The sequence below is a fragment of the Carassius gibelio genome, chromosome A9 (genome assembly GCF_023724105.1).
Source record: "Carassius gibelio isolate Cgi1373 ecotype wild population from Czech Republic chromosome A9, carGib1.2-hapl.c, whole genome shotgun sequence".
In the NCBI taxonomy this organism is placed as follows: Eukaryota; Metazoa; Chordata; class Actinopteri; order Cypriniformes; family Cyprinidae; genus Carassius; species Carassius gibelio.
Genome location: NC_068379.1, coordinates 19,923,347 through 20,039,494, shown reverse-complemented (window position 1 = coordinate 20,039,494; position 116,148 = coordinate 19,923,347). Strand labels below are relative to the sequence as shown.

At 37.1% G+C, this 116,148-nt stretch overlaps 1 protein-coding gene across 7 annotated transcripts; it reads right to left on the bottom strand.

Moving 5' to 3' along the window:
• Positions 1-9,521: 9,521 nt before the first annotated feature.
• Positions 9,522-112,941, bottom strand: LOC128019902 (dachshund homolog 1). Of its 7 annotated transcripts, none has more exons than XM_052606241.1 (12): positions 112,144-112,941; positions 61,039-61,154; positions 53,825-54,061; positions 39,593-39,765; positions 39,149-39,284; positions 37,945-38,079; positions 20,000-20,145; positions 18,872-19,019; positions 16,613-16,756; positions 16,484-16,529; positions 15,489-15,557; positions 9,522-11,561 (listed from the first exon to the last, which is right to left on the bottom strand). In XM_052606241.1, exons 1-11 carry the CDS (start codon positions 112,704-112,706, stop codon positions 15,530-15,532), a joined length of 1,872 nt encoding a protein of 623 aa, XP_052462201.1. In that variant the 5' UTR covers positions 112,707-112,941; the 3' UTR covers positions 9,522-11,561; positions 15,489-15,529. The 7 variants fall into 7 exon arrangements, with proteins under 7 accessions (XP_052462201.1, XP_052462202.1, XP_052462200.1 ...); XM_052606242.1 differs by having other exon boundaries at positions 9,522-11,558; XM_052606240.1 differs by lacking the exon at positions 16,484-16,529 and having other exon boundaries at positions 20,000-20,142.
• Between the last annotated feature and the right edge of the window lie 3,207 nt (positions 112,942-116,148).

The following is a 116,148-nucleotide window of genomic DNA, read 5'->3' as shown; positions in this document are numbered from 1 at the left end:
ATAAGCCTATTGAAATATTTTTAATATAACATGGCATTTGTTATCTAACCTGCCTGTGCATTTAAAGGCTCTTCAATGACATTTATAACTGTATAGCAATTTTCTCAACACACTTTTGTGTCCACTTCGGCTCATAGTATATCTTTAAAATATTGATACATGAAATTTACATTCATTTACATTTATTTACTTTTAAATGTAATTAATAAAACATGAGGCTACACTATTAGCAATTATGTTGCAAGTTTGGAAATGGTAAAACTGTAATGAAAAATAAATAATCTCAAACATTTCTGTAAGTAACCTTACATTGTTCTGTTATTTTCTGTATATGCTGAATAAACAAATACATATTGTTTATATATTGCTTACAAAGCAAAAAAAAAAAAATAAAATAAAAAAAAAAAAAACCTATAAAATTACTCTTACAATGGCTCTCAGAATATCCCAAGATAAATGAGTAGATAAAGAGTGATACGGCTTTGACTGGACTGGAGTAATATGAAAGGAGTGGTTTGCCCAAAAGAATTGCTGTCATGTACTCAAGCTTTTTATCGATCTAAACTTGTAGATAAAACTATCGCACAAGGTTTTTATTTATTTATTTTTTTACCTGCTGCGCAGTTAGTGCACTATAGCACACCATATAAGGAAAATAGGGCGAAGAACAATAAAGCACACAAAAATCTCATTGGTGCTCACATCTGTCATTAACGCAGTATATTTGAATTCAGATCCTTCTCGAAACGCTTGCACTGAGAATCTGTATTAGGTTACATGAGTTTACTACTATGTATGGTATGGTTGTTTCGTGATTAAAATGTCTTTAGAAGTTATACAGATAACTTTTGGTTTCAAAAAATAGTTTTCTAAAAAACAGAATAAAAGTTAAACCTTTTTGTTCAACTGACATTTGCTAAACCACACCTTAACAACATTACTGACTAATCCTACTTTAGCAACTGGTGGTCATTTTCCCAATTACACTTATGTTCTCTTATAATATATATATATATATATATATATATATATATATATATATATATATATATATATATATATATATATATATATATATATATATATATATATATATTATATAATATGTATTAAATCAAAAAAGCCTGTTCATGAAAATCTTTGATTTGTTCTGTAAAATCTTTGATTTGATTTGTTACAATGTTCTGTAACGCTTGCCAAAGTAATCAAGGGTGTGGAGCTTAAATCACGCGGCGGCGGGCTGTGTGCTTACATCAATGATGCGTGGTGCCGCGATGCTGTTGTGGTCTGCAAACACTGCTCACCCCTGGTGGAGTTTATGATTATTAAGTGCCGGATGTTCTATCTGCTGAAGGAATATTTAGCCATACTGCTAATTTCTTTTTACATTCCTCCCAGCTCCAACAACAACAACAGGAACAATGCACTAAATGAACTGTACAAGCACATCAGTGAGCAGCAGACAGCCCACCCTGATGCTTTTCTCATCATAGTTTGGGATTTCAACCATGCAGACTTAAAGAGTGTGATCCCAAAAATACACTAGTTTGCATATCGGTCCAACCACTCGACTGATGGTGCCATCTCCACTGCCGTCCACTCAGCATTCACACATCTAAAGAAAAAAGACTCTTACATTAGAATGCTGGTCATAGATTTCAGTTTAGCATTCAACATAATCATCCCTCAACAGCTCATTCACAAACTGGTCCAGTTGAGGCTTAATACTTCGCTGTGTAACTGGCTGTTAGACTTTCTGACTGGAAGACCTCAGGCAGTACGGGTCACCAGCAACACATCCAGCACCATCACACTGAACACTGGGGACACCCAAGGATGTGTGCTGAGCCCCCTCCTCTTCACTCTGCTGACCCACGACTGCACATTGTCACACAACTCCAACCTCTTTATTAAGTTTGCGATGAGATAGCTCAGCTTTGGTTTAAAAATTTAGATTCTGATGGCTTTAGCACACTCCAAAGAAGTTGGGACAGATGCAAAATAAAAGTGAAAAGGTTATAGAATATACAAATGAAATTGTTTAAGTAGGCTAAACAGGATTTTACGCTGGGATTAAGTCGAGATGAGGCAGATCCAATTTATTATTTATATATTCATTGACAAAACAAGAAAACAAACATGGGTATATGACAAAGGAACACTGAGCAGGAGCAGGAATGAAACCAGATAAACAAAACCAAGCATCAATGGGGGAACAACGACTGACAAAGACTAATTGAAACCCTATTTATACACTGAGACACAAACAGGATAACAAGTTAACAAGGCACAGCTCGGAAAACAATCAAGACAAAACAATAGGACTACAAGTTGACTACAAATGACAGGCATTAACACTAAAGTCCAAACACAAGACAGGGGACTGGGCAAGATCATGACACAGGTATATTGGTGGGTGAGGGTATCATGTCTGAGTATAAAAGGAGCATCTCAGTCTTTGCAAGCAGAGGTGGATCATGGCTCACCACTTCATGCAAAATTTCATGAGAGAAGTGTCAAAAAAATCAGAAATCTAATTTCTCAATGCAAAATGGCAAAGAATTTGGATATTTCATCATATCCCATAAATAATATTGTGAAAAGATTCATGGAATCCAGAGAAATCTAGGGCAAGGCAGGAAATTGTATGTGCATGAGTCATGACCTTTGAACCCTCAGATGGCTCTGCCTAAGAAACCGTCATGCTGCGGTGTTAAATATAGCCACATGGCCTCAGGAGTACTTCAGAAAATCACTGTCACTAAACCCAGTCTGCCACTGCATCAATAAATGGAACTTGAATCACTGTTACTCTATGAGAAAGCCATAGATCAATTCTATGCAGTGATGCTGTGGGTTCTCTGGGCCCAAGCTCATCTCATAAAGATAGTGGAAATGTGTGCTGTGGTCAGATGAGTCCACATTTCAACTGGTTTCTGGAAAAAAGTGGATGTAGAGATCTCATTCCTAAAGACCAAATGGACCATTCAGACTTTCATCAGCGACAGATGCAAAAGCAGACATCTGTCATGGTGGGTGCAGCAGAACAAACAACATGGGTGACTGGCATGTGCGAATGTACCATTGACATGGAGGCATATATTTAAATTGTACAGAGACATATACTTCATCAATACTACATCAAGATCACGACTTCGTGGAAGTCCATGTTTCTTAGATCAAGTTAATGCCAGGTTTCGTTCTGCGTGTGCTACAACAGTGTGGTTTCTATGATACAGAGAGGATGTGCTAGACTGGCCTTCCTGCAGTCCAGATCTGTCTCTTATTGAAAATGTTATGAAAAAGAGAATAAGACAATGACAATCACAGACTGCTGATCAAGCGAGATTGGACAAATATTTTGCTTGCAAAACTTTAACAATTATAATCCTTGATTCCCAATCAATTAAACACTGTCATTAAAAAGAAAGTTGATATGACACAGTGGTAAACAATCCTCTGTCTAAACCTTTTTTGGAGTGTGTTACAGCCATCAAAATCAAAATTTGTTAATATTTGCAAAGTAAAATTAAGTTGGCCAATGAAAACATTGGATTTTTTTATTTGTACTTTTGTCAATTAAATTAAGGTTAAAGAGAAGAAAAAAAAAAACATACTTGATTGTATGGCATTTCACACTTTCTGGAAAAGTGTTATAATTACTGTCAGCAATTAAAAAAAATTTACTTTTAAAGCACAGCCTCCACAAAATCAGAATTGCTTTGAGATCAGGTTAAATACAGGTTTAAAATAATATCAAGAAATTGTTTAATAACTATGATACTTTTTTTAAAATCATATCTTTGCATAGCTATTACAGGAAATAAATCATCCAAAACCCCAAAAGTAAATAAAACAGTTATTGAATAAGCATTTGTCCTATTGTCTTTACTAAACTCCTGAAATATTGGTGTCGCATATTTTAGAGCAGTCACTACAATTTATGAAAGAAATCAGTTAAATCTGTGTGTGTGTGAAAAAAAAACTAAAAAAACAACACTTTTTGTAAAAAAATAAACTTATTTAATTAGACTTTTTTTCTCAGTAAATATAACTGATTACAATTACATTTATTTTGTAATAAATTACATAATTCTGTTACATGTAACTAGTTACCTCCCAACACTAGTGTCATCAGTTGGTAAAGCACAAAGTGCTAACAGGCAGTTGTTATTAAAGAATAAATAATAGTCATTGAAGCAGGGCTCTCTAAAGTAGATTACAGCGGTAGACAGGATATTTACAGATACTGCAGAGGTCAAGAGTTTGTCTGTCTGTGCTGGAGAGATGTGTGTTGGTTGGCTGTGCAGGGGGAGGTGGTTCACAGAGGAAAAACACACAAGAACTCTGGTTGGTTTCATTTCCTGGGAAGAAAGGAAAAGTTAAAAGGTGGCCCCTGAACAAATGAAACTCAATTTCACGGCACATTATCCTTCCCTGGCTTTCATTTTCATTAAGACCACAGACAAGCATAAATTAATAATTACTGCCCGAATGTCTAAATGCAGGCCGCTCTCCTGTAGCCTTTCATTTTCCACCGTGGCCTTGCATGTTCATGCTTGCGAAATGTTAATTTAGATAATGTGGCCTGCCCCTTGTCAGATAATTCTGTTTGGTGGTTCCACTAATACATAATGGTCTTTCTGATTAGATGACATTAAGTCTATCTTGTGTTCAATCAAGCCTGTGCGATTTCCTTCCTCGCCGACTCAAAGATGAGCAGATGAAGAACAGAGTCACATGGCCGGCGAGTCTTTGATACCTTTTTACTTTATGAACTGTGCTGAATGTCAAATGAGGGTGAGTAATTATGTCTGACCAACAAAATGAATATTGCATTTTAGTATGCCTCTGGAAAAAATCAACAAACTCAGAACTTATAACTGATTTTACAGACTGTCTGATGTTATCATCTTGGTTATGGTGATATTAGCAATGAAAAGATTGCTTGAAATAATTACCTGAATGATGTCTTAAATATGCACACTTGATACAAGAAAAGCACATACTCCAAAGTGATGACATTGACACGCTTCATGTTTGGAATGAGCAACGCTTGTAATAAATGTGCTCGACACGGGACACGATTACAGCACCGTGGATATTTTGGTCTTTGTGCCTCAAAGTCATGTTCTAACTGAAATGAATTTATTACAATATGTGCAGTGATATGAAACATCTAGCTGGAGGGGTGAATCTTGCTTAAATAGCTGGGGCAGAACAAGACATCAAACAGCTCATAACTACTGTATATTTCTGTCTGAGGGAGAGGAAATACATCATATTCTCAGCCAAAGATCCACCGCTGGGGCTACAATACTGATTTAGGTCTACTGAAATACACTAAAGAAAGCAGGCAGAAAAGAAGAAAAAAAAAATCAACAATTTGATAGACTGCACATTTGTGGCTTCTTAGCTGCCTCAAACTCTTAACAGTTCAACTTTCACCAGTGAGTGACGGAAACCTTTTATTTTCACGAAAGGGCCAAACTAGAATTACAGTCACCATTGATTACCACTTTATATGTAGTTTTTCCAAGGTTGATACAAACTTTAACCTCATTTTCAATAAAGAAGAAAAACATGAAACGTTCCAGACCTTGAATTTTTACAATGCGGTGTTGAATTATGTAGCGATCAGTCAATTATTCATCTCGAAACCTCTTTGTTACAGCCATGCTTTCAAAAGCATGCAAAATGGACCTGCGCACGGCCGTGCAGTGTCAACACATTTCCATCAGAATTGCTTACGACAGGAAATTTTCATTCAGTGTCAATTCTCCCTAAGCTTTGATAAATTTGAACTAGCAGTAATATCAATTAGTTGCATTGCTTCGAAGACAGCTTCCTGAACCAAACAGTTAGGTGCTCCCATGGGTCATTTCTGTTATGCATTACCTTTTCAGCTCTGCAACTTGTAGACTTATTGTGTGTGCCATAAAGAAGTCTTTCCATAAAAATGTGTATTCAACTTTTTTTAGGCACTTGATTAGTTTAAATAATGACAAAAATAAACAGGACAATTAACAATGCAAATAAGGAGCCATTGCTCTTTAGGGGATTGAGCGAGCTTATGTAAGGTTGTCAGCTTGAAGGTCAAATAAAATCACCTTTATTTATTTAGCGATTTATGGTTTCAAAGCAACTTCACAGAAATAGACAGGACAAGAGCAGAAATAATCATGGAAATTAAATTATGGAGACAATTTAGATTTTGCTCTAAAGCAACTAGAAAAACAATAGTTTCATTCATGGGTGAGGCTAGTCCCTTTTTAGGGGTGCTTCAGCACCCCTAAAAAGGAGCTCAGCACCCCTAAAACTTGGAGTGAGAAATTTTGTTTTTCTAAATTTTTTGTTCGTCTTTTACACGGTTAAATAATGTCCAAAACACACGTAGTTTAAAATGTATGTGTTAAGGAGGAAAATGAAAACATCCCCGCATAGCAATGGTGTCATCCTCTTCTCTTCTTCTACTTCTCCTCTGTACCTGCACCGCTCAGCACGACCGTCATCCAGCGCGAAACACACGCAGAGTGAACCCGTGATGCAACTAAGTTACTCCAAAGCTGTGTCTGACACTTCTTTCCTTTTAGAGTTGTTCCGATTCCGAAACCATATCGGTGAGTACTGGAGTCAGTATCCTGAATCACCATGGTGGTACACCTATAATAAGTGTTTATTTTCGGACTATTTTAGTCCGGCGGGTCGCCGCCCCGCCGCTGTGGATTAGCACAGGACCTGGGTGACTCGTCCATAGTCATAAACCGAGAGAAGTAACGCCGGTTACAATGTTCTTCCGCAAGACGCATGCAGTTCTGTTTATTAACTGCTAGAGCGTGAAACAAAAACAGAAGCGCGACAAATAAACTGCGTACCTGTGTAGTGCATACATGTGTCTGCTGTTAAAGTTTATCGTTAATTTGATACTCATTTTAACAATCGGGAGTCATGTAAACGTGACGTCACGTGCGTCTTTTCTGGTCAGTCGTCATGGAAACATGAAGCCCTGGCGTTTGGAGTGAAAACAAACGACGTATCACTGAAAACACTCACTGTGGCTTTTTAAATGAATTGTTATTAGTTCCTAGTTTTATACCTGTTATTTTTCAGTTGTGGTTGACTTTCAAACTAGACAATAAAAGAAAGTTTCATGTTTTTCTTTTGCTGTATTTATTCATTCATCACACATTTAACCTGAACCAGGCATAACTCCTGAACTCCTAGTATTACTCTCTCTCTCTCTCTCTCTCTCTCTCTCTCTCTCTCTCTCTGTGTGTGTGTGTGTGTGTGTGTCTGTGGCCTGGCAGTGAGCAATGGACATACGAAAATTCTTTAAAAGAAAAAAGACAGATCCAAGTGAGAGACTAGGGACAGTCCATAATGACCTCTGTCTTGTTTTTTTTTTTTTTTTTTTTTTTTTCTGAAAAGTGTTAAGCTAAAGTAACAGAATGCAAACCAGCTGTTATTGTATCAAATTACTTATCTAGGCAATGGTCCCCTGCTTCTATTATTATAATTTTTTTTTCAAACTCACAAGCTTCTCTCGTGAAAGGAATTTGTCATTTAAAAAAGTTTCTAAGCCCAATAATAATAATAATAATAATAATAATAATAATAATAATAATAAAGACATTGAAAATGTCACGCCTTTTGATCATGTCATTAAAATCTGCAAATGGTCTCATGGTCTCATTTTTGTGACATGACAAACTGACCTCAACTCTCCTGCCTACAATATTTGTGTATGATTGTCAGTGCCAAGGGAAAGAGAGGGAGATGGCGAAGGAGAAAGGGAAAGGGAGAGCATGGAGGAAGAACCAGGTGAGGAAACAAACACAATAAATTGACATATAGTGAATAGTGGCAAGCAAAACAGTAACTCATACTCCTATACAAACCTATTGGCATTAAGTAGCCTATATTACTTTTTTTTTTTTGTTTACATTATTTTACACCACATTTTTTTCATAATAAAGGAGGAGGAAAACAACAGGTAGAGTCCATAAGGGATGAGAGGGAATTGACTAGTGAAAGAAATGAAGAGACAGCGGGAGTGCAACATAGAGAGCACCAAGACTGAGATAAAGGGAGCAAATATGTATGCCATTATGGCTGATGAGGCCAGGGATGGAAAGACAGAACAGTTGACATATTGTTTGATTTTGTGTGAAAAGAGGGTGGGTGGTAGCAGTGGGGCTCATTGGGTGCTCAGCACCCCTAAAGCTCTGATCTTAGAATCGCCCCTGGTTTCATTACTTAGCTCAAGTCAGTTCAATGTTAGTTCACTTTAGCTCAAAAACAGTGTTAAGTGCATCAATTTTACAACAAGCAATAAGCAGCTCTACAGAAGGTATTCTTTTTTGTTTTGTTTTTTTTTACTTATATATTGATAATATATTGGCATTCAGGTCATGATTGAATGATTTAAAGCGAGACAAACATACAATTAAGACAGGATTTATCAAATCCATCAATTCTTCCTAAAGGTTGAAGAAAGCTTTTTCTTTTTTTAAACCACAAAGAGGGCAAACCATTTATACAATGATTACTAATTAAAACAATATAACCAAGAACATATTTTCATTAGATAAAGTAAAAATTAACGAACCCTTTTAATTATTTTTTAATTAAGAGGATTTTATCTAAGTCACAACCAGGAGCAGTCGTTCAAAATAAATAAATGCATAATTAAATGAATAAAAGAAAAACCCACACCCATGAACTGTGATTTTATTTATACTATATATGATAGCATGAAAATGAACTGCATAACAGAAAGGACTCTAATTTGGTTGGCTCAATCCTAACATATTATCAATAAGTAATTAACTTAAATGGAGAGAAGTTTCTTCTGGTTTCCGTCTTCAGACACATTTTGAATATGTGGCTTTTCCGTGGAATATTGTGCTCATTCAGCTGGAATGAATGAAACATATTATTTCTCAGTCATGTGTTGTGTAGAGCCGTGTGCTCACTGTACAAAGCCTGAGTGGTTTTATTCTGCTAGATATTGTCATTGCTCAGTAACACATGTTTTACAACTCAACCATGAACAATTTTGATTGCCCTTCCGATTAAAATATAAGCAAGCTGCTTATGTAATATCATACGTGATGTTTGTTTTGCGGCTTAAAATTTGCAGTCTCTTTATTACGATACACTCGCTGGATTCGTTTTGGATGAACCATGGTAAAATTACACAGATTCAAGAGTTCAGCTGCATTAAACACTGATGTGTGATGATAGAGTCAACACCCATAAACTCTCTCAAGTTGTTTATAATGACAGTTATTCATCCGCAAAAGAGCTTAGTCTAATAATCTGTGATTCACAAATATTTTATTACCTTATATGACACCATAGAATAGAAAACAGACACACTCAGCAACTCCAGATACACTTCTGTGTATGTGTGCATAAACACACTCACACACGCACACACACACACTCTCTTACATACTGTGTCATTAAAGGAGACAGGATCAGAAAAGAAGGAAAAACACTTTAAAACAAGACATTCCTTCAATATTTAGACGTTTTCTTTACTGCCATAGAAAGAAATAAGGAACAAAATGTCCATAAATCTCGCTACAGTGTTTACATCACATAAAAATAAACTTAAAAGCAAGTCCTCGTTGACGAGGTAAAAGATACTTTAACATGTAGTTTAACACAATAGACATTTGAATTGTTACAGACTGAGGACAAATGTGTGACAAAATAATGTCTATGATTATAGTATAAATAGCTGCCCCGTAACATTAGAAACATCCATCTAATAAAGGATCCTTTCAACACATTTTTCTTGATTATCCAATAAGTGCCTCATCACCATCATCATCATCTACTTGGTAGAATAAAAGCCTGTAATCTATTATTTAATATATTCAATATAACCATTAATTAGCACTGTGTAATTTAACTCATCCGGCTGAATTGTTTCAATCTTTATTTAAATGTGAGTTTGGTATTGCCATGATTACTTGATTTTAGCTTTTATAAAGAAAAAAAATGCTGTGTATGTGAAGGACTGGAGTAGATGCTTGCAATCTTTGCTGGCAATTATTAAAAGTTCCGTCAAATAACTGAAGAATCTTCTTAATATTTTTTTTATTTTTATAATCAAAAGAAGAAGAAGAATTGGAAAAAGAAGAATTCATGTATTTGTTGCCAACAATGTGTTGCCAACAATCCATTATAAAATGTATACTTTTTTTTTTTTTTTTAATTATTATTATTACAGTTCTGCAGTTTGATGAAAAATTACAAATGAAAAAGATAAATTAAATACACTTTTTTTAATCAAATATCATCCACATGGGGAAATTATGAAGAATTATTTTAAAGTTATCTTTTCTTTTTATTTCAGATTAAAAAGATGGTCTAACACTATTTTGTCTGCAACTTTCCAACAGGAACCTGTTGCATGTATTGACCAGAATAATGAAGAATTATAATATGATACATTAAATACTTATTATTTAAAAGGGCCTATCACTGAAAGTAATACACTGAATTGAGTGTAATGATGGTAGATAAGCTTTGGGGATCTGTACAACTTTTCCATAAATTTGAGATTCAATCCAAACAAGAATTAGATTCATGTCACTGCAAATTGAAAATATACCTGTCAAAAACATAGTGTTCATCAACTTTAAATGGGCGTGAGTGAAGAAACCCTAAGTACGTTTGCTCAGCACAGTTAAGTATTTATTGAATAACATGAATTCAGGACAACACATTTACATGCCTGCATGCTTCCTCACCAAAGTGGCAGCGGACTGAAAGAACGATGGCTCAGAAACAAACCAAATCTATAAATTCAATATAAACATTGGTATTGTTCTCCTAATAGATCTACTGCATACACAATACCAACTTTTAACATTATATACAAATACCAAAGTGAGTGAGTTAACCTATCTTCTGTTCTTTTATATACAATAATGATAGAAATGAAACTTGATTGTTTTTTTCTTCTAGTTTAGAAAACATTAAAAGCAAATATTAGTCTTTTCTGTTGATCAACATATATTCAAATTCACATTTTCAGAGGTCCTTCTCCAAGTTTGAATCTTTAACATCTTGGCAAATAGTAATGACATTAAGGATTTATGTTTTTTCCCCTTTTTTAATACAAAACAAAACCTCTGAATCAGATTTCATTTTCGAAGCTTTCTCGCTGGTTTAAATACAGTATAAAAAATCTTCAGTGCTGTGAATTTGTTGTAAATATTAACACCAGGTGCACCGAACGGTACATTTTACTGTGCTCAAATTGTTGCCTTCGCCAGCTTATCATATCCAATTCCACATCTGGCATAACGTAACGTTTATATCAGTGAGAAAAAGAGTCCTAATAATACATTCGGACACAATCCATCTTCCACATCAGTCCAAGCATAAACCCTTGATGCACCTCTATGAGTGATTGGCCTGTTTCTGTAACTAAATTACCCTGCAAAGGGACTCTGGAGAATCTTCATAAGATACATGCCGCCAGTCTTCAACGCCGTGGTGTTAGTACATCACTGTGGTTTTCAGAAAAAGTCTTCCATCTGCTAACGATAAAATAAAAAGGGAGAGAAAAATAATAAGAATACTGAACAAAATGGAGCTATAAAGTAAGGGTAAGTAACAGTGATGCAATGCAAATGCACAAACTACATATTGTAAACCCTGTATCAATGCATCTCACATCCTAAGAACATAACATTGCACTTATGATGCGTAGCACATCACAAATGACACTTTCTACGCCTAAATGGCATTAAGTGCAAAAAAGTAGCCGTTACTGTGCAATGCCTTCTCCGACATGTGCCATCTAATGAGCTTTGTCTATTTCCAGAGAATCTTCGTTGGCAAGTGCATGCTTGAATGAGCGGCAGCTCTCTGTGCTTCTTCTGGTAAAAGCATCTGTTAGGCATGGCTCAGGAGCTTGTTTGACGTTTATTACCAAAACATTTCCTTTGTGTCCGGGAATGCTGCATCACTGCATTTAAGCAGTGTTTCCTCTCTGTGGCAAGGCAACTAAATAAATGTAATTCTGATGAGCTCTGTGTTAAAATTGGCTTAAACAAGATCTTGAGTCTGACTTTTTTTATTGCTTAGCAAAACCACATATATGAAATCATTTTGACTGTGTGATCCATTGATTTTGAGTAAAAAGTTTTTTGTCTTCTATTGTTAGTTATACATAGCTAAATATGCGCATTGTAATTTTATTTCACTCTGAAATATATACATACTGATTCATATTAAACTAGTAATCTAATAGACATTGATTAATTGTGGCATGTGCATAGAGCTGCAATACGCCTTCTTGTTTTCTCTAATGTTATTTATCACTCACTGGCCTCTTATTTAAACATAAATATTTGAAATATGACCAAATATATGGCTCTAGGCTCACAGGGCATGTAAAAAAAAAAAATCTATCCACAGCATCAAGCCCATTATATAAATGGTATGTGCATATTTATTCAGGTCACGATAAATGCATTTGATATTGAGTGCCTTCATCTGTCAGAATGCAGCCTATTAAGTGCTGGAGATATTTAGTATGATTGATACAGTATTTTGATATCAAACAACAATTCTCTAGATTTCTTATACTAAACAATGTTGAAAATATACAATTAAACTATAAAAATACACAGTTAAATATAAACAACCTGAGAACAACGATAACAAAAACAAGCAGAGAGCTAATCTTAAATGTAAGAATTAGCATATTAATTCTGGGTCAAATGGAGTGTAGCTAAACTAGCTCGTGCAAACAGTGCCAGGAATGTTTCTGCAGTGGGAAAAATCGAATGACTGCCATGTTGTTTTATGAAAGAACCCCCCTCATTAAAATATGTTAAAACTTTGGCATTTTTATATTCAAATCAAGATGAAAAGTTCATTAAAGAGGATCAATATTTCATTAGATGCTAAATAAAACAAAGGAATTTTTGGCTTCTCTCAGCATAAAATTCCTTTGAAAGATTAATTAATACATGTAAATTATGCAAATTATGCCCATGCAAATACTTTATGAAGACAATTAAGGGAACCATTAATTACAGCCTTTTTTGCTTCAGTGACATTCGTTCATTTAATTTTAATTTCACTTTAACTGTTTTGATGTTTAATCTTGCAACAAATAACTTTATCTCCCCTCACAGGGTCATGTAAACTTGCAGAAAACACAGAGAGTTGAGCACTGAGCATCGGGAAGAGATACCGGGGAGATATTACATTCGGTATCGCAAGGAATTAGTGGTGAGATGTACTCCCAGAAGCACGGAGCCAGGAAAAACAGTCAAGCTTATTCTTGGAATGGATTCAAAACACTGGAAAAGCAATTAATAAACACAGACTGTGTTAATATAGCAGAATTACAGAGTGTGACAAAAGACAAATAGAAATAATTAGTTCTCAGAAATTATGCTCTCATAATTTTTCCCCCCCAACAGCCAAGTGCTGAAATTATAGCACGTCTCTTTGTTTTTTTTAATTTATTTATTTTTTGTATACGGGTTGGAATATAATTTTTCCTCCTCGTGCAAGTGTAATTTATCAGCATCTTTTTTTATGTTTTTGCCATTTGAGAGTAATTATGCCACACTAGTTGTAGGCCACAACAACCATGACATGAACACACACACACACACACACAAAATGTTGTTAAAACTTAACACGCACAACATATTATTATACACACACTTCCTGTGGCCTTTTTTTCTTTTTTTTTTTAGTAAGTCTTTCAAGGCCACTGACAGAAAAACCTATGAAAAGATTCGTTGTGAAGCAATGACTACAGTTTTGCCAGTGACAACATACTTAAAAGAAAACATTTTTTACACATTTCTTTACAGTTCAAATTACCTCAGTGCCTCGTATTCTACTATATCTGCTCAAAAAAGTACAGACAAAAGCAATTTGAATAATGAACTATCTTCTCTTTATGCTTACGCTAACTTTCTGGATCTAGCAATTAACACTGAAAAATTATTAATCTTTAGACATAAGAACCATCATACCATCATAATGCTAATGACATTATATGCTGCGAAAAAAAAAAAAAAATCCTACTCATCAAGTCAATGTCATTTGATTTATTCGGGTAAAACCTTGTACTCCTTGTACTAGATCTCCATTTATTTTTACTAAAAACTTCCTTCACACACACACACACAAAAATTAACTAGGCTAATCAAACTGGGTTACAGGGCTTTTACTTGCGATGGGGTATTAATGCCATTAAAATGCCATTTACCACATTTCATAGCAATTTCCACACACTATTTTCAAAGGGAAATTGAGACCACTCAAGACAAGTTTTTTTTTTTTTTTTTTTTTTTTTTGCATCATGTGCTGCTGGGTACTATTAAAATAGACATCAGAGCAGCGAGCGACTTAACACTTAAGGTCTATTTAAAAGAGTGTGACTGAAACATCTGCAAATGGGCGAGTGGTTTTCTGTGAAACAATACCGGACTAAACCAGTTCCATAAATACCCATACACCCATAAAGTTCATGTGTATTTATTTGAGTGGGCGTGTTGTGCTCTTGTGAGGTAACTCCACTGTGGGTCATCTTCAGATAATGAAACTTCTTATTATGCTCATTAAATTACATTGGACTCTGAGGTACACAACATAGGCAGGGTCTTACTGTCAAGGGGATTTATCTTTAAAATGGTTCTCTGTCTTATATCCAAAGAATCTTATCTTTGAACTTCACCTAATAAGCTGAACACCATCTTTACTGTGGTACATACAGAATATATACTTCAGGTTTACACTTAATAAATGGAGTAAAGGTTATGCATATTTAGCATGTATATTTATACACACACACACGCACACACATATATAGGTTAATTATCTGAATGTGATCCTCCTGAACTTTGTAAATAAAACACCATATAAAATAAGAATATTTCAAATGTTCTTGTACATAGAGTCAAAGTTAATGGGCTCAAAAAAAAAAAAAAAAAACATTTAGCAAACCAATTTTTGTGAGAGAAATTAAGTCAATAGGTTGGAATGACATGGGGGTGAACAAATTATGACAGAATATTTATTTTCGGGAGAACTTTCCCATTTACCAGTAATAATATTTGTATATACCCCTGCTGGTAAAAACTACAAAACAAAAGAACAGTTTTCATTGACTCTGTGGGCTTTTTTAAGGGCTTTTTTAATGTTTAATCTTCTTCTTGTTCCTCATTTAATATCCCATCAAATCCCCTCACACACTCAGAAGGAATCAACTCTCCAACTCAGCAGACCGTGCCATTTTCATAACGCAAATTTGTGTGATTTTCCCTGTCTGGAAATGTTCTCCTGACAGATCCCACCGATCTTGACCTTCCTCTTGAACTGTAGGACCTGCAGCCCAGATGGCAGGCTGCATGCATGAACAGCAGGCTGAGTTTAAAGTGCGGCTCATATACTGGAGCTGAGCTGAGATTTATAGTCTCCTCAAAAACACGTACCTTGTATTGTCCTCTCAGCATCTGTTCTGCCACTGCTGCGGTCAGTCTCTATCTCCTGGGTCAACGAGTCTGGCAAAATGAAAAGATAATGACAATTAAACATCCATGACATCTGTGCTTAATTAGGAAAGTTTTTCTAGCCTCATCTCTGGTGATGGGCGGAGGGTGGATGTGCTCGGGTCGGGGTGAAACTTCAACCAATCAATGAGCGGTAATGAGCGATAACTGAACAGAGCATTTCTTCACATGTTAGACTGATATAATCTTGCTAAGCTCAGTTAACTTTATTTTTGTTATTTCTATTTCTGTTATATTTTTTCATAGTTTTAGGAATTACAGTACTTCAATTTAATCAGTTGCCAGGGCAACATCTCTAATTTTCTAAACTTATTCATCATATTTTTCAGCATTATGTAAATATATTTCTAATAGATTTCATTGACAATAACATCAATGAGCCTTTGTGTCCAGTACACACATGAAAACCAGATTTTGGGCCTTTTCTGAATGAAAGAAAATGTTTGTTTTTATGCAGCACATGGATTTTAAACTACAATATATTGTGATTGCCCTTCATCATTATGCACGGATTCTCTAATATTATTTGAGCTTATTAGAAATCTCTACAAAATACTTGATTCTGATTGGTCAATAGTGGCATTATTCCTGGCATCTTTTTTTCTCTAACACATTTGAATTTGTATCATTTCATGTTTCATTTTCTTTACAATCTCATGGCCATTTATATCAATATTTAGTCATTCACTGTATATTAAATGGTGCAGTTACCTTGTAATTGTAACAAGTAAAAAACCCTTTTTGTGATGAAGACATGAAGATTCTTTCTTTTTATGTTAAGGACCTGCTAACTGTGTTCTATAAACATACTGAAGCATATGTCATCAGATTATTGTCAGAAAGTAACCACACACACACACACACACACACACACACACACACACACACACACAAAAGATATTTAACATGGATCGTACTTCATCAATACTGCAAATTCCTTATCCTCGACACATCTCATAAGACCTTAAAAGGGAATAGAAAAACATATAATTTCTATACCCTTTTAATAAATTGAAGTATGTCAGTGTTCTGGTAAGGTGTCGTACCATTGAGTGATCTGAGACTTTCTGTGGGTGATGTCTGTTTCAGGGATTGCTCCGCCTGCTCTCGCCGTTTTGACTCATACTCCAGCGCCTCCTGCAATTTCCTCTTCGCTTTCTTCTCCTTCTTCAATCGCTTCTGAATGATCGCTGCATTAAAAGAAAACAGAAAGGCAGCAGTCAATAACCCCGGTCATATGCAGTGGTATCTAGGATATTAAGGACTACAAGAAGGGGATGTGAGTTTTCAAACTCTTGTCATTGAGGAAATATTCATAGAAAAGTTGCAAGTGAAAAGAAATTGTCATTAGCGAAATAATTGAGCTAGCGATAACCTGGATTAACCTACAGTAGGTTAAAATGCCAATGAGACGAGGTTAAAGGAAACTTTCTATAAAGAAAGAGAGAGGCATGCTGAATACTAAACAGAAGAAAGCTGGAGGGCTGTAGGCACATTTATTAGGATCCTTCTGTAAAACTTGCTAAATAAGCTCAATTTGATTCATTATGTAAGATAAATACAAAGTGAGACTATTAAGTCACATTTAGCAATACTTTTGTGCAGAAAAATCTAAATCATTTAAATTGTAGATTCATAATTATATTTTCATGCAATAATAGAGTACAATAGAGTATGTAACTAGAGGCCATCTGTTAATGCACATATCACTTTTCTCAAAGAGAGTTGAAAATGATTAACTAAACTATCATCAATCTGTAGTCCAATCATGGCCTTCCCTCGAGAAATGTTGTGGCTAATTTAGAAACATTTACCATCTAAATTACTTATTAATATTTTTTATGAGGTTAACCACATTCACTTGAATGAGGAGTTTGTATTTCTTTCTAATGCACCCTGTGCATTTAGACGTTGTCTATGTACGTAGTTACGGTAATATGCTGTATTCCCACAAGCACTTCTGCACACATAATCAATATGTGCTCATGTATTGATTGTAATGTGAATATGCCTCATTTTGCTCAATTTATGACCTTGTCTCTGTCACTTTGGCAGTATGTTTTACGTGCGCTTGTAATTAACAACTGAGCTTGTAACATGGTGTTTCAGGTCATTTTATTGCAATTTTACACTTAATGCTGTAAAGTATGTTTTGATAATGATGCATTAAAGGTCATTTGTTGATGAGATTTTTGCATTTTCTGAAGAAAATGTGAGTGGTACTTGCCTATGCAAAACTGACCAAAAAGAGGCTATGATTATTGTGGCTTTTTAATTATAGGTCCAATATCTTTTTGATATTTTTATGAAAATTTGAATTTTCAGCAGCCATTACTTTAGTATCACACGATCCTTCAGAAATAATTTGAATGTGCTGATTTGTTGCTCAAGTAGCATTTCTTAATATGATCACAGCTGAAAACAGTTAACCATGATACATTTCGTTTTTCAGGATTCTTTAATGAATAGGAAGTTCAAAAGAACAGCATTTACTTAAAATTGATTTTTTCAACAATGTAAAAGTATCACTTTTCATCAATTTAATGCATCCATTATAAATAATTAAAAGTAAAAAAAAAAAAAAAAAAAAAATTGATTTGAGTAACCATGTTCATGTTCGTAGCACAAACAAGCTATGCACAAATTTAAAAACAAGGGGACCACAAACATACATATTAACTGATTCTGAATTGATTGGCATTTACCTTATTATTATCTGATATATTTCTATTTAAATGTTATATTCTAGGCCTAATTATGGTGCTTGCTTTCACATCGTTTCTCATAAATATTATTCTACAAAAACTTACCCAGGATACCTTTAATAAATGCCTAGCAATGCCGTTATGATCACCGACAACAACACAGAATCTGTCTACCAACACTACGCAACCACACAAAATGACTTTTACACATGTAAGCAACACTCTCATTTTACTCAAAAAATGTGAAGTCTAGTTAATACATTTTATAAGACAAAACAATAATGGTTCAGTTTTATAGGTAATAAATACTCAACCTAATTAGTCAGACTGAGGATACATGTTAATGAGCTGATTAAAAATAAGTAATTGACATGACACGTAGTATATTTTTTATATGGTGAGAAAACAAATATGTCCTCATAAATACGATTCACAGGGGCAAATATAGCCCCTAAATGGAAAGGTTAATTTATGAGATTGGTGTGTACAGTGAAATGCATTGCCTTTATTCATGAAATGCCTCTAGAACTAGGAATCAGACAATAGAAGATATAATAAATCATGTGTACTGTAGAGTATGAGTGTTTGAGTAATACACACCTCTGTTCTTCTGCTCAACAGCCAGTTGTTTCTCCAGGGTTTCTCTGAGCTCACGCTCTCTAAACAGCTCCATCTTCAGCTCCGTCTTCTCCAGCTGCACTTGTTTCTCCTGAGCGCGGGCATTATCAATTGCCACCTTCAGCAAACCCTGCAGCAGAAGACAAACTCACCTCATACGAAGTCCACACACACGTCCTCAAGAATCAATGAACTGTATGAAGAATTTACTTTATGCTAGAGCAGTAGCACTTAAACTTAGGAAAGTATTTTAAAGAAAACAATCACTCAATAGTATAATACAATATCTTCCGTTTGTCAGTTTGTGAAGCAGCAGGTTGTATAAGAATTATCAAATCTAAACAGCTGCTTTTCTCAAAACAACACTTCAAGCGATATTTGCCGTGCAAACGCTTGGTGACCATATTAAAACAACTGTTCCCTGTACGCATGCAATTAAGCCAAATGCAATGGGCTATATCATACTAATTGTTTCTTCTTATGACCCCAATTTAGACTAAGTTGCTTTATCTCAATTTTCTGCTTGGGTTCGTTTTGTTGATTTGTGTGTGAATGTTCAATCAAAACATTACCCTGAAATCATGATTAAATATGACTGACTGAACTGAGTCCTGCTAATTAACAATGGGGCCGAAAGCAGCGCGATAGATCCGATGGCCAAATCACAAGAGCAACGAGCAAACCTCTCACTCCCCATACTGTACCCACATCATTAGTCTCAGAGGCGGTGTTAATCAACTACATTCATCTTTCTGACTGGGTCTTACTTGCATGACAACTGCAGTGATGATCAAGGAAGTCGTGGTGAATATACAGTACACCACTATGCATTTGTTTTGATGGGAAAAACTTCAAAGCTTGAGGAGGACCTAGAAAGGTACTGTATTAACTTTTGCCACACCTGACACAGGCAACTGGACCCTGAGTATAAAGACACTTCGTAACATATATTCACCATAAATTTACTCTAAAACAAACTTCTCACTTGCCAATTCACTAATTAGTAGTTAGTAGACCATCTGAACCAACCATGGAGAACTGTATCAAGTAAAACTATTCATAGTGTGTTTCACTTTCTGCTAAAGATCTTCTGACAAAGAGGTCTCTTACCTGGATGTTAGTCAGAAGGGTCTCTATAGATGACAGGCCTTCAGGGAATAGGAAGGGTGAGGGGAATCCTGGAGGTAAAGTCTGACCCGCCAACGAGAGCCTCTCATAACAGTCTCTTGCTGTTGGCGTGCACATGGGGGTTTCTTCTGGTGGCAAACAGACAGACATACACACTCAGCACAACAGATGACATGTAGTACTGTGCTGTAAAATAAATCATTATTTTCCCGAATTGGTGTTTATACACCCAGATTGTTTCTGAGATGTAAAATTAACATCTATACAAGCATGCCCAATCAAGCACATATGATTGATAGCCCATTCTGTCAGTGTCACACAGCACTCTATCATTGATGCTTCTGTATTTATAGTTGCTATAAACGCTTGAGAGATTTTACATACAGATATAATGAGAGATTTAAAAAAAAAAGGGAATTAGCATTTTTGGAAAGTATGGATATGTTGGGGGACAAAGCCCAACCTTTCCATATGGCATGAAAACTCTCTGATAAGAAATGACTACACTCAAGCAGATGCATATGGCAAGTAGAGAATATCAAGGGTCCTGGCTTTAACAAAGGCCATATGGCACAAGGTGGTGAACCCTCACTGACCATGTTTCAACACTATTGCTGCCCCCTCAGCAGAGGGGCAATGCCATTTTGGGCAAACAAATTAAATTCCTCAAAGGAATCAGTGCATTAAAAAAAATCAATATGATTGGATGAGATTCAAGAGGCACCTGGTAGAACAAAGCAGAGGAGTAAAATAAATATCATTTATTCTCTCTCAGTCGATGGATGACACATAAATGTGCAGGTGTAAAAAGTCACAGGTGGGGCTGCAGTTAAAACCCTCTGGAAATAAAAGAAAAAGGATTTTATGTGTTCCAGACAAATAAAAACAGGGGCTGACACATTAAAGTGTATATATTTTATCACCTAGTCCACTGGGACATCCTGCTGAATGTCATAAGGAGAGAAAACGTTGGGATGAGCACACTAAAGTAAGAAGCATATCTTTACAAAGAGCTTTCCGAGATTAATTATTATGTCAACTTGTTAAACATTATGCATTATATAAACATTATAATTTTCTTTATAGTGTAGAAAATGGTTGTGTTACAATCAACATGCACTGCATTTACACTTTAATCCAAAACAATTTTCAATATATGCTAAATATTTTATACTGGTATGCATTATGCATTTTGAAACTTGGTTTTGCTGATCCTGTGCTCAACAATAAGCTACAGGAACATGTGTACTGCAATACAAATAATTCAAAATTCGTTATTTAATAATTCCATGAAGTAGAATTCCATTTCATAACCTATAGTCTGCTCAAAATCATTCAGTCTGAATTCATTGTCTAATGCCATTATGACAATGTTTTAATTTTAAATATTTGTCTATATGCACATTTTTATTGGATCTTTTACATTAACATGATTTCAGTTTATTTGCCCTTATAATACATTGGATGATGTATCATCAGCTGTGACCTAATGGTTAAAGTCTTGGACTAGTTACCCGAAGGTCGCCGGTTTGAGTCTCGGTGCTGACAGGAGTTGTAGGAGTGAATAAACAGCACTCTCTTCCACCCTCAATACCCATGGCTGAAGTGCCCTTGAACAAGGCACTGAACCCCCAGGTGCTGGATCTATAGCTGCCCACTGCTCTGGGTGTGTGTTCACTTCTCACTGCTGTGTGTGTGTGTGTGTGTGTGTGTGTACTTGGATGGATTAAATGCAGAGCACCAATTCTGAGTTTGGGTTACCATACTTGGCAAATGTCACGACTTTCTAAATGTTTGACAATATCTTGTAAATAATTGTGATACTAGTTGAGGTTTGACCCTACATTTTTTTTCAGTTACAGGCCAGATCCTTAACAACAACTACCTACCTAAATAATTTTTTTTTTTTAAATTCTAGTCCTCTGAGCATCATCTGAAAGAGAATAACGTGAGCGTGGACACTGAGCAGATGTCTGGTGAGGCTGAACTGTAAAGCAGATTCCTGCTCACTTCCTGTAAGCAGCCACCAGTGCCTGTCAGTGCCCTGATGACATCATCTGCCATTCATCAGTTCCGTTAGGGCAGACCTCTGCCATCTGCTGCACTGGCCATCATAACTCTTCATCTAACTCCACACACGCACCCACTTACACACAGGCCATCAAAACTCCACATTTATCTTAACAGCCACAGCCTTATAGAGGCTATCATAGGTGTGCATCCATCACTACACACACATATGTACAGGTCTCATAACCCCCTGAATCCATCTCCACACACACATGCACAAACATGTACACACAGACTATCATAACTCACTTTAAACAGTGAGCCTTGCGCTGACACTATCTTCACGCTGTCATAGCATGCTGCCAATCACAGCAGAAGTCTCATACAACATTCTGCCTGCTACAAAACAAGACATCACACAGGCCATGTCACCAACTACCAGAACACAACCAAATGATTCAAACTGTCTAAAAGCCAAGCGACTCATCTCTGTTGTGTATGAGGCTGATGATGGTAGTGTCATCTGCAAATTTCAGGAGTTTGACAGAGGAGTCTTTTGCAGTGCATTTGTTCGTATACAGGGAGAAGAGCAGTGAAGAGACTACACATCCCTGAGGGGCACCAGTGCTGATGGGGAGAGTCTTGGATGTAAGTTTATCTAGCCTCACTAGCTCTTGCCAGTCTGTCAGGAAGCTGGCGATCCTCTGATCAATTGGGGAGGGCACAGAGAGCTGGGTCAGTTCCACTGTGAGAAGAACAGGCATGATGGTATTGATGGTCAAACTGAAGTCCACAGACAAAGTCCTATGTCCCAGGTCTATTGAAATGTTGTAGAATACTCTGCAGTCCCATGTTGACTGCATCGTCCACAGACCTGTTTGCTTTGTAGGCAAACTGAAGAGGATCCAGCAATGGTCCAGTGATGATCTCTACCACGTTGTTCATGCTCATTTCCCCCATTTTACATTTAGATCTTTTTTTTTCTGTCATCTAACACTCACTTAAAGTTAATCTTTAAAATACTCACTAATAATCTAACAATGTAAAATTTCATTTCATTTTTTTTCATACTGTATATTACAATGTTGTGGTGCCTAAATTTACTTGTATTTGAAATTATTGATTTTCGATTTTTATTTGCAATTAAGACAAACTATTCCAAAAAGTATAAATTTTAGTATTAGTAATTTATCTAATTTATTATAGAATTATAAATAATGTTTTTATGCAAATAATATAGATATTTAATTATATGTTTAATTAAACTTTTTAAATTATATAAAACATATAATTTTTATTTATTTATTTATTTATTCCTCTATAGCAATAATGGTGTGGAATAAACTACACATTATGTTTATTAATTTAGGTTAGGTGTTTGCTTTAAGTACAATCAATATTTTATTAAGTATTCTATTCTATTCTATTCTATTCTCACAAGAACACAACCTATCATGAAGTGTATTATAACGCATAACAAATGCCTTTTTAATTCATAATATACAACAGTAAATTATAGCCTACAGTTGTATTTTTCATGCATTTTAGTTTAAGTACCAAACCCCAGAATCAGGCTCTCTTACAGAATTAATATGTGTTTATATGACTCCCTAAGTCATGCACAAACATGGAACGACTTGAGAAGCCCCTCTTCTGCCATCAGTATTCACCAAAGCCAGCCAAGGCTTGGTAACAGCTGGTCCTACATTAATTAGTTTAAAGTATTTATTTCAACCATCTCAGCAGCAGATTGCAGCAAAACATAAGAGATTATTCAGAGCATCTGCAAATGCCCTGGAAACTTCCAGCCAACCAACAGTTGAATATCAGCCACCACTATTAAGACTTTACGATTCACAATTCTTGGATGGAGGAAAGGCAAAGAGGAGTGATGGGAATCCGTGGAGGGTTTCCTACAATCATTCCCCAATTTAACTAACATTTTACTACAGTTCATTACCGACAATGGGTGACCTGACTAATGGACTAATGGATGTGTGTTTGCTTGCAATCAAATGAAACGGGAAAAAAAAAAAAAAAAAAAAAAAAACACAAGAAAATCTCTTTTTAATGCTGTTGGATGACATCGCTTTGTGCCGTAATAAACCGATCATGTAAACAGAGTGAATTATATGAATTCTATGAAATTACTACATCTTTGTCACATTCACAGCTCTGGTTCTTTAGATGCCAAACATGTATTGAATCAACAAATGAGAAACAATAGAAGAGAACTGGACATCAGAAGCCTGAATTTGGTTTACAGCCACCGTAGTCCTGGATTTAGTGTTGGCATTAATAATACATCATTGCTTAAACCAACTTCTGCTTTAGACTCAGCAGGACCTCGCCACAAACACAATACTGGATCACAGGGTGGTTCATATTGCTGTGTTACTAGGAAACAATCTGTCATGCATTAGAAAGCAAACAGCACATTTCATCTCAAATGACCAATTCAGCTCTCAAATAACCAAAATATGCCATTATTTGGTCAATCTCCATTAACATTAACCACACTTGAGTGCGGTTGTGTCTGTGAGCATTCTCTTGTTTTTGAGCACTCCATTTTGGCCAAGCTTTAGCTGTTTATTTTCTGCCACTGGTCCAGAATCATTGACTTGGACTTAATTACAGTGCCAGACGCCAGCATGATGAAGAGAGCGAAGGAGAGAGCTGTGCTTTCCAGGTGATATTTCTCCACGGGGCTGCCAGCAGCAGCTGTGACAGGTCTGTTTGCAGCTTTCTGCCTCAAAATAATCTTTATGAAATCCTTTTAGGTCAGTCGTGTCACAAATAACATTTCATGTGCAACTGTTTTGCTGGATAATAGGAGCCGAAAAAAAAAAAAAAAAATGGGACTCTGTAAATATGAGGCAGTTGGAATGAAATGCCATAATTTAAAACAACGCACATACTCACAATCACACGTAAACATGTGCGCGCACTCACGCACCGTCCCTCCCTCCCGTGGCAGCAGTGGGAGTCCTTGACAGTGTGGTAGCAATGATAAATCACCTTTCATGTTAATTCTCTCAGTCCTTATGTGTTGTTCTGCTAAAACGGGCTCAGAAATCGACTTGACAAACTATGAATGTAAAAAAAAAAATATCACTCGGAGGGATCTGGACTTATCGCCAATTTACATGTTATTAGATTTGTATTGTGAGCTGTGTTTGGACAAGGCTGCTCTGAGGAAAAGGACAGAGAGAAAAAATTATGTTTGCGATAAGAGAAGATAAAATGTCATGTCTTTGATATCTTTGATGGAAAGTCACGACAAGGATACCGTAAACCACTCAACAGATTTTTAATATGATAGACAAGGCACTCTGAGATAAAATGAGTGGAAACCTTGGGAAATTTAGCAACATTCTCTCAATAAATAGCTTTAATTGACCTTGGGAGCTGAAAATGTGCCATATGTTGCAAGTTGCAGTGTTTGAATTGAAGTCCCAGTGGACCTTTCAGCTGATTTCTCCAATGAAGGCACTGAGCCGGAGGAGGAAGAAAGGGAGAGAGAAAGGGAGAGAGAGGAAAAAAGCATTGCAGCATTTGGCTAGCCAGTCATTGTGATATATTGACAGGTGAAGCCTGTGTCCTTGCAAACCTGTGTTCCTCTCAGCAGGAGAATTGAATGTTTAAAACGTGGAGGATGTCCGTTCCCCTCTCTGCAAAGGCTGCCGCTGCCTACAGCAGACAATTACATTTTATTTGACCTGCCAATGGGGCTGAAGAAGTTGCCTCCTTCCAAGGGAGTGGTTATGACCTTTCAGTCTCATAAATGGAGAAAACAGCGCATTACACAGAGGCTAATCTTTAAAACTGCTTCATCTTCTTTCTCTTCTGCATTCCTTTAAATAGTTCAACAGCAAACTGTTTTTATTGACCTAAACCAAAGTTTATATAGCCTATGTTTAAAGTGTCTGTGTCAGACTGCCACCCATTTCCGTAACTGATCCGTTTAAAGAAGCTCTTTTAAAAAATGCAAAAGCATCACTAGAATGAGTACTGAACATAAGAGCACCAAACATATTTTTAGGTAAAAGTTAAGTAAGCTAGGTTGGAGTATGTAATTACTTACGACCCTGTTCCCCTCTCTTTCTCCTAATGTTTTCTGTCTACTCTTGCATCCTGAAAATGAAAGCCAAACAAATAGGCAGATCAAACATTTTAAGTATGTAAAAAAAAAAAAAAAAAAAAAAAAAAAAACTAACAATGAGTAAATAAATAAAAGAATAAATAAATAAATGTATGAATGAATAAATAATATTAAAAATGTTAAATAAATGGATACTAGATGGATAAAGAAGGTTAACAAAGAAAAAGACCAAACACTTCTTAGTATGCAAATATTATAATGAACTTAAACTGAATTTGAATTGAGGTGTCCAACAGAATGTAGAATTGCAATTCAAATTTGAACGCAAGAAAAAAGAATTCAAATAATTTGAAATTCAATGAAAATTTATGTAACTAATTTTAAATAGAAAAATCCGATTTTTTTAAATGTTTTAAAAGCCTTAAATATAGGTTTTATGGGCAGAATGACAGAGAGATAGTTTGATGGAATGACAGAACAATCCAAATAATAATAGAATGATTGATCCTTAGTGGGTAAATTCCTTTAGAATGACTTAAAAGTGCATATGTTGTGCATATGGGCATGGTTAACACAGACACTACGGCATATGTGTTACGGAAACACAGCTATCTACCACAGAACCGCTAACCCCGCTAACACCCACTTGGCTTTGCTCTTTTCTGCTCTTTAATTCCAAGATGAAAATTAGCCTTTACCAAATTCCTGCTGAGAGTCAAAGTCAAGTGCTGGAGTTGGTCGGCCCTGGATTAACAGGTAACATTTGGCTTGAAAAGCCTTATCTCTGAGAAATGCACAGTGGTGCTTCTCTCTCTCCACTAATGTTCCCTACACTTAGAGATTAAATCGCTTGCTGCACAAACCCATTTGAGAGCACAAGGAAGGTGAGGGGGATAATCAGCACAGGCACTGGGCCGTGTTTCCTCAATGCGCTCCCAAACATTACTGTGCACGGGCATAAAATTAGCGTCGGGACCTTAAAACGCTGACATTTCGCATGACTTTTGGGAAAGTGACACCATCATATTTTCTTGTAGGATATCATTAAATTTCAACTGCCCTGTGGCAGAGACTTTCCATTAATAACCAATTCTGTGTGTCACTCCGCACCCCTCTTCTGAAATGATGAGTCCTTTGGTTTGGCTTAATAAATTGAAACATATTCTCAAGGCCACGCTGAAGACAGCCGCACAGATGGGCAGGCAAAGGGGAGGAAATCTTCATAAATCCTTAACTGTCACACATGGTCAGGGATAAAAACAAAAGCATCCTTGATGATGAGCAGTTAAAAAAAAGGCCTTGTGTGGTTGCAGCTAACTGTAGCAAGAGGTCACACCACAAAAAGTGAAGATTTTAAGACACATTCACAGTGCACATAATTTATCTTAGATCAAATAAATAATGAAAAAGAGATCTCTCTAAAGATCTAACAACTTATCTGAGATCAACTTTTCTATCATTATACTTTTATATCATTTTACTATCATTATACATATATACTCCAATAATCATAATAAGATTTAGAAGAGTTAGATTAATGATTTTTTTTTTATGAAAAGTTTAAATAGACCTGTGGTTTTGTGGTTCAAAACCATTTGTATTGTTCTCAATATGACATGAGTACTTAAGTACTGCTACATCATTAGACTGCATTTTTATGCATTATTTACACAGTTGCTGATATTGTCAAAATCAACATTTTGTAGCTTATCGATTTAATTTTTAAGTTTTGACTGTTGTTGTCCAAACAATTACTGTCAATAAGGTCCGAAACAACATTGGATCCTATTGACTTTCATTGTATATATACAAAACTTAAAAAAAAAATTAAAAAAAGATATCTATTTTTTTTTTTGAAAAAACATTGAACACGTGATTCCATGTTCAGTATTGTCACAAACATCTTGTTTTCAGGTGGTGGGCCATACAGCAGCGACAATGCAAAGTTTCTGATGCAAACCTCAGCAGAAGAAGATATCTTGTCTTTTTATATGGCCTGTGTCATATTTATTGCAAAAGGTCAGAGTGTTCATTTGCTCAAAGTCAGCGTTTTTCCATGCTCTTCAAAGTAATAAATGCAGAGGGGATGTCATTATTGGACCGCTGAGGATTAAAGGCTTGACTGGCTGTGATGACTGCATTAAAAAGCACCCTACACTTCTTTTGGTCCTTTAAGTGAGCATTCTACAGGAAGACTGAACTCTCCATACAATGACTACCAACGATGTCATAAACAGACACTCCTCAAAGGTGGATGGTATTGGTGAGAGAGTGTTGCATAACCCAATTAATAAAGGTAAAGAAGTTTGAGTAACTAATACTCTCGAGTGCCTTTAAATTAAATGCCTTTTGAAAAGCTAATGTATTCAAGGACTGATATGTAGTGGATTGTATTGTTTACAGTCTATTTCGGGGGTGACAATCATTATAAGGGCGTTATTATTAGCATGCATTACAGGAGGAATCAGGCCAGATTTACTGATCATTGAATGCTTACTGGTGCACAGCTGAAAGATAGATTACTACAATCACACTCAAGCCTCCTGTACAATCTAGTGCTAATCACCTCTAGGGATGAGTATGTGGGGATGTCTTTATTTATTTTTGTTAACTGGAATTGTCCTCAGCTCACATCTGGTTGAATTTGCTACATCTTTCAAGAATGCAATCATCGGGGTTCTTACATGGCAATAAATGTGTTTTGGTGCCAATATGTAAATGCCTTCCACATTTTACACACAATGACATTAGAAATTCAAACAAGGAGTAAAATAACAGACATAATCAAAAAGCTTTGATAGAACAAGCACTCGAACACTGAGAAATGGAAGATAGTCTGCAGTCTGATCACAGTGGAGTGCGTTCCATCGGAGACAGGCGGATATATTAATGTGATTCACAGCAATCCTACAGGGAATGAGGATGTTTGGGGCGGCAATTGACTCTGGCACTAATCCAAGCTCTATGTTCTGAGCCGGTTTAGGAGAACGAAGATGAAAGACAAAAAGAAATGTAAATGTAAACTTTTTAAAAAGCAGAGCTTAGGAGCCCCCCGTCTGACGCCCTCTCTCTCTGTCTCTCATGCCCTCATGAGCAGAAGAAAATGGATGCAAATCCATTTGCATCTGGTTAACAGCTATATAAAAATACTTAGGATTTTTAAAAGCGGGTGATGTGTTAAACGTGTGGAAATCTGTTTTGATAACATTATTCATAACACTGGCTTTGCGCAGCTTGAATTAATAACACTCCATTTACAGATGGAAGAAAGCTGGCATGGTATTTCCAGTTAAAGAGATTAATTTTTAAACACCTAATTGACAGGCCGGGGTTAGGCGGGAAAAGCAACAGCAACTCCAGGCCTGTGGCTGCGAAGTCAAGGTGACTGGAACACTTGAGCTTTCAAATGTGAGAGAGAAGAGAATTAGTCTTCCCACTGTTTTTCACCCCCAATTCTCTTTTATTAGGAGCGATTTTGTCCGCAGTCAAAGGATAGAATAGCCCTAAGTATCCGTTGATAATTACGGAACAGTGAAATTTAAAAATTTGTCACACTTTGCCCTAAACTCAGCAGCTTAATAAGAGAGCAACTCTACTATGTGAGAACTCCAATGAGATATTAAAGGGTAATTCCCCGTAAAAATGAATTTATTGTGTAATTCCAAACCTGCATGAGAAGAAGTTTTGAAAGTCAGTGGGCTCCAAACAAAGAAACAGAATTTTAATTTTGGGATGAATTATCCCTTTAAAAGGGGTTTTGATTAAACTACAAAGTGTAATCTGTGTTTTTAAGTCCGCAAAACATCCGTTTTAATTGTTTAATTGTTACGTCTGGTATATCAGCCTCAAAACATGCTGTTTACAAAACAAAACTGTGCACAGAAAACAATGATCTCTGAGGTATTTAATTGTTATGTCTAGGATGTCTGGGTCATAAGAAGTCAGTTTTTCCTTAACACATTTGTTCTTAAGCTTTTCGCATTTTGAATCACAAATTAGCAGAAACTACATTGCTAATTGTTACATTTCTTTTGTCCAAGGGCAAACAAATTATACATTTGTTCACAGCAGTGTGCATATCCTTAAGGGCAGATGCTCTGATATGTACTTAGAATTCACAAAGAGACTATGTGCTGCATATGGAACCACTTTCATTGTAATTGCCCTTCTAGAGCAAAACAAAAAGAAAGTCCCTTGCAAACGGAGAGAATGGAAAACGGTGGAACTAGTCAAAAAACAAAGCTCTTACCCTCTTGGCCAAGAGCTGCATCTTTTTATTTTTATCAGAGCAGGTGCAGCACATTTCTCCCTTTGAAATGAAGGGTAACATAAAACGGCCCTGGCATGTTGTGATGGACAAGGAGATTTCACCTTCTCTAGTGAATGATAATACATTATTAAATTTGCCTCTCTGTTCGCGAGATACTCTTAGCTGACCACAGCATATTTATCTCTCTATCTGAGCCTTACATCCTGGCAGGAGAAAGCATTCTGTCACTTTTAAGGCATTTCAAAGATTAGAAAGAAGCTCTTGCTTTTCAACATTCCTAAAAGCACTGTCTTTCTTGTGGAATGTGATTAGCAGTCCATGGTATCACGTAATGGAACATTCATGAGGGAGAACAAATATCTAAATGAAGCGCCGTGTCCTGGAGGGACGGCCCACATTTGCATCATCAGCACTATTTGTTTCGCTGCTCGCAAACTTGATTGATCCTCTATTGAATTTTTATTTTCTTTCTTTTTCCACCCCTTCATTTCGACGGAACACACTGACAAGTTGTTTGATCATACACAGTGAGTGTCTGCTAAATCACATTTCAGATCCCCATGGCTAATGATCCAGCCTTTTGTCTTAAGAAAAGTCGGCCAAGTCAGCACAAGCCTCAGTCCGTTTCACTTTTGAAGCCAGAACCACAAAGACACTTAAAAAGGCGATAGAAAACATGCTTGGAAAGCAAGTATGTCTGATGAAAGGAGAGTTTGCAAGTTTACTGTGATCTGACATGAGGTTAAAGAACCAGAGTGTGTTATAAGTAACACGTTTGCTAAGCAAAAAACCAATGTCTCTATAACGATGTAAGATGGTGGTGATAAAACTGCCACAATGGCAACCGTATTCCTCGCTCAATAGTTTTGAGTTCTGGTTTCTTTCTCCAACAAACTAAATGATCAGACACCTGCATGTATTAAAAAAAATCAGTGTAATACATTACAAATAATGCTTGTTATGCAGTCAATCAAAAGTGATTTAGGAAGTAATTTGTAATACTACCTTTTAAATTCCTACCTTTTAAATAACCTTTTAAGGTTAATGTTTCTGCCACAGAAAATAATAAAACAAAACAATATAAAGAACACTTTGAATTTATTTCTTTTAACTATGATTTTACATCTCCCTCCTGTATCAAATCTAACAATTCAACTTTATTTTTCTCTCTAGTATTTTCTGTATTTACAGTCAAATATAGTGGAGAACATCTCCCTTTTCCATAATCATGCCTTTTAACACGTTATTTGATACAGTATGAATCAAACATCATGTTTACTTTGCTCAAAAGGTCCACAGGATTTGTACAATTTCCTGCAGTACACTAAGTGAAATTAGCCAGATTAGTTCTCAAGTGTTATGCTCTCAGTGAAATAAAGCCTCTGTCCTTGGGGTTTGTGAAGACAATTACATCAGCAAAGCAATCTAATGAGTTTCCATTCTTGCACTGCAAGAACAATATCTAGTTCTGCCAGGAAAAAAAAAAAAACAGTAGATTTTCCCACTCTCTTCAAATCTATTAAATTTAATGTCAGGAAACTTGAAAAATCTAAGATCCTATAATGTTAGTACATCTGCAAGTTACAATACACAAATGCAATGTTACATGCAATCAGACTAACTATAAAATAATGAAAGCATGGTTTTTATACACCACAATTTTGTTTAATTATTCCCCTTTTTCTCTTTGATATGAGTTTTTAAAAGCAAAGAACTTTTATTTCATGTCTTTTGATGTTTTTGGGGATGAGGTAGTTTATGATGAAATCATATAATGGCTAACACATGCTTTGCCATTCACTGACCAGCTGGCAAATTATTGGCGTGATACTGCGGCTGCCATGCTCCATTATTCATTTGACTGCATCCCTGCACTTGTCTGTTTGGCCAAATCAGATCTGTTTATTCCACGAACATTGAATGCTGAATTCAGAGGAGGGGGTGTATGTATCAATCACTCGCATAACCAAAGTCATGATGTACTGTCAATAGGGAGACTTGGTTATGGTAGGGTGTTATTTCAAGGTTTCACAATATGCCTGTGATGAGGACGTAGTCATTTAGGAATTTGAATAACATGGTAACTACAAAAAGGGGAAAGGGTAATCATATATACGTACACTCATCAAGATTATTTGTAGCAATACTCAACAAGAAGTGATGCTTTATGTAGACTTCATAAAAACGAAAAGAAAAGAAAAAAATATTTTGTGATCAGTTTTGTGAAGTAGTTTTTTCCTTTTTTAGAAGCACAATTTGAATCATTATTAAAAAATGTGTTACAATAAAGTACACAAATCAAATTTTGCATAACTAAATACATGCCATGGTGCATCAACATCACATTGCCAATCATCAGTGTCATCAAATGTGACTCATCTGTGATGATCAATAATACAAGAATAATTTATGTGAGAGCAGCTCTCATTTGGTAAAAATAAGCCTCTACCATTCCTTTGGGCAACAGAAACTGTTTGCAGTTATTATCCCATAAATTACTTTTCTAGTGTTGTTATTGTGCGAAGCTAAGCTACAGCTCCCCCCCCCCCCCCCATATGTGGATATATTCACGAGCGGCTCCCCCAAGGAGAGGAACCATGTTAAATGTTTGATGTCCAAAATGAGTTTACTGCCAAAGGCTTTAGAGCCTTTCAAATTTCCTTGTTTGTCAACTACCTGCTGTTTCACAAGAGCGAGGCCTGTCAAAAACTATTCTGACAGATTCCTTTTGTGTTGTAATTCAATTAGTCCAGACTTTATAATAAATATGAGCGAACTGTTCGCCTTTTTGCTTCACTTCAAGGTGAGGTGCCACTTAAATCTGTCTACTTCTACTGCCAGAGAAATGCTGGCAAAAAAGAACAGAAATAAAGAACTCTATGTTGTTACAAATGTGCTGGTATGTAGATAATAGCATAAGGAAGAAGATATATAAAGAGTTATTTTAATGATCCACAGGAGAACAGGGGGCACAACCAAACACAGATCATCTTCAAACATTAAATGATCAAATGTAACGTAGAATAATAGCGGACAAACTGGAATGAAACAGACAGGGTATTTAAACACATAGAAAGTAATGAGAGAAATGGAAACAGGTGGGGAGTAATCAATTAACTAAATAAGGAACGGAAACTGACCAAATAAGGAATACTAAAAGGAATGGAAGTCCATGACTGTAACACATATAGCAATGATGTATTATTTTATTTAACTTTTTATTTATTAACCCAGAGTGATAGCATTGTGCTATTATAACATTGACAAGTGTCTTTCTTAATAAGTCAAATCATTCAACTTAACCGCTACTTTGAAAAACACTGATTAATTCAGTATAAGAGTGCGTTACTGAATCATTCACTAAATTGATTTGTTCAAACACACAGACATATATATATATATATATATATATATATATATATATATATATATATATATATATATATATATATATATATATATATATATATTAGTGCTGTCAATCGATTAAAAAAAATTAACTAATTAATCGCACAATTTTTTAAAATTAATCGCGATTAATCGCGATTAATCGCAATTAAAAGACTGAAACTTTTTGGATATGTAAATGTAAAATGTAAATAATTAATGTAAACTCAAGACAAAGAAACTATTTAAATTCAAAATATGATTGTTTATTGGAATTTTTGTTTAACTTGTAACACAGATTTTCTCATGTAAACAACATACCTGCAATAAACCATCAATATCCTCCAAATTAACTGTTGGCTTGAAAGCCATATTTATTACAGAAATAAAAACACAGGCATGTAAGTACCATTTGAATTTCAAAACAATCAATGCCAATAAAAAACAAAAATGATTTCCATGTTGAATTCTAAGTGGACTGCAAAAAAATTCCAAAGTATAGTCATTGCCAGTGCTTTAAGTGGGCCGGTACGCACTGGTACTCAGTACCGCCACTTCCAAATATAGCTCTTGAGCATACCGCCACCTCTCCGTGCGCCCAGAACGTGCTTGTAGCATACCGGTACGCTCATTTGGACATCTGTTTTAATAGAGGTTTTAATCTTTTACCTGCACTGCCGATTTTCAGAGCGCCCTTCACAATGCAAGCTTCCTAATTCATCCCACCCAGAGCAGAAACTACATTACCCATTCACCCTTAAGTTATACAAGTGAATAGTGCATGTGTCGCTTTCCCACTGTTAAGTGTCAACAACTCAACGTGGCCGGAGAAGGTGTGTGAAACTCGTTGTGAGTTATACTAAAGCAAAATCTTGAGTATTAATTGTCTGATAAACATTAAAAACTGTCTGCGTAGGTTGAGTCGTCCTGCAGCCCCCGCTGGCTGTTCATTGGCTGCAGCATCTTTTTTCTAAGTTCTTAAAAAATACCGTAGACGGCAAGGCACAAATTTAGATATTCATTTATCTAATTAATCTATAGCCTATGCACAAAGACAATATGATCTTTTTGTCCCCTTTTTGTTTTAAAGCTTGATGAAGAGAGAGAGCGCAAGTTGCTGCAGCTGAGGAGGACAGTGATGCACGCGTACAGGAGTGATTGACAGTTCGCGGCACTGTGTACAAAAAATACTCCGCTACACAATTATTTCGTTATTTTCGTATAAGCTTATTAACGTTAGCGTTACAGAAAGGTCTGATTTACGCACTGTTACAGTCATTGTTTTTTTTTTTTTTTTTAAACAATGACATTTGAGTTCATGATTTTAATGTTGCTGTTTCTTGTGGCAGACTGAAGAGTAATCCGGCAGAGTTTTATACTGAAACTTTCCGTCTAAAAGTCCTTCCTTGGTCTTAACCATATTTCTTTGCACGTTGAACACACATAGGCCACAACTGGAAATAAAAAAACTGCAACCGCGTTAATTGCGTTATTTTTTTTTAACGCGTTAAATATTTCAAATTAATCGAATGCGTTAACGCGCTAATTTTGACAGCACTAATATATATATATATATAAAATTATTAATTGAATCATTTACTCAGTATTGCTTCATCCATAGCAACAAACAAAACAATTGTGTGAGTCATTGAATCATTTACTCAATATTGCACTTAGTACAACTATATTATGTCTAAAAATTAAGCTACTTTATATTGATTTTTGTTAACTGTTGTTGTCATTTAATCATGTACTGAAACAAATTTATTCATTTCTGATTGATTTAGAAACACAACATCAGTACTGTGCATTGCCTAAATACAAGCAACAATTCAGTTTTAAATTTGTTTGGAACTATTTTCCATTGACAAAACAAAAATACATAAGTAAAAGTCAATATTGTTTCTAAAATGTAAGCAACTTAACATGAATGTCTTGTATACTGAACTTTTGCAATAAAGAAATATCACAACAGTACTCTTTCAAAACGTGAAATGATTATCTAAATGGACAAGACACAAAAACTGTCCCGAACTCATCTACTACCATTAGCCTGGTTGGATACAGGTGACATCGACACCTCAAACGTAATATTTTGCACTGAAGTGAAAGTGTACGTCGTGGCATTAATTTAACGCTCTGCCACGACCGTAAAGACCAAACAAGTGGTGAAATATCATTAAACCATTGGAATGTAATCTCATTTGTCTAAACAAACTGATCCAATGAACAACCCTAATTAAAAAGGGTGCCATAAACAAAAGCAGGCCAAGCCAGACGAGCCCCTCCTCTTTAACAATTGAGCACATTTATTTTATTAATCTAATGCATCATGTATCATATCATTACAGTTCAATATATCTATCATTAATTTTATTCCCTTCACTTAAGGCTTTTATTGGGATTACTTTGGTTATTAGTTGGTCTAATGTATTGGTTACCTCCAGATCCGGCACCACGATCTCTCTCATCTCGCGGCATAAACCTGTGCATGTTATTCAAATTGCCTCATTTATTATGATAGCTTCCTCATGTAAATTGTGCTGACTGCTCGCCCTTGCACAGTCCTCATTAGACTAATGAAAACCTTCAAACGAAAAAACTAAACAACCTGCCAAATAAAGGTCTGAGGTTATTATGAAAATTACAACTCTGGGAGCCAGGAGAAGCTCTGTTCATTAATTCATGCTCAGCAAATTGGTAACTAATTTAGTTGCACTCCTCTGCATTAATGGATTATTTTATAAAAATGTTTTCCACAGCCCGAGACCTTTGCCGCACACGTTAGAGAGCTTTGGATTCTAATCAAGAGGAGTGACATATTAAGCATGCCAAGCGTCTGAATGATAATGCAGCGGCGATGTAGATAGAAAATGTGGATTTTCACTCAGTCTGAGGAAATCATGACCAATCTAGCTCAATTGATATCTAAAGGGGTTGGTGAAACCATGGCGTGCTGGGGGATTAGACAGATTCATCCCCACATCACTATTGGGGAACAACAAGAAAAAAATGTTCTGCGGAAACACAAGTGTTGTGATAATGTTATCACGAACAGGCCAAGATATCAGTGGCGTCAATCCAGACATACTGTACAGCACACAATCAGTCACTAGAAACATTAGATTGAGACTGAACAAAACATATCGACATCACACACCAATCCCCCAAAGATCCACACAAACACCTCATCTCCACTCCCCACCCATAACACCTAAGGTCTGACCTGTAAATTCATATAATCATGCTAATTACTTTGATTCACAGGCTTGCTTGGTCTATGAGATAGACCTACACAGCGCCTCCTCTCCGGGCAGATCCAGCAGGAGATGTGCAGCCCAGTGATTTCCACCGTGGTTTTAATGTCATTATCACCCTCTCTAACACTTCCCCAGCCCTGCCTTCCGCCTGGAGAGAATTCTCAAATCTATTATTTGCTTCAATTTGTGTTTAGTGCAAAGGATGTGAAAGGACATTTTTTTTTTTTTTTTTTTTTTTTTTTTTGCCAGACCAAAGTAAATTGTTAAAAGTATATACATTTGTCAAAAGCTAATATCTCTTCAACTTTCTATTCAAAAGCTGGAAATATTTTGATAGATTTGTTTGGATGAATTTCTGTAAAAAGGCATCTGATAAATATAATCAATGTTTAAATTGTACATATTTTCATATATTCATTTATTTCTGTTCATACCTTTGTGAGATTGTTCAGTAATATTGTGAAATAGAATTACATTTTTTTTAAAAAAAAAGGTATTTAAATATATTTTATAAATCATTCTAACATGCGGTGTAAACATTTCTCATTAATATCAATGTTAAAAACAATTGTGCAGCTTAATATTTTTGTGGAAATTGGAATAATGTTTTTTCAGGATTCTTTGATGAAAAGGAAGTTCAAAAGAGCAATTTATTTTAAATAGCGAAGACATTTACAACGTTACAAAAGATTTCTGTTACTTTTGGATATTTCTATGCATCCTTGTATTAATTAAAGTATTCATTTATTTCCTTAAAAAAAAAAAAAAAACATGTTACCATATGGCTGTACCAGGGAGAGATTGTTTTGAGTATCACAGAAACATGATTTCATGCACTGCAGTGTCATACTCAAAAGTATTTCTCAAACATTTTCTTTGTAATGTACTGAACTCTGACCTTTCTCCAGGTGCATTCTCTTGGCCTCGTGGCTGATGTCATGAGTAGCCAGATCGCCCTCTTTAGGCCCAGGTAAGATGCTGGGAGACAGGCCCAGTAAAGCCTGGTTCATTGACAGTCCATTCTGATGCACAGCTTTGAGAGAACACAGAGACACATTATTCCCATCTCCACACACTCTCAATCGACAACACAAAACACCTCAAGTGATAAATAATGATTTGAGTTGAAAAGAGCCCTTGTCATCCAGTGGCTAGAGAAGGTGAATACGTCCTTGGCTCTCAACTGTTTGTGACTTGTGGTGTACCTCATCTCCAAATCAATGCACCAGGCAATCAAAATCACATTTGCCACTCTGTCTGGCGTGTGCAAATTCTCAGTGCAATTCTCTATAACATCTGAGATGAGAAAAAAAAAAAAAAACTGTGTATAAATAAATGCCACTTTACCAAAAAAATGTGATCGTCTGAAACCCCTACTAAAAGTATTTTTTTATAAAATGTCTTCACTACAAATTATATTTTTAGCATTATTCAAAACAAAAAAGGCAAACAAGTAAAGAGTTATCTTACTTATTAAACAATGGGGTTTGCTTCAATGACAATAGTACTGGAAATGAATTAACTTTAATTTGACTTGTGGCTTAGAAATTGAGCATAGTCTTATTAATATGCCTAAAAGTCTTATTTATTTTGCATCATAAATATTAGAAATTCTTCAATTCTTTAAAATAATCTATTTCTAGGTACAAATCCCATATTTTCAACGCAATTTTTTGACCTCAAATGAGTTTTGAATTAAAACAAAGAGTCACTTGTTAAGATACTGCTACCAGAATAACATAATAAAAAATGGTAGCATATTTCAGAGATGACAAGAAACATACATGCAGGCTCTCTCAAGTGATTAAATACATTGTTTTTATTTAATGACATTGCTAATGATGAAGACATTTGAGGTCTGTCTTTGCACATCATGAACCAGATCGAAATTTAAAATTAAAAAAGACGACTAATATCTTTTTTTGCCATCTGTTGAAAACACAGAAAGCGGGGAGGGACGCACATTAACAAGAGGCAATTTTATTGTGGTATTTAGTAGCTCTTGAACACGCTTGCGCCGTTGTGTGGAGACACTGGAAGAGATGAGGAAGAGAAATTGAGAGACAAAGAGAGTGGGAGATAGATTTATGAGGTGAACATACGCATTCTGTCGGAGGAGCTCTCTGTGTGTGCGGGAGAGCTGGAGACGCTGCTGCTGCGCTGGGATGAGGGACGGCTCCCCGGCCTCCTGCCGTCTTCCAGAGAGGGAACAGGGGAGGGACTGTCGGGGACCCGTTCCTGCACAGCCAACAGGAAAAACAGACACAGCCAGGGTGGCCATTACATTACACACTCTTTTCAGCAACACACTTCCACGTACACACAAGCGTCAGTTTTTTTTTTTTTTTTTTTTTTTTTGAGACACTGCCTCCCCCACCCCTTCTGCATCCTTTCCTTGCTTTCTTTCCCAGGCTATTGTCTGACTGACTGCTCCCTGCAATGCCGTATGAAAGCACGGATCACGCACCACCCAGCCCCCTCCACCTCCCCTCAATGGCTGATGAGAGATGTGCACGACACAATGAGAGAACGGCGCCGTGGGTTACCTTAATCACTGATGTCACCATTCGGGATGGGGCACTCTGTCCCTGTGCTGCGGCGGCCATATTGGCGATGGTGCTGAGGTGGTTCATCTGACTCATTGCCATGGTGACGGATGCGGGAGGCAGGCTGACAGGGATCAGGGGGTGGGGCATCATCATAAACGGCAGTTCCAAGCCTGAAGATGAGAGAGGAGAGCAGCTGATTAATTAATCATTTCTGGCATTAAGTTGTGTGCAAAAGAAGACGTGTGTGTGACAGAAAAGAAAGCATACTGCTGAAGAAGGGAGGAAGATTTAAAAGAGAAACGCTATGAATTATTCACACGTGACTTATTGTGCAAGCACTGTGGCTTGCAGAGTAAATATTCATTAAATAATAATCATCACATTAGATACTGTAATATATTAAAGCTATCTGACGATTATAAAAAATAAATAAGTGCAGCATTTTCAAGCCATTATGGTCATTAGAAACATAAATATTCACTTTCGTTGTTAATAATACATATGGGTGTTAATAATATATAGCATTACACTCATAATACCCTAATAATTGGGAAAGTTAAACTAATCTTTATAATGTTGGGAAAGGGAAAAATTATGGAAATGTTTTACCATTAATAGAAATGCATTCAAAATATCTGCAGAAAAATAAGGCAAACATGAAAGGCATTAGTTAAAATGAGCAAAAACGAGCCAATTAAAACTAAGTGTGTATCATGAGATGCCTGCAAGGTAATTATGAGTATTTGTGCCAGAAACTTCATTACTTGTATAAGAGTGCATTTATAGTGTCATTTATTTTCAAGTCCTTTATAGCTACATGGGATTTAAATAATTAAGACATATAAAGTATTTTGATGAGAAAACCAAGATCCTGCAGGAGACCATGTGAACGTACTGTTAAACTATATATATAACTATAAGGCGAACTGTGCTACATTCTTAGACAGTGATTAAATGGGTAGAAAGGAAGCTGTCCCGCATTTTCAAAGGACATATGCACACAAATAAGGTCACAGACTGGTGTGTGTCCCTGAACTAAAGACCCACTCACTCCCACTCCTGACTTTGAACTAAAGGATCAAAAGTAACTAAGAGAAATCTTGGTCTCAGGCGGTCAAAGGCGCGACTCGAGTGCTTGAAAGACAACTTGAGTGTTCGCAGTGGATCCGATTGAGCGAGTGGGCGGCCCCTGCTCTGTCCCACACTTCCCCTTTATTGCCCGGCTCAAGGTAACGGGAGACACAAAGGGATAATCCAGCGAGCTGTTTTTGTGCAAAATATCAGTGGCCAGGGGCTGTGAGACAGTCTACTTCAGAAAAATATAACGAAAAAGAAAAAAAAGGGGGATGATGGGGAAGGGGGCTTCAGTGTCACCGCTCCTCGGAGAAGCATTGTACATTTCCATAAGAAAGATGACCAGCAGATGCACAGGGAAAACACATTCCCCGACATTAAAAAGGAGGCGGAGATTAAAGAACGAGAGGCCAAGCAGCACCTTGTAAAGGCGTCGCTCCTCGAGTGCCGAGTCTGAATCAATTACCGCTCGCAGGACCGGACTCAATTAAAACCTGCCACGGTGCCAGCGTGTGATTGCAGGATACTTACTGCGCCACGTCGCAACAAATTGAGAGAGGCATTCATGCACGTATCTACCTTTCAGAGCTTTCGAAAGCCGGTTGAGTGCCGGCATGCCTTTGTGATTCGCTCAAGAAGATCTGACTGGATTTCAGGGAATCAACATTTACAAGAGAGATGAGAAACGTATTAAAGTCTGAAATGACTTTGCTTTTGTCATTTAAATGGGCATCCTTTATCAACCCGGTGGTGAATGTCTGTTGTGTTGACCGACTTCCACCAAGCAGAACTCTGCATGTGTGAATGACTGCAGGCTTACAGTAGCAGACTGCTCTCAGGGGCCTAATCTCTCTCTCCCTCTCTCCCCCCGTCCCACCTCCTTTCATGTTCCGCCATCCTTAAGTGATGTTTCAGCCATAATGGCCTATTGAAAAGCATAAGAAAACATGATACAAACAAAAAGAGGTCCACTAAGGCTTTTCAGACAGACTGAAAGGCAATGAACTGTGGATGTCTGGAATCCAGATGCATGATGAAACAGTTGCATTGCTCATCAACTGATTTTTTCCCTCTTTTGTTGGAGGGAAAGAAAAACTCAAGCCACTATCAAGGCCATTTTACTATATTAATTAATTTAACTTCTTAATAAAGATTTTGTTTTTGTTTTATAAAGACACCTTTATTTTGTTGTGTTGCATATCATTTAATTTCTCAAGGACAAAATCAAAAATCAAATTCTAAGACACCTGAGCAGCTAATTTATACTTATTTCAAGACGTAAAGATTCAGATGATTTGTGTTAGTTCAAACTTCCAGTAGGGTCCTGAGAATGCATTAGAAATTAGGGAAATATAAATGTCATACTCTCTGAAGGGTGAAGGCAAATAATTATTTTTTTAAGAGAGGTGTAACCATCAACCAAAAATTAGTTACTATGAATACCAGACAGACAGACAGACTGATAGATAGATAGATAGATAGATAGATAGATAGATAGATAGATAGATAGATAGATAGATAGATAGATAGATAGATAACAGTTAAACCACATAATATACCTGATTTTAAACTACAGTAAAAAAATAAAATAAAATAGTCTGAATTAATTACAATTTTAATACTGTACATTTTAAGTAAGCAAAAAAGTTTTTTTTTTTTTTTTTTTTTTTTTAGGAGCGTCCTGTCATTGCTACTCTTTTTGAACTTACAGTTTGCATGAATGAAGAACTGAGATATTATTGTCAAGCAGATGAACTTTGATTCCACTGATCCTTAAAAAGAGACAGTCTGAAGCAGCCATTGTCTTGTGAAAGCTGGCTTTCTAAGCACTAGCACCCTGCACTATCCTGTGAGGGAGGAAGCTTTCCCTTGACAAAAATTAAACCAGCTCCTACTTGGCACTTTATTATCTCTTCAACTGAGTGATTTATTGTTTGTGGAATGAAAGCAAAAGAGGAGGAAAATTACATTTTCAGCAGAGCCTGGGCCCATTCTGCCTCTACTCCTCTGTCCTGGAAGAGCTCACAACAAACAATAATGTCAGCTGTAATTGATCGGAGGTCGCTGGTTAGCCCTCCAGTAAAAGCCCACTATTTAAGCGACAATCCGCCCTGCCTGCTCCACAGATGCTGTCTAATGAAGCTGTCCATCTTTGCTATTTACCTTCTCTGAAATGGAAGAGGATAGATGTACTGTATGAAGCCGAGCCAGGGAAGATTTGCTTTCTTCCTGTGAAATAGAACCTGCAGATGCCGTTGGAATGTGTAATTGGCTGCTAGAGTTGGAGACGGGGGTTCCAGTGCTAATTAAATGACTTGTTTCTGGCCTATCCATCTTTGTTTGCAAACACAATCCCAGACAGCAAGCAGTTTTGACCCAGATCTGGCTCACATTTGGCCCACATGGATTTCAGGTGGGCCAGATGTGGGCCGGTTCTGGGCCGAAACTGCTTGCTGTCTGGGATGCGACAGAGAAGTACTGTATGTTGTTAATGCTCTTATCTAAACAGACATTCTTTTGCTCATCCCTTTGATTTGAGAGCCAAAATCTTCCACCTTTTGAGGCAGCTGTTGAATCGGAATAACAATTTAACAGTCATTCATGTTTGTTATGATTGTTATTTTTTACTATGCCCATTGTTATAAAAAGGTCTCACCGTTTGCCAAAAACAATAATCAATTTTTAAACAACTGGCAAGGCTTTTTGACAAAGATTTCTTATTCAAACAACAAATCATGCTACATTTTAATTGCAAACATCATAAAGGCCACTCATAAATGCATTCTGGCTATAGCAAAGGACCTTCAACCATAAAAAGGCAGCGCTCCACCTGTGCAGAGAAAGTGTTATTGAAATAAAAGCATAGGTCCCTCATAAACAGACACGAGACTGCTTCACTAGTACAGGTATAGATTGTTTTCTTTTTCCCAGATGGCATAGCGAGTCAAGGCTGTTAAACGCTGTAACTCATTAAGGGCCGTTAAAGAAAAATATTTCCCTTTGAAGTAGCCACCCACGGTTCTTCAGTGTCATTGAGAAAAACTTTAAAGTCTTTTCTTCCTGTTTATAATCTTAATGCTAATCATAAAAAAAACATCTTGAATTTGTTAATATCCATCCAAAATGAAAATAAAAAAGAAACAGACCTGTACACTATCACCAACAATCATGCAGCACTAAAAAAAACACCCCCAGATGCTTGAGTATTTGTTACAGGCGATATTTGAAGTTACAAGATCATAGAAACTGCATCCTTGTGTGAAATAGGCATTTGCTATGCTCATTCTGAAGTGAGAGTGCTTAATAAGAAACAGAGGCTAAAGAAAAACATCTATTACACAGTTATGAGTGTAAAAATTAATGGCAAAAATCTCTCTGGTTTGATGAGGAAGCATAATAACGCAGACCTGCAGCCCCCCAACCCCCCAAGCCCCCCCCCCCCCCCCCCCCCCCCCACCACCACCACCACCACCAACAACCATCAAAGCGAACATGTGGTAGGGATTATAGAGGAGACAGACAGCATTGTTTTATTATTTATTTATTATTCTTCCTCTAGGAGGATAAAGGCCCAGCAGCAGTTCTTGGCATATGGGGGAATGCCTTTGGTCCAGCATTTTTTTTTCTTTCTGGTGAGCGCCACATTTTGGTCTCAGATACTGTAACTTGAGCTGGTTAACACAATTACCTTCATGGTTCGAAATGCCCAGACACAGGCTTCAGCGCATTACTGAAAGCACACTCAATTTCTAATTGAATTGTTTTCAGCTTAAATGTGTCCCGTATCATTCTCCATAAACCACTGCTGGTTTTGGAAAAGTAGTAGGGAGCGGACATTACCAGCAGATGTTTCCACTGAGGGTATAATATATTCCAGTCTAATCAATAACCCCCTGGGACTGTGACACCCAGGCAGAGCAGAGGGAGGGGGGATTCATTTCCATCAGATACTGAGTAAAGGGTCCCGTTTAAGAAGATTGCTTTCGGTCAATGGCAGGCAGTTGTCATTTGAGTAGGACTCTGAAATGAAATGTATCGAACAGCGTTATCAATCACAACGTGTATGAGTCCATGGGAATGCTTTCCAGCAGATAAGACAGCCTCTTGCATCATCTGTTCTAATTACAAAATTAGCATCACGTTGCAGAGGCTGCTTCTTTGTGTGATTCTGAAATTCCTTGTGAAGGGAGATTTGTTATGTTTGTCATACCACTTTGGTCTTATTGAATGTGCTTAAAGGGGTAGTTCACCCAAAAAAGGAAATGATGTCATTATTTACTCTCCATCATGTTTTTCAAACCTGTATGACTTCTTTTTTTCTTCTATGAAAAATGTGTGTGTGTGTGTGTGTGTGTGTGTGTGTGTGTGTGTGTGTGTGTGTGTGTGTGTGTGTGTGTGTGTGTGTGTGTGTGTGAAAATCAGTAGGGTCCAGTTTTGTTTTGGAACCAACTGATTATATGGACAAAACAGATTAAAAAAATTATAATCTTTTGTGCTTGACATAAGTCAGTCAAACATGTTTAGATCAGGGTTATTATAGTTTACTAAAACAACATTTGAAACTAAAATTAAAGTAATTAAAAATACATTTTGTTACTTGAAATAAAATAAACATTAAGTCCATTGTAAAGCAAAATATCCATAGCAACTTACAGTTTATTCAGGCTGTAATTTGTTTATCTAAAATGTGTTCTCTGGGAATCGAACCCACAACCTTTTACTCTTCTAATGCAATGCTCTTTTTTTTTTCAGGTCCCCATATAGAAAATAAAAATCATGGTTAAGATCTATTTAAATGATCTTATTTGATATCCAGATTACTTTTTCTAGCTCTTTATTGTCTCATTGATGTCTTTTCCATTTCTTCTAAAGAAACTCAGTAGAAACATCTGAAACAAACTAAACATAACAGAACTGTTAAGCTTTAAAACAGCGACTTTTGAACACTGGGTTACTAAGAAAAGTTCAGTTCCACAGATTCCTGTTTTACATATACTACGTGGGTTAAATGCAGGCTACTCTCTGTACTTTCTGGAGGTGATGGGATGATTTGCTCTGGCATAAAGTCTGACCCAGAGCAGGATTGCTTGTCTGGTTTGGGTTAATGGGGCTCCAGGCGTGAATGATACCCATGAACGATAATGGCCGTGCCTTAATTTTTCATGTTCTAATTGCAGCAATGTTATTATCATTGCAATAATCATGGCAATATTCCGATTGCACCACATCCTCTCTGTCATCATAAGGTGCGACGGTAACGCGTCAAGCACTGGTTTGTTTCTCTCCTGTAATTGAGTGCAGTGAGGTAACCTATCAGAGGAATATTCTAAGCAGTCAAAGCGCATGCATCTTTCACATTATGAACTGAAGAGGCTTATCTTGTGTGATAGGTTGAATATAATTTATTACATGCATTGCATATACACCATGTGACATTGTCTTTTCAAATTGCGCAGATCTCTTCATTCCTATCTTTGCCTCAAAAGGTCATTCAATTCCACTTATAAATGCAACCTGACAGATTAGTAAAGAGGGACAGGCAATGCACCACGTCTCACAGCTGATTCAAATGACTCCAAATTAATTCATCCAATTAATGAAGAACGAGTTTTAATGTTGATGAGCCTCGACAAGTAAACCGGTTACTTATTTATTTCATTTAGTCTGCAGCCTCACAAATATCTGCATGAACATGTACCATGTTGGAGCAGGCTATGCTCACTGCAGAAACGTGGAGCTGTGCTGCTTTTCAGAGATGATAGAGCATGATACGGATCATTACAGATATAATGTTTAATCAATTCCCATTTTGTAATTTGTTTCTGCAGTTGTAGGCATTTGTGTACACCAGCGCTTAGCACATTTTTACACCCAACTCCCCCTCTTCCAAAATCATGCATATTCAATTTAATGCTGATGCTTAACTGTCGATGCAACCGGAATTAAAACAAGCAATTCAACTTCATTAAAAAGTAAGTGATTATCGAGTTATCTTTTTGAAATTCTATTAAAATGTGTGGCGCTCTCCACTTATCTGTCACTTGCTTCCCAGGAGCACAACACACTAATAGAGGCATTCAGAAAAACGAATGCCCAGGAGAGGCCACGTGTCTCTCTAAACTCAGCCCTGGTTCTCATCGTGGTCTCAGAGCTATTACTAATGCTTCCTGTCTTCCTGTGAAGAGCCCTGCTGATGTTTTAAGAGAGACAAAACAGCATTCAACAATGTAAACTGATACAGGTAAGGGTGGTTTTGAAGAAATCTGTGATGCTAAATACCTACAGCAGGACTCAGTCAGCGAGTAATATGGGATGAATCATTGCCCTGATTTCTGCTGGTGCGACTCAGATGTGGCTAGGAAGAGAACAATGTTTTTACCGTTTAGCTGCAGGCTGGTTTTTCACTCAGCAGACTTCTGGGCAATATATCACATTTTCATACTATATTTGTGGTGATTTAGTTTAAGTTTATCATGAATATGATGATGAGTTTATTGCACTTTAATTTTGCCAGGAAAGTTTCCTGAAGAGAATGTCTGAACTGGATCTACGGTATAATATATGACAAATTCCACATGGCCTTCGTTTGAGTGATGATACAAACACATTTTTTGAGATTCATGTGCAGCATCATCGCTCAGATGTCAAAAGTCCATGTAGCATTACTTATTATATATATATATATATATATATATATATATATATATATATATATATATATATATATATATATATATATATAATTTTTTAGATACTTTACTAAAAACTTGTATGCTGTTAAATTGCTTTCCAAAAAAAAAACATATAATTTATTGTATACATGGAAATATTGATGTTTATTATGTAAAATGAAAATTGAATATAAATTAAATATATTATGTGTTCATTCATTGTAAAACAGTGTGGCACTATATTTTAGTTGTTGGATTAAACACTTTCCAAACAACTGTTCTTTTGGAAAACTCAATCAATCATAGGAAACCTTTAAAACAAATCTAAATCACAGGAAACATTATTAATTTAGGCTGAATTAAGAAATTAAGAAATACGGTATAATATATGACAAATTCCACATGGCCTTCGTTTGAGTGATGATACAAACACATTTTTTGAGATTCATGTGCAGCATCATCGCTCAGATGTCAAAAGTCCATGTAGCATTACTTATTATATATATATATATATATATATATATATATATATATATATATATATATATATATATATATATATATATATATATAATTTTTTAGATACTTTACTAAAAACTTGTATGCTGTTAAATTGCTTTCCAAAAAAAAACATATAATTTATTGTATACATGGAAATATTGATGTTTATTATGTAAAATGAAAATTGAATATAAATTAAATATATTATGTGTTCATTCATTGTAAAACAGTGTGGCACTATATTTTAGTTGTTGGATTAAACACTTTCCAAACAACTGTTCTTTTGGAAAACTCAATCAATCATAGGAAACCTTTAAAACAAATCTAAATCACAGGAAACATTATTAATTTAGGCTGAATTAAGAAATATTTGACCAAATTTCATCCAAAAAAGAGATTAGCTATAGCTATATCAACCTGACTTGATGAAGGCATGAGAAAAGAGAAAGAAAAAGTGAAAGTCAGACACACGCGATTAAACCGAAAACTTTCTTCTGTTAGCTGTTGCCGTGCCACGTTTAGCAGTGCGAGGCCGCCAGATTGAAAAAACAAAGCACAACCCTTGTTGGATTTGTCCTTCCACAGTATGGGATTTATTATTAGAAAGGACATAAACAGACTAATTAAATCACAGCAGTCGAGGCTGAGATGACAGCTGGTGCTGTGTGTGACCAAACAGATCCCTATCAAAGAGCAGGAGGCAAGGCTCACTCAATCCGTCCTCTATGGGGAGCTATTTTAAGAGGCCCGGCATTGAGCATGAACACTTTCTGCTAAATGAGGGCTCGATGTACAAGCTGGCTGATTATAAAGACACGACACAGCCCCGATGCATGATGGATGTGCTTGCTATAAAGACAATGGGCTCAGGGTCTCTGTTTTCTGATAGGTGTTGAGGAAATGTGACAGCGCTCATCAGACAGATATCGCACCGCTCCCGACTTCCTCAGTGTCAGTTAAAAGCATTGTCGAGCGTTTGACGCAGTGATGCATTGAATTGGTGACAAGATCGCTCTTGACAGTGTAACAAGTACAATAAGAGGCATGAATCTTACAGTTATTAATGTGTTTGCAAGAATACCCAAATGGTTAAGTATATAATAAAAGAGCTTTTGACTGCTTCAAAGACTGTACGTTCCCCTTTGAAGTGATTCTTCAACTCATGCGTCAAAAAAAGGGTAACTCTGCCACAAATTAATATATTTTGAGTAATTATTACAAGATTTGAAACACCACTGGTTGATTGGCTGCACATTTGAAACCACCGATGAGAAGAAAATATGGTTTTGACAAGTCAATAATGGCAAGCGCAATGAAAACAACTTAATCAATGGCACTGCAATGTTTGCAAACAAGAGATTGAATTATAACACCAATAATTGATTCCCCACCTCCCCGCTTTTTTTCTTTCCCTCCAGTGATGTCATTTCCAATCGATTCCTTCCTGTGTACAATGATGAGAAGTTTCCTGAGTTAGAACGTTTTTTTGTTTTTTTTTCGACTCTTTACCCTCGCTCCACCAATGGAAATTTGCAAGCTGAACCAGCAGCTTAACCAAAAAGGATTAACTCCCATATCCAACTGAGAACACAGATAATGCTCAGTAATTGGTAAAAAATGAAGATGAATGGGACAGCAAGATAAGGACCAATTAGCTCCTCCTCGCTTACAGCTGCGGTCTCTCTACAGATCCATCTCTTGAGTACTGGCCTCCTCTGGCAGAAGAAGCCTGGCGGAATTAGCGGCCTGACCTCATCGATGGTGGGAAGCCCACCCATCATCTTCCCACTTTCACTTTTAATTCTGTCCCTAACTTAGACACCTGTCACAAGCACTGACGTGACAGGCTCACACTCCCCACTTCCCCAAAATGCTAAACGCCAGGTCTGGGCCAGGTCTGAGCACGCTAACTTGCTAAATCGGAGAAACCCACTCAAACACGTGCGCACATACATGCCTGAAAGTTAGTCGCTTGTTTCATTATGGCAGCATCATCTGGTTGGTGATACACACAATTCCCCCATCTAATTACGGGGAGGATTTAAGGTCCATTAACGTTGCCGTGGCAAGGAATCAGATGCAAAATGGCACCCGGTGGCCACCAAGAGAGAGATTCTATTCACCTCCTTCAATTTCTTAACCCGAAGGCTGCAAATGCATGAGTCACAAGAAAGGAAAGAAAGAAAATAAAAATGAATAAATAAACGAACAATTCATCTTGCTGAAAGGGGCAGGTGTTGGTTTTGGTTCAGGTCAATTCAATGCAAGGGAATGGATTGCTGTTTGTGTGTCTTCCAGGCACATGTTTTGCTCGGTTTGTGATCTGTAATTGTGCCGTTTCCTGTGAGTCAATGGAACAATCCACATTGTAAGAGAAGGGAACCCCCCACCTCCTTGGAAAAAAAGCTGGGGAAGAATCAAAAGGGAAGCAAGCACTGAACTTAATCACGTTCACCTCCTCCTCCCTCACTCAGGGTGTTTGGCTATTTGGTTCCACTTAAACTGGCTGACTGTTTTTCTCTCTGTTTTTGTAATTAATAATAGTGTTGTGAGCTGGTAGGAGCGACTGAGTTGAATATTTAATGCAGAAGAAACATTAGCCCATTCAATTTGCATCAACACCAACAAGTCCAGAGGAGAGTACAATGTCCTTCACACACTTACTATCAACACTTCAGACTATACTGCAAATCTCCATCCGGATATATATCAGTGGTGGAATAAAACATGATTCATTTTATTTTGGGGGGAGTGGGGGTAGCAACCATACACAACACCCTACACTGAAAAGAAACTGGTGCAGGATTTGTCTTTAAACATTTAAACTCAGAAATCGCTGGTACATTTACAAATTGTTTCAAATACAACTAACATTTAACTAAACATGATATACTCAAGGAGAGTTAATAAAATCTTGTTTCTTGTGAAATGTACTCACTAATACATGAATATATAGTATTTTCTACAGTTTAGTAACCCTTTTAGAAACCCCCGAATGCCCTTTCAACTATTCACAGCAAACTCAATAATAATAATAATAATTATAATAATGTATTAATTTATTATTATTATAAAAAAATAATAAAAAAAATTGTATTTATTGTGTGTTCTGTGTTAACCCCCTATAAATTATATAAAAAAGAAAACACTTGCAGTGTCTCTAAATAAATTATCACATCATATGCATCTGTTTTAATATAGCCCTGGCTCACTTCCTGCTCATGACATTGCCCACACCTGTCTGGAGAGTTTAGCTGAGTTCCTCTTTTCAAAAGTCATCTCTATATCTGTCAAATGATTTCAGACTCTGGATTCCAGCTGCAGAAAAGGCCAGGACACAATAGGCATTCACAGTCCAAAACCATTAGAGTCAATCACTGCGCTCCGAAAAGCAGAAGTCAGCAGAGCACCGCAGCTAAGAGTTTATTTTCACAGTTGTGTGTTTTCTCTGGCACTCTTTTAAAAACACCCAGATGTGATATCTCTCTCGGTTCTCTGGCGAAATGACCTTTCCGTTTTAATGCCGTAATGATCCAGAGCAGTGAGGGAATTTGCTGGGAGACGGGAATGGAAAACACTGTCTATTTCACTTAAAAACCTAATTTATGTTGCAATTAAAGGCTGAAAGGAGCTTGTTTCTCCCCTCTGGCTGGCTGAATAGAAGCAGCTATATTTTTTCGCCCTCTTATCATACGGGTGACTCCTATTGGCCACCCCGTCACAGGAGAGTGCTTGATATAAACAAAAGATTGCACTGACATCCAGTAATCAATATTAGGATGGCTTCAGTACCAAACATCATTTGTCTCAGCCTCCATTCTTTTGACCAAACGAAGCATTAATTTAAATCATAAATCTGGGAGTGATTTAAATCCCAGAATGAGAGGCCCGCCTGCCTTTAATGATTTATTTTCTACATTTCTGCGAGCGAGCATTTCGGTCCATACGTGGTGACAGGTCACCTTCAAACGCCAGAGGTAGACTCTTCATCACCATGCAGACTAGCATCTCATCGCTGCGAGTAAATATTAAAGCAAAAGAATCCAATTGATTGTGGATGGGCCGGAGAGGCGTCGCGCCATATATTTCATTCAAAGCTTCTAATGCCTTCTAGTTCGGCTCCTTCGCTCACGGCTGGGCCTGGAATTATTATTCTTCAGGGAGTCTGCATGCTCAAGGTTACAATTTAAATTGTAAAAAGATAAAAACAGTTTCTTATTAGCCCCATTGCCGCAGCATCGCCTATTCTGATTCACATTTATCTTTATTTCCGTGACCTCGCGGCCCCCTGCCGCCGTTCGCTGTTGGATGACCTCAGCTCCACGCGGCTTCTTTCGATAAATCTGCTTAGTGTTTTGCCAAAACTCTTAGTGTCAAATTCAGCTGGGAAATCCTCGACGCAGGGTGGATATTCGCAATGGAAATCACACACGCACAGTTCAGCTCGGGGCTTATGGTAACTGAATCATTTGTAATGGATTTGTGGTTTAATATAACAGTGTAATTTCCACAAAAAAAAATGGCTTTAAGTAATGTTGCAAAGAGAGAGAAAAAATCCGAATGTATCTGAGAAACGATTAATTGGAGCGGGGGACATTCAAAACCAATTTTCTTCACCAAATTGAATTAGAGGCTCGCTTAATAGCTATTAGCTTTGGGATAAAGTGCTCATGGATGCATTTGATGTGTAGCTACTTTAAAAGTGCATTACCTGCTAATGATGAATTTGGATTCAACCAAACAAACTGACTGCTCAAAAGAAGATTATACAAAGCTTTCGAGTTTCCTTATAGATTTGGACGTTTGCAGTTTAAACTGCATTTATGTGAGTTAAAGAACATTGAGTGTTTTGCCAAGGTAAATAGCAGGAATTATTGTTCCAAAACCGAATTGACCTTTAAGACCCTACTTTCTTTTGTGAATTAAAAAAGATGATATGATGAAAAAATTTGTGTTTTTGACCCAATAGATTTTTTGGACAAATATCATCTTCACATATTTTTATCTTGTTTTGTGTTCTAAATGAAAGAATGCAGATTTGAAACAACATGAGGGTGAGTAAATGAGGACAGAATTGTCATTTTTGGGTGAAGTCCCTCTTAAGTGTAAAGTCTGAAACCCTTTTAACTCTAGCATATGAGTGCTTCTGGTCAGATTCTGGTCATCTGACTGGACAGTGCTACGTACGGGTGTAAATGGGATTCAAAATGATTTGTGAATGCTTAAACTACCGTATTTTTCAGACTATAAGTCGCACCTGAGTATAAGTCGCATCAGTCCAAAAATAACGTCATGATGAGGAAAAAAACATATATAAGTCGCATTTATTTAGAACCAAGACCCAAGAGAAAACATCACCATCTACAGTCGCGAGAGGGCGCTCTATGTCTTCAGTGTAGAGTACAGGAGAACTCAGCAGCATAGAGCGCCCTCTCGCGGCTTGAAACGGTAATGTTTTCTCTTGGTTCATTTCTCTCGGTTCATGTCAAATTAATTTTGATAAATAAGTCGCACCTAACTATAAGTCGCAGGACCAACCAAACTATAAAAAAACGTGCGACTTATAGTCCGGAAAATACAGTATATGGGGAGGAAGTGGACATATGACTGCATCTCTTTTTTCATGCAAATGCTAGTCTGGCCTGATGAGTCCAATCTACTCATGTGCCATGTGCTAAAACAAGGGGTTTAAGCATTTTATCTATGCGTGTCCTTAACAAAAAAAAAAAGAAAAAAAAATGCAGTGACAGATCATTTAAAGCATGTGCATCTGAAATTCTGAAAAAAAGGTAAATTGCATAAATAGGACAAAATGTGCTAATAATAATAATAATAATAAAAAAAATATATTTTTTACTTTTCTTTTATCAACATTTAGTCATGAAAAGCAAATACCCTCCCCTCAAAATCTGATCCCTAGCAGTCACAGAAGACACATTTGAGAATGATGTTATTTCCAGGTGTAAACAGTGATGTGTCTTGCCTGACCACTTGAGACGTGTGCTAATGCCAGGCCTGCATCCAGTGTGAGTCACGCTGCTGGTGGATGGTGACTCACCCACACTGGAGCTGAGGTCTCCGTTCTCTGGGTCGGCCCCGTGCTGGGTGTTGCTTCCGTGGTAGCTGCTCATCACCTCCAGCTTGATCTTCTTTACCTTCATGGCCTCTGCGATGGCAGCATTGGTGGCAGCCGCAGCTGCTGCAGCGGCTGCTGTGAGGCCTACAGCAGGAGGACATAAAGATGAAGTCACTGCAGCATAAATATTAAACCAAAATGGGCATAAAGCAATGGTTTGGTCAATAAATGCTTTTAGAATTTTTTTTTTTCTAGTCATTTCATGGGAAGAAGAGACAGTAACATAAAAAAAAAACCCTAGAAAACTAGATCCTTGTTATAGGATGCTTTGGATGTAGTTGGTGACAATAAAGACATTCATAATGTTACTAAATATTTATATTTCAAATAAATAATGTTATTTTGATATTTCTATTTATCAACGAATCATGAAAAAATGTTTCCAGAAAAAAATATTACAAATATAACACTGATAAAAATAATAAATATTTCTTGAGCACCAAATAAGCATATTCGAATGATTTCAGAAGGATCGTGTGACGCTAAAGAATTAATAATAGAATTAGTAATGGTTGCTGAAAAATCAGCTTCGCCATCGCAGGAATAAATAACATTTTATACGAAAACAGAAAAGTTATTTTATTTTGAAATATGTTTCACAATAAAGCATCCTTGCAGGGAAAAGCATTAATTAAATAAATTTTAAAAAATGACCCCAAACTTTTTGACTGTTGTATTACTGTATATTATTGTCTAAACATTTTAAATAAACAAATAAATACACACAAAAGCTAAATGGATCGTTTAAAAATGCTACAATTTGAATAACTTCAGATCTGCTAAAGATTAAAAAAAGTAATAATGGTACCCACTTGTTTTAGTATTCAATAGTATCCAATATTAATATATTTATTTATGTAATCAATTGAATAATTTTGAACAATTGTAATCAATAAAAAATTTTAAAAACTCATGTTTTTGAGTTCGTATATTACTTCGAATAGGGCTCTACCTCAGGAAGGAGAGGGATAACTGTTTCCTGCTCTTTTCTCCATCATTAGCCTAACTCAGTCTAGCACCGCATCTGAACTAGAGCAGATCATTTGCATCCCATCACCAACGGTAGCTTTGCTGTTTTTGATTACACAGCTGGCCCCATTGGACTGATGCAACGTTTTCTGCTGGAAGCCTCACTGTTGTGTATGTCTTCTCTGATTTCAGTCTCTTTTTCTCTCTAAATGCAAAGATGACAGCGTTAAGCTTTGATGGTGACAAATGGAGTCAGGGGAACATATCAGGAATGACATGTTGCCATGGTTTCTGTTTGTAAATAAATGGGTGGGAATGTACGACAAAGTGAAAACAAACAGTCTTAAACGGTGGGAAACCAAAGACACACAAATGTGTGAAAGATCTCAAACATATGCACCTTAAATGCACTCATCTGACTTCAATCTACTGTCATTACCTCTGAATGAACAGGAACGCTGCGATTGAAAGTCTTCTGGCTCTAGTGGCAATCATAATTCTTTCCCCATTGTTTGATTTGTTTAAAAAGAGGACAGTGGAGATGGGGAGATTGGAAAAAGATCCGACACACTGTCATTTACTCTTTTTCAATGACAAAACACCTGAAAGACTCACAAGAAGTAAAAGGAGGATCCTTGAAGAGACCTTGAATACATGAATGAAGATTGATGAAATGATGTGAATGGATGAATCAATGCTGAGCCTTTTTTTCCCAGCACTGTTCAATGAATTCTGTGATCTCGTTTTATATGTACAGTGTATTCAAAGTGGTTACAGTACAATAGTCTCATGTACGAGATTACAAGGCAAAGTAGATACTTAGATAAGGGCTGAGCAACTTCATAAAAATATTAAATGTCATAACCGAATGCATTTTTTTAAAATGTTACATTTAAACAGATCTGCATTCTGTATATTTCTTATCCTGTTAATCAATTAAAAATAAATCAAATTAATTACAAGATATGCCAATTAATTAAAGTCATATTTAATATGAAAGAAAAGCACCCCAAAATTGTTTACACATTATTGTAGCAAATAAATGAACCACTGAATATGTTTGATAAAACATTACATTACATTAGTCAGTAAATTTTATTTGTTACTTCCACATAATTACACATCTGTCATTTGTTGCTAAATTGAGAGATATTGTATAGCTTATTAAAAAGATGCAGTCAGTAATGAACATTTTTCCAAGAAAACAGCCCTTTAAATCCCCAAATCCTCTACTATACCATTAATCAGTGATACGCTCATGGCCCGTTTGACTTTTGTCCCCCCCACGTGAGGGAAGCCAATTGGTGAATTTCATCATCACTAAACTGTCACATTCATTGACATAATTCAACTGTGGCCATTTGGCCACTGTCTCCTTTCCTGAGTGTGAAGAGAAAGGGAAAAAGAAAGATATCGAACATGTGGCATTAATGCGCCACCTTGCCTCTCCAGCAGCAGATGGTGTGGGCAACATTGCATGCCACCGGCTTTCTGGGCTTGTTTGCATTTTAAAGTACACCAGTACCATATTGATGAATCGTATACACGGTGTTGGAGTAGCCGCTCTCGTTTGCTGTTGTATATTCATGCCCTACAGCTGCGAAGGGGATCTACCCCCCCCCCCAACACTCATAATAAATATGGCCTCCAGTCGCACTGAAGGTCAATCTTCATTTGCGTCTCTGCGGAGAGAGTCAACTGTTTTCTATATGAGATGTATGTGTAGCAGAGACCTGTAGATAACAAAATAAAATCACCTTCCGACTGCTTGCGTGAAAAAGTCGGACAAAATAATACTGTTCAAAGGTATGATAGCAAAAAAAAAAAGCCAACTTAACTTAAGGCAAAGGCTGAACTTGTTTTAAATTGTCAAAATTTAGGACAAACTGAATCTTCAACCACTGAAAAACAAACAAACAAATAAATTTTGTTTTTTCAACAACACTACAAAAGGAAAAAAAAAGTAGATACAATCCAGACAAGAATAAATATATATATATATATATATATATATATATATATATAGGGGGTTAGAGTGCAGTCTCGGGAGTACCCCCGGCCTGCGAGGGGCAATGGGGGTATGCGACGAGTGGGGTGGGGCCGAGAGCCGTGGGAGCAGAGCAAGGGTGGTGGAGTGATTTGGAAATGAGTGGCACCTGCTCAACACACTGGTCTCGAGTCTCACAGAGGAGATTGGAAGGATACAAAAGAGGAGCACGACAGTGAATGACGAGAGAGGACCAGGTCTGGGTCTTATTTTGTGTTTGGTTTTTATTTGTGTGCGACAGTCGTCCGTGAGGGGCTGTATTAAAGTTTGGTAATAAAGTTTGATTTGAATGTCCGCCGGTTCCCGCCTACTTATTCCCGAGATTATGAAGTTTGTAAATTGTTACGCTAATTATGAAATATTTTATCAAAATTCTAAATAAATAAACTGAAGTAAAATCAGTTGAGAAGCACTGCAACAAGCTATAAACTACAAGCATGTAAGACTCAGTTGTATTCATATTTATGGATCCTCGTTTACATTATTCAATATTGTTCAAGAAAGATCATTAGATCACAAATAACATCCATCGTATTCTACAAGAGACTTACACTGTAACTTCTAGATCAGAGTGCTCATCCACAAACTACTCTTCACATCAGCAACAAGTCCACTCATAGTGCCCGTGTATGTCTGAACATCACAAAGAGCAACCCACTCCTTCCTCAATTAGCATTCATTAGTATGCAAAGCACCAACAGCGAATCGCAATGTTTTGACTTTTGAAAGTCACCTTTTCTCACAGACACAAGGATCTCTTCAGCCATATATAAACAGCTGAGCCTGAGAGAGAACGAGCGAGCAGACGGGCGCAAGACAGTAGCGTGGGGAGGGGACTTTGACAAATAAAGAATAGCATGGTACTGTCATACTGTGCACAAAACAACAAATAATAGAGATGGGGTCTGATCGTAACCCTTGGAGCAGCTGTCATATTAAATAATAATGAAGGATATATTAATATGCAAAGGAACTAGCAGCAGACTGGCTTAATGCTGTCATGCCTCTAAATATTGTCAGAATCTTCTTTACTAATTAACATGCGGGCTGCCCCATACCTGCTCAATGTCAGAACATTCCTATAACAAATAAGGAATATATGTGCCTCCTTCCACTAGTAGTGTAATTAAATTAAGATCAGATTAACTTCACATCAGTACACAAAGAGTGACTTAACCATGCTTAACATAAGCAAGTGCTTATCTACTGACTTAATGTTGCGGGCTCCAATAGAGACTGAGGCCAAATTTCTCTCTATCTACCCAGTATATTTGCAGAAATGAGCTCTGTTTCAATGACTATCGAGGACCGATTGCACACTCAAAGCTGAGGTTGTGCCAGTGAGGACTGGATGAATTAAAGCTTCTGAATTGTTCCATCTGCATTAGAGCCAAATACCGCATATCAATTATAAGCTGCCAACACTGGGTGTGAGGAGAGTCACATTAAAGTTGACTGATCTGTTTATGACACCGTAATCTTGCATCTGCGTGAAGGGCTACATGTTTCATTAACCTCTTTTTGTGTCTATTCTCTCAGTCTTGTTGAATTTCTAGCTGTCTCCACCTGATGACAGACTGATGGAATGATGCTCTGATGTCTTTTCTTGCAATAGCTGTGAGACATTATTATTGAAAGTGAAAAAGTGAAAAAGTGAAAAAATGAAAGTGAAAGTGACGTGACATTTAACCAAGTATGGTGACCCATACTCAGAATTTGTGCTCTGCATTTAACCCATCCAAAGTGCACACACACAGTAGTGAACACACACACACACTCCGAGCAGTGGGCAGCCATGTATGCCTGTCTGTCTATTTATTTATCTACACATACATACACACACAGTGTGTGTGTGTGTGTGCGTGCGTGCGTGTGTGTGTGTGTGTTCAAAAGTCTGGGGTTGGTCATTTTTTTACATTTTTAAAAGAAGTCTCTAATGCTCAAATATCTCTAATTCATTTAATTTATAATACAATAATTAAAGATATAGTTACAATGACATAAAATCTGTTCTGTTTGTGTATATATTAGAAAAAATATGGAGTTAAATGACATGCTATATGGAGGAAAAACATCTCAAGTGCTGCTTTAACACAGTGTTGTGCACAAAGGTCCTGAACATTCACCAACATAACAATTACACCCCTTTATGATGAAGTTACATTAACAAAATAGCTAAGACCCCTTCATGCTGTTTTTAACTGTTGTTTACATCTGCTCTCCAAATCCTAGTGCTGTCCAAGATACCCAGGATCTGTGAAAGCCAAATGCGAACACATCTCACTTCATATACTCATTGCATGCCGCTTTGTCAACCAAAGACCCTTACAAACTTGATTGTATAAAATGTTTCTTTTCTTTAGAAGTTGCAACCAAAATGTCAAGATCAGAGCCTCTCTCATGGTTTAAAGGCCTGGATATCAAAGGGTTTTTGTCGTGGTTGCTGAGGACTAAATAAGAGTAGACTCTCATCCTGGGCTCTCATCCTGTAGCACATGGCCTTTGAGTTCCTGTTTCTGAACAAGACACTGATAGGCTGACCTCACTCAAAAATGGAGGGGCAGCTGGACGCATTTTCCCAAGCCCAATGGTTCACTAATTCCTCAGCAACATTGTTCAAGATTACCAGTTCTGTTGCCAAGCTGGAATTTCAATAGTTTCCCCTCAATTTCAAGTTTAGAGAGTGAATTCTACACTTATATAGCAAAGAATATAAGAAAGAGAATTCGGCAATTAATACATCTTATTAGTTTCATGCTTAAATCGTAACTATTTTTGATTAGTGCTGAATCCAAAGAGAGCGTTTACATTCACATTTTAAGAATTTGGGAGATACTTTTATCCAAAGTAACACTGCATTCGGTGTTAACTCCACCCATGACCTTGGTATTGCTACCGCCATGCTCTATTGTTTAAACTACAGTCTGAAAATGATTAAAACTGTGTTGTATGAAAGATCTTCTAGGCTTGTGGAGATATGGGGAACACTGGCCAAATAAAAAGACTACAATTTATTATTAAATGGGATACAGCCTCTCTACAATTGTGACATACTGTCATATACTGGTAAATTCAAATACAGAATAAAGTTTAAATTAAATTGTATTATTACAAAAAAAATTTATTACCACATTATTATTCAAAACAGTTGATCAGCATTGATAATAACTGTGCCAAGAACACGCATACCGATAAAATGTATAGCCAAGTCTCTGCCAAAATGCTTGCATTTAAATGTAAAGTCATTATAAAGTGCTGCTTGTCTGAAGGCTCTGAGGTAGCTTGTTTTAGGACAGCAAGATAATGTCTCTTATAGGACAGAAAACGCCATACTTTGCAACGAAAAGAGAACAAAATAGATATAGATAACGCTATTGTGGCTGCGTTGTGTCACATGACAAGCATGACACGTCACCATGGAAGCAATAAGACTAAACATTCTAAAATAATGGATTGCCTAAAAAAACTTCAACCTTGGGGCTCAGCTAGAATATTTTAAACTCGTGTGCGAAAGGGTTAACAAGGAGTGAACCATAACCTAATGACTGTGTGTTATTAAAAGATGGCAGAACAACCAAGAGCACGATATGGAAATCAGGACCTATTCTGAACTGATAGACTTCAAAGACGCTACAATAAAAACCAGCCGTAAATAGAACAAAAGCATAAGACTTGCTCCAAGCAAACTGAAGCCACAAACGGTTGATTCTTGTGGCGATAAGCTTACTTTAACATCACATCGGCCTATGTACATATAGCAGTGAAGTGGATTTAATCGCGCTAATTAAAATCCACTCAAGGCAGAATGTAGCATCCGCTGTAATAATCTGGAAGAGAACAACTCTCCACTCCAATTTATTCTGAAGCTGTGGTTGCACGGGGGGGCTTGCTGGGAAGTGGGTTGGGGGGTCGGTTGGGACAGTCAATGGTCCTGGCTGGTAGTTTGGATGAGGGCTGTCAGATTTTGCAGCGTGCCATTTAAGGGATGGGAAGCAGGCTGCTGTAAGAAAGGATTGGGGCATGGGAGGAGGTCCGTGTGTGTTACCTGTGGGGGGAATGATTCCCGGCGACATGAGGCCCGGCACCGAATGCGGCATGATGTGAGGGTTCTCCAGTGATGTTATACTCTGGGTCCGTTTTGGAGGCCTCCCGGGTCTTGAGCTAAAACAGAAGTGAAGTGGTGGAAAGGGGGAGGTTGAGGGAAGTGGAGAAAGAAGGGGAGGGGTGAGAGACAGAGGTTGCCGTTAACATTCGGACCAGAATGCAATTCCATTCCGAAGAGCTAACATGTACTGTAAATAAATTCCTTTTCAAGGACAGTTGCTTTCTGCTGCTCAACATAATAGACTTCCACAACTAATTAGATTACACAGTGAATTCATTTTCTTTTATTGAAGATCAACCACTTTTTGATGCATAATTCATAGCCCGAACCTCGTTACCTGCTCTTCTGTATTAATATCCCAACACTATTTGAATTACCTCGTTTTGCATATGCTAAAATCCAGCCATGCGGCTTTCAGCCTGAAAATTACATGTTAACTTGTTATAATTATTGCAGTCAGGCCACTATTGATTTATGAGACCTTTAAAAAACCAAATATGTGTAGTTCTGGTAATGAATGATATTCTAAGGTTCTTCAGGAAATTAAAAGGCAATGGCTGCCTTAGGAAACGTTCTGCTTGCTTGATTTAATAGAAGTCATAGCTGGAAGCTGATGTAACTGAGTGACTCAGACCTGTAGTGCGTTTATGATGGGAACTTTTATTACTTGAAATGAGTGACCAAGATCACACAATGATTAATGACTCAACAAGCACAAGTCTGACAAAAAAAAAAAAAATAATAATAATAATAATAATAATAATAATAATAAAACTCCCCTCTGAGCTGATTGTCGGATTTTTTTCACACATTCTGTTCTGTTCATCCTTGCATTACCAAGTGCAATGTGCAAAAACTCAAATGTACAAAAATACAATATTAAAATTGCTTTTAAGGAAATATTTTTTCTTAGAGAGTGTCCCAAATAAATCAGTATTGTTGTTACCAAGGGTGCTGCAGCCACTAGTGACATCTCCCCTGATTTTTACCAAAAAGTTAATTCCGTCCCCAGTATTTCTTTCAAACTAATTACATACTGGAAGCATTCTAAATATGACGAGTTGCTCAGCTGATACACACACACTTATTATAGAGAGCTGTTTCAATAACAACCAAGCTAGTCACTGGTTACTGGTTACAGTTATATCAAACTGTGTAAGAATAAAGACAAGAACAATTAAACAAACAAACTGAACTTAAAATATGAAATGAACAGAAAGGATCTTAACAAAAAATACATATAAATAAATAAACACATAAATCTAAATTTATAATTCATATTTAAAAATTTTAGAAATTAACAATTAAATGAGAAATAATTGTTCCTGCTTTTGGTTGTTACCAGAGAAAAGCAAATTTTCAGGGCATTGTCTATATTTCACAGCACTTGCGTTACAATGGCATATCAGGACGTGATTGAAAGAGGCCTTCATTAACTCAAGGTTTTGTTCCGTGCTTATCCAGTGACTAAACAGGGCCTCATTTTCATGGCCAAAAGGAAAGCAGAAGTGTGCGTTCACTAAGACCCAAGGCCTTTTTATAAGCTCACTTATTCATGTAGCACCAAAGTCTGTCATGTGCATCAGTTTAGTCCATTTACAGACTGGGCAGATGAGCTGCGTTTCTTTGCTTTTTATCATGTTTTATCCCTGACAGGCATGAAATTGAAACGGAAATTCCTTCACACACTTAAAAAGAAGAGGCTGTAAACTCCACGCTCAGAGTGTTAGCCATGAGAAAGAGCAGCACTCGATACAATCAGGCCTGGGGCATTTCAAACTGTAAGGAGTTTGAACCAAATCAGCCTGTTCAGATGTGACAGAATCATTTCCACATCGCATCATGCAATGGAAATAGAGACATAATTTACTTCATACTTCATATAAATGTTCAAGTAATGGAACTCGTTATTTTATTGTAGATTCCTCTTTAGGAATCTTTGATATTCATTTTTACAGCGCCCCCTCTGTTCATAACTGGCATTGGCAATTTTCAGTTTAATGTATTCAAGAGTCTTTCAGGCAGGTCATATATGTGGCATGTGGCAGGTCATATATGAACTTTAGTCCATTAAAAACAATGATTCACTCAAAAATGATTCTGTCACCATAATTTTGAAAGTTTTGCCTCCTTTTGACACTTGAAAAGCTCTGGTTCCCATTCATTATACATATACAGAAAATTATATTCTTCTTTTGCGTTACAAATCAAGAAAAAATAAGTTCATACAGGTTTGGAAGGACATGATGGTGAATGATGACCATTTTAATTTTTGGCTGATCTGTCCCTTTAAGTAAAACAGTACATATTAAATATTTGTTTACTGTTGTTTTTTTTTTTTTTTTTGTTTTTTTTATTAAGCATTTTAAATTACAACTTTTAACTATATTTATTACCATAATATTTACATTACATTACCACAGTATACGTTTTTTTCTTCCATGTTTTTTTTTTTTTTGTGTGTTTGTTTGTTTGTTTGTTTTTTAATGACAGCACCATGGTGTTCTGAAAACAGAGTTGGAAGCAAAGCTGAATAACTTCAAGTGTATGAAACTGAAATCCCCATCATGTGAAAGCGCAGAAGGTTTTCACTTAAAACAGGATGGCCTGTGCTCATATGTTCAAGAGGACTCTGCAGTCGTTTAGCTGAGATATGCATGAGCATTCTCTACTGTTTGTCGCTTCTGTAAACAGTGATTACGAGGCCCCTGAGGACAAAGGGAGAACAAGAGCTGGACCTTCACCAAAGAATGAGTACAATTTGTCATGTGCTGTATGCTGAGTCCTTAAATAGCCCGGCACAAAAAGTCCTCAAAAGAAGGCTATTAGAACACAACAATGGTTCATGTGATCCACTTGTGTCTGAGATATGCCCTGTCCACTCCACTACTGATGTCACCACTACCAAACATAGTTACATCCTTTTCCATTTCCTTTTTTGCTTCTTTTTTGTAACTTTGAGATTTACTTCCACACAATGGAAGAAGCAAGGTTATCAGTGACGTTTTGCTGAGCACGATGCTGACAAATTCAAATAAACAAATTTTCACCCCTTGAGGGAGAATACAATGTTTGCTTGCATTTCTTTATTAGATAAAGCTGAGTGGTTTGTATTACTCACAAGGTAAACATTTGAAATTAGCTGCAAAGTGCAATGCAGATACAGCCAACCAGTTATTAAGAAAGTGGGTTACAGCCAGGGTGCAAATTATAAGGGGGTTTTATAAGGGGGTTTGACCCCCTCAGTTAAGGTTTAACCCTTTAGCCTCAAAAAAATGTGGAGTAAAAAGTTTAGAACACACTGGTCACAGTATGGAAGTTACAGAAGAAACACAGTGTTCCTGGAACTGAACTCTTATCTTCAAAGAGACTTCTGTGAAAGGAAGAGTAAATGGTTAAAATTCAAGATGCTCAACATGGACAATTCTGCTCCATTGCAGTGTTAATTTTGACACTAAATTTTAATTTAGTTTTAGTCTTAGTCTTTTGACTATAATTCTTTTTAGTTTTAGTCAAGTTTTAGTCATCTGATTTGTTTTAATTTTAGTCTTATTTTAGTCGACTAAAATTGCTTGGTATTTTAGTCGACTAAAATTGCTTGGTATTTTAGTCGACTAAAATAAGACTAAAATCAATAACAGATTTACTAGACAATTTTTTACAGCTGGTATAGGAAACAAACTTAACCAAAATATATAAAACACAAATTCAACTTTATTTCAACACAACTGTGTCTTTATTTCGATTCAAAAGCTTTTATGCAGCAACAAACACTGTCATGATAATGTAAACAATAACTAGCTGCCAATTGACCATCAATAAAAGAAAAATAAAGTTAGGTCCAGGACCTTAAAGCTTACAGCTGAGCTGAACAATAAGTGCATACATTTAAAGTAAATATTTAATAAGTTGGCAGCTAGGTGGATAAAAAAAAGTAACAAGATTTTATAAGGTATTCATTTGTCTAGCAATATTGTATGTTTTAAATTCTACAATATTGCTAGATTTGTATGTATAATGATAGGATGTGAACATTCATGTTTCACATGACTAATATAGAAATATTTGTGATATTGACAACAAGTAGAACCTTATAAAATATACTAAACATTAGTATTAATCAAATATATTTATCATAATATTACGTATTAGTATTGTGCTCTCATCTAACTTGAAGAAGGGGCTATTTTACACTACTTTTCAGTTCGTAATATTTAATGCTACAACATCTACGCACTGCAGTCTTCCAATTTTGCTTAGCTCAATAAACAAAAGAACATCGTTGTGAAATTACATTTGAGAAAATGTCCGGGTGGCTCGTCTGTAAATGTCTTTTCAAATTGGTTGTGTTCTTGCCATGAATGAGCGCTCCGCGTGCTTTACAGTTTGTTTTGTTTTGTTCGTCGTCAAACGTGAAGTGAGCTGTGGACATTTTGTCGCTCTTTTAGACATCACCTCTTCGAATGCCGTCTTCCCGGGAGCTCATTTAAAAACTGAAAACCTTCGCTTCACGTCTCAATAAGTCAGGCTCTGATTGGTTCTCTTCTCTCATGCAGTCTCGTCTGTTATGTTTTGCCGGTTCTTTTGTTCATTCCTCGCATCTCTCCCGTCTGCTGATTTGATTTTCGTCACAGTCTATTTTCGTCTCGTCCTTTATTCGTTGACGATAATGTCAATCAATTTAGTCATAGTTTTAGTCTCCATCAGTGCCTTCTATTTTAGTTTTCGTTTCGTTTTCGTCCGCAAAAATATATTCGTGACGAAAATAATGACGAAAATATTTAGTCAACGAAATTAACACTGCTCCATTGCATTTGCTTTTTTAGCACAACAACCAAATAATCACCCAGCATTCTCTCTATATTGTTGATTCCATAATTAATAACAGATCCCATCTCCCAACTCAGGAACTTTTATGGACAGCGCTTGCCTGAAGCCAAAATGTGGCAAATTTGTAACAAATGTAGGAATTCTGCTTTTGTTTTGCATTCATGGCGAAAAGAAAATAAGAGTGAACTTTCCCTGAACCATGTTTCCTTTAATGGACTTGGTCCATGTTGACCCAGGAGTTCACACTGGAACATGATCTCCTCCGTCCCACCACACTGAAAAAGCAATCAGATTAAACCCACAAATATATGGCCATCTCACTTTCACAATACAAAAGTCAGCAAAAAACTGAATTCATCCTCCCTTGTGAAAGAGTATTTCTGTGTTTAATACCAATATCCTGGTATAACAAATAAAAACCTCTACAAAATCCTTAAATACTGAATCGAAACTACTACCACACACACACACACACACACACACACACACATATCCATAGTTTACATAGTTTTATCTAATTAATAATCTAATTTTGTGCACATAACATGCATCATGAAATACAGTTTTAAAGGAAATCAGTGGCCAATATGATAGCTCCAATATTTACATTATAGTTTGTAATACTGTGTACTAAAATCTACTAAACTATTCTACAGTCAGTTTGAATTTCTTATCACAAGCTTAAAATCCAGTATTTCATATTACATTTCTAATATTTTTTAAACACAGATTTGAGAAGTACAAAGAATATATTTGATCAGTATTTTTCAGACAGGTTTGTGGACGTCTGGGCCTAATGGAGACACATTTCTGTGGCCGCTGATTAAACGTTATCCTGGAGTCAATACATGTCTCGCTCAGGTTTACGGAAAGAACATTCCGTTTTGATTCATCTCAAATGGTGCAATTAACCTTTCCCATCTTCTTCTTGTTTGTCACTGGGTAAGGTAAAGATTAAGATATTTATTCCATTTACTCGCAGTCAACCAAAACAAGCGAACCAATCACAGCATCTCTGCTTCTGTAAATACAGACTCTTCCAGAAGCCCGCCAATCAGGCCTTATAAAATATTAACCCAATGTCATTGCCCTTTTCAAATCTCTCACCTAGAATTCCCTAATTGTTCCCTTTCTTTATCTCACTGAAGCAAAGTGTAAATAAATTAACAAAATAGCTTTTATCAGCCTGAATAACCTTTTAACTGAAGGATTATCACTGGTTTATTTTTCATTTCTTTTGGTGCGATAGCAGCACATGCCTCATTGATTACTTTGCTGAGGTGGTGGCCAGCAGAGAAAACAAGGGGCAGATAACAAACCAAGGTATCTCTACTAACAATAACACACTATGCTCAGATTAGGCCTCCTGACTTTGCAGCTTTACTCGGCTTGGTTAGATGGAATGCTGGCAAGTAAAGATACTACATTTAAAAATGCTGTACACTGAAAGAACACACTTGAAACTGAAACAAGAAACTGGGCCAATACATTACAACGAATAATCTGAAATGACGGAATCCAAAGATAGTGAAATTGTTGCAAATGTTTGTTTGAAAGATTTTTAAGAGATAGTTCTCTCAAACACAAACATTCTTTTATTTTCTTGTTAAGCTCAAAACAATACAAAACCAAACCAAAACAAATACGAACCAAACTAAAAATGGAAAAGCAAACTAAAAAATCCAAACAAAACAAAAAAACTGAAAACAAACAAAAGCCACACCAAACAAAAAAAAAAAAAAAAAAAAAAAAAATACACAAACCAAGCAAAGGTAGAACAAATAATTATTTTAAGCCAGTTCTTTTCTTTGAAATGGTTGATCAGATTGGCAAATTAGACTCATCCAGTTCTTCAATTCAACACACTGATTGATTGATTCAAGTCAACAGTAAAGCTAAGATTTCCACTGAAAATTACTAACTTTTGGTCTTATTAGCAGACAAAGATATCAAATGGCTTCAGAAGACATTAAGGGGATTTATGGTGTTCTTTTTTTATTTCTTGTACTTTATGAACTTGACAGCCACTACAAACGTATATATACATTACCTACGGAAAAGAGGACCATGAATTATCCCCTTTTATTTGAAGTATCCTTTCAATCTTCAAAGACTTATACTGTTTTAAAAAAGTCCAAGACCACCATGGAGATGCTGTTGCCACATTACAAATAAGGAACCCTAACATTCTCGCCTTTGCAGACAACTTAACATATCTCTTTTATTCTGTACACAGACCGTCAGCATCTACTTCAACTTCTCTAGAAGTTTCCAACAAGGGTCGAAGAGAAGCAAAGTGTTGGAATCTGCAATGAAACAGGAAATATAGAAACTAGAGTGGCAGTCTCAGTCATTTACACCAGCACATGAATGGAACACTAACAGAAGAGGTCAGCCCTGCACTGCCTCATCAGCACTGCCTCAGATCTCTCTTTTATCTCTCTCTTTATTTGCATTGAACTGTTGTGGGTTTATCGCCACCAGCCCTCTCTCTCCCTCTCGCACCTGTCACCCTCAGCCAGGTAGATCCCTTATCAGATCAACATAGATGGATTATGTGCGAGCACTTCATATAAAGCGTTTTAAAAGCAGGAACAGCTGCTTCCGCTAGTAAATGGTGAACTTTTGTGATGAACAATATATTAAATCAAATGCACATGATCAAAGGGAGCAGTTACCCTCAGCGGACTACAAACAGTGGTCCTCTCCTCCCCAGGTGTGTTTTTACTCCCTGGATTTTTTCCACTGTAATATTCATGCATTTTTCCTTCAAATAACCCCCTTTTTGGCTGTAGATTGCAACTGGAAATATAACATAGTTTGAGATAACTTTATATTGGAGGGAGATCTTAGAGAAAAAAAAAAAAAAGATCTGAAAGCAAGATAAACTGCTGATTATTTTAATGCATCATTAATGACAAAAAGCAGAATTTTTAATTGCATGCTATAATTGTGAAGCTTAAAATTGTTTTGTATCAGTACCATTAGCACTAATAAGAAGCAGCAGGCCTGTACATCCTGGGAACTGATGTAGGATGCCTAATTGGTTGACTTTTCCGTGCCTAATGGACGATTCTCTTAATTAAAAAGACACTGCAGAAAATGTTATAGATCAGATACGGCAGAGAGAGGGAGAAGTGAATGCAGTTAAACAAATGTATTAAAAAGAACAGTTCCAGGAAAGTTAAAATGAGATGGCTAGATATGATTTCCATCGCAATATTTATTAATTTCAGTCCCTTTGGTTAACAAAACAGAGCTGCGCTTATCTTCAAAACGGCGAGGAAATGCTATCAGTGACCTCACTTTACCATGCAGAACTGCGACGCATATGAAACAAGTCATCAAAACAAGGCTTTAAAAACTTACTAGTCAGGGTGCCTTTGAGGATATTTAATTAAAATCTAATCCTGCATTCATTAAGGCTCACATAAATTAAGCTGTCATTCATAAGATTTATGGATTCTCATTTGCATATTGCATACAATTCATCAATTACTCAAGTATGAAAGGGGCACATTTCCCTTGGAGCTGCCTGCTGCCCTGCCAGCATTTGAAATGAGAGAAAGAGCGATACTGTCAGGCATTGGAAACAAACTTTCCCCACAATGTCTGCCTCTTGATTAATCTAATTTCCAAGGCATCCTTTTACAAGATCGTACACAGTCCAGCTGCAGTTTTCAATTATATGTCCTGTCCTCACCACTAACTTTGAATAGGAGATAGATGTAATGCAGGGCTAGGATCCAACCCGGTCTCCTCTGCATCACATGCCTGTTTACGCCAATCTTAGTAAATAAAAAAAAAAGAGAGAGAAAGAGGTGTTTTGGAGCCAGATGGAGTTGGGAGGGAGGGAGGGAGAAGAGGGAAATGCTCTAATTTTATTTGGTGGGATGTCAGACGAAAAACTCGGGGTGTAATAATAGCATATTTCCTGTCACATTTACATCCATTGCGCTTTCTGACAGAGGGAGGTTTCATCAAACACATTAAACAACTCCCTCTTCGAAGAGGCGCTCAGCCACTGTGGGAGAACGCCAGCATGCAGGAAGTGCTTAAACCAAGCCAAGTGTGAATACTTCTAAGATAAAAGGTCAGGCGAAAACAAACAGATGAATTGCAAGGATGAATAGCATTAATTGAGTCATTAATATGCATGGCTAATAAAGCTAAAAAAAAGTCTACGTGGAGAACAAAATCATTGTCGACTATTCTCTCTTAATGGCCCATATTTTCAGCTCGAAGGGATCTGGGACGTGTATGTATCGATCTCGAAGAGGAGGAGGAGGGGGGTGTTTGACGAACAGGTTGGGATAACCTCAGCGCCAATTGTTGAAATCAGACATAGCAAACAAAGCGCACTTCTTCTACCGAGGATATTAATTCCCAATTAATCCCAAACACTGGCAGAGGAACAGACCAGTGCAGCAAGTGAAAGTCATCTTGAAGGGTACTTAATTGGATCCCAATAGTAAAAGAGCTTGATAACAGAGATCAAGCCGCAGTTTATTAATCCTTCCCATTGTCTTATGAAATTGTCGTTGAAAGTAACTTCAGACAGAGCCAATAGTAAAGTCTTTAATGTGCTTTTAATATTAACAAAAGGAAGCAATTAAGAGGCCACAGAACAATAGCACTCAGACTGATGCATATTCATTTGGCAAATATGATTTCAGAATCAATACGATTAAGGCAGCATGCCACACAAACACACACACACTTACAAATCCTTTAACAGCAAACATTTGTCCCACATTGCATTATGTTTCATAAACTTCCATGTTTTGCATTGCATGCATTTTAATTAGCAAATGACATTGCAAACGCAGTATTTCTGTTCAGTCTTTGACATTTCCGTCACCCACTGACTTTCCATAGTCATTAATTCAGTCGCTGCAACTGAAACAGGCCATGATGATAATTATAAACATGAGCAAATATCTGATATTGAGCAAGACGTAGGATGTGAGGTCTGTATCCTCTCAGGGACAAACAAACTTAACGACAGAACTAAACATTCAGTTGGACTGTGGAATCCCGTGTGAAACATAAAAAAATATATATACTATTTCTGCTTTCTTAATAATTGATGAAATGTAAATATTCCAGGAAGTCCAGAAGTGATCTGTGGTGGGAGAGGAAGAGCAATGTTTACACAACGGCACAGCAAGTCTTCGTGGCAGAGACAGGGGTTGCGATCCGCCCCATCCTCCTCCTCCTCCTCCCCGTGTGCTTTTAGATACTGTTTATGCAGAACATATCATCCTCTGTGACTCTCAGATCCTGATCAAATGCATTTGAATGCAGTTTACTGTGAAAACACAACAATCAACCCCACACAAATGGTCCCTGCTAAAAGAATCCCTTGATTTGTCCCTGTTAAAAAGAAATCAAGGACCGGCTGCTAAACGCATGTCAGCCGCATCCGTCAGCATCTCTTTGATCCTTCAGGACGAATCACTGACTGTGTGTGGAGAGCAAACAACCAGAACCTTTTAAGACAGTTGGAGAAAAAAGTGCCCCACCCAGTCAGGAGACAAATCAAATGTGGCACGTACAAGTTTACTTTCATCCTCTCTGTCTGATTGCCATCAACTGCCAAATGTGGCGTAATGGCAGCGAGGCAAGGTCCGTGTCGTTAAACCCACAGAATGGCAATTACTTCAGACAAGCTTTATCAGGGCCCATGACCCAGCCTCCACAATGCTGACTAAATCTCTCGCTCTATTCCTCGAAGCTTGCGATTCCATTAAAAACCTTCATGAGGAGGTAAGAAAAGTCCATTTAGGCTCAGTGTGAGAGCAAATAGTCCGACTCAGCACATCGTGCAAAGTCTTCACACCAATTGATGATGTAATTCTTAATGCATGGCCCTGGCCCACATAAATCTTAAGCGAGACATCACCTGAGATTTTTCCGTCCCACTCTGCTATCTCTCTCTCGGTTTTATGATGAATTGTTTGCAACATCTCTGCGACTAAAGCCTTCAACCTCTTCAAACCGCTGCCTCTAATAACTCGTCGCTACAAGGGGGCGGGGGCTGGGGGGGGGCAGCATGACAGAATGATGAATATCACAACAGACAGCTCCAATATGGTACAATTTTAGCAGATCAATATCATACTGCAATATAAGAAAAAGCCGCAGATATTAGTCTACACAGTGTATTACAGATGAGGAACATCTATGCTCTCTACTCTCGTGCCAGGTCCTCACAGATATTTCATGCACGTCTTCTACGCTGCACCTCACATATTCACGGGCATCCGTGGAAACGAATCACTCTGTGGGTCGAACAGGCATCTGCTTAGAATTAAGTGACTACTGTGGACAAGGTTACTTAAACAGAAATAAACTATGGAGGTGCTAGGGCCCAATTATTCACAAGAGCAGAAGTCACTCTCACAGGCTGATAATGGCTTTAAAGAATAATGTTGTACTGTTGCATTACTACAGAGAAGACTAGGAAGGTCGAAGGAGGTTTTTGAGGATGAGGCCCATGTTAGCACTTGGCTTTTGAATGGAAGCACATACTTTGACGTCAATAACCCTATTTATTTTTTTAATGCTATCCAAGGTTGTGCACCATTGCTCATTTGAATTGAGTAAACATGATGCACAATCACAATTAAAAAAAGAACATAAGGATGTAGAATTAAAATGAACTGAAATTCATAGAAACGTAATAAACTGTTTTGAGAATGAGAAAGTTTGTAAAGAAAATTTACTCTATCTTACGGATGGATGAATGGATGGATGGATAAATAGATAGATACATTTTGCCCAATTCTGATTTTAACATAAATTTATATACCTGTATTTTATAGTTAACATTAAGTTAACATTAAGTTATAGTTAACATTACCCCACCGCTGTCAGAAATGACCCACCAGTTTTTCAGAGGTGATCTACAGTCAATAATTAGGAGCAAATCTATAATTAGTGTTTAAACGCCAATCAATTTTACTCTGAGGTTAAACCTCAGTTAAGCTAGAACAGTTAAAACTCTTTCTTGTTCAGTTTAGAAAATAAATAAACGAGAGAAAAAAGAACAAACTAAAGATATAATGCAAAATTACAAATTATTTCCTCCTTCGTTATTCATCCCAGCACCGCATATGAGGATTTTTAAAATTCACAACAGCATGGGTTCTATTCCAAGTAGACATCGCTGACCACAATGCAATGGACTGTCTCGATCTCACTCCCGTCAGCAAGACAAGTAAGATGGTCTGGGGGGGCAAAGAGGGGGATTGCAAATGTTCATAATGCATAATATCTTCTCTCACCGGGGAGCAGCTGAGGGGCCCCTTAGCTGTCACCGACAATAGGGCCCAGCCATTGTGAGAGCTCAAGGTTCGTTAAATACTATTAATGAAACACAGTATTCGTTGTGAGCCGAAACTTGTCAGAATTTCATTAGAGACTGATAAACATATAATAGAGAAGTGTCAGTCCCAGAGTGGAGCGTGTGACAGGCCAGCGGGGGAAGGATTTGGAGGATTTCACTGGTGCGATCATTCATTCCCATGATCCACTGCTGACTGACAGATTGATCTCGGCCAGCCCGAGACATTACTGAGAGGAACGAGACCTAGACTGTCTGAATTGGGGCTCAAACTACAAATAAAAAGTTGTCCATCAGACAATCTGTGATATTCTCTTTGTTTTAGCATCAGGGTTTAATCAGAGGGAATACTGAACTTAATTTGTGGTCCAGCTGGATTTGAGTAAAACTTACAACAGCTTTGGGTTTGAGGGCTCAAATGGAGTGTATATGGCTTACCATTTGATTATAATGTGTGAGATTTAAAATAATTTATTTAACCTCTAAAGTGTACAGCTATTTTATAAAATTAGAAAAAATAAATATTTAGTAAAAAAAAAAAAAAAAAAAGATTTAGTATTATTATGAAATATTCTATATAGAATTATATTTTGAATATTTTATAAAACTATACACCCTACTTACAACACAATTAGCTCTAAGATCACTGTTTTACCACAAATTGAGTTGTAAAACGTGGGACTTTTGTAGCTTCTGCTAATGTTTAACACGGAACAAGACACTTGAGCCCTTTACACCATCAGCAATCGGTCACCAACATTGTTAATCAGTTAATCTATTCTTTTCCCCCGTCTTGCAAGAAATATGTAAAGAAAGATAATTAAAAACGTGTTAGGTGAAAGTCCAGCAGCCTCGCTCCGAGTGTATGTTCTCACAATGCACGCTTTGTTCGTCTTATTAACCTTCTCGCTACTCAGCGTGCCTATAAATGAAATCTTTAGCCCTTTACATGTGAAATTAAAACTGCAGTCCCCTGAGCACTTTTAATTATTCCTCTCCTGAAAAACTTCCACTTTTGTCAGCCTGCTTTATTAGCAAAGCAGCCGAATCCCACTCTCTCTCTCTCTTTCTCTCTCTCAACCCCCCCATCCCCGAGTCTGTCATGGTTCACTCCTTTGAATCTCTCCTTTTTCCCCTCTTTTCTTCCAGCAGGCCTGTTAAATTCTCACCTTGCACTGCCCTTGTCATCAACTCGATGAAGCACAAAGCTAGGCAGCGAGGGAGTGTTTACTCATTTCCCCAGCACATTATCTATCACATTAATCACAGGCCCGGACCTTCTGGACACAGCGGTCTCCTGCTCTGCCCTGGACTCTCATCGAATCTGACCATCCCTCTCAGTGCACTACACACAGTAAACAACAGTACTGAACGCCAGTAAGAGCGACTGTCTCTTTATACAGCAGATCAGCATGTTAAGAAGATAGATAAGAGTCAAATGCCCATGTTTCTCCTTATTGGTTAATAATAAGGGAAAAACACAAGCTGCTTGACATAAATATGCATGATAAATGAAGTCACTGTATCCAATTAACTAAAATTAATTGCATGTAAATTGCATCTGTTAAGTTTTCCTTTTTTTAAAAAGAAAAGGAAAGCACACTTCGCTTATGTTTGACAACTGTTTTTCGCAGCATCTTTGCATATGGTCAGGGTCACTGCTGGCCAAATGGGTGCCCTAAGCAGGATTGTATTGTTGTGCCCCCCTTCCTCAAATATGATGATGGAAAAAAACACCTACTATAGGGGTGAAAATAGAACTTAAATCAAATGTTCTATTACCTATGGCTATAACTTTATTATGACTCTAATTTATTTTATAGTCTCAAGCATTCAGAAATCATGCAAAAGGAAGTTAAGCAGTTTTACTATGATAAAACCATGGTTTATTTTTGTAAGGGTTGTGATATGCACGTTTTTTTGTTGAAGAAATTATAAAGGCTGTGTCATCTATAGCAAAACGGTGGCCAAAAATGATCTCTGAATTCTATGTTTGTTCAGTAGCCTAAACAAGGATTTGATTGTCCTGTAAGTGTAACAGCAGCAATTACATGGCATTAGTAATAACATGTACATAAATTGTTTATTTTGTATTTGCCTACATTACGTATTTTAACAGTTATTATCAACCAATCATTATTGCCAAAGTGTTGTTTTTTTTTTTTTTTTTTTTGTAAGTCATTTTAAAGGCTATTGATGGCTTAGGTCTGTTTTTATAGCAACAACAACAAAATATTACAGTATATTAATACTTCTTTGTAAATTATTATTTGAAGTAATAAAACCATGGTTCATTTGCACCACGGCTACAAGAATGATGATTTGTGGTGTTATTGTTAAAACCATGGGTAATTTTCATAAGGGAACCTGAAGAAAAAAAAAAAACTTTCACAGGAATGTTCCTGAAAGTGATAAATGGTCCTCATGATTTATAATTTATTTTAATATATAGATTAAAAATGTATAAGGTGTGCATTGTAGCTGACACCTAAATGAACACATTACAATTGTTTTATGACTGCAAGTCTTTCTCCTCAAATGCTATTGAGCTGAAATTTGCCCTTGAGTCCTTGTGAAAAAGTAGCATAATTTAAATATGATTTACAGTTTATTTTAATAAATATCAAACATTCAATTAAATTGTGCATTATAGCTGACACCTAGATTAACTATCACAGTTGTTTTTATGAAGTGAAGTGAGTGAAGTGAAGTCATGACTGTAAGTCATTCTCCTCAAATGCTTCTGATGTTAGAAAAGTGTATACCAATATCCCATGTAACTTTAGAGACGGTCCCTAAATTTGAGACTCTCGAACGTCCAACGTCAAGCCAATTTTATGCCTGTGTTTTGTTTTTTGTTTTTCTCTGCACCGGATTGCTGATGTCGTTTACCCGGGCATAGATGTCCATCCATAAATTATGAACATTCAGCCATAAACATGAGATGCGAGCGGTCGCGAGCGCGGATAGGAGAATGGCGCATGTTTTTTTTTTTTGTTTTTTTTTTGAGCAACTGTGATGGTGCCCCCTCTGGGAGTTGGTGCCCTACGCAGACTGCGTACTCTGCATATAGGGAGCCGCGGTACTGCATATGGTTGAACGTTTATTAAGGGATAGGTTACTAAAAAATATAAATTCTGTTACTCACTTTCATGTGGAGCACAAAATAATAATTTAGAAAAATATCACAGAAAGTCAATGGAGTCCTATCAAAGCTGTTTTGGACCCCACCGACTTTCATTGTATGGACAAAATTCTAAATATGTTTATTTCCACATAAGAAAGAAGGTCATACAGGTCTGAAACTATGTGAGGGTGAATAAGTGATGACAGAATTCTGTGCAAACTATCCATTTAAAGATTTACATCTGCATCTGTGTCCAAAATAACAATATGCTGTTCTTGTGGATGCAGACACGTCTGGAAGCCGTGCTGTCCAAACAGAAAACAAATCTGCCCTCTTATTGAACTGCTCCGATTTGAACATTTCCTTTAAAACTGATGTGTTCCAGGCTCTTCTAATAATGGCTGCGGAGACAGAGTGTGAGGCCCTGAAACAAGAGCTCTTTAAAGAAAGGAAGAGGATGCCTGGTTATCCACAGGCAAGTAGTCAGCCAGGAACTTGTTTGTGAAATACATGCCATTGCAGGTTCTAATGAGGTTATGGTCAACAGCAACATTATTATAAATGATCCAGGTTTTACTCTCAAGTCCTTGTGCAATTAATGTTTTCACCCGGCTTAAAGCCAAAGGCCTGGCTACATCTGAAATTCAAATAAATGAGCAATGTAAATAGTTTTGAGAGCGAGTTTATCCACTGAACAATGGCCTGTTATGAGACACAAATAACCAGAGAAATAGGGGCACATTGGTGTGGGGATGGAAACAGTAGGGGGTGAGATGAGCCAACACAATGTGGCCCTTCTCCTAAAGCAACTTGTTATCAGGCAGAACGCAGAGGCTCTTTCAATCTGCATTTAAATACATTTCATTCCAGCCACTCATTTGCATTAATTTCTCCCATTATATTTGGAAATGGCCAAATGTCTAGCTGACACAATGTGGGAGCCCATCACCACAGAGAGAAGCCCCACACCTGATGCCAATTTAGGACTCCTGGATCTTTTCAGTGCTCTGGCTCGGTCTGACAACTCCGGTTCTTTGCAGTCCAGGGGACTTTTCAATTGGATTTGCTTGCAGTGACAAAACTGTTTCGCACTCATCCGAGAGTTTTTTTTCCCCCCTTTCACTCCCCCTCTCGCGCTCCTTCTCTCCATGAGACCGGGCGTTTATTTGGGTGCCATGGGAAAACCGGTGCCGAATGATTCTCAGTGGCTTCTGATTTCCACTATTTGTTCAGCATTAGGGCCACTTATCTCTCAAAGAAAAAGCAACATGTGGAGAGAGAGTGACAGAGCGAAATACAGCCTCGCTAACAGGACCATTGTGCGCTAAGGATCGGCATTCAAACACGAGGGGCCCTCGTTCTCACTCGCGCTCTCTCGGTCGCTTTCACACAGACTCGGTTTTTGCTGCAGTCAATTACCACTGCTAATCCTACCCGCAATAGGGAGTAAATATTTCATTACTTTTTCAAATAAACACTCGGTGTGCACCGCTGAAGTGTCATCCATGAAGTGGAGAGAGACAACTGGCGGCCACTTCTATTCGGTGGAATAGTGTCTGAGTGGGCTTTTTGTTTCTAGAGCAAACAAAACAGAGGAGAAACGAGCGACACTCAACTCTGAAACGTTTTCGTTAATAAAAAAGAGAGAATTTTTCAAGCAAGTTTTTCATCAGGACATGAGTGCATTCGAACTGTTTTCTTTTCCGTGCTAAACCAAACAGTAAGAGAGATTCAATCAAAAAACCTTCACAGACACTGTGTCATTCCCATCGGCCAATAAAGCCTAAGCTGTCTTGGAGGAATTAGCGGCCTGACTAAAAACACAAGGGGGGAAATGACAGAGGGATCCTGGCGCTTGGTGCTCATTAATCACTGTAGCGTCTTTGACCTTTCATTTGCCAAGGGCGCTGAGGGAGGAGGAGGCGGGTGGCCGGGGCAGAGAAGGGAGAGAGACTGAAAGAAAGAGACAGAAAAAAGAGAGAATGACAATAGTCTAAAAGATGGCACAACACATTTTTAATGAAGAGTGAAATGAATCAGCTTCACGGGCTGCTAAAAGAATCAGAGAGCCTCTCGGTAAAGACATATAGGGGACACAAGTATCTTAGCTGTAGGAAAGATCATGGGATTCTTTATATGGTTCTAAAAGACAAAGAAATTAATGGAAATCGAAGAGAAAAGTGGCCCAGGGATGGCAACTGGAATAATGATGAGATGAGATGAACATAACAACAGAACCCAACAGAGGCACAGGGATTGGGACCGCTGCACCGTCGGGCCGGGGGTGGGAGGTACATGTTGATTTAAAGTGCAAGATAAAGAGACATACAGGCAGACATGAGATGCAGCTGGAGTGACAGCGAGTGCATTGCTCCAGAAGTAAATATTTTCACTTAAACTAACGTGTGTTGGGATCCACTACCAAAAGCCTTTTTACCTAAGTGTGTAAAAGCCTGTGAGCACAAGCATTCCATTAGTGTCACAGTCAAAGGCCAAGCCGTCCCGCGAAAACTCATTTATATAAAGGCTGAGGTCATTCTCTCCATATAAGAGGGAGTCGGACGGGCCACATGGCCGACACTCAATCAAAGAAGCTACTTAGTGTGGATACATGTTAGTGTTCATAAACACTAAACTAATGAAAGCAACTAAAGTTATCCCTTTAAAACCGAAACGACTGCTGTAATTAAAACTCTCAGAGTATTAGACTAGCAACATTGGATTAATATATATTTGCTTGTGACAAATACATATATAGCTTTATTTTTAACTCTAATTGCAGTTCAAGGTTAATTTAATCAGCCCATTTCTACCTCTGAAGTGCTTGCTCCAATTTAATTGCCTATTTTTATTGCTTCAGCAAGGTTTTAATTGAAACCAATAGGGATCTAACAACAACTGTGACATGTTGGTGTCTAGGGGAAAGCTATAAATATGTGAGAAAAATATATGCATTATTAATGTGATTTCTTAATGTATTATTGCAGAAAGCTGGGTAGGATTTCTTTATTTTTATAGTCAGGCAGACAAATTATAATTAGTCGCCACTTTAAATGCAAACTTAATGAGAAAGTACAACTAAATATGGTTAAATGACACACCGTCGCAATGCCACACCTGATCAGCTGAACGGCAAACCTCAAGTGTTACTGGCAGGGGTGATTTATTGGGTTATTCTTGCATGCACTGAAGGAATCAATTGTAATGGGACTGTGTCAGAGTCTTTCTTAACAATGAAAGGCATCATGTATTCAAAAATGAATAAAGGCCTTGCATGGCTATTGACCCAGCAGTGAACGTCATCACAAGTCCTTGGTATCAAATTCTACATAGCAGCTCTGACAATTGACAATATTGATTTGCCGCATGGTAAGCATTATTGTTGGATCTCGAGCTGTAGCGTGGTGAGGAGCACTTTGTATTCCAGCAAACCCAATAGAGATTTACATAAATCAGTTGCTATATAGTTAAGTCTAAAACTAACCTTGAGCGTAAAAATCGGCGTAAAAATAAACTTTTGAACTATGCCATCTTTCAACAGCAAACAAGAATTCTTGTTAGAGGACCAGAACTGGGTGAACTATACCATTAAATATCAGCGCCTTTTCTACGTTTTACAGAGAAAAGAATAATCGTTTGTTCCCATTACAGTGCAAAGGATCCAGGCCCTATAGCTAGAGTGGAAAACACCAGCAACTCAAGCATGACATCTGTATAAAAACAGAAATAATCTGCAGTCAGCAGAATGTTCAATGACTTCTATCAGGCCGGGGCCGTGAAAGTCTAGGGTTCAGTGGATCGGAAAGCATGCTAATTACCATCAAAAATGTGTCGCAGCCTCATATCTTCACCAGGAACATGAGAAAAGTTTCCCTCAAAACCACAGATTAATAAAGTCTGTCGGAAGGCATAATGCCGTGTCAACAAAAACACACACGTTTCATTACACAGGTCATGGGAGGTTACGATTTAATGTCACGGTAAAATTTCTTAGTCATTCGAGAAAAAGGAAAAATATCTTATTTGCAGTACACCTCTGCATTATTGATGTAATTGTAATCACAGGCGTGAATACAGTAGGCGAGTGTGGGCTTTGACACGCCATGGCGAATACACCTAAAATGAGGGCTTGTGTTACAGTGGAAATACACACAGCACATTGTCTGCGGTTGTCACTTTAATCTGGACCATCTCAAAATCCTCCAGCGCTAAACAGAAGCAAGTCTTCCCCTTTAAATAATTGATATTTTCTGATTAAAGATGGCAGTTCATAGATAATGAATTCTTTATGGCGGTGCCTTGAGCTACTCCACTGCCCCTGCTCCTACAGACAGCTTTATGGAACGTGCTGCCCAAATTTTGAAAGTTTAACCTACGTAGATCAATGTGCTTCCTTAAAAGAGTTTAATAAATTAAAGTGCACAGAGCCTTTTTTTCCCTCTGTGAGCAGAAAAAAGCTGATGAGACAGGTTTAGTTTAATCTCAGGCAATAGAAGTCATTAACCATTCTCCTAGGAATTAAAATATAGCTTGCCCTTTTCTTCTCTCACTTATCATTAGCATCACTTTAATCTTCCAGCGTTTCACACTGCTATTTTAATCATTACTTACTGACTTTTGACAACTGAAGAACATGCCTCACTCTCGCTCAGACAATATCCCCATTTTAGCTGACAAAATGTAGGACAACGTGTAAAAACATCAAATATTTCCTCTCCCTTCCCTTCCAGTAACGTACAGTATATCAGAGTCCTTGAGAAAAAAAGTCAAGTGTGTTTGTATCAAAAACAGCAAGGTGAAAAAAGAAAGGAAACAAAAGTGAAATGAGAGATTTGAGTGTAATGGTGCAGGGTTTAGGGGCGATGTGACAGGATTTGCATTCATCATTGTTTAAGTAGATCATGAATTTCGTGTATTCTGTTATGTGGGTCATTTGGTGAGCTGGGGCCATCCATTTCTTTGTCCTTGACTCAATGAAATATACAGAAAAATTGTGTGTGTTTTTTTTCCCCTGGACGAATATAAATCAAGAGTTATGCACTGTCTTTTAATGTCTTTGACAGATATAGGCCATGTACTCTTAACTTTGTTTCAGCTTTTATTTTATTTTTATTTATTTATTTTTTTTACAAGTTCAGGTTATACTTTTCAAGGGGGTTTGGGGGTGGGTGGGTCTGACAATTATAAATATGCAGACCTTACATCTTTTCAAGAGATGAGCATTTAGACCAGAGAACTACTCAAATAAATGGAATTAAATAATAATTAAAACTTGGGTGTACACTGTATAGTGTAAAAAAAGCTTTTTTATATATAATGTTGTTGCACCTTGGCATTGGTCTTCTTATAGCTTTTAATCTATCTGGACAGGCACTGGAATAATGCCAGTTGTTTTCCCACATTCACACACAAAAGTAAAGAAAAACTCTCTCTTAGGATAGAGTTTATCACCTCTATCTGACCTATTCTGTGTCTTTAAGGTAAAAAACAATAACAGCACATGAAATAAAGCCTTTTGCCATTAAAAAAAATAAAAATAATAATGTATTACATGAATGCAATCTGACATCATTAACACAATAACAATATTAGGATAGCCACATGAATCTGACTTTCTATGGAACATAAAAGAAGATTCTTTGAGAAATGTAAGCTATACAATGGAACTCAATTGGTTCCAGTGAAGTTTGGTTTCCAACATTCTTTAAAATATCTTCTTTTGTAGTTCTCAGAAAAGACAAAGTCACAAAGGTTACGAATTTGGGTGAGTAAATTATCTGAATTTTGGGATGGACTATCCTTTTATTAATGCACTATCCAAAAACATGAAACTAATTTGAGATTCAGCCTTTCTACACATATACTTGGCTTTTAAAGGGTCTCAGATTTTTTAAAAGAAACCCCAAATTCCTTAGATTAGTGGAAAATGACTTGAAGCATTTCAATTTAACCCAAAACATGACATAATATTTTTTTTTTAATGTGATTATCTATCATTATATTCAACCACTCTTGAACACTGGCAAAAAATAAAATAAAAAACCTTTGTAAAGATTTAAAATGTGTTTTGATCAAATGCCTGAAGAGGAGTATCTCTCCCCTCATCCCCTTTGAAAATCAACAACAAACTGGAAACAGTTTATGATAATTTCAACAATCAAATCTTTCCTTTTACATCAAAAAGGAGCCCAATTCATTTCTGATCTCTATCCAAGTTCAAAGGCAAACTTAAAGTGATACTTCAAAGAAGCGTGTAATCAAAGATGCACAGCTGTTAAAACAATCTTTTGTGAGTTCATTGTCTTCAAACCAGACTCTTCACAAATCCATAAATTAAGGGAAACAGAATCAAATAAGTAACGCTCAATCTCTGTTAAGTGGGAAGCTTTGGTGTCTGGCTGAACAATATTTCTTACCAGAGATGTATGTCTATTTACAGCAGTGTGAAATAGTACAATAAACAAAGTGCAGGCTTGCAGTTCGGTGGAAATTAAGAGGTTCAAGCTGAACCTTTTTGACAGATAAAGCTCTCTGAGAGGGGGGCTGTGCTTTCATACGTGTACCAGCCTGCAATATGAACCCATCTGAGATATGATCAGATTCATTTTGACAGGTAAAGCCCAGTGTTCTGCAGATAATTCCCCTGCACACAAGTCATATAACATTTGTATGCTTTATTCAATGAAGGATGACGTTTTCTTCTCATCTTTTTCCTTTTAACAATACTCCAGTATATTTAGTCATTCAGTTTTCTTCAAAAGAGCTGTGAGACCTGGTGCTATCTTATAAAATTGGACTTTAGAGGAATTTTAATACTGTCTGTGGGGGGAAATGAGCGAACAGAAAGGAAACCGACTTAATTTTTTAATACACTTTAACACCTTGCTTTAATCCGACGCTAATGTCCATTGTCAAGGGTTACGGGTGAGATATCGCGAGCAGCTGTCAATCAAGAGCTTGGTCAAATTAAAGCACAGTTCCATTAAGTTAGAATGGAACCTGGAGGTCCGCTGTGAATCAGTCATATCCCAGCCACTGTTATGGTTATTATTACATCCAAACATTAGACTGACCTTATTAGAGCTTCTGTATTTAGATAATACAGGGTTGCCTACATGCCACTTAGATGTGCTATGGCCAATATGTGTTTTATCTTTGTAATTTAAGTTGAAACGTCCTACTTTGTGTTTCTACTTTGAAATTATGTTTAATTTGTCTCTGTGGACAGAAACGATTTATACATAATAGATACAATGACAAAATACTGAACATCACTAACCTTTGGGAGTTGGGAGTGTCGTCACACAGGGATGCCCAAGATACCATGCAAGGAAGAAAGAGAAAAAAGGGAGAGTTAGTGGAAACATAATAAAGCAGTGTCCTGTTAAAACACAGAATAAAGCCCAATTATCTCAGAGTCTCTTTTGTTTTTCCATGCATGTTGCTGCAAGAATTTCACCACAAAGATACATGTAAAAGATCTCCCAAGTGGGCATACAGAAAATGAGGTGGCAGCATCTCTTTTTGAATGCTGATTTCGGCACCTTTCTAGGGAGTCATGTGAAAGTAGAGCTCAGTGATGTGAGCATTTGGAAATAAAATTTGCAACGAAATTAGAAAATTAGATTTAAAAAAAAGCATAAACAACCATTCCAAGGTTTAGGGTTAGTAATTTTTTAGTTTTAAAAGGGTCAAGTGATGTTACTAAAAAGAACATTATTTTGTGTATTTGGTGTAATAAAATGTGATTATGTGGTAAGGTAAAAAAAAAAAAGAAAGAAAAAAAAAACGTATTTTCCACATACTGTACTTTATTGTTTCTCTTTAATGCCCTTCCTTTCTGAAATGCGTAGTTTTTTTTTATTTTTTTACAAAGCTCGTCGGTCTGAAAAGCGAGGTGTGCTTTGATTGGCCAGCTATCCAATGCACTGTGATTGGCCGATTGCCTCATGCATATGATGGAAATGTTACGCCCCTTGCCATACTGCTATGCGTGTCCTGGTCAGAACACCAGCTTGACAAGACAATAACAATAAAACCCATTACAAACGAGGCATATGTTGCATCCAGTGGGGACATAATTGCAGATTATTATGACTTATACTGTGTTTTAACTGTGATTGTGCAGTCTAACACACTGCTTTGTTTAAAAAAAAAACACATTATTTGTCACATAATTTATCTCTATTCCACATCACTCTGTTCCCTTCTCTCAGAAATTACTCAATTATTTCCTGTTTTTATGAAGCCCATCCCTCAGAAATACACAATGGGCTGAGATTAGTTAGCTGGCGCAGTGTGTTGTGATTTGCTAAACTGCAGATTGTGTGTCTGAACTTCCCGCCCCTCACCTACGGCATATGCTCCAGTTGTATTGTAAACAATGGCGTCATTTATATTGCTTATTAATGTGAGTCCAATTGAGACGCAGAGGATATTAGTAAAGGGGATCGCGCAGAACATGTGCAAGCACGGCTATTAATGGTATGTTTGTTGGTTGTTGTCTCATACTTTTAGATACGCTGTTGTTTGTAATTGCTACTGCTTTTTAGCTTTTAATATATGGTTTTATTCAGATTAAAGCTTTAATACAGCACATCAAAAACATGCGCGTCCATATATAATGCTTCTCACTGCTTTGTGAAAATAAGTATATAATTGAAAACGTTTGTTGGAGCTGATCTGATGATCTGAATTAGAGAGAGAGAGATGAAGAGCATGAGCAGAGTGTCGCAAGGAACAGTATTAAGAGCTGCTGCTTTAGAATATTGATTTTGAAACCATTAAAACAGTTAGAAGATAGAATCGCGATTTTTACGTGCACCCCTAGTTCTTTCTTCCTTTTCTCTAAAGCAGCAAAGCAAGGCCTCGCCTCTTTCGTGACATGTTCGCGGGGGTGGGGTTTATCTGGGTCTGTGACGTATCGGACCCGGGAAGTAACTCATTGTAGTCCTTTACCAGCCGTTTTTTGAAGGCATTAAACTATCAGAATATTAAAAGACTTTTACTGCAGATACTGTTTATGCTCAAACATTGCACACCAACTAATGTTAAAAAAGTGACATCGCAATCAACCACCCCTTTAAATTCATGTCTCGCACACTTCAATACACTTTGAATGGAACATACGTTCGCTTCGAACTGGAATCATGGTGCCATATTCTTCACAGGCTCTTACGTTCAAATAGAACAAACGTCTGAAGCCATTGAAAGAAACATACAAAATGTGCAGAGCAGGGGGGCGCAAGGACTGGAATTAAAAACCGCTGCTCTACACTGCTCAAAACTCGCGTTTGAATCATCAATGGCAAAATCCTTCCCATATCTTACAGACTATGAGTCAGAACAGCCAGCATTGTAGTCTTCTCTACCAAGATCAGGAAACATTCCTCCATAAAATGTGTTGCACACATCTGAATATTTAGGTTAAGCTATTCTGGAACAGTGTTGTAAATACAACTTAACTACTGATTTTTTAGTTGTGTCCTCTTTTGGAAGGCTAAACAAAGTAGTTTTACTTTCACAACATAAAAGCATCTCCACGACATGGCGCCGGCGGCAACAGCAAGAATAAATGGTTACGACTTCTTTCTTTACATGAACATTTGGGTGACCTTATGCAAATCTTCTCACTTTGTGACGTAGACATGTGGGGCGTGTTAGAATGAGCCTTTTTAAGAGGGCTTGGACTAGTCTTAACTTTTATAAAAAAATATCTCTTTGGGTTTGAGACTTCAGTCTTTGCAACTTCACAAATGTATTCATGCACCAGGAGCTTGTAACACTCCAAAAAGAAAGGAAAACTTGAAATCCTGAAATGAATGTATCATGGTTTCCACAAAAATTCACAGCATAATTGTTTTGATATTAATAAGAAATACACCAATGATATATGAAGGATCATGTGACACTTAAGACTGCAGTAATGGATGCTGAAAATTCAGTTTTGCCATCACAGTAATAAGATATATTTTGAACTATATTAAAACAGATATATAATAATTTCAAGGTATTACTGTTTTACTATATTTTGTGATCAAATAAATTCAGCCTTGTGAGCATAAGAGACTTCTTTCAACCCCAAACTTTTGAACTATAGTGTAACTAGGTACTGAACTGACCTAGATTCAGAAAATTTTTCACAACAAATGCATCTTGCGTGTCATGTTCTGACCTTCCTAGCACAAAATACTAGACTAGATGTCTGCCATTTTCATACACTTTGTGAGTAGCTATTAGCACTTTAAAGTATGTGTAACATGTTGATGATAGCTCAAGATTGTGAATGTAATCAGCCAGTGAGGTAAATTACTGTGGTTGAAGCTTAAAGTCAACATGAAATCTAAGCCGTCATCACTTGGATTGAATAATAGATAGCCATATGCACTGTTATAGTAAACTTGCTAAAATATTGTAGCAAAATGCCTTCTGAGCTGCAATTCACATTGATTTTAATAGACGGAAAGTATTTCTAAAAGTCTTTTAATAACTGTCTCCTAAATTTCCCTTTATATTATTTCCCTGAACGTTTGGGTACCATAAATTAAGTCCTGGTTAAGTGCATGCCATTAAGCTGTTAAATTATTTCACAGCAGTGCACCTTGACTGTGAAATTCACATTGAATCCTGTCAGCAGCGCATAATGCTGCAAACAAGCAAAGTAACTTCATATGGAATACAGTGTGACATTGGCCTAAGGATAGAGCACTCCTCGTCGTGTTAGGATGGGACCACCACATAAAATCAGAGAGACGGGAGCTTTCAGGGACAAGTTGTCCCACCTGTTAAAACAAAGTGCTTAACACATTCTCAATGATATAGTGTATATATTTCAAGAAGTAAGATATTGAGAAACATGACACAATCATTTAACCCTTTACCAAACGCTAAAGGTGTTCCTCTGTCTGTCTGTCTCTCTCTCTCTCTCTCTCTCTCTCTCTCTCTCTGTGTGTGTGTGTGTGTGTGTGTGTGTGTGTGTGTGTGTGTGTGTGCGTGCGTGCGTGCGTGCGTGCGTGTGTGTGTGTGTTTGTGTGTGTGTGTGTGTGTGTGTTTGCATGCTCTTGTTTGCTAGCATCTCTTTCTGGCTTGCTCCGTTTGGAAGATTCAAGAACTCTGCGGCTGTCACACAATAGGGAGACCAAAGCCTGCTGAAGGATAACAAATGACTTCATGGCAAAACAGCTATTGAAATTCTTTCAGTATGTGGCATTAAAAACAACTGAACAAATAGAGATAGGGAGGTTAGCAGGATTTGAAATGAGATTTCTCTCTCTCTATTTCTCTCCCTCAGCCCCCTGTTAAAGAGCTAAACAAAACAAATGGAGCTTATTACTGCAGATTACCTTACACTGGACAGATTCACTGTGTGGGGCCAACTGTAAACAATGTCTTTCTCTCTACTTACAAAGCATGTGCCATTTATAAGACTGAGCAATCATAGCACTGCGTGGCTAGATAAAAGAAAATGTATGCAGGGCCTGCCATTTGAAAACACAATCACTTAAGACTGTTACCATGTGTGTTACCATAGCAAACACTGATAAACTAATTATTCCCTGCTATACAGCTTATATTATTGCTGTTTAAATAGTGCCCGAGGGATTGGGAGGGATTTCAGCATGCAGGCAAGTGGCGGAAGGGATTTCAAATCAGCAGAAGGTCACAAATTAAAGTGATAGTACACTCAAAAATGAAAACTGAAATAATTTACTCACCCTCAAGCCTTTTCAAAAACTGTATGACTAACTTTCTTTTCTAACAAAATATATATATATTTTTTTTCAAACAATGAAAGGGTTCAGCATTGTATTGGACCTCATTGATTTTTATAAGGACAAAAACAGTTCTTCAACATTATTCATAATCAGAGACAAGAGAAGAAAGGATTTTGGGGTGAATTACTCCTTTGACAAAGCATAAAAGTCAATATGGAAAGCTAACAAATGGTGTGTTAAAGGCTACAAGTACTGTACATCATCTTTTTAGATACATTCTGTGGCAAATGCGAACGACTCTGTGCTCGTTAATCACACCACAGGACGTTCCTTCGCCCCACACCTCTCTCGATTCAATACGAAACTTTCTACCAACTTCCAGTGGTCTTCAGCAGTGGCAGCCAGGGGAAGATAAATAGCGTTGGACATATATTCTGTTCATTTGCCACTCTCTTTCCTGTCAACAGCCAGCAAAAGCTCTCTCATGCAATCGGATTTATGATTTATATGCGGTGCCGAGGTGCAACAGGCTCCGAGCACGGGTAAAGCTGCAGTCTCTAGATTTATCATCGGCCCAGTACATCTAACAATCAGGCGTTAAACAGAACAAAAACCCATTTCAAATAAATTCCCACTGTATTTGTGTGCCGATTTGATTTACCGGTCTTTGGGGAGGCACCATTTGGTAACGGCGAGAAGTAGGTGGTGCTGGAGAGAGAAAAAGGGGAAGGATGGGGGGACGCATGTGCCAGAAGTGTTTATTGTGTCAGGTTGATTTATTGAGTGAGCTTCATTTCACTGAATGTTCTCAGATATTTATTTCCCTAAAGGCCCCACAAAGATATGAACAAGCCCGCATCCACATATGTCATCATTGCCCATTTTACAGAGTCAGGAGATTTCTTTCCGAAGAAAGGGGGGCGAACACCAGGGCACCTTTCCATCTGCGTCTCACTGACGATGCAACTTAAAAAGATAATTTTAAAGCAATGCAAATTCAGTTCTTAAACTACACATATACAGTCATCTTTTTTTCACAGGGCACTCAAATGTCACTGAACTTCACCTTATCCTCACAGATCAAAATATTAAAAAACAACTCCACCAAAAGAAATGACTTAAAAAATTCCACATCATTCACGCTGACAAAACAAGAGGGCACTTAAATCCTGGAGAAGGTATAAACAAGATCCCATTTTGAGGGCTGGTCGGATGGGAAATGTGAGAAAGTAAAGCAGATGATTTTCCAGATGGCTGTCCTGACTGGTGAGCTCAGTGACATCGAGTCGTCTCATTGACATGCTGCCTCCACTGCTTCCCCATCCGCATCTCTCTCTCTCTCTCATCTTTCAGACGCTCCGCCCGGGCACCATTCGCCAACCTGGCCACTCTGGCTTCAGCCTGCTGCTGTTCATTCGATATCGGTAATGAGACACAATTGTACATGGCATCTTTTATTTAAAAAAAGCAAAAGCTATTACTATTGTGATGCCCGGCTGCAGCTAATTAGGAGACGTAATATAATGTTAATATTAGAGGTAAAAAAAAACACCCAGTGCATAACGTAGAGCACTATTTTTACTGTTTTGCATGGGAATAATTAACACTGACTGCTAGTCATTTTTTACGACGGTATACATTTAGACATCTGTGTTTATTAGCAAGCAAATAAGTCCTGTGCTGCTGACACAGACAAACGGTCTGCCAATCTGCACCCTATGATTAGCTTCCAGTGGAAAAAATTTATAAAATATGGTCCTCCGCCCTTATCTGTAAATAAATCTCCATTTTAGCAGACGAGAATTGGAATATTAAACAGTGGCAGGCTAATTTAAATTGGAGCGGCGAGGAGAATTAAATGCCTATTACATGACCTCGCAAGTACTGTACCTTGTATTTTTTTAGGGTCATATCATCATTAACAAAGTGCAGGCTCAGAAAAGACAACTCAAAACTCCCTAATTACTGTGTGTTTACTGGGGGCCACAGGCCTGCGCACAGTTAATGAAACATCACAGTGCAAGCCTCTAAGGCCCAGGGGATCCAGGCCCTCTATTGTAACACTCGCCATTCTGCTTTTCCACTCTCTACACAATTAATTGATTCAGGAGCCATATTTTATAAGGCATTCGAGGACAATCTGGAAGCGCATCCGAATCTCCTCAGCAAAACAGAATTTTGTTCTTTAATACAACAAAGCGATCTGAGCAAAATAAAAACACAGAGTGAAGTACCATAAGGTGTTTAAACCCACTAATGACTATGTACTGTGATAAAACACAGGCACAACTGATTACTCCTAATTGGGGTAAATATATTTAAACAAAGCAATAAACCAGCTAGACTATAATAAACCGATTGCTGAGAATAACATTAGGTCTCATACACTAACTGTGTATACACATGTATTTGTAAAACCTGAAACCTTGATGCCTTTGAAATTATTTACACACAATAATCATGTAAATGTTTACAATGGAAATGTCGAAGCTGAGAAAAACTAAATATATATATATATATATATATATATATATATATATATATATATATATATATATATATATCAAATGTATGATATTTAGTAAATAAGGTCAAAATATTTAGTAAGGTCAGAAAAAAAAATGCCTAAAGGTGGCTGGAATGGAAGTTTTGTACATTTTCATATTTGTAATTTATATTATTCATATTTTTATACAATTATAAAAAATATATATAATATAAAAAATATAATATGAAATTACATTAAATATAAATATATATATATATATATATATATATATATATATATATATATATATATATATATATATATATATATAGTAAAATAAAATAATTAGAAATTATACAATTATATACAAATATTATTTAGAATAAATTTATAAATATTAGATACACACATAAACACACAATTGTATGTAGAACAGGTTCATGCAAAAACTTCCACATATATACACATGCATGTGTACAGTATACTTATATATGTACTTTTTTTTTTTTACATATATTCTGACAATTGTATATACTATGGACATTTGCATGAACCTTTTCTGAGCACACAAGTTAGCAACAATTAGTGAATGAGCCCCACTGACATTTTGTTGCATTGTAACTTAAAGACGTGCATTGCAAGAACTAAAGTGCTTATCACTCACAAAATCAGTACCATGGTGTGTTTACACACTGACTAGCCCATGGGCCGACTACTGTACCATATCCTTCTCTGGCCTGGCTGTTATCCTCACAGTGCAGGCCGCTGCAAATGATTCCCAATTGTTGTGATGTCATGTCTGAGACTAGCAGAGACTATAGATACTATTAAAAACATGTTGCAGGGGCTAGCATGTGGCAGATTGCTTTCTCCAAGCCAGTTTTAGATCAGTATAAGTACAGACAGGGGTCATGGTCTTTACACTGGAGACTGGAATGAGAAATAAGCATTTCTGGCTATATTCAGCTGGCAACAGAAACAATTTGCTGCGGAGAAAATGGGATAAGTGTACTCCGCTAGCAGATAGCAGGCTAAAAAAGGACTAATGTTGGAATCTGAAATCTTTTACAGATTTGGGCCAGTTGAAAAGCCGAATTATCCCAAAATGGAAAGTGGTTTGTCACTCAGGTTTAAAGCCATGAGACAACAGATGAAGACATAGTCAGGACAAATTGCAGAAATGTAATATTAGCTGCCAGTTAAAAGTATCATCTTGCGCATCACTATTTCAGGCATCTTAACAGCAATGCCTAACTATGCTACCTGGACAGCAGGAATATTATCTCAAAATGTCAGGCTTCCAGAGAACTGCGTGGAATGTGTGTTGACATCAGGATCTCAACCGAGTGCCCCTGTGTTTCAGCCATAAATAACTAGAGGTTGAGATACAGCATCTATATTAGAGCAGTTAAGCTAGGGAGGTGTCACGTGGACATGCTTTGGTGTGCACAGCATGAAGATATTAGAACAGGTGCAATACACCAGCATGTATGAATCTGATGACAACGATCATTGCTAACAAGTCAATTACTATAAAATCTCCTTCATCCTCTCATTCAGGTAAGATGTGGTTTAAAGGTGCACTTTGTAATTCATATATATATATATATATATATATATATATATATATATATATATAAACATTATATACATTATATAAAAACAAATAAAAATACAGACAATATTACAATATTAATAATATAATATTACAATATAAATATTAATCATAATAAATATTATATATACAGTGCACACACACAAATGTATGCAGAACAGGTTAATACAAAATTTTGACAGGACAATTCACAGAATATATTCACAATTTAAATAAATAATAATTCAATATAAAAATTTTGCAAATGTTTAAAAACATGGACACTCCAATAAGATAAAGACTAATCATATCTGTGGCCTAATAAAATCTGTATTACTTAATTGAATAAATATGGAGTCAATAAGACCATATGACTAACCAAGATTAAGTATTTGGATTACACAAATAACAAAATACTAGTTATTTAACTTTTTTGTATTTATTTAATCAGAGTTTTCATTAATTTTCATCAAGTCAATGCAAATGTGACAGATTTAGCCAAGATTATTATTGAACTTTATTTTTATTATAATGTAGTAGAAAAAAAGAAAAAAAAAACAACAAACATTACAAAACAAATCAAAATGATCAATGAAAATTCTAAATATAAAAAAAAAAAAAATGAATCAGGGTTGATCGCAAATAAAGAATTTCTAAGAAGGCACTGATAATGAAAAACTACTACTGTTGCATTATGCTGCCACTAGGTGTCAGAAACTATAAAACGAAGACAACCATGAAAAAACATGAAAAAAAAATGATTTATTTATTTTATTATTACTATTTATTTTTTTTTTTTAGGAAAGTCAAATTATCATCACAAGAACCTCATCTTAATTATCAAGTATTCTCTGTTATAAAAGTTTTCGCATAAATGCATGTAAAGGAATGCAGTCTCTTTGAGAACGTCGCCAATGTCGCCAGCAAATACAAAGCAATAAGAGTCGGGCTTGATCTTGGTACGAGCTACAAGAGGCTGTTTTCTCCACATGATCAGAGCTGATTGGAGGTGAAGGATTCACAACGCTGAGGCTGATTTCCATAAGAAGGGGAGGACGGGATCTTAATGGGGGTCAGTGACAGGGCCTGAGTCTGAATTGGCAGGGGTGCATCAATTAGTGCGCGGGCAAACCTCAGGCTAACGATAAGGTGAGTGGATGGTAGAAGAGGGGTAATCTTCATTAGACGCCATGAAAAATATTACAGGCTCACAAAGAGGAGGCAAATGAGAGTGTGGCAAAGGGCATGATAGAATCATTCTCTCTCCTCACAAGCTCATTACTAGCACCGTGGTTAAGGTTTTAGTGTCCAAGACTTTGGAAGGGACTTTTAATTAGGTAGGACTTTTGTTTTACACAGTCAGGCATCTTTTTACAAAGAAATGTTAAATTCCTCAAAATGGAAATATGATTCTGTGGAGGCTTTGGTTCAAGATAGTTAAACATTAGCATGACTAACTAGGTGGAAAATCTCAAGCACGCTACAAGCTATTAATGAACTTCCAGGACATGTAACCGACAGTTGCATTTTTGTCTATGAGGCATTCTGGATGAATTCTCTGCAGAAAACGACATAATTAAAGGGGCCATATGACCTAGCTAAAAATTATCATTATTTTGTGTACTCGGTGTAATGAAATGTTTATGTGGTTTAAGGTTAAAAAACACCTTATTTTCCACATACTATACATTATTGTTTCTCCCCTATGCCCCACTTTTATGAAACATGTAAATTTTTACAAAGCTCACCGTTCTGAAAAGGGAGGTGTATGCTAATTGGCCAGCTATCCAGTGTGTTGTGATTGGCCTAATACCTCAAGCATGGGATGGAAATGTTACGCCCCTGACCATATTGTGATTCCGTGTCCCAGCGTGACGAGACAAAAACAATAAAACCCATTACAAACTTGCCATTGGTTGCATCCAGTGGGGATATAATTACTGATTATAATGACTTGTACTACGCGTTGCATTTCATCACGCTGCATAAACATAAAACCATGTCTGCATTTGTGATCGAATGTGACAAACAACAAACGCTACTCAACACTGCTCAAAACTCACGTTTGAATCATCAGTGGCAAATCCCTTAAATATGAAAACGTACTTACAAACTGCATTATTTGTCAGAAGACCGGCATTGCAGACTACTCTCCCAGGAAACAGTTCTTGTCCTTCGTACAAATTGTTCTGGAACAGTGTTGTAAATTCAACTTAACCACTGATTTCTTGTTGTGTCCTCTTTTGGAAGGCCAAACAAGTAGTTTAGCTTTTACAATGAAACACACAGTGTCTCCACGACATCTTATCCATTCATGAATTTGAAACTTGAAACTATGAGATATAGAAAAGGTGATAAAAAAGCAGTATTACATTATTGCTGGAAAGACCTTAAGTTTTTAAGCTGTTAAGATTAAAACTGGCAACTCTGCAATGAGCCAGTGTCATGGACGTAGGACAGAGCAAGTGTAAATATATAAATGCGCGGGGGGAGGGTTAAGCCCATTCAGAACTATGGGAGCCCAAATCGATGTGAAATACACGTTCAAGTTAATCGATGAAATCAATTTATCGCCCAGTCCTACTTGAAACTTGAAATCGCATCACATGTCCCCTTAAAAAAATGTCACTAAACAAGCTGTTTTTTGTTTTTGTTTTTGTAGACGAAACATAATCAAACAAAACTGTCATCAGCTTGTTTTGATAATGCTGATAAAAGAAAAGCACACTGTTTACTGTGCCCACGGCACTTTGATATTCAACGGCTCCGACTTAATAAGGCAAGACATTAGTGTAGACATGTAAAGTGTATTCATAAATGTGTGAGAGGAGAGGTGAGCTCAGAAGCAGAAAAGAATCTGATTACACTGTGTCCACCTATCCAAATGAACCCCATCATGTGTATATTTTGTTCAACTAAGCAGACAAGCAGCTCCAAAGACCATCCAGGCAGCTGTATATCATTTATCATTAAAAATTAAAAAAAAATCTGTCCTATTGAACATTTTCATCCCCATAGTGCAAACTACCATGGATTATTCTCCAGGAATCACAGTTATCTCCTGTTTAAAGGACGTGAAAAAAACAAACAAAAAACATCACATTTCATGAGCCCATAAACCTGTAAACAAAATCTTTGGAGCAGATAAATTTGAAACGCCACAATGCAATTAAAGCCCAATTCGATTTGAGCATGCACAATCCATCTGTCAAAGGGAAACTGAAGTGGAGGAGATCCGTTATTAGTAAATTCCTGCTTACTTTTTCCTGAAGTCTGTACAGCAATGCAATTATCCGCCATGCTAAGGTGCTGTATCCTGTGCAAAACGCCAGCTTCGTCAAGTATGTCATCATCCCAAAAAGTTATTTGTGCAAACTTTTCCCATTAATTATTACATCTTTGGAGATTTGGTTCTTCATGCTCTGGGGAATCGTTGCTATGTTCTTGGTTTAGCTGAAATATAAATGTCTCTTATAATCCTATTTGTCCACTTTAGAATCGGGAAGATAAAAATCTTTATTATCTAGGGGGAGGGTTCAAGGGACCCCAGCTCAGTGCTTTCAGCTTGAAATGCTATCATCTTCAAAGGGAGAAGAGGATGTCGAATTTAAAATCAGAAATGTATCAGGGATCTCTATGCTCCTTACAGTACAATACATCTCCACTGATTAAAATACATCAAAGCCTCGTCATTCGTTCCTCAGAGCAATAAGGGTGGATTTTAATTGCAAAATGTTAAACCTCACAATTAAAGGCTTTGTGCTTCTTAAAGCTAGCCCAAATAGACACCGAGAGAGCAGCATACAAATGAGCCGGTGAGAGGGAGAGAGAAGAATTAAATGATAGCAGTAAAAGCAGCCTGTTAAATGATAAAGCTGTAGAAGACCAATCACGGCACACACCGATAATACTACAGTGAAATATGTCAACAGATTGCACTTTCACAAGCTATCGTTTTTCCCTTAAATTAAAGCCGTTCCTTTAAAGGAAAATCCATGCTCAAGTGGCTAAAACAGGTTTGTGTTTGCGAGAACACTAGTGTGCCTGCCAATGATAAGGAGCTCGACATTACGCGATCCTGCTATAAAACAGTTAACACTCTGCCAATGCAAACAGTTACTCAATTTACATCCTACAGTCATGAAAAAGTGCTATAAAGTTGTTACCGGATTGCTGCCATCAGATTATAGACGCACAATGCAAAACTTGCCTATCTACGAATTCCCCACAAAAACATCTTGCAGCATTAATTAAACGCCAATGATAGACACGGCATGCTTCTAACAGACCTATCAACAATGAAATTAGGATTTGCTGGCAAAAGAGCATTCCAGGGTCCCTCGGAAGGACTAATGAAAAACACTTGCATGGCTAACCCATCAAAAAAGCTAGACTGGAGGAGAACGGAGCAGCATAGAGCTCCAGCAGCAGGATGTCATGTGAGGATCTGGAACGTGCGACCTCTCATTTCATCCTTTAATAAAGTCGCACCCAGGTGGCCATGATGCCTTACAGTTGCCTGGGGCTCCCAAGTGCTAAACAGGAGCTTGGGTCAATGTCATTACCCTACATCGCTCTCTTCCCTGTTTTCCCGGCATTAAAACCTGCATGCTTTGTTTTCCATTCCATGTCACAATATGAAAGTCTGTTATCAAGATCAAAACAAATCTCAGTAGGAGAAGATTGTTCCATTGCCTCACTGATTGACTTGCAATGCACTCTAACGGCAGTTGTGAAATGATGAGGTGAAGAAATAACTCAACTAAGACCAAGCCTGTGGGATCAGTTTGAGGTTAAAGCATTGGGAAAGTCTAGGGTAAGATGACTTGGTTGGAATGATGAAATCCTTGCCTGCTTAACATGAACACAAACCTTAAATCAAAATCAACAACAACAAATAAATTCCTAAAAGGGCCTTGGTACTCAAATGCTACGTACTTGCAGCTGACAGACTGCAAATGAAATTAGCCTAGAGGTGGTCATTTTTCAACTTGCTACGCTAATTCAAACACAAACACTGAAAGAGGCCTGGGATTTCATTGTGCAAATGATCTGCGTGTAATACTTTCATAACTTCCTGTGAGAAAGGAGCCCGTTGGCCAAGACGCCAGAAAAACTTTCAGGTTATCAGAATGTCTGTAGGCCGTTTCTTTAATTAGTGCGCGCAATTTTCGTTCACATAATGTCATGGAAGGATAATGGAAAGTTAAATAAAGTTCTCCTCAGGCTCAGCACCGTTCCAATAGATAGAATAAGTGCTTATATTGACAGATGAAAAGATACCTGTCTGGTTTACTGCTCATTCTTACAGTAACTTAACACTAGCACACACCCACACATCTGTCAAATCAAGGCTTTATGCTGTAATTGCAGGAGAAGGAAACTGCATTTTTCAAACAGTTCTAACAGACGGCAAATTACGTTTATTTCGCAACATGGATGCAGCTTCAACAGTTTCCTGTCTTTGATTTATGTGTCCGGGTTTTTCATAACTTTCAAATTCATCAAGGCGGTTTTCATTCGGAAACCGAGTGAAAAATCTTTCTAAAACATGGCCCTCCTAATTAGAATTATTGTAACTCTGACAAACTCTGGACAGAGACGACACTTAACTGCCTTTTCAGGCCCTGGACTCACAGCCTGAATACAGATTCTCTACCTGTCCGCCTTTCTGTATTGTTCAAACCCTTCCACCATACACCTATTTCCCCAGTGGGAAGCAGGTGGTGTGTGGAGGTGTTTACGGAGAGAGTCTAACTGACAGCTGGCGGGAGGAGACTCAAACAGCTGCAGACGAGTGGGGGAAAAAAAGTGCGAGAGAGAGAGAGAAGGCAAACAGCTCTAATACCCTCAGGGTTGTCAACTCCAATCCCCCAACCCACAATGCTTTTAACCAAGCAAACAGAGGAAAAACTGTTGCCGTCTCAAGACATCAGTCTTCAACCGAACTCCCCCGATCTTGGAGCGATTTGGCGGGCTTGAAATGGGACGATAAGAACAGCTAAAAAAAGAGAGAGAGACTTAATTTAAGCTTCATTTAAGTGTTGATTTAAAAAAAAAAAGAAAAAAAAAAAGTTTTGTATTTACAGTATGGTGGACGGGAAATGTGTGTTAATTTCTCCTTTCAAGAAGGAGGGCAGTATCAAAACACACCAGATCAACTTCTATACCGCTTTGTCTGATTCTGCCAAGGTTATTGGAGACCTTTTCCAAATTTCCTAGGGCTGAAGGGAGAGGGGTGGTGGTGGTGTGTGGATGAGTGAGTGTTGTGCGAAAACTGATTCCATGCAGATAAATCATTTGTACAGATCAAAAGACAAATAGGCGTCAAAAGAGAAAAGATGCTTACGAGCGGAGAACAATAGAAAATGTGAGATGTGGGGATCGCAGCAGACGGCCATAGGGATCCAGCTGTAAAGGAGACGTGCCGTTTATTTGAGCAGAGTGTGGCTAGGCAGGTGATCCTTAGTAAAGTTAACCAAGTGCTTCTGATCCCATATGCCTGCAACAGCCACTGCAGTTCACACCAGAGTTGTGCAAAATTCAGAACTGAAGAACTGTCTCCCTTTCAATTTATGGGTGTGATTTTGAACTGAATTGGAAACAGAGAAAGTTGAAAGTAGAGTTAAAAGAACTGCAATTTAAATAAATTCAGGTAATGTATTCTGAGAAATTGAGTGTCTGTCCACAAATACGAATTTCTTAAATATGATAAAAACTATCAGTAAAAAAATATATATATACCAATCATATATATATATATATATATATATATATATATATATATATATATATATATATATATATATATATGATAACTGGCTTTTAAAAAAATGCTGTTTACATAAAAAAATACAAGCAATTCACAAAAGTTTTTAATTTGTAATCTTATTTTACTTTGTTTATTTTACTTATTTTACTTAGTGTTTGTGCTATCTACTCATGCCCATCCCTAGTTATAATAATAATGCATTATTTGATGCTAGTGTTATCATGTATTGTTTAATAATAGAAATAACCTAAAATCCTAACTTTAGGAGGTTATTTACAATTATTTCAAAGGACATTATTTTCAGGAATTCAGATCCTTCTTATGTTTTGTCTTAAGAAGCATTGTTAAGAAAAGTTTTTTGTGAACACAAAATGCTATGACCTTTCATTTAAAACAATAAGAAGAAAAACAGCAGTTCTGTGAATCCGAATCCTTGTACACATATTCTTTTTCTAAAAATAAGTAGAGGGAACTGGCCAAGTACAGTTTGTTTGGGATGCACGATAGCATAGCTTCTTCAGAAACAAAAGGCAAGCAAAAGCTAAGAAGAAAAGTACTACATCAGGCACTAAACACTGCGCTATTCACAGATACCACTAGAAAAAGTAACATATCACTTTTATGGGCCATGTTCTCCTACCATTAATGGCTAGTGAAAAAGATGAGGCCATATGAGTACAACCTTGAAATGAAATGCCTGCCATGGTTAATTATATTTGGTTGTAAATTAGCTTTAATAATACATCGGCTAACACATTTTCAACACACACCACTTTAAATACTTAACATGATGCAGCCATTGCTTACAAGTGCAGGGCAGAAAAAGAAATGAAAACCAATTTAATCAAATAGGGCTGAGATTGGGTCAGTATATTCCCTAATAGATTTGGATAGAGGGTCAGAGACACTTTTAGGTGTCCGCTAGTGGATTTGCATGAATGTAAATTTACTCTTCTGGGTCGCAGGGTAGTATAAATAGCCCCAAGTTCCTCAAGCCGTCTTTATTCTAAACAGCAGTTATTCAGAACAACTGCTGCAATGGTGAAATTAAAGGGGGTTGGCAGGGGGAACGTTCCTCTTGCCACAACAAAGGAAGGAAATCCCACTTAGATTTGTACTTCTCCCTTTCTTCTACCTTTAGCGGCTGTATCAGAGAACAAACAGTGCCTGAAGCTGGTAGCCACCTGCAATGTATTCCCCCACCCCCATTAAAGTCCTTCACAGAAATCAGAATTTAATAAATCACCCTGGAGTCTGACAGAGTTTATCTCAAGGGGTCGTTTCGACTCGGGAGGAGCCGCTAGACAGACAAAGCCTAGGCTGATAAGATGTGAAATTAAATACAGTTAGCAGTTGGAAACAAAGGACGGAATGTGTCACAAGCCACTACGTAACCACCAAAAAGCTTATTGCCAAAAAAATGGCAGAGACAGGAGGTGATTCATTTCAGTTTGCACACATTTAACCTCATTTGCATGCTAACTGTCAAAATATCTTTCTGTCGCAGATACGTTCAAGAGCTTTCATTAAGGCCTGAAGTTGACATCCTTTTTATTGAGGCATGGCATATAAATCATCGCCGTCGCACACCCGCACATCTGGATTGGAGATCTTGCTCTATCATGTTATGCTTCTTTTTAAACACATGACAGGCGTGACACCAGTCATCGCTTAAGGTAAGGAGAGAGTTATGGGAGTGTGGTTTATCTCGGCATGAACAAATATCCTCACTTAACGTGTACAGATTATTTACCACGACAAATACTCCACTTTAGTAGAGACCCTGTTAAAAGTGAAGTGAGGATGTCATTTTGCATAACTAGCACCACCAAATAGAATTGCCGTCACTTCACTTCGTCACTCCACTTCAAAAAAATGTACTGTTTTCAAACAGGTTTCCTAAACACTTCCATTGGTTGGAAAACTGTTATTCCCACCCTCAAACTCACCATGTCGGCTAGTCAGGATGTTCAAAACAAAAAGAGCAACGTTTTTTCAAAAGAGTCACGAAGTTTACACTTTTTGGCATCTCGTATTAGGGAAATGGTGCAGAATTCATTCAGTGTCTTACATAAGTTTTCATACAATCTGCCTTAACTGCATTAAGGGTTTTACATTTCCTAAACATTTCATCAAATTAATCAAACTGTACAAATTCACATGAAGACACCAACTAATTAAGTAATCAGGGTTATTTATTATTATTATTATTATTTTTTATTATTATTATGACATGGCATGATGACACATAACAGTTATTATGACCCTGATATGACAAAGCATATGATTAGAAACAGCACACCAAGATTTGAAACTTGGATTTAAAGTTGCTCTGTTGTGTGGATCCTTTCATGTTCAGTATTGGCTAACCAAGCTGTCTCTTAAGCTGGGATATAAAACGTTTTAGATAAAAATGGCATGTTTCACCTTTAAGTTACATAGGTTAAAAATAGGAAAAAGAAACTACCAACAAGACAACTCTAGGGCACATTAAACGTCAGCTAGTGTCCACTGCTAGCATACTAATGGTGTGTAGATGTGCTAGTAACATACGCCAGCTCTAATGAAAGAGGTGAATTAGAAATTTTAAAGGAGCACTTTGGCCCTGTCTTTCATTAATAACACTCCAAGGTCCAAGAGGGTGCGAAGCAAAATGGTGGGAACAGGCTGACCTAATGGTGCGGGTCGCACCTAATCTGTCCCGATTCGGTCCGCGTCACCGACGACCTCACTCGCTATCTGTTTCTCAAACTGATGCCTTCCTGCTGGGACGGCGTGGCTGGAGAGCTGTCAGGGTGCTGGCCTTTCTGGGATGCTGCGCTATCTCTGTCTGAACCAGTCCGCTGTGGCCTGTTGAAAAGAGCTGTCATAGCCTCGCAAGTCTCTGACATTCCTATTGGCTTGACCCTGACCCTTTGAGAAGCACACCTTTAATTATCCTGTCTCAAATCTCCCTCCATGGTAAAATGAATATATATATATATATATATATCATAGCCGTGAACATGTGTGGTATTCTTTTAAAGTACACATTTGAGGGTCCCACTCAAAGCTGTGTGACTCTTGGAATAATATTAGACTATTTGGAATGTGACGGTGAAACTAGCAAGAGACACAGCTGCAGAAGAGCTCTCTTTATCTTTATCCAGGAGGGAAAATTACATAATGCCCCAACAACTATGAGCTTTGAGTTTCCAGCACTCCACTACAATACTTCAAGTATAAAAACAGCACAGAGGACATAAATATGATGTATTGTTTTAGCTGCCTTCCCCAATATCCTCCCATTAAACATCTCTGTCACTGATAGGAGTGTAAAGACACATTTGATCCTTATAATCAGATCGCTGGGCTTGCTTTTGTCTCACATTCCTCTTCTGACATTTGAAAGGTCAAGAGTGTGAGGACATTTGATAACTGCAAAATCCTCATACTCCTTTTTATAACCCTTAATCTGCCATCTCTGGATTGGTAACATATCATTTTATCTTTGGAAGGAGGGCTGGAGAGACTAGGAAACTAAGTCTGTTCGCATTTGTTCACCATAAGGTGAAGCTTTAGGAATTTGCTGCAGTGAAGGCAAAAACTGATAACGCTCTGACCGCAATAAAAGGTTAAGTTGCTACACAGAAATACATGCTTGCTAAAAGAGCCAAACTACTGTACCATAAATAATGAGTAAGGGAAACTGTTATTTTTTCTCTCTTTTTTTTTTTTTTTTTTTGACTTCAGGAAAGGGTGCATTGTCGACACTGAACATGTAGCGTGGGTTTAACCCAAATATTTACACACTATCACACATATCAAGAGTGCTGTTATTTCCAAATGCAGATTTTAAAAAATGCCTATCACTAATACGCAGGAACACAAAGAAAAACAGTACCTATTTTATTTATATATTTTATTTATTTATCATCATAGTGATCAGAGTGATAATAAGAAGAACTTACAACAAAGGAAATGACAGTCTTTATCTGTTGTTCCTGTTGTTGTTGTCTTGTCAAGGCTTTGCTGTCCTCAGTACAGCACACAAGGCTTTCCGCTGTGCTCCCAGCACCGTGTTCCCTTCTCCCTCCTCTGCAGGACAGTCTTTCCCATTAAATAAGTCCTATTCCACTTAATGGCAACCTTGGGAGATCTGTAATGCTTGAAAGCACCAGCTCTTAACACTTTGTAGTCACAGAAAAGTATTTTTTATTTTTTTATTATTATTTTATTTTATCTGCTCATGTCATTTAATCATCCGTATTCTACCGAGCTACTCAGAAACAATTTTGCAGGATATTAACTTCTGGCTAAACCCTGCTTGTGCCACTTGTGGTTCCACTCAACCAACAGTCCCAAGGGGGCCAGAGCCCTCCTCACAGTGTAATGAGCTTTACTGAGCTGAATAAAACAGTTAATAGAAAGGTAAGATCAAAAATGCATGAATCATGAATTATTAGCCAGATCCCAATGAAAACGGCTCTGGTTAAGTAGACGTAGATGACTGTATCATTTTTGGGGCGACTTCAGTAGTGCAAGAGACAGTTTAACAGCTTTTTGAATGGATATACCATACCTCCTCCATGTATAAAGTTACTTAAGTGCTCGCCTGCAGGGAGAACCATGTCAAATCGCATTGAAAATACCTTTGAGGAGCAAATTGAATGTATTAGCTTAAAGGGAGGTAATGTCTATGGGGACCGCTGACACTTAATACTGAATTATCCCAGACAAAATACAAAGTGAAGTGATTCACTGTTCTGTCAACCCCCACCCCATCCCCCCAAAAAGATACAAAAAAAGACTATTTTCTGTTGGTGAGAAAACCTACTTAATACTTGGTTGGCATCCACAGAATACACAGACAGGCAGTGCCGTCCCATGAAAACCATTTTTGTTCCATTACAAAAAACTAGGTCATCCTCTCATAATTGTCAATCATGAAATAAATCTTTCTGTGCCGCAAATGAATACTGCACTGGGATTGAAACAAAGCTTACTGGCATGCAGTGTCAGCTTGACTTAATTCATTCTCCTTTTCAGCCGAGCCTATTCATATGTGAAGTTTACGGATATCACACTGCCTGTTCCAGAGCGGGATAATGGATGTGGACAGACACATTATGCTGGGAATGTTGTATAAGCACAGCATAAGCTGTCTGAATGGAGACACAGCTCACAACAGAGTTTAAAACGTGAGACCGGATCCACTACTAGAATAAATTATCCTTCTCTTAGACTCTTTGGAAGAATATTCCCTTCCAAGCACATGAATGTAAATGTGTAAATGTATGTACAGCCATGAACCTCTTTTTTAACGGCTATGAAAGGAAAACAACAAGCAGAACTTTCAAAGGAGTCGTTTTCTCTGAATCCTCTGTTAGTGATGTCATGTCTTAAAATATATCCACAATCAAAATCATTAGCAACGTAATCCTTTCTGGTGCAGTAGAAGCATGGGTTTAAAAAGACATGAGCATGTCGTAAAATTAATAGTGGTAATGCAAAGGCAACAATGGGTATCATGAGAAAGAAAAATCACAAAAGAGAGTTCTTAAATGTCTCAAAAGTTTCTAATTTTTCTCCTGGGAAAAATACCCCCTTCATCCCAAAGTATCTCCTATTGAGTTTTAGAATAAATGTTCATTTTCAATATCAATAATTCAATATCAATACGATATTTCAATACAAAGCCCCCCATCAGATTACATATCTCCCATCAGTATGTGAACTATGCATTCATATTAATTTGTCAGTAACAAACTCTAATTTTTTTTTATTAAATATATTTTTTTAATTCCTCGTAGGACAAAAATTCTCATACAAAGTTGAGAGAAAGTCTCCTGAGCTATGAAAGAGCCGCTTTTAAGAAACATGATTTTTGACATGATCTGTTTAAAATAATTTTACGATCAAGAGACAATGAAAAACATACAGTACAACAAAAACAACCCTAACTAAGCCTAACTAGGATTTTATATATATTGATACAACATTTTTGTGCATTCCAAGTAATACACTGTCAGAGGATTTCACCGTCCATCTCATGCAAATTATTACAAGTAATTATAAGACTGTGTTTGTGTTTCTGAATATGTAATTGTTCCACCACACAATGGCTTGAACACAATACCTGTGCCTGCTAACTGTTCACAAACTGTCAGTCTTTAAGAAGAGAGTAATAATAGCCGGGTACCACAGCCACTTGCTATAAAAAAAAAACCTTACAGAAACCTTAGCGAGAGGATGACATTTGAGTCAAGAGGAGAAATTCAAGCAGAGCTTCATAGAAAGAGTTAACAGAATGACTGTGTCACTGGACTTAGACAACAGCAATGTGAGAAGCGCTGGACTACTTTCAAAGGAACAACACCTTTGTTGGCTGATAATGAAATACAGTAAAGCCTATAGAGGGTTTTGGATGGTTTTGACTTTGTACTACGGTTATTTAAAAAATTACAATTAGTTTTAAATCGACTGCATTGCATGTTGGGAATGGGATATTTACCCTGCATAAAGTCGTGCTACATTACATGACACTCGTTCACTATGGCCTTCATCTGGTATTCTATGATCGGGAAACTGTTTGTTCATAAAAAGGCTAGCGATTACTAATGTTTCATATTTGCAAAAATATGCTTCCTCAAAAGTCTGCAAGAATGAGATACAAACACACAAACAACTGCATCGAAATTGGCAATATATGGGATCCTCAGTGGGAACGAGCACCGAAATTTGGCTTTTCTATTATAATTCAATTGTGTTAAATTGACTTGATTGGCTTCTGTGCAGCCCGTGAGGATCCCAGCTTCATAAGGAGGCCTGGCGTCTCAGCTTTGTCAAAAGCCCATCATGCTTTGAGCTCTGATAGAGTTCCATTCTATTCTCAAGTGTCATTAGCTGTGGCCCAGGTAAAGATTAGATAACAATCAGAACTTTCTGAGATACCTTTAGAGGTGTTAGAAGTCTTTTGTTACACTGCTAAGAGAGGAATGTGAAGAAAAAAAAACCCTTTTATTTCCTCTTTTCTTTCATTCCTTTGAATTATCAGAGTGAGGACTCTTCAGATGTTTTGGCAGTACAGAAAAAAAATGTAAATGTATTTCTAAGCAGCAAAGAAAAACTCTTAAGATGCCTTGTTAAGCATATTTCATGGAGTATTCATAAATGACTAAATATATAATTCATGGCAGAATTCTGAAAGCAGTTTTATCAAAGGTACTTTAATAATATAATTCGATTTTGCAGGAGAGCTTGAAGTGAATTGAATTGAGAGCGCTATTTATTTGGTCCTAGGAAAAGAGTCTCCAGCACTCCAGAGCTCTTTGTTTTTCTTTAATGGAGGCATGGTGCTCTCATTGCGCTGTAAAGTGGTGCTTGATCTGACCTAAATGAAAACAGCCTCAAGATCTCAGCGGTCACCTGTCCTTCACAGCAGTCCTGCCAAAACCTGCTGATGGCATCTCCGAGCTTCCCACACCTCCTTGATGCTGTTTATGTCTGCGGTTCAAACGTAAATATTCAGCTTTTGCAGTCTTCTTTCAAAACCACAGAGCTCATAAAACATCCCTCATGACTTTCCTCCATTGTATAACCATGTAAATATCACTAGTACAGGGTAGTTTTCCCATCATTTTCTTTTATCACAGTAGAGTGGGACAAGAAGAGGCCATTTAGTTCAAACAACGCAGATATTTCCGTGATAACATGAAAAAGTTTATATAGGAGGAGATTCATCATTTGATAGGATCTTTAAGAAGGGAGGGGGTTTGGAATCCCTTTTGAGATTGCTTCCCTGAAGTATTCTTCTCCTTTTTCTGTCCTGTCAGTTTCGACATGAAAATGAAGCAAGGGAAAATTAACTCCTGATACGGCTACGCTGAATTAGACGGAAAAAAAAGAAAAAAGACAAAAAAAAAAACACTTTTTAAGGATTCCAGCCTTGTCATTTTCAATTTTCTGCTCTTTGGATATGGTTGTATTCAGATTCCCGAACATCTACTCAGCATATCAATCCTAATTAGACAATCTGGGTCTGCGAAAGGATGAGGCTGAGTTATTTGCATAATTTAATCATTAATACTCAGTGATACATATTTCCGAATGCATTTGTCTTTCTAACCTTAGGGCAAAAATATTAATACGATTAGGCTATAATTCTTTAAAAAAGGAGGAAAATAGGAAACCAGAAAGTGCACTCTCTTTTTAAACTCCAGCTTTGGGCTATATGAAAAATTAATTAATTTCTGGGGAAAATCAATTTCTTTATGTGACCATATTAGACAGAGCCGAGCAAAGGCCCGGAATTGCTCTCCAATCAAGAAATCTCATCTGTTCCCTCTAACTTGTGTCAGTAGTGGTTAGAGTCCCTGCGCGAGCCTCAGTGATCTGCACACGGCTTCCTAAATATGCTGTAATGTGGGAGGGATGGTGGCTAAAGACATGCCAGGGCTTGGAGTCAAACAGCTTGTGATGCATTGCTTTTTCCACCAGCAATCGGTCTCAAGTGTGACTATCTAGGCTAGTTTCAATGTCCTGTCTCATTTTATACAGCTGGTGTTCAGAAAAAAAGAAACCTGTAGGTGATTCGACAACATGGTAACTCTTACTAGTTTGATTTGAGACTGATTGATGACTCACACCATCAACACAAACTGTACTAAAACTCATGAACGACTGCTATTTGCACAATTAACGACCACTCGTATTTTTTATTTAAAAGATAGCCAATTATCAAAAAAAAAAGAAAGAGAGAATGAAAATGATGGGTCCCACTTTTTTTATTAAGTGGCCTTAACTACTATGTACTTATATTTGAATGAATCATTTGGTACAATGCATGTATTGTGTTCATACATGTTTTTACATTGTACTTATATTTGAAAAAAAATACCAGCATTTAATTACATCTATAATTGATTTCTGTAATTACATTTAGTTTTTTTATGTATTTTTTTATGTAAGTACATAGTAGTTAAGGCCACTTAATATAAAGTGGGACCTTTAGAAAAATGTTTCAGTGTTTTTTTGGCCACTCATTGAAAACATGAGTTCTGCATATTGGAAATTAAGAGCGTGTGTAAGTACAAGAGCTTGAACAGAGGAAACGCATCAAATATAAGTGCTTCAAGAAATGTATGTAATTATTTTTCCTCCTAGAACTAGAGTTTCAAATGAACCTAAGTTAAACACAGAGTTATCAAGTTGCTATTATCAGTGTCATGTTCATAACAAACTGCTCTTTTACCATCTCCTCTTGCACTGACAAATGATGCCAAGTGCACAGTTAATTTGAACACACATGGCTAATCCTATCAAGGAGAGCTCCAGTGATTCACGGCAACGAAAAAAAGAAAAGAAACGGACTGTCTATCTGCTTCATTTTCGATCTATCAGCACCGATCGCGAGTGAGGAATATGGAATCATACATATGATTTGTAAGAAAGTGCTACAATGAATCTGTGATTTTAACAAGCCTTTTAACATGCACCCCCCCCCCCCCCCCACACACACACACACACACACACTCCAACCCTTTCATCCTAATCAGCATCTGTCTCTCTGTTTTTTGAAGTTATTATCGCCTCAGCTCCCTCTTGGATGTGGTTGCTGGGTGACGGGTATCTTAGCACCCACTCTGACTGGGAATGATTTGAATTCGATCCAAAGATTTCCCATGAGTACCTGTAAACACATCCGTGCCTTGTCGAAAACAAATATATCAGAAGAGCCCTGCAAAGAGAGCGAGAGAGGGGGAAAAAAGAGCGATAAAATCTGCCACTGTGTTAAGACGCACCCCTGAGTGCTAAACAAAATAATGGTGCTCCTCTGTAAATATGCCAGTCTGTGTTGTACACAAACTAAAATATTTTGTCAAATGTGATCCACTTGTGACTGAGGGATAAATCCTTCCAGTAAAATATAAATATAATAAAATAGAAATGTGAAACATAATTCATTAAATAAAAAGAAACACAAGACATCTTCATTCAATAAAATTTAATTATAATAAAAAAATCTAAAATATGCAAGTGCATTCATATGCATCTATTTAACCTGACAACGTCTGTCAATTAAGTCCCTGGTCCATACCCAGACTAACAAACCCTTCGACTTAACAGCTGGCTCAACACTCACCTCTCTTCCTTAAGAGTTAAAAATGTCACCATCAAGAACTGCACCGTCCCACACAGACAAAATGGAAAGGAAAACAAGTAGCTGAAGTATTGCTTCTCACAGGGCAGACTCATAACTCCTATGAAAGCAGAGAGATTACAGCCCTGTATCTGTTCGGCAGCAGAAGGTGCGCATTAATCTGGGCCGAGGGTCCCCGGGAGAACAAGTGGGGGGAGCCGCAGGAACACGTCCTTATGCGGAAGGTAGAACGGGGCGAGTCTGACTCGGCTTCACGGGGAATTCTTTTAACGTGAGCAGACAAACATGTAAGGCCGCTGTTATCCCGTAGCAAAGAGGATTATTAGCAGTTCTTCAGCACTCTGGAAGTCAAGCAGTGTGCTGGAAAAGTGAGACCGCAGGAGATTATGCTGTTTTAAATTATTATTATAATCTCTAGTTTTTGTGTCTTTATTTGCAAGACAATGGGAATAGGATTTGAACACAACCCAAGCCAGACTCAAACTTTACCACTTATGCTGTTCGCGTGTGCATGACACAATGCACCACACCTCTGACATTCTCATGGTATGATATCATTAATTCCTCCTGTACATATCACTTCAAAAAAACTAAACTCAGAATGTGTGTCATAAAAATGTACACTGCTTTAGATAAACTAAATGATCCTGCCTTAAAATTCAACATCTAAGCATGTAACGGCATCCCAAGTCACGTCCACACAAGAGTTATGACTTAGTGTGCTGACCTTCCCTGTATGGAGAACCAAACCAGATGTAGATACATTAAATCCACACTGTAAATAAAAGCCAGTGTGTTTGTGTTCCATCCAAGCAGTTACCTTTGTCCATACAAATGATGTAATCCTCCAAATGGGAAGCAGACATGGAGGAGGTGATTGATTTCAGCATATCACCGGCAGTACCAGGTGCTTTCAGAGACAATTACAGGCCTCTCTATGCAGCAGTAATAGGCCAGCACTTTAGCGTCATTAAAGCAATGTGTAGCACTGCATTATCCTTTAACCCCATCACTGACCACTCTCCTTCCCAGTCCTGGAGTTCAAACCACACACTCCATCACCTCAGGACCCTGGGATGGGCCGCACGAAGAGGAGGGATGCCGACCTGAATGCAAGCTCAGGCCCAGAAGGTGCTCGGCACAGATAGACAGCATGGGAAAGACTGAGAGCAGACTGCTCCATTAGCACCGCTGCTGGACAAACACACATCGCACTTGTCATAAAACTAGAGGGGAATATTTACAATGCACATTTTCAGACAAAAATATATAATAAATACGCTGCTTTAAATAAAGTGTACAATGAGCTGCATTGATTAAAAAAGCAATGTATTTGCTGCTATTCTGCAGCTGTCGATGACTAGCCCTAAGAAATCCAAAATACGTGTTTCACAAGAAAGAGAATATATATATATATATATATATATATATATATATATATATATATATATATATATATAAAGAGAGAGAGAGAGAGAGATATTAGTCAACAATGCATATTATAGTTTTATAGATTTTGTAAAAATGTGTTCTCTTCTTTCATATTTAGGGTGTTTTTTTAGAGTTTTAATAAAACTGAAAATAAAATACACTGAATGAAAGTGGCATTTGTCCAAAACAGAAAATCATATTATGAGTGTTATTCTGTTATTCTATTATTTTAATTAATAGTACTGTATGAAAAAAAAAGAATAATAATTATATGATAAAAAATAGTTCCTATCAGATTGCACATTCAGTCATCTATTGACTGTCATAAATCTTATGTGCAATCTGTCACAATATTTTCATAAACCACTTATGATTTAATTTTACGTTTTTACAGCATTGAAATTCCTCATTAAAAATATTATATATAAAACTGCACAACACTCGGGCTCGAATTGCTGCATGCAAGGTGTTTTCATTTAAGACGAGCTGTCAACACTCAGACATTTTTAAATTAGCTTACTTTTTCTAGTAATTATTGGGCCTATTCACTTGATCACTAATGGGTGACATTAAAGTTTCAGGGCGAATTATTCACCGATGTTACAAGCAGTAATTGTTTCCTGTGTGATTTTGTACCTTCAAGCACTGTATCACTCCTGCCATTAAGTATACAAGCACTTATTGACCATGATTTGATTTTTCCCCAGAGGACGAAAACAGCAGAAAGAAATGCATATGAATACAACTAACACATAGGAAAGACCATTTACTGTAATAATTCTGACAAGCAAGATTATTTAAATCTCCTCAAATAACAGAAAAACCTTTCAAATAAAATTTTCCTCAATGTGAGCTCATCAAAATCTGTTAGTAGCAAAAATGCGTAACAAGAAAAAAAAAATACCTCTCATGCTCATAAACCTGCACATGATTTTCACAAAATAAATTTGAGCCAACTGTCCTTTATGAATTATTAATTCTCCTAAATATTTGAAAAAAGAACACCCTGTATTTTAAACGCTCTACTACAACAATTCAACAAAATGTTTTCATTTGATTATATTCAACTTTACACCATTGCAAAAACTAGAGTTAGTCGCTTTATAGTATTCTAGAATCTGTTGCAATTTTTTCTTTATATTTATCATAATTATTTTAATTATAGAAGAACAAGATGTGTTTCTTCAGTGGTTCTTTGAACACCTTATGTTCAGTAGAAATCCCTCTACTTTTCTCTCTGTGTAGAGTTCTTTAGACCAAAGTTACTGATGTCACATAAGTAAAGAATATAAAACTACAGAATTTCTTTCTTTATTCATTTGTTTGATTTATTTTATTAAAAAAAGGTTCTCCTGTGACATCAGATGGTAAAATCCTTTTGGACTGTAATTTAATTTTTTTAAGTGCAAACACAGATCTGAAAGTACTTGCAAATTTATTGTAAGTTATTTCCACATATTATTAAAATAATTAGCGTAATGCATAAAGAAGCCACATTACGGTTTTACTAATCGTACTTTCTATTGGAAGGTTCACTTCACTTCTTTATCTAACTTTTCTATTGATTATTTGTTTTGGAGTACTAAAAGAGTCTTCTAACCTGGCATTAGTGCAGTCGTTGTAGAGGGTCTCGAAGTCTTTTCTGCAGATGAGTTTGCAGCGGTTGACCCCGGGCTGGATGGCCCCCAGTCCACGCAGGACGCGGACCTGCTCCACGTTACACACCACCGGCGTGATCTCCAGCCGCTTGAGTTTGGTGTAGACGGTGTGCAGACCCCCGACCAGGTGTTTGAGAAACAGGTCAAACGCCTGGGGCAGGCAGATGAGCTCCTGTCCGTCCACCGTGAAAGAGGCCACCTTAGCGCCCCTGAGCTCCACCATCCGACATTCATTATTCTGCGGGGTGTTCTCAACAGGGGACGGGGTAGAATACACGGGCTTGCCGGCCAGTGGGATGCTGCTGGTGTTGGTGCTGATCAGATCCGTGCGGAACAGATTCTGGGTCGCTGACTGAGAAGGAGACGCAGAAGTGGCCGAAGGCGAGGATGATGATGCTGCGGTCGCGGAGCATGATGATGATGATGCTGATGATAACGAAGAAGTTGAGATCGGACACGAATGGAGCAGAGACGATGGGGGAATCAGAGCTGCCGATACGGCCATGGTGTTCTGCACCTATCAAATAAGTTCAGACGGGAAGGAGAGCCAGTATGCAAAAGTAGCGCAAAGAAGCAGAAATCCACCCCGAGTGCGCTCCGCCGACGCGCGAATGGATCTGAAGAGGTGCCGTGCCGAAATTAGGGCTCTGAGAAAGATTGAGAGAGAATGACAGGAAGAAAATGAGGAGAAAAGTGTGCCTCTGCTCTGTGGATGAGTTGTTGTTGTCACAAGGTACATAGAGGGAGGAGCCACTATCAGCCCTTTGAAACGGAGACATGCACAATCTAATGCGACCCTTAGCGGAACAGCGCGCGGAACAAAACCTGCGCTTTTTTTAGGAATGTTCTCTGAAACTCAACTTAATACGCCGAGCTCCTCTGCCACATGTCTAGACTCCTCTCTCCTATTATTGTTCATTATCTGAAAGTACGCTTGAAGTTCACACTTTTTGAGTGAGACAATAAGCAGATACAACTTTTTATAATGTCATTTATATTGTATGCTATACATTTAAGCAAAATACGTGAAGAACATTTTAGCTATTTTTTTTTTTTTTTTTTTTTGTCCTGTAAATCCTCATGTATATGAAAGTAACGTTTCAGGTCTGGTGTATTTGATTTGCCATCAGGTTAATGTAAGCTAATCTTACATGACAGAACAAGTATCATCTGAATCTGCTCTCTTGTTTAATTGGACATATGACATTCACACAAGTTTTCAAGTAAAACTTTTGAATATCATGTATGAGTAGACAAGAAGGGTTATAACACTTTCCAGGTCCTTCAATGAATCTACAAAGATGCATAAAATAGGTCAATAGGCCACATTACACACAATTGTGAAAGTGTGCACACACACACACACACAGAGAGAGATGTTACAGCCTATGCATTTTTTATATTACTTTACAATTTTAATTTAAATATTTTTTTACATTTTAATTTAATACTGATTTAAACAGCACAGTTTATTTTTAACAGACATGGAAACATTGTTTCTCAAAATTTTATACAGAGAAAAAACATAAAAATTACAGATTTTGAAGCAAAAAGTGTTACCACACATCCTTTTATATATATATATATATATATATATATATATATATATATATATAAAGCCCACCAAAGTTTATAATACTGTTTGTCTCATTTTGCTTATTTCATCAAAGACCGAATTCAAGCATACAGAACTCATGAACCTATGTCCGAACCTATCCAAGTAAACTTATGAATTCAAGTTAGTCTGATCTGATCTGCTTTAAGATAAGCAGAATGCCATTTCAGAATTGTCATTCAGGCACAGAGGTACCATGTAGTGTAAAAATCAATATCCACTTAAAATTCATTGCCAGACAAAGTTGCCCTTTATGTTGCTAACCTTTGCTTAAATATGCATCGTATTAAGATTTCATTAAAAACAATGAATGTCATGATAGTTTGCCAACGATGTTTCATGTTAGCATGGGGTTAACTGAAAATGATGGCCATAAAATTCCACACAAAGAACCGCTAGCAGACATTCGTTTAGAGAAGAATGATGATAAGACAAAAAGACATCCACAAACGCCACAGGACCTCTATGATGTCTCTGATTCAGAGTCTCTTAACAAGCTGGGTGGGCCTGATGAATCAAACTCCCATTAGAACAACAGTCTTTCAATAGACAAACAGCAGGATGCACATTGCAGAGAAACTCTCAGTTGTTCAGTGCATTCTCTGAATGTTCAATTAGTTTCAATGGTTAAATTAACAATGTCTGCAATCTTTATGCACTAGGTAAATGCAAGCACCATGACAAGAATAGAATTCTTCACTCTTGCTCTTTAGAAGAAGCCATTCTACATTGCATCATTATTCAATGAGTCAGGATGAGAAGAGAAGCTTGAAACAGCTAAGAACGAATGTCAAACTGTTTTAATTAAGTCCACTTCAAGGTCTACAGCATAGAAATGGCATGTCATAATCTCTCTATAAAATCTAAATATGTCATACTTTAAGTATTGAAATATTATAAATTATTATATAATTCTTATAAATATGTTACATATAAATTATATATATATATATATATATATATATATATATGTGTGTGTGTGTGTGTGTGTGTGTGTGTGTGTGTGTGTGTGTGTGTCTGTGTGTGTGTGTGTGTGTGTATATATTCAGTATACTGTGTATATACTGCATGTATACTGTATATATTGTTGTATATTGCACCCTTACTTGAGTCAAGATGTTCCTTCCTTAAGGGAAAAAGTGTAATTACGGAATACCAATGTGTTCACAACATTGGCATTTACAATATGAACATTTGAAAAGGATCCGATCCATCAGGAAGGCAAATGGATTACGTAAATGCTACCATAAACGCTACCACAAATTAAAACAATCTGACTGTTTGATCGCAAAGGATAAAATGCTCAATTATCTTCTGAAGAAGCATAAAGGGTGTTCTTTGTTTCTATTCTCTCTCTCTCTCTTTTTTAGAAAATGGCATTTAAATGGTTTTTGAATAGTGCTTGAAGTAGTCCATGAGATTTATATGTTTCTTCCATGTGTTTCTATGATTTCAGGGGCCCACGATGACTGCTGGGGGATGACATGACATCGCTAATGAGGAAAGGCTCATCACAAGACCACACGCACAAAGGTTTGATGGCATTTCAGTGCTGATGACTAACTCGTTCCGTTCTGTTTCTGCTATTTGTTACAGGGCGAGCACACAGCAAACATGAGACATACATGAACCATCAAACAAGCAATGTGGCTACTTTCTTTCCTAATCCTGAACACACTGGTTAGAAGACTAAGGAATGGAGAGCCACAGAGTTTCCCTCCATCTCTATGAATCACCATAAATCTAATGGATCAGTGTTTAAAAGTAGGACTACGATATGACTCGTATGATCAATGGCACTGTATGTTGTTTGATATAATAATTTATTCAGGCTTATAAGGCTTTGATAAAACAATGTTGAAAAGCAATTTAAATTAAATTCATTTAAATGTCAATTCTCATGGTTAAGATTTTTCTATAATTGGCTATTTAATTAAAATAATTTTCACAGTCATTAATACAGCTCGCAACTTGTAGTGCACTGACATGTTTTAATTACATGGTATTAACAAAATTGATATGCTTTAGAAAGCATGCTGAATAAGAAATAATTACAAAAATCATACATCATCCCCCTTATGGACGTTAAGAGTATTTCAACATAATTGATGAACTTTGAAAAGAAAGATAAATAACTTTAACTGCATAAAATGGGCATACCTGGTTCAAATAGAAACAGATGTCTTTGCATTGCAACATATTGGCAGATTCTATTAATTGCAAACCTGCTTACCGTCTCATTTGATGAATAAACATGACTTCCATGCAGTAAACATTTGCGTACATCTGCAAGTGTTCTGACTCGGTTTAGTTACTCACATTATTCTATTGT

Bases quoted from the DNA above. Each gene is read 5' to 3' on its own strand.
- LOC128019902 (XM_052606238.1), bottom strand. From the start codon at position 112,706: ATGGCCGTATCGGCAGCTCTGATTCCCCCATCGTCTCTGCTCCATTCG. The intron at 39,766-53,824 runs GCAAGACACATC...TCTCATCTTCAG, and splicing joins CACACGTCTCAAGTGGTCAG to GCTTGGAACTGCCGTTTATG. The intron at 11,562-15,488 runs GTACGTGTTTTT...TTTTATCGTTAG, and splicing joins TGCTGAGAGGACAATACAAG to CAGATGGAAGACTTTTTCTG.